This window comes from Adiantum capillus-veneris, chromosome 17 (genome assembly GCF_014529385.1).
Source record: "Adiantum capillus-veneris isolate H3 chromosome 17, ASM1452938v2, whole genome shotgun sequence".
NCBI lineage: Eukaryota > Viridiplantae > Streptophyta > Polypodiopsida > Polypodiales > Pteridaceae > Adiantum > Adiantum capillus-veneris.
Window position 1 is genome coordinate 118,769,357 of NC_140947.1, and position 144,179 is coordinate 118,913,535.

Genomic DNA, 144,179 nt, shown 5'->3' on the forward strand with positions numbered 1-144,179 from the left:
GGGGGTGGGAGTGAAAAAAAGGGAAAATAAGAGGATTTTTTTGTGTTTCAAAATCATGGCTTTCCAAAAGAGTATGCCCTTAAACTTGTGAGTGAATAGCTACAAAGATACATTCAAGAACTAACACTGCTTTGATGGTACATTTGGTTATCAACAGAAGTGGTTCCTTAGTACATTGCCAGTCACTATGCTACACACTCTTTGACTATTTTTACTCAATTAGATCATGTGAGACCTAAATTTTATATGTAAGATAGGGGTATGATAGTTTCTTAATTGTTTATTGTATAAGCGTAGAAAGGGGGGTAATATGTCCTAATATGAATCGTATATAGGGGTTTTATCAAAGTTATCCACATGTAGATGGCGTCCTGTTTTGTATATAGAGTGAATCCCCGGGGAGAGAGACTAGAAACCCTTAAATTATAGGTGAATCTCATAATTTATAGGTGTGATTAAACTAAACATCTAATTGTTTCAAGCACTACGTCCCCGCTCATGCACATGGTTGTGTTTTTTGAAAGAGAAAGAGGAAGAAGAAGAAGACAGAGAAGAACAGAAGCTCTTGGAGAGTAAGGAGGTGTCATTTCTAGATGCACATGTCCAAGGGATTAATAATGAGCTAGATTGAGGCCAAGGCATCTCATATCCAAGGGATTAATAATGAGCTAGAGGTATCTCATGGCCAAAACATTGCAAGTCATGCTCTTGTAGAGATTTGTGCAATCTCTCTCTCTCTCTCTCTCTCTCTCTCTCTCTCTCTCTCTCTCTCTCTCTCTCTCTCTCTCTCTCTCACGAACACACCCACACCCACACACATGCTCAAAGATATCTCCACTTATCTTTCGAAGAACCTCTAGGATGATCTGTTGTTCTCATTGATGATGATGCATCAGAGTACGTTACTAGGAAACTTTTAACTAATGAAGAGGCTTTGAAGAGGCTTGAACCTACTTGCCAAAACTTGGATGGTGCTGATGATTGTGAGTCACTGCAAACTGTATTTTGAATTTTTTTAACTTTCTTTTAAGCATCCATATTATCTCAACCTCTCTATGTCTAGGCTAGGGGTGAGACTACGGCTCATCGATTACAATATCCACTTGGAAAAAGGAGTTAATATATTCCCAATTTATCAAAAGAACAAGTGTTTTAGAAAAAGAGAGTGACTATGTTTGTCGCAAACTTCAATTTCAAGGCTAACTTCTGGAACTAGTTATTAGATTATATTGGGTTTCGATGGTATTTTTTATGGTAGTTTATTTTTTTGTGTAAAGGGTTAAATGAATCTATTATTAAAGAATTGTAGAAAAGACATGATGCTCCTTTTGACTCTATCTTTAAAGAGAGACAATGTTGTTGAATGAGCTATAATTCCAAAGCCATAGAAGATGCAGGTGAAGAGAGGGTAGTGAGAAGAGGAAGGAGAAGAAGGTGGTGGGATGAGGAGGGAGGTGGGAACATGAGGGAAAAGAAAGACGTGAGAAGATTCAAAAGTCATCTCAGATAGAAAATTTACTTTAGCGTTTTAAAATCAATATTTTAAATAAAGGTTCTGTAAAAAAATCCCTCTTATATTGGCTTAGAGCACTTTCTCTCTCTCTCTCTCTCTCTCTCTCTCTCTCAACATTGAAAGGGAAAAAATGACCTCAAACTTCCCCTAATGGTTCCCTATTTAAAATGACGTCCCTTAGACCGTGTTGTTCAATGAAACATTTGGTGCTATTTTCGAAGAGGTGTGAAGTGAGGGCTCTCCCAAATGGAGTAGGGCCCTACCCTACTCAGGGTATTTCAATTCCATTATATGGAATCTTCACAAAATGCTCAAAAGCTCCACCCACTCTCCATTTCAAAGGCCACAATTAAACCACTTTTTACATCACTTTTCATTACTCATATTTGAACTCATCACATTGAATATCCAAGGGTTTAGCTACACCACTGGGTTATAAGCCTATGATGTTATGTAGGGTGGCCTTATTCATAAAAAAACAAAAAAAAGATCCCCCCTCCCTTTTCCTTTTTCCAATTATCATGCCAACCTTCTTGGTCTACTCTTATTTGATTGGATGGAATCTCATCAGATCTGCCTCCTCCTCTCATCCTCCTCCTCTCATTAGCCAAGGATGCAAAGAAGAAGTTCAGGGATTTCGACCTCACGACCTTGCAGATCCAAACTTGTCATCGTAGCTAACCAGCGTGGCACAACATTGTGACTATCTTTGAGGCATTGCATTAGAAAAAGAAATTAATTTCGTGTGCCTTCTCTACCGCGTGTCTGTCATTTTCCCTTCCTTCATGTTGAGATGTCGAGCTCTACATCTTGAGCTGGCATCCACTACGGGTCTTGGCCGCTTACGACATTTACTCACTGGCGTGTTAGGTGACCGACACAGAGGATCTCTGCCAATGATTCTACAGCTGGACTACACTTATAGTGCCAGCCTAGTACGCTTCTAGCGAGTTCACACTTAGTGAGCGCATGTACATATGTGCTACTTTTCAGTTTTAGCACTTAGTCATTTTGTACTCTCTTTTCTGTACGAAGAAGAAGAAGCTTTCCATCTTCGTGTGCTTTGTGCTTGTCTTGTGTAGCTCTCTTGCATCCTCATTATTTACATGGTATCAGAGCTTGGTGCAGGCAAGAGAGGCTAAGAGAGCAAGAGCATCACAATCCCTTCGTTCGCAATCCACGACCAGATGCCAAATTTTAGGGGTTTTTCCTACAAGTTTCTGAACAGGTCTCCAAAGTGCAGTACACAGAGATCTACTGTACAAGTACAGTGGTTGTATGTACACTTGATTGTGGACACTCGTTGAGTGTAGAAAGCGTTACAAGTACCACGATAGCAGGTTCAGCAAATTTGCAGGTTTTTGCAGATTGCAGCTATTTTGTGTTAGTGCTTCAAGATGTCTGACGGGTTCAGTCAGATTGTTACTGAAAAGCTTGAGAAAAATAACTACCCTGCATGGAAGTTCAAAATAACTAATTTCCTAAAAGGAAAAGGTTATTGGGACTATGTAGAAGGATACAATGAAAAGGAACCAGAGATTCCCGAGGCAAATGCTACAATAGAACAAAGAAAAGCTTTGAGGGACTGGCAACAAGGCCAGAGCAAAGTGATGTATTGGCTTTCTATGAGCATCACAAATGGCATGATGGGCTATCTACAGGATGCTGAAACCCCCACCATTGCATGGAAAAACTTAGGCAGAGTGTTCGAGGTGAACACCAAGGCCAGGAAGCTTCAACTAAAGTCGGAGCTAAATCAGATTAAGAGGAACAACCTCTCCATCAATGATTATGCCTTGAAGATCAAGAGTATCGTTGAGGCTCTTGGATCTATTAAAGTCTTAGTGGAAGACGATGACATTGTCCGTGCATGCTTGGATGGCCTAGGAGATGAGTATGTACATTTCAGGTCTTCCATGAATACAAGAGACGACATCCCCGTGTTCCAAGATTTGATTTCTATGCTTATTCTTGAGGAGAAGAACCTTGACACATCTTCTTATCATGGCATAAATAATTCTGAACAGGCCTTCTATTCTAGCTCCAACACAGGTAGAGGTAGAGGTCGTGGTCGAGGCCCAAGGGGTTGCAAGGGCCAATTTCAAGAAGGTCAATCAAATCAAAACAATACAAGTGGCAGGGGAAACCAGTCTCAAGGCAGGGGGAGTCAAAGAGGTCATGGTGCAGGATCAAGCACGCAGCAACATACTGCAGATAGCAGAGAATGTTGGACTTGTGGTGAAAGAGGTCACATGTCATGTGACTGTCCAAAGGGAAAAGGAAGTGGAAAGAGAGAACATGGCAACTATGCATCTACTAGCAGAGATGCAAATGACAGCAAAAATGAGCGCATGTTTGTTATGCAGCATGTAATGAATACAATGACTGTAGAGAATTCCACCCAAGATGATGTTTGGTATGTGGATTCAGGTGCCTCTAATCACATGACGTCTCGTGGAGAGTGGTTTAGAGATATGCGCAAACCAGATGTGCCAGGCTATGTGCAGACAGGAGATGACACAGCTCACCCCATTGCTCATGTAGGGGACATACCCCTAAATACAAAGAGTGGGAAATCAAAGTACTTAGCAGATGTACTTCATGTCCCAAAAATTACAAAGAATCTTGTTTCTGTTGGACAAATGGTTGAGCAGGGTTTGCAGGTTCGCTTCAATCCGAATGGCTGTTATATAGAAGATTTCTAGAATGGTTGTAAGCTCATCACAGAGGGAAAATGTGTGGGCAGAATATTTACGTTGAATGTAGACATGCCTAAGGTAAAAGCTGCATTATTTGCACAGGGCACAGGTGTTGTGGCTGATAATGACATTTGGCACAAACGCATTGGCCACGTCAATGAGCAGAGATTGCGCAGCATGCAATCAAAATAGATTGTAAAAGGTTTGCCCAAATTCAAGGTGGATGGTATGCATAAAGTGTGTGCAGCATGCCAGTTTGGAAAATAGTCAAAGGGCTCATTTCCACATGAGTGCAATGTATGTAAAAGCCACTTGAGGTGGTGCACACAGATGTTTGGGGTCCAACCGATACTGCAAGTATACATGGTTGCAGGTATTATGTCTCTTTCATTGATGACCATGCAAGGAAAGTATGGGTCTACTTCATGCGTAACAAAAGTGAAGTGTTTGGTCACTTTCAGGACTTCAAAGTCATGATTGAGAAGGAGACAGATATGCAAATCAAGACATTGAGGTCAGATGGAGGGGGAGAGTACTTCTCCAACGATTTTTCAGATTTTCTGTGAATGCATGGTATATGCAGGCAGTTTACATGCAGATATACTCCACATCAGAATGGGGTTGCAGAAAGGAAAAACGGGCACATTGCAGAGGTTGCACGTGCATTGATGAATGAGAAGAACATGCCTCATTATTTCTGGGCTAAAGCTATAAATACAGCTCTGTACATTATGAACAGGACACCTACAGCTGCGGTGCATGATGTAACACCTGAGGAAAAGTTTACAGGTACAAAGCCTGATTTGGCACACTTGAAAGTGTTTGGATGCATAGCTTACGTGCATGTACTAGATGAGTTGCGTAGGAAATTGGATCCTAAAGCAGACAAATGTATTCTTGTGGGATATTCCCTTGAACAAAAGGGGTACAGGTGCTACAATCCTACTACACGAGAATTACGAGTGAGCAGAGATGTAGTCTTTGATGAGATGAGCAGCTGGTACAGTAATGCACATGGCACTATTGGGGCTGATGTAAAAGATGATGTGGTTGTACAAAATGTGAGGCCACAGTCACAGGTTTTGAGTGGACCATAAGAGTCCTCTTCTCGTGGATCTGTTGAGAAGCCATGGAATGGTAGACTACGTACGCAGGTTACTCCACCAGCAGGTACAGGGAATGTATCACGAAAAGGGAAGGAAAAGGTTGATGAACCTCCCTTTATGGCTGATGCATCATCAGGTTTTTCACATGTAGACATGGATTCAGATGGTTCTGAACAAAGTCTTGATGAGGAATTTGGAATTCCGGCTGTCAAGACACCTAGTGTAAGGAAAGTACAAGAAGATGCTAGAGGGCAAAGGAGTGACCCAGGACCACGTAGATCTAACAGAGTCAGAAATCCAGTTCAAAAATTGACTTATGATGGGTATCTAGTGCATCACCAAGCCTACATGGCTAAGGTGATACAGGATGTGGAGCCCACATGTTTTGAGAATGCAGTTGGAAATGTGCATTGGGATGATGCAATGAATCAAGAGATGGCTGCATTGGAAGAAAACGACACATGGGAGTTGGTGCCATTGCCAAGTGGCAAGAAAGCTATTGGCTGTAAATGGGTGTATAAAACCAAGCATAAGGCTGATGGTAACATTGAGCGTCACAAGGCAAGGCTGGTCGCAAAGGGTTATGCACAGACGTATGGCATAGACTATGAGGAGACCTTTGCTCCAGTGGCAAAGATGACGACTGTAAGAGATGTCATAGCAGTGGCTGCATCTAGAGGATGGATTATGCATCAAATGGATGTAAAGAATGCCTTCTTGAATGGTGAGTTGCAAGAGGAAGTGTATATGGATCAGCCACCTGGTTATGTCGATCCAGGTTACCCAGATTATGTATGCAGGCTTCTCAAAGCTTTGTATGGTTTGAAGCAGGGCTCTAGAGCATGGTATGACAGGATTGCCACATATCTTGTAAGTATTGGTTTTAGGAGAGCTCATGCTCATCATTCACTCTATGTACGTGAGAGTGATCTAGGGATTGTGGTCACTACCATATATGTAGATGACCTTATTATTGTGGGTGACAATGATATGGAGATTGACCATGTGAAGGGTCTTCTCAAACAGGAGTTTGAAATGAAAGATTTGGGCGAGTTGCGCTACTTTCTTGGCATTGAGGTGATCAAGACTCCAGAGGGTGTATGGCTGTCATAGAGACAGTATGCTTTGGACATGTTGTCAAAGTATGGTATGGCTGATTGTAAGCCAATTTCTATTCCCTTGGATGTGAATGCAAAGCTGAGTGTAGAGAAGGGTGATGTTGTTGAGGATGTCAAGATGTACAGGAAGATTTTGGGTAGTCTAATCTACTTGACTATCACGAGGCCAGACTTGAGCTACACAGTAGGCTTGGAGAGTCAGTTCATGCAGCTTCCAAGGAAGCCACATTTGGATGGAGTACGACGCACACTTCGGTATGTGCAAGGGACTCTTGACTACACATTGTTCTATGCAGCAGATGTGCCATTAGCATTGTATGGGTATACAGATGCAGATTGGGCAGGTAGCATTGTTGATAGGAGATCTACAAGTGGCTTCATGTTCTCTTTTGGGAGTGCTGATGTTACTTGGAGCAGCAAAAAGCAGCCTATGGTTGCTTTATCGAGCACAGAGGCCGAGTACAGAGGTGCAGCAGTTGCGACGTGCGAGGTAGCTTGGCTACGCACATTACCTGAGGACTTGGGAGTGCAGGTGGACCAGCAGATTGTCATCCATTGTGACAACCTCAGCAGCATGCAGTTGGCTAGGAACCCAGTGTTCCATGCCAGGACCAAACACATAGAGGTCCATTACCACTACGTTCAAGAGCGAGTGTTGGCGGGCGACATCGACTTGGTCTACCTTAGCACAGAGGAGCAGATAGCGGATATCTTTACAAAGGCCCTTGGAGCTGAAAAGCTTCGACGTTTTCGGACTATGCTTGGACTCTGCGACATGCAGAGCTCGAGGGGGAGTGTTAAGATGTCGAGCTCTACATCTTGAGCTAGCATCCACTACGGGTCTTGGCCGCTTACGACATTTACTCACTGGCGTGTTAGGTGACCGACACAGAGGATCTCTGCCAGTGATTCTACAGCTAGACTACACTTATAGTGCCAGTCTAGTATGCTTCTAGCGAGTTCACACTTAGTGACCGCATGTACATATGTGCTAATTTTCAGTTTTAGCACTTAGTCATTTTGTACTCTCTTTTCTGTACGAAGAAGAAGAAGCTGTACATCTTTGTGTGCTTTGTGCTTGTCTTGTGTAGCTCTCTTGCATCCTCATTCTTTACACTTCAGCCCCAGGTTACCCCCCCGCCCCCCCCCCCCCACCCCACCCCACTTAAAAAAGAACATATTCACATCTCATTAATATTAATCTATTCATATTCCATGCTCCTGTCTTTCAAAAGTCATAACGTGTTCACTTGGATGGTGTTCAAGCCCTCTCAGTGCATCCTGAGCCCGCGTTCGTTTGCACAATGCTCCCACCCCCCTTGTCATGCTCACAGAGAGAAGAGAATGGGTTCAAGAATGTGTCCTCCCTTACTTTGATCACCTATCCTCCATGCAATGTCCAATTTTCTTCTCAGACGGAGACATGCTCTCCCTCCCTTTGGCTATGTGACCTCTGCAAGTTTTCCTATCTCACCTTCTCGCCCTATCCCCACGACTCAACCATTGGACGATGCACCTCGCACCTTGAATGCACGGGCTGCACAGACCACAGGGAAAAAATAGGCATCCCAGCTCCGTTGGTAGCTTTCGGCTCCATCCACCTGTGACAAAGAGGCCTGCAGGCTACGCCCCCTCGCTACTCTGGCTTGTCAAGATGCATAAGAGAGATCCATCCCACCTACATTCTCACCTACAAATAGAACCCGACCATTGCACCATGCACCTTGCACGTTGCACCTTGCACCTTGGCTACACAGACCGCAATGAAAAAAAAGGCATCCCAGTTGCACTGACAGATGTCGGCCCCATCTGCCTATGACAAAGAGGCCTGCAGGCCTCACGTCCTCGTCGCTCTGGCTTGTCAAGCTGCATAAGAGAAATCCGTCCCACCTGCTCTCACACATGCACACACACACACACATACACAGAGCCTCTACACACCGATCAAGGCATCGCTTTTCTTTTTCCTTTCTTTGTTCTCTTTAACCCAGACTTGCTTTCTTTTCCCTTTAAATGCACGTCGAAATAAAACTCTTTCCTTTTCCCTTTTGAAGTCTCAAGGGATCTCCCAAGATACTACATAATACTAATGAAACAAGTGAAAGGGTCACGATGGCTCTCAAAAACAATAAGAAAGTGATAAAATGTTTAAACTGGCATCAATGTTTGGGAAAGGATTGCATCAGCTTAATCTTGAGCCGATTGAAAATCGAGATTAGCTAGCTGCAAACCATGGTAAACGAAAAACGGATGAAATATGTGATAAAGTCGTCCAAACATTTTGCAAATCTCAAAATTTTTGCTAGTATTTTTGGGTTTTTTCTTTGTGAGGAGAAAACTCGATTAGCAATCGCTTAATAAAAAAAACTTTTTTGAATGTTAATACTAATTGGAATCAAGCTATAAAATGCAAAAAATGTAAAGCCATGCGAAGTTGTGAAATGTAAGGTGAAATAAAAGGAACTAATTAATATGTGTGTGTGTAGAATTTATTAGAATTATGCAAGGTGAAGCTTCACTTTAACATTTTAAAACAATATAATGCAAAAAAAACATATATGTTGTGTGTGTGTGTGTGTGTGTGTAAAATTTACTAAAATTATGTAAGGTGAAACTTCACTTTAGCATTCTAAAACAATACAATGCAAGAAAAGTAATGACATGATGTGAAATGAAAGGTAAGTCTCCATCATGCACTAAAACCTATGAAGTCCCCTAACCCAACCCAACATTAAGGGTTTCTTTTAGAAAGCCAAAAAACGTTTTGGCCACCTATTTTGACATGCATTTATAGGTGGATATAATTGTGGATGCTCTTGATTATTTTGAAGGGATCCATTTTTTAGTTAATGTACTCCATGCATATGGTCTATTGAATAAGGGCCAAATGTACATTAACAACATGACAGAAAATATATCCACCTAGGTGCAACCATTTTTTACTTAATGTACTCCATGCATATGGTCTATTGAATAAGGGCCAAATGTGACATTGACAACATGACAGAAAATATGTCCTTGCACCTAAAAAAGGACAGTGATTTGCATGGTTGATTTTTTGTGGTCTAGAATTTTTTCTCTTGCAATGCACTAATTGCACTGTTTAGCTTGAAGAGATGCTCTCTTTTTGCTTCGGTAGATATAGCATCACTGCCAAATGTAGCAAGATTCTCACTCATACTAATAAAACTTCAGTGTCTTAATATTTTTATATCTCACTAATTTTATAAAAAGTTCAAGGCACGCTTTTTCCTCCCCCTCTTACTCTCAATGGGCATTATTGATTTATAAGCAACACGGTTGCAAGATGAGGCACACTTACCTAGGAAACAATTGGTACCTAGATTGTTCAAAGTCAATTAAAGAAACTCAATTTTCTCTTTGGAAGATCAAATTTTTTATCCACTTGACAATGCCAATTAAACGTCCATGGCATTGGAATGCGTGTGTCTCACCTATAAAAACACGATATGCATGTTTGGAGATCTTCATTGCAATGGTAGTACAATGAAGACAGCAACATTTCAACTTGCAAAGCCATCCAACCAAATTGCAAAGTACATATAAAGAGCATGACTTTATAGAGAGTCCAGTTGATTCTCTTGTTCACATGTCCGCGGAATCACAATTAAAATGCTCTCAAAAAGAATGTCAAGAGTCCCCAAAAGTGACATTAAATGTTTAAATGTTGCATGATACAATGATATTTGAGTGGGTCTTTATCAAAAATATTAAGACTGTTTACATTTTTGCCTGCATCCAGCAAGTCTAGAGATGTTGCCAAAGAGAGAAATCATAACAATAAGAGACTTTTTATTACTAAACAAAGAAGGCCAAAATTTTGGAAATTATGAAGTTTACCTCCGTCAAAATTATGCACTTAATGGACTCCCTTGTCAAAAGGAGGACAATCCATTTTTGGATGGGTTCTATGGTTGAGAAAAAGATTTTGAGTTCAAGTCCCTTTGAAGCCACCCCAAAAAAACAATTTCAGGTCAATCTAGAATCATTTATGATTTGAGATTGTAGATTGCTCTGGATGTTCGATGGTGCCTTGGAATACGCATAGAAGTACAAAATGTGAATGAAAGGTAAATGTACATTAGACATAATTAAGTCTTTGTATCAAGTGATCACAACTAGCCAGAAAAAACCTAGATTGAGTGTAATGACACCTACAAATTTTGAGATTTACCTCTAAATTTTAAGATTTCAAGGTTAGAAAGCCGACAAAATTAAATTGCATGCGTATATGCATGTCACGGCCACTTTTCTTTGTACTTTATAGCAAGCACACTCCAACAAGCAGCTTTACTTATGTCTCCTTATCATTCTCTTTTTTTCGCCTGTAGAGAGGATAATGTTTAAGCATTGCTAACCCTTTTTGCCTTATCTGAAATTTCAATTATATTTTTCATGTTAATTTTTTTAAAAACAATTGGTAGATAAATAGGCATAAATTGATATGATTATATATAATGTATCAAATTCTTCAATTGTCTATTGGATTGTATGTATACATTCTTTTTTTGCCGTGCGTGCGAACAGGGTAACGTTATAGCATTGCTTTTTTTCTTTGGTTTACCTAAAATTATAATTTTATTTTTCATGCTAATAATTTAGCTATTGGTAAATAAATAGACATATGTCATTGATAAGATTATGAACAATCTATGTAACATCGGAATTCTAAAAAGATTAAAATGAAAAAGAAGCTTTTAGCTATTCACATGAAAATGTAGGTCCAATCTGTAATGGAAATAATAGCCAAACTCTCTTCTCCTCTAGGCTCTAATTTACAGTGTTCATTTTAACTGTTCAGGAAAAGTGTGCCTCAGCTTAGCCTTGAGCTGGTTGCAAAATCAAAGTAGCCGGTTGAGTGGAGGCAAAAAGGAGAAAATTCCGCTTAAAATACATGAAAAATATTGTAATTTTGCAAAAATACTAGCTAGTAATGTAAAATCTCCGGTTCAGAGTTGTCTTGGAGGGATTTTTGTATGTTTGTGAAAATGATTTTTCCCGAACACTCGCTCTAAAGCTTCTTTTGAAAAGCCAAAAATGAGATTGTTGGAATATCTCATTTGAAAAGTTTCATGACTTGACCATCACACATCGCTTAGCTTTTTGGCCCGCTCAAAAAGGCCTTAGAGAACAAGGGATTAAGGAGTGCATTCATAGGAGTTTCATCCCATGATATGATGTATTGACTCATTGAAAGACAATTCTATATTTTAATTTGTAAAAGATTCCTTTCAATTAAGGGGCCTCATAAGGGTCTATTTCATTAAGTTGTTCAATTATTTTTTGTATGCTTATTAAACCTATCTTTTGTACGAAACCATTAAAATATATTTCTGTTTTAGTTTATCAATGAATTTATTTATTTCATTTTATTTTTCTTTTTGGACTACATAAGTAGTCCTTAGTAAAGGGTTGGTTTGCGGGTGCATCTTTGGACCACTGGATAAAGCTTGCAAATTAGTGTCACATGGCAAGGGAATGGTAATATAAAAAATTTATTTTTATGTCTTTTAGGCTCTTGAGAGAGGGTGTTGACATTTGTGTACCTCTCTCTTTAAAGAGGGCATTGGTATTGTGTCAAACATTAATCTTTTATGCCTTTGGAATATATTGTAATTTACAAAATAGTTCATTGTTACATTCTTTTTTTTAAAATGATAGTTTATTGTGATACAACATGTTTTAAAATACTAGTGCCACTTTTCATTTTTCGCTCACTCAAAGAAGCCTCTTATTATGAAATTCTTCTCAATAGCTTTATGTAGGCATAGTGAAATTTTCACCTTGTTTATTATTATTTTAGAATCCCAATGTGACCTTGTTGTTTAAGCGGGGTGTGTGTAATGGACGATACACTTACAGAGCCTCTCCATGCAAAGACACCTCCTTGGAGGCCTTGGGTATTTACAACAACCCCTCTGTTTTGTTGCCCCCCATATGAGCATGTACTTAAATAGACCTCACTAACACAAGGCCTCGCCAAGCCTCAAATTGTGTTGACTTTTGAATCAATTAGTGTGTTGGATTCATCTCCTTGAGCCCTTCAAGGCTATGCTACACCTGTAAGTTTTTTATCCCTTGTCTACTTGTAATTTCCTATTTTGAGATGGAACAAAAAAGGGCAAGAATGGATGATGCAAAGGACACAGGAATGAGTGATGAAAACCAACATGTTCCTCTCACCATCGACAACACAACTATGCAAGCAAATACTCAAAATGATAATTATCTTAGATTTAATCAAATTTTCTCTCTTTATTGACCATGCTTTAGTAAGATTTTTATGTAGGTACCTATATAAACATAATCTAGACTACAAAAACCATAGAGTAGAACACTAATTATTAACAAATAACTTTTTTTATGTCTTATTTTTTCAAAAAAATCTATTGCATTATGATCATCTTGCCATTTGCCTAAAATTGGTATAAGTGGCGTAAATGCAATAATTTGAGATAAAATTATGCTACAAAAAAGTTTCGAGAATACACTAAAATGCACCAAAGTGTAGACCTATTTTTGCTTTTGGCAATCCTTTGTAGCCTTTTGAATCTAGGTTGAAAATGGTCAAAATTTGGGAATTTGAAAAGCGATGCTTTAAAAGTGTTTGTTATAGGTAAAGTGAAGTATGTTTATATTTGTTTGGTTGCAATGCTTGAGTATGCATTAAAGAATAATCCTCTTTCCTCATGGTTGACTCATACTTGCTTGTGTAGCTTAGCAAAGCAATAAGATTGAGAGTGGGCCTAGGGCATCTTCCTTCCCACGCACTTGGGACTTTTACTATCGTTTTAAAGTTGTAGTGTGTCCGGATGCTACCTAGTACTATGGGCATAGGTTAGTGTGATTGGAGCCCACCACTTGAGGAGACATCCCCTCAAAGTAGCAAGGGGGTTTGATGAGTGATAGTGTTTATGGAGGTGACAAGGGAGCTTATCCCTCTTGATTGCCTAAGATGAGGGAGTATGGTCCATGAGGCTCAATAATTTCTAGCTAGAAGAGTGTAATTCTAAACATGGGGAGGTTGTTTTTGAACACAAAGTGGATGTATGGTTTGTAGCCAGTTTGGTTGAGGTCAATTAGTCCCATGTATAAATATTTTCAAATGTGCTTTGCTGATTGTAAATTATGTTTTCATTCCAAGTCTCTATTCTATTCAAAAATTCATTTAAATGAACGTGTGAACTAAGAACATATTTGTATATGTCACACAATGTGGTAGGTTAATTAACAAACAAAGCTATTGGTGGTATGCATGGGTCAAAATTGGGTGAATGGATGCTCGAAGGCACCATCCATCTAGGACCCGATGAGTTGGGTAATAGTTCACAAGTTAGATGCTAGATATGTAGAGTTTAAGGCAAGTTCAATTTGCAAAGGGAATTGGCGGCTTTGCCTCTTCTAAGTGGGAAAAAAAGCATTGGTTCTCTTAGTGGACTAGATAATTTTCTTTTAGACAATCAGGGCTGACAAATTTAGGATTCTTATCCATGCTCTCTTGCAAGGTAGAGCTAGGTTTGTTTTCTTTCTGTTATAGTTGTAACTTCCAAACATATGAGGGGCCATTGCACTAGTATTAGATGCACCATAATGTTCCAAGAATGTTTGTCTATATTTTTCTTGCTTAAGTGTTGAAACAAGCTATGCTACCTATAGGAGGAGGAAGATGCATGCAAGTGTTCGACTATATGCTCTCTAGAGCATAGCTTGTTAGTTGCCATAGTTCTACTTTCAAGAGTCCATGTGGTTTATCATGGAGAAGATGACTCTTCTCACTTCACAAGAATTTAAAGAGGATGGAACACGGGCAATTTTTGGCATGGACACTCCGCCTATTTCAACATCCAAGTTGAACAAGTTGGAACTAAGAAATTTGAATTGAGGAGGATTCAATTTGCAATAAAGTAAAAAATAGCCCGCTGATTTTGGTTCATTGATACTCCTTGAGATACTTATGTAACCACCATTAATGGTATCAATATGCTCCAAAACACTTACGTCTCAATGAAGTTGTTCGTGTAGTGCCGTGAGATTGAGTAGCTATTCTTTTTTAGAATCAAAGGGGATTGCCACCTCTTCTAGAAATCTACCATCTTTTAGAATCAATTGAGGATCCTTCCTACTAAAGGACATTGACTACTATTGAATTTTAGGCTTGAGTTTATATATAATCAAGATGTATCTAGCCCAAAAAATCCTTGTATAAATTTTGATTTTAAAAAAATGGTAGAAAACTTGTGTGTCTCAAGTCCCTTGTACTTTATTGTTCTAAGTAAAAACTGTGCACAAATTCTATAAAATATTAAATCATCACTTGAGTTTTTGCTATTCTATATCATGTTTAAAACTGCATGCAGGTCCACTAGCTACTCTTTTTGCAACACCATGATGCTTATCTCATCGATAAGATTACTCTTCCTTGTTGTAAGCACAATCTAGATGGTTAGTATAAAGGATGGATTTGGCCACAAAAATTTTCTTGAGTTGAACACACTCAAGCTTTAAAGATCAATCTTAAACATACAAGTTAAAGGAGAATCTCAAGATGATTAGCCTATACTGGTTTATCTATCAGTACCCCATACAAGGAGGATTATGTAGTTAGAAATGGGAACCCAAAATTTACAAATCATTGGGTATATAATGAGGTTACGAACACCTTATCACGTGACAGAGTATTTTTAGTAAAACTATACTTTTGGTTTACCTCCCTTACCTAAACAGCTTTTGGTTTATCTCCCTTATCTAATTAGCTTTGTATCATAAACACTTTGAAGGACCTCCATCCTTTCTTACTGCTCAAGCCTCTACATACCTTTTCTAAGTAATCTTATGCCATGTATGATGTCTTGTAAATAAGCCAAACTTGTACATGATGTACAAAGAAAATAATGATATGGGTTGAAGTTTGTGAGTTTTATGATCTACTTACTCCTATTCCATGGTTTCAAATCTAAAGTCTTCTATTTAACTCTGATATCCACGAGGATTCTCTCTATGTTGATGTGAAGAAAAGAAACTCTTGCTTAAGAAAATGCAACCTCCATCCTTCAATGGGGCTAGATGATTACTTTTCAATTGTTGGTACTGGAGCTGAAAATCAAGCCATGCTTGCTCGACTCCAAATGATGGAAGAATCTAAGATTTGGTGGAAGAAATGGTGTAAACAGAAAAGAGTCAGAGAAGAAACACAGACTTAGAAAACCATTAAGCAGGTTGTGAAGGATCATTATCTTCCACCTTCACATGAATCCATCAAGGGGTGTATGCATGATAAGGTGTACCCACTTTTAGCAATTGCCCCCACAAAGACAGCAAAAAAACAACCTCTTTTTTGCCACTCCTACGTACATTTGACTTGCTTGCACTTACCTTGAAGAGGCAAGATTTCGTAGCCACACAAAACACATAGTTGCAAACAGAATGGAAAGCTTTGATCTTCATTTTTTCACATATAAATGGAAATTTTATTGTGCTAGGACTAATTTGGTGTCACACCTTGTCACAACATTGTGACCTTAATAAAGAAATACTTATAACGTTTTATGGGTTGTTCTTCTTTACTTACCCTTTTACACATAAAATTTTCACTTGGCAAGCAATTTAACTTGACTTATTGATAATTTTTTAGATCTCTGCATAATTAATATCCATTTTTCTTTGTTAAAATTTCTATTTATAAAAACCTATTTTTTAACACAAGATATCTAATGATGTAGAGCTGTTTTGTAAGATCCAATGATTATTTGATAGATTATGACCCAAGGAATGTGACCATGCAAAACAATTTAAACTTCAATGGTTCATATTTTTAAGATCTACCTTAGAGAATAATAAAGACTATTTAGAGGACCTTGATATAGTTTTTGAAAAAAATATAATAAATAATGTACATTGCCACTTATTGTGAGGTCCCCAACCCCGAGAAGATTGGGGCGACTTGATAGATGGCCTTCCTTTATTATCCTTTTCCATTGACGACACCCTACTCTGTTTCCACAAAGTAGAGATACGAGCAACAGAAGAGAGGAAATCCTCCATCCATCGTTTACGTGGTTATAAGGGTCATACGCCACAAGCCAAGTCGATAAATCTAGGATTCTAATGAAGCTATTTCTTAGCATAAAGATGAAATCCCATTGATATATTTAGAATCCATAAACAACGCCTTTTTCCCCACGTTTAAGAGGCACGGCCGCCATCCATAAACCATAAATATGATATGAGACTTAGTCTAAACAAAATAGTAATCTTGTGTCACGTAGATTTAGGCCATCTCGACTCTTGGCACAATGAGTCTCTAATTTCACTGCTCTTAATAAGAGGGAGTGCAGAGTTTCTGAACTAATCAAAACCACCCATCCTTGACTGGCAACCTGAGCCAGCCCGCACTTTCCACCCCACACTCACACTTTTTTGCTTGTTTACTAATTACTACCACACTGTTTCACATACACAAACAATATTCTTTTCTTAATTCCAGGCACAAGTTCTTTCATCCAGCCCTTCAAACACCACCAAAACATTTCTTTCTCAAACATGGTCTAATGAAGACAGTCCTATAATTCAACAAAAATGAATCTTTCAATTATTCTTAAGAGTTTCTGCTACCTGCAGACTTTCTCTGTCTAACCAACAGAGCCTTTGCAAAGGATGTACTTATTCGCTAACCGCGAAATGCGCATACTTTCCCAGTCGCTAACCGCAAGGGAGCATCTCGCTAACCGCAAGGCATCCTGCTATCCGCAAGGTATCTTGCTGCCAAGAGACAAAAAGAAAGCTGATAACCTCAGCTTAATCTCCGCTAACCGTGGAATCACCTCGCTAACCGCAAGTTCCATCTCGATACAAAATCTTATGTCAACAATTGTTTTCTTTATGTGATTTCTCAAACAAGATTAACTAACATATAATATCAAACAGAGATAGTTTATCAAACAGTAATCATAATTCAAACAATTCCTTCTCTACTCTATGAAATCATATGCTTGTTTCTTGTGATATAATCACGTTTTCTGGACAGTTTAAGGGAATTCTAACGCTTGACTTACCAATCATCATGTATAACGATGCAGAATTATAAATTCATCTTACCAGATTAGCAACACGCTTGACTACCTCTCGTGGTTGAGGTTGGAGGGCTTTGACTTCTTCTGCAACCAATACCTCCACTTGAGCAACATTTGGAGTAGTTGATGCCTTTCTCTGCATCTTTCTTGGAGGTGGAGCGACATGAGCATCCTTCGAGCTTCAAGTCACTCGCTTCGGGGCCATCATATCGCGAAAGAGAAGAGAGAAAGTGAGAAAGAGAACTCAAGAATTTGAGAGGTAACACGATGATGGTAGAGAAGAAGTTGGAGATGGAGATGGAGATGGAGATGGCTTGAGGGTAAGAGCTTGAGAGGGAGAGGTTGAGGGAGAGAAGGTAAATCCGACGCCAAGGCAAGAGAGCTTCCGCTTCTGAGAGTGTGTGTCCTCAAAGTGAAGGGAGAGGGGTCTTTATATAGGCTCTCAAGGCCAGCTAAGAATAGAGGGAGGAAGGAGAGATAAGTTCGCACACGTTCACAACTGGGATTTTTTTTTTTTAATGCGGACACGGATTTTGATCCGCGATTTTGAACCTCTTGGATGAAACTTGGCTTCCAAGAAAAGAGCTATAATCTAAGCTCCTCCTCTCTTTCTTTCCTAAAAGTACATGCATGTACACGCCAAAAGCGGTCTATCATCATTGCCCACCCTCTAGGTAGAGCATTTATGCTCAACCTAGAGACTATTTGCATCTGGAACCACATCCCTTGAAAAATATTTCTTCAATCTATAACCATTTATTTTGTAGTGCAAGCATTCACACAAAAAAAATTCCAACTCATACGTGGCATTAGAAAATACATGCTTCACTTTGTATGGACCCAACCATTTGTCCCTCAACTTCTTTTGAAAAGTAAAATCCAAAGCGAGAGTCATACTTCATCACCAGATCCCCCTCTTTAGTCTCTTTCTCTAGAAGCCTCTTATTCATTTTCTCCATCCTTGTCTTTGCTTGTTGAAGATAAGAATCGCTGGCTTTCTCTCTATTCCTTTGTAACAATTCTAGAGAAAGTATTCTTTAATGTAGATTGTCATTATGTGCACCTTGCATTATACACAACAACTTCAAGGCACCCAACTGCACCTGTATGGGTGTAAGAGCTTCCTTTCCATAATATGGAATAAATTGTGTTGACACTCTATATGCAACTCTATAAGCCCACAAACACTTTTCCAAGTCCAAGTTCCACTCTTTAGGATGCTCTCTAGCATACTTTGAGAGCATCTTCACAATTTGACCATTGCAATTTTCAACCAACCCATTGGATTGTGGGTAGTAAGCAGAAGAATGCCTATGCTGAGTTTTCAATTTCTCCATGAGAGCAACAACAAGTTTTTCCCTAAACCTTGGTCCACAATCAGAAATGATAACCATAGGAGCTCCAAACCTACAACACACTTGTTCATACAAAAAAGAGGCCACTCTTCATACTGCTACATCTTTTAACGCTCTTGCCTCCACCCATTTTGTCAAATATTCCACAGCCGCAAGGATATACCTTTTGCCATTGTTGATCCTTGGCATTGGACCTACAACATCCACTCCCCAATTTGCAAATGCATCAAAAGAAATTATAGCCTTTTGAGGCTCATCCAAAAGCTTTTGATTTGCAAAAACTTGGCATTCATGGCATGACTTGCACCAAAAATAAGCATCTCTCATCAAAGAGGGCCAACAGTAACTTGCTCTCAAAATGCAAAAGACAACCTGATGCTTACCTTGATGGCATGTTTCTTCATGGCAGTGCTTCAAAATCAAGCATGTTTCTTCTTTGTACGGCACTTTCCTCATAATGTTATCTACGCCATAAAACATGAGATCATCACCTACCAATGTGTAATTTCTTGCTTTTGCAACTATTCTCTTACTTCCAACCTTTGACATGCCTTGTGGAATTGCCCTTTACCAAGAAATACTTCTACATCTTGCAATGATTCCCTTCCTGCATACAAGGCTTCCTTGACCTTTAAAGGAGCTACCAAGGCATATCCAACTTGTCCCTAGACAACTCATCAGCTTCTTTATTCTGCTCACAAGGAACATGCTAAAACTGTAGCTTCTCAAACTCATGCAAAAGCTTTTTGATTCCATAGAACCACTTATTCAAATTGTCTTTCTTAACATTCCACAAACCAAGAAACTGATTCATGACTAGCAACACATCCCCTTTTGCAATGACCCTCTTCAATCCAAAATCAGCACACTACTTCAACCCAAGGAAAAGCCTGAGATACTCGGCCTCATTGTTAGTTTCATCTTCATCAAGATCGTAAGCTCTAGAAAAGATTACATCGCGTTTTGGATTTTTAATGACTATCCCACCACTTGATTTTAAAAAACTTTCATGTATGTGCTATAGTAACTAATATCTAATTGTCCTAAATGATTTTCTCATGTTAAACTGATCATTTAATATGGGGAAGTACCAGGGGAGAAAAGGCTAGAATATTAGGAAGGTTGGTAGACTGGTCACAATAGGGATCCAAAGGAGGGAAAATAGGGATCCAAAGGCAGGGCCATCATCAAAAGAGAAATGTGCATGAATGATGCTTTAAAGACCTTAGGGTTTAGCCCATTAAATCTTCCAAGGTTCCAAAATTTAAAGAAATGATCAATGGTCAAACCTTAGGGAAATTTGGATGCTTGTGGGAAGACTCAAAAGTCTTCCCACATCCCTATCAAGGAGGGGGCAAGTCATTTTTGTAGGGGATGAGAGAGAAAAACACACACACTCTGCCAAGCTCCCTTTACACAAAGGGTATAGTGGACGCATGTCAAGTTCCTAGCCTAGTTGCCCCCAAGGAGCATTCAAATCCTATTGGATGGCCATAGAGGTGGACCAATGAGAATTGGGCTAAAGTAAATCTAGTTTAATTCATTTAAAAACACTTTATAAAAGAACCAATAGAAACTAAGCTCTCTAGAAGACTATTGGATAGTCTACCAAGGGATCCAATGAGCATTCATCAGCCCAATGGCTTGCCTGATTCCTATTAGCCAGAAGACTAAGAGGCCCAATAAGAGTTTAATTGAATTATTTAAATACCTAAAGCTCTCACAAAAGGGGAAATCAGGACACATGTCACAAGGCTAGGAATTATGCTTCTAATTTCCTATAGGCTAAGCTTCGCATGAGCGAATGAGGGGCCAACAAGAGGAAATAGCAAGAGGGGTTGACCAAGAGAGAGAGGGGGAGACTAACTTTTGCAAGGCATTATGACACACACACACTCACACAAACTCATGTGTCAAGTAAAGAAGACTATCTCCTTCTCAAGATATAATGGAAAGCTCGTCATCTACTCCAAGCTTGTGAGAAGGGAGGCCTACACCAACAACTCTTGGCTTTGTGATGAAAATCCAACCAAGAGCCAAGCTCCAATGCATGCTCACCTCGTCTACCATGCTAATTACTAAGCTATGCTAAGCTATTAAGAGTTATTATGTGAGGAGACATACTTCTTTCTCGTAAGAATACTTCTTCTTCCTCTCGATCTACTCTCATACCCCTCTAGATCTCACCATCTTAGAAGGTGTGTGAGTTTTTGGATCTGAGACCGTGAGGGAATTGATGTTGTGTTTTCAAGTGTAAGCTTGGTGCTTCAAGCTTCCATATTCATTGCACCAGCAAGTTATTGAAGGAACACAAAGCATTGTATTGTAAAATGTCTCCCTTGATGGGGGAAAACTATAATACAAATCCTTCTGGAGGGGGGACCGGCTCCATGTAAATCCGGTCCTCAACTATTTTCAATAGATGCTTTTCTCTCTCCTTTTGAGTTATTGTTCATGCCTATCTAACTAGATGTTATGTTTTTGTTGCTCTCTCCATACAAGCACTCTTGCTATGCTCATTAGGAATCTATTCTATGTCTACATTATTTTCCTCTATACACAAGTTACTAGACCATTAAATGTTACATTGGTATCAGAGCACAAGGTTTCTCTTTCTTTTATTGCTCAAGAAGAGAGTTCCTCAAGCTAACTATAAATGGTTGGTAATATTAATTGCAATTGAGTAAGTGAATGGGGATTTTTTAGCCTTGCAGTGCGCCTGCTTTGTGTAGATAACGAGGCATCACCGTCAAGAGCTATGGTCTTAATAGTGGAGTCCTATGGGGATTGCCTATGTGGCTTAACCACTATTGAGCTAAAGTACACTTAAAAATTGTACACCTAAAAATTTGTTAGAATGGTTGACAATAGTGAAGAGAGTGAAATTAATGTTGATAACTTTGATTTTGCTAATGAACAGGCTAAAAATGATGCCTCTATGCTAGTTAATTACCTTGTTACTAGGCTTCAACAAGCCATGCGCAATCCATCCCTCCAAGATGAAGTGCAATGGTAGCTATGTACTCATGGATTCTCCAATCTCTAGAGAGTACCTAGGAATCCTCCTTGTGAGACATCCAAAAGAGGCCTCTCTCCAATAAAGGAAGAAGAAGAAGATCCATACAAAGGGCTCAAAAATCTAGTACTTGACAACGCATCTCCTTCCCAAAGGAGAACTCAAGTTTCAATGGTAGAGCCCCTACCAAAAGAACGACAAATAAGTGAGTCTCCTGCCACCTCGACGGAGATGGCTCCATGAAGACGGCGGACAAAACACTCTCCAACACCCTCTAAACAGAGAAGACCATCACATACTTCTCTACACCATAATTCAAAGAGGGACGAGAGAAAACAAGAGAAGAAAAAGGCAAGTAAGAGGGCACCCTCTTCTCCATATTCTTCGTCCTCTTCCTCTTCTGAAGAAAGTGATGGTGCAAACAAGGAGGAACAAGGGAAGAAAAGGGGAGGAAGAGGTCACCCTCTTCTCCATCCTCCTCATACTCTTCCTCTTCTGAAGAAAGTGATGGTGCAGCTTTCAAACCACCAAAAAGAAGAGGCCATAGGAAATCCTATGCCGCATGGAAGAGTCTTCCGAGCTCAAAAAGTTCAAAGAGGGAAGAAAGAACATCTCTTTGTTTACCTACGATGGCATCTTTGGTGCTATGGACAAATTCTTGGCCTTCATCCAAAAATTCGATGCGGCGTTTGGAGATGAGGCCTTCACAAAGTCCTCTAAGCTACATCATGTAGCTATGCATTTTCAAAAGTCCATCAGGCAATGGTGGTCTAGCCTACGAGCAAACGGGGAAGCTCCCTGAACGTGGAAAGCTTTAAGAGCTTCCGTTATGAAGCAGTTTTTGGCTACCGATGCCAAAGACAAAGTACTCACCAAATGGTGAAGCTTTAAGCTCTCTCCCTACTAATCTATTCACACAAATATGTAGAGAAGTTTTGGGACTTAAATCTCAAAGCCATTGTCTTCAAAAACATGGATTTTGGGGAGAGAAAACAACAATTTTGTGCGGGTTTAACTGAAGATATGGTGGAGTATGTCAACTCCCAAAGGCCACGCAGCATATCTGTGGTCATACACCATCCATGGTGGCTTCAGAAATCAATTTTCAACAAGGGACTAAGAGAAATGTTAAGCCCATGGAGAACCGTAATAACAAGCCTAAGGGGAAGGACAATGTCCAAAAGTCTCCTAAAGGCAACACCAACAACAACAAAGCTAAGGAGAAGGGAGTTTATAAAGGCAAAAATAAACTCTCTTCTAAAGAACTAGAGTGTTATCGTAAAGATATTTGTTGTTTCAAGTGTGGGGAGCAAGGGCATGCCTATCATGCTTGTCCCCACAAGAATACACAAAATGAGCCTCCTCGAGCTACCTTGGACAAAATCCAAGAAGAGGATGCTCACCACAAAGGATCTCCTCTATGCCATGCTTGGGGAAATGTAAGAGAACATGATGCTTTCGTTCTCTTTGACCCTTGTTCTACTCACAATTTCATATCCATAGAGTTGGCCACCAAGTTAGGCATCCAAGCCTATGAGATAGGAGATGTCCTACCTGTCGATGGTGCTTTCAAGGGGCAAGAAGCCTCAATCACTCCCTTAATTGGGAAATTGAGGCTCCATGTCCAAAGCTATGTGGAGAAGGATGACTTCTTTATCTCTCCTCTCAAGCACGAGGATGTAATCCTAGGGGAACCATGGTTTGATTGCATGGCTGCCAATGTTAAATTCCTTAAAAGTCAAATCTACTTTAGGTTCAGGGAAAAAGATATCTACATATATGCTAAGGAGTTGGGTAGCACCATACCCATTGTACATAAGCAAGTTTTCAATAAATCAATAAAGAGCTCTGTTTTTGTGTACATGAGTTTTGTTAAAGATTCTCAAAATAAACCTAATGCTTTAGCAAAATAAAATATAAACAATCACAAGGAATTAGAGTTATCCAATTTTCTCAAGGGATTTCAAGAATTTTTTATTGACAACATCCCTTGTTAGCTACCTCCTAAACGAGGCAATGATTACCATGCAATCGAACTTCTTCCAGGATGTTCACTGCCTAATAAACCTCCTTATAGAGTTTTTCAAGCTCAAAAAGAGGAGATTATGCGGCAAGTGCATGAGTTAGTTGAGAAGGGCATGATTAGGCCTAGCTCATCTCCATTTTGTTCACCCATGTTATTAGTGCAAAAGAAAGATGGCACATAACGTATGTGTGTCGACTATAGAGCACTAAATAGTGATAGCTGTTTTTCGGCTCTCTGTGATTGCCATAGTGAGTTATCCCCCCCTATCAAATCACTCAAACACTGTGGTTACCCTCACCCTTTCACTGTATATAGGTGCGTGTGAGTTAGGGGACTTTTCCCATATCTCCTTACTGAAATAAAAAACCCTCAATTAGCTAGTCATTGGGCTAAATGAGCCAAAAAAATAAAATATATAAGTATATTATGGCCCATGCGTATGTAAATATTTCTTTGTATATAGGGCCTAAATAAAAGATTTTTTCATAATTATTTTGGTATTTATTTAAATATTTCTACCTAGGTGTGTGTTATTTATGCTCTGTACATTGCCTCACCATTACCACAATTTTTCTTACCATTTTTCATACTCTTTATTCCATATAGAAATATTTTCATGTAAGCTTCTCTTATATTTGGTGTAACTCCACCCCAACAAAAATCCAAAAAAACTAGTTTTATTTATGTGTGTATTTTTTTACTATTGTGATTTTTCCCTTCCTACATCTATTTTGTTTTTTTTGTTTTTTTTTAAATTAGAACACCAAAAATATTTATCTTTTTATGGTAGCCTCATAATGAGAGAGATCTCTTTTGACCCCTTTATATTTTTTCCACTTATATTATTTATATTTGACATGTACATATTTTTTAGACCCCTCAATATTTGATTTTCTTAGTTGTACTATTCACTTATATCATGATCTCAACAATATCTTCAATTATAGACCTACCAAATAAGGTCAAGGGTAGGTGGCATGCATACATGCACTATGGAGGGCTCACTCTTGGAGGTATTCAAAAGAATCATCCAAAGAAGGACCCCACAAGGGCCTTGTGCAGTGGAAAAAAACGGTCGGTTTTGCTGAATTTTTAAAGATCACTTGCTCTTCGAATTTGAAAAGGTGATACAAACAAAAGTTGTAGCTCGTGGGCTGAACTTTTGACTCAAATTTTTTCATATTTTTTTGGAGCTACGAGCTGTGAGCTATGATTTTATTAGTGGACCCCAATTTTCCCATGTTATGCAACCACACTCTCTCTTCCACTTTATCATTTTCCTCTTTCACACACACTTCTCCACTCATCATCCCCACCTCTCTCACCCCTCCTCTCTGCACCCTACTCACCTTCTCCTCAACCTTGAAGAATAAGAGAAACCATGGTGAACTCATACCTCCCACACACAATTCCATTCCAAAATTGACCACCTAGTCTCATTTTTCCTCCTCCAAATTACCCATATCTATCAAAAAAACCACAAAATTCAGCCTCTTCTCTTAAAAGACAGCATCATGGTGGTTGATTACTCAGCTTCAATTACCTTGTCTCTCAAGGAAGGTCAAGAGTGGAGAAAAAATGTACCGTCAAAGCTAGTGGACAGTCAACAAGCGTCAAAATTGGCCCTACTCAAGACACTTGGAGCATCAACCTTGTAAGAAATCCACCTTTTTTTACCTCTTAAGAGTTTTTCTTCCTTATTTGTATCCTACATGGATACTCCCATTGTAAATATCCAATTCCATTTGTAAATTAATACTAACTCTACTAACACTAACCCACTATGAAAAGTCCTATCACCTCCATTTCTCTCCTCTCTCTTTCCCCACCAACTTCTTGATAATTCCAAGCAAAAGAAATTAGATAAATTGCTGAAAATCTAACCCAACCATGGTTAGAGGAGTAACCCTAGCCTTCAAAGTTGCTATGAAAGGAGGGTGTAGCTAGCACAAAAAGGGGGAGCCATAAGCAAGGGCACTATGCTATAGCTTGAGAAGCCAAGCTCAACCTCTCTAGAAGGAGCTCTTGAGTGGAAGCGCATTGTCTTATGCACGTGCATGTGTTGTAATAGGGGATTAGCAAGGGAACTCTATGCCATTGTAAGAGAGAGAGTGATCATTCAATTGAGAGTAGGAAATCTATCATTTCTCCTACTAGTATAAGCCCAACATTCGCTGAATCAAGGAGGGTGGATTTGGACTAAGCTTGGATACTTTGTCTCCCTTCCAACGTGAAGTAATGGAAAACAATGATGCGTAAGTGTCTTGGTGTTTTTTGTTAAGTTCTTGATAGCTTGTCTCTGGTGCTGTCATCAATCTAGCCATAAATCCCACATACATTAAGAGGGCGACAGGGTGGAGAGGACTCCCCTGGCCTTAAGACAGTGATTGGGGTGGCTTTTCTTGTGATGTGTTGTGGTGAGATTTACGCAAGCTATGTTGAACAAATACTAATCTCACTTTGATTTGTCATGACAGATTTGTAAGAAGGTATTAATGCAACAAGCAACCCCTCCCCCTTTCTCTCTCTTTCTTAAATATATAGTTGTGTTTGCTTGATCATTGCCGATACGTTTCAAAGCAGCCCGAGCACTATCTCTCTCTCTCTCTCTCTCTCTCTCTCTCTCTCTCTCTCTCTCTCTCTCTCTCTCTCTCTCTCTCTCTCTCTCTTTACGCGTCCTAGTTCGCATCCAAAACTAGGTGGTGCCCCAAATTTGTGTAAGGTTAGGTTGCGGGTTTGTGTGTGTGTTTGTTGTTTTTTTTCCAACCCCAACCCAATTGAGCAGCACGGGAGCCTTGAAGGGTGTCTAGAGGTTTCTCTTCTTGTTGCCCGCCCCGGACCGCCTCAAATTGGTGCCCCCACGGAGGACGGCTTCTGTATTTTTGTGTAGAATCAACCTTTAGCATAGTCAAGTAGTTTGCATGAATCACGAAAATTTGTATGATCCCTTCATTCCCATTGCAAGGCAAAAGGTACACATAATTGTTAGTACTAAGTTGCAATTTCAACGTGTCATTCGTAGAATTCTAGGTCCTCTTAGGTTGGCCGAGATAAACGCTTCAGTAAATCCTTTTATTTTGCCTCTCATTAGGTACGCCCTTAGTTTGGACGTCTATATTTTTGTTTTGTTTTAAGCATTAGGTCATGCATAGACCATGGATAATAGCCCAGGAATAGAGATTTTCCCCTTCCATTTCACTCCACACATTAGAATAAACATTGCAATTAGTAGGAAAATCCATTTTCAACAACGTATGGTGTTCATGTTTGGTATCCAAAGAGTAGGAGAAATTCTCGCATCACCAAACCCTGTCATCCTACCTCTTATTGATTATCATAGGTCGTTTGATGTGAATATCTTTATTTTGTTGTAGAATAGATTGCAAGCTAGAAAACATTATTGTGTAAATCTTTTTAAGAAAGAAAAACAAAAACGGGTGTCACTTTGAAATCAATTCAATGGAAAGCCAACGTCAAATGTCTGGGTATCCTCTTTTCTTTGGAGAGCCTGGAGAGGATGCAGAATTATTTTTAGCAAATTTCAAGATGTCTTGCCGTATCAAGAGGATAATAACTGATCAAGAACGTGTAGAAATGTTTGAGGTGGTCCTTAGGAAAGATGCTAGCACTTGGTTTGACTCTTTGCCTGAGGAAGTTAAGGGGAATTACACAGAAGTTTTCAATCGTTTCAAGAAATACTTCTTTGATCCCCAAAACACTCAAAAATTATGGCAAGACATTGTTTCTCATAAGTAAAAGACTTAGATGACTACTACTTGTACAAGCAAGAGTTTCTACGTCTTTGGGCTCTATGGATACGAAATGTTGCTAACCCTGGTGATGGTGCAGAATTTCTAAAGAAGGAGAGGTTCATAGCCGGACTCTTTCCTGACCTTAAGGTAAAAGTTGAGGCGGGTGCACCTGCTACCTTTGATGCAGCTGAAACTAGGGCTGCTGAGAAATATAGGAAACCCAAGTGCTTAAGGGGAGAGGTTCCAATAGAAGGTCTTAGACCCAAAGGTAAGTCACAAGCATCAACATCGAGGGAGCTTCCTGAGGTAACGGCGGAAGTAATTGAGAAGTTAAACGAATCTTTAAGCAGCCTGTCAATTCACCTTGCACAAGCTGTAGGTCCAAAGGGACAAGCAAAGAAGTCTGAAGAGCGAGATCCACGACCTAGGAGAGTCTTGCAATGTTGGAATTGCGGAGAGTCTGGACATGGGATGTATAATTGTCCTTGGCCCCGTGGGGAGCCAGGGAGACCTAACTTGAATTACCCAGTGATGAATGCAGGTGAAGGAACTGGTCAACAACCAAGGCTTCTACAAAGGCCAAATGGACCAAGACCACCTCCACAAGGGGTAGAAGGAGTTCCACCTTTGCCAGATCCAAATGTGCATGTGGTAGAGGTGACAAACTCAAATGAGGTTGACATGGAAGCAAATGGCATTAAGCGTGGCCGAGGAAAAGGTAAAGAGAAAGAGGGTGTCCCATCACAGAGTGACCATGGACAAGGCAAGAAGGCAAAGGAGACCAAGGAAGCTAAGAGGACTCGACGTCGTATCAATCTCCAAGACTTCCCTCTTGGACATGGTATGGCTCCATACAACCTGTTGGAAGACATGCGAGGTAAGGGTCCTGATATCTCATGGCCTCAGTTTCTTGCATTATGCCCACAAGTTAGGAGGGATTTAACAAAGGCAGTTAGCACTAGGAGAAAGGTAAAAGAGAGTTTTCCTGTTGTAAAAATTGCACATGCTGAAATGAATGAGGATATTACACCTATGCTAGATTGTTACATAAAAGGAAGATTGGTTAGGAAAGGTCTATTGGATGGGGGTGCACAAATTTGCATCGTGACAGAAGGGCTCATGCAAAGACTAGGCATGCACATCCATGAGACACCTGAAATCAAAGTCAAGATGGCAAACAATAGCAAGGCTAGGTGTGTAGGCATTTGTAAAAATTTCTTTGTAGAGGCCTTTGGCATTAAGAAAGCAGTGGATTTTTATGTTATGTCGACCAAGGGAAGTGGTTATCCATTTATCCTAGAAAGACCATGGCTAATGAAAATGCGAGCTTTGCAGGATTGGGAGAGTGGGAAATTAATTTGCAAGAATGACAATCATAAGAAGGTTGTCTTTGACATGAAGGAGCAACGCCAAGAGGAGCTCTATGAAGAATCATCTCAAAGTGAGACGGAAGAAGGTTGAACCGATAGCACTTCAGAAGAAGAAAGTAGCGGCAGCATTACTGAAGAGGAGTCTTCCATCGAAGTCATGGGGGTAAGGTTTAAGCCAAACAACCAGGAGACCTCTTCTCAAGGTTTGGAAGAGGTAGGTTCCCAAGAGAACCAAAAGGTGGAAGATGAAGGGATGCTGGAAGGTATGCTATCAACAACACTTAAAAAGGATGAAAGAGAGGAGTTCAAATGTGTGCTAAGGAAGTTTCCTAGGCTTTTTGCTAAAGACTACACCGATGTGCGTGGGGTGGATGTTGTTCAACACAAGATTGAGTTAAAGCCTAAGGCCACACCTAAAGCTCAGAAGCTACAAAGGCTAGGAGTTATAAAGGAACAGGCTCTACTCAAGGAGGTAAGAAAGCTTCTAGCAGCAGGTTTCATTTATCCAGTGAAGAATTCAGAGTGGGTCTCTCCTGTTGTTGTCACTCCTAAGAAAAATGGCAAGTGGAGGGTGTGTGTGGATTACCGTCCCCTCAATGAGGCAACAAAAAGAGATCACTTTCCCCTCCCATTCCAGGATGAGATACTAAATGAGGTAGCTGGTCATGAGAAGTACACCGTGTGCGATGGCTACTCGAGTTACTTTCAAATAGGTATCGCATTGGAGGATCAAATGAAAACAACCTTTATCACTCCTTGGGGTTGTTATGCTTTTAGAGTCATGCCATTTGGTCTGACAAATGCTCCTGCAACATTCCAACGTTTCATGAACATGGTGTTTCAAGCATTCTTTGGAAAGTCAATTAGGGTGTTCATTGATGATTTCTACATTTATAGCTCAAAATCATTGCATCTACAAAGGGTAGAAGAAGGTTTAAAGAAGCTCTACGACATGGGAGGTCAACTCAACCCCGACAAGTGCCACATAGGTGAGGATGAAGTGATCTTGCTCGGTCACAAGGTTTCCTATAAAGGCATTGAGGTGGATCCTTCAAAGGCAAAGGCTCTTATTGAGCTCCCATACCGAAGAGTCTTAAGGAGGTCATCTCTTTCATTCAGAAGGTGAAGTATATGTCACGCTTCATTCACTTAGCCTCGGAGTTGCTTCATTCTTTGCAAAAGTTGACACAACAAGTAGAATTTGCATGGTCTGATGAGCTTGAAGAGTATTTTTGTAACATTAAAGTCATTTTGTCAGAGCTACCAACACTCATGCCTCCTTGTTGGGAGTACACATTCTTTGTTAGCTCTAGTGTTGGAAGGGAAACAATTGGTGCTGTGTTGCTACAACAAGATCTCCACAGTACAAGGATGCGACCCATCTACTTTGCTAGTAGGGTCATGAATGCTTTGGAGAGAGACTACACAGAAGCAGAACTCATGATGCTTTCTCTCATGTTTGCGGTGAGAAAGTTTAGATCCTACCTGCTACCAAAACCTTTTGTAATTCTCACTGCAGAGAATTTGTTCCCTTGGGTGTCATCTCAAATGAATCTTAGTACTAGGATCTCAAAGTGGATTATGGAGTTGCAAGAGTTTCAATACTCTTTCAAGGTAGAAGATAGTGTGCGTGCACAATGGGCAGGGATTCTCACTTATAGGGTGCATGAAAAGGAGATTAAGGTGCCTGAAGTAAAGACCCTACCATTACCACCACCAAAAAGTATTCCTAATGCTTTTACCTTGTTCTTTGATGGAGCTTTTCGACGAGCCACAGGGAAAGCAGGGGGAGGGCTAGTGTTGCTCAACCCAAGTGGAGAGGTGGTCATGAAAGAGAAGGTCAATCTACCAGGTTCAACTAGCAACAATGAAGCAGAATACGACACACTACTTCATGGTTTGAAGATGTGCATTGGCCAAGGGATAAAACGTCTCATGGTAAAGGGAGATGCACTTCTCATTGTTAAACAGATTTTAGGCATTTGGGCATGCAAGAATGAAAGCTTAAGGACAAAAGTTCATGCCATTAGTAAGATGTTTAATCAGTTTGAAGAAGTGCAACTATATCATATTCCGAGGAAACAAAATGAAGATGCCGATTTACTTGCACAACAAGCAGTTACATGTGTTGAGAGAGAAGTGCAGTTCATCATGGTGGCAGCACCTGTCAAGCAACAGAGATACCAGGGATTGGAGTCATTGGCTCCCATTATCGACTACATTTTGGAGGGTGAGTTTCCACAAGACTTCACGAAGGCTCAGAAGAGGAGACTCATGAAGAAGGCAAGTTTCTATCTCTTCCTAGAAGGCTCCCTCTATCAAAGAGGGAAGGATCAAGTGTGCAGAAGAGTACCAACTATCGAGGAAATTCTAGCCATTCTAAAAGGTTTGCATGAAGAGGCATGTGGTGGTCATTTTGCCCAAGAATCAACTGTGAAGAAGATTTTGCTTGCGGGGTATGTTTGGCCAAGCTTGCATGTGGATGTTCAACATTAGTGTAAAAGCTGTCATAATTGTTAGATAAATGGAAATAGAAGGTTGGTGCATGGCCCGAGGCAAATAGTGCTTGCAAATGGACCCTTTGAAAAGTGGGGCATTGATGCTATGGGTCCTCTGCCTAGGACAGAAAATGGTAAACTCTACATTCTAGTGGTTGTAGACTATATGACTAGGTGGGTGGAAGCACAAAGTGTAGCAAAGGTAAATGAGAGGACAGTGAGCAAATTCGTCTACACTCACATTTGTTGTAGATTTGGCACACCTTTGGAGATTGTTTCTGATAATGGTCCAGGGTTTAGAAAGGGATTGCTCACAGAAGTCTGTGAAGAACTTCGCATTCTACATCGTCACAGTACACCCTACTATCCCCAGTCAAATGGTTTGGTGGAGAAGGCTAATGGTGTCATTGCAGGAATCATTAGAAATGTGGTGCAAAACAAGACAAAATTATGGGATGACTTCTTGGATGGTGCCTTGTGGGCATATTGAACCACATATAGGGAAGCCACGGAGTTCACACCATTTCACTTGGTCTATGGTCAAGAGGCTTTGCAGCCTATCGAGCTCAACATTCCAACAATGCGACTTCATGGCAAAGGAGCACAAGATGATCAAGAAGCATGGATGGATCGACTTCTTACCTTAGCTGAGCTTGAGTGGAAAAGAGAAGCAGCATACGAATGCTATAAGAGGAAAGCCACACAGACAAAGGAGAAGCTTGACAAGAAACTGAAGGACAAAGGCATCAATGAAGGAGATCTTGTGCTAAGGTATGACAATCGACTCGATAATCGTTTTCATGCCAAATTTGAAACAAGATGGCAGGGGCCATACATAGTCAAGAAGGCTTTCAATTCAAGTTACTATCAACTTATGGACTTGAATGGGAAAGAGCACTCCAGGAAGGTAAACGGCTATCGCTTGAATCCTTACTTGAGTCGCCTTCTACCAAAGGATCTACCAGAGAAAAAGGCAACTATCCCATGTAAGTATTGTTCCATGAAGCATGAGTGTAACACAAACCAAAATTCCAAGGGGCCAAACAATGAAGATCTTGTCAAGGACTCTGAAGCACTCTCTTTGGAAAAGATTCTTTATGATGGTACATGAATATACCATCATCCTGGGGGAGGGCTAATGATAGCCGTTTTTCGGCTCTCTGTGATTGCCATAGTGAGTTATCCCCCCCTATCAAATCACTCAAACACTGTGGTTACCCTCACCCTTTCACTGTATATAGGTGCGTGTGAGTTAGGGGACTTTTCCCATATCTCCTTACTGAAATAAAAAACCCTCAATTAGCTAGTCATTGGGCTAGTTGAGCCAAAAAAATAAAAAATATAAAAAATATAAGTATATTATGGCCCATGCGTATGTACATATTTCTTTGTATATAGGGCCTAAATAAAAGATTTTTTCATAATTTTTTGGTATTTATTTAAATATTTCTACCTAGGTGTGTGTTATTTATGCTCTGTACATTGCCTCACCATTACCACAATTTTTCTTACCATTTTTCATACTCTTTATTCCATATAGAAATATTTTCATGTAAGCTTCTCTTAAATTTGGTGTAACTCCACCCCAACAAAAATCCAAAAAAACTAGTTTTATTTATGTGTATATTTTTTCACTATTGTGATTTTTCCCTTCCTACATCTATTTTGTTTTTTTTTCTTTTTAATTAGAACACCAAAAATATTTATCTTTTTATGGTAGCCTCATAATGAGAGAGATCTCTTTTGACCCCTTTATATTTTTTCCACTTATATTATTTATATTTGACATGTACATATTTTTTAGACCCCTCAATATTTGATTTTCTTAGTTGTACTATTCACTTATATCATAATCTCAACAATATCTTCAATTATAGACCTACCAAATAAGTTCAAGGGTGGGTGGCATGCATACATGCACTATGGAGGGCTCACTCTTGGAGGTATTCAAAAGAATCATCCAAAGAAGGACCCCACAAGGACCTTGTGCAGTGGAAAAAAACGATCGGTTTTGCTGAATTTTTAAAGTTCACTTGCTCTCCGAATTTGAAAAGGTGATACAAACAAAAGTTGTAGCTCGTGGGCTGAACTTTTGCCTCAAATTTTTTCATATTTTTTTGAGCTACGAGCTGTGAGCTATGATTTTATTAGTGGACCCCAATTTTCCCATGTTATGCAGCCACACTCTCTCTTCCACTTTATCATTTTCCTCTTTCACACACACTTCTCCACTCATCATCCCCACCTCTCTCACCCCTTCTCTCTGCACCCTACTCACCTTCTCCTCAACCTTGAAGAATAAGAGAAACCATGGTGAACTCATACCTCCCACACACAATTCCATTCCAAAATTGACCACCTAGTCTCATTTTTCCTCCTCCAAATTACCCATATCTATCAAAAAAACCACAAAATTCAGCCTCTTCTCTTAAAAGACAGCATCATGGTGGTTGATTACTCAGCTTCAATTACCTTGTCTCTCAAGGAAGGTCAAGAGTGGAGAAAAAATGTACCGTCAAAGCTAGTGGACCGTCAACAAGCGTCAAAATTGGCCCTACTCAAGACACTTGGAGCATCAACCTTGTAAGAAATCCACCTTTTCTTACCTCTTAAGAGTTTTTCTTCCTTATTTGTATCCTACATGGATACTCCCATTGTAAATATCCAATTCCATTTGTAAATTAATACTAACTCTACTAACACTAACCCACTATGAAAAGTCCTATCACCTCCATTTCTCTCCTCTCTCTTTCCCCACCAACTTCTTGATAATTCCAAGCAAAAGAAATTAGATAAATTGCTGAAAATCTAACCCAACCATGGTTAGAGGAGTAACCCTAGCCTTCAAAATTGCTATAAAAGGAGGGTGTAGCTAGCACAAAAAGGGGGAGCCATAAGCAAGAGCACTATGCTATAGCTTGAGAAGCCAAGCTCAACCTCTCTAGAAGGAGCTCTTGAGTGGAAGCTCATTGTCTTATGCACGTGCATGTGTTGTAATAGAGGATTAGCAAGGGAACTCTATGCCATTGTAACAGAGAGAGTGATCATTCAATTGAGATTAGGAAATCTATCATTTCTCCTACTAGTGTAAGCCCAACATTCGTTGAATCAAGGAGGGTGGATTTGGACTAAGCTTGGATACTTTGTCTCCCTTCCAACGGGAAGTAATGGACGACAATGATGCGTAAGTGTCTTGGTGTTTTTTGTTAAGTTCTTGATAGCTTGTCTCTGGTGTTGTCATCAATCTAGCCATAAATCCCACATACTGTAAGAGGGCGACAGGGTGGAGAGGACTCCCCTGGCCTTAAGACAGTGATTGGGGTGGCTTTTCTTGTGATGTGTTGTGGTGAGATTTACGCAAGCTATGTTGAACAAATACTAATCTCACTTTGATTTGTCATGACAGATTTGTAAGAGGGTATTAATGCAACAAGCAACCCCTCCCCCTTTCTCTCTCTTTCTTAAATATATAGTTGTGTTTGCTTGATCATTGTCGATACGTTTCAAAGCAGCCCGAGCACTATCTCTCTCTCTCTCTCTCTCTCTCTCTCTCTCTCTCTCTCTCTCTCTCTCTCTCTCTCTCTCTCTCTCTCTCTCTCTCTCTCTCTCTCTCTCTACGCGTCCTAGTTCGCATCCAAAACTAGGTGGTGCCCCAAATTTGTGTAGGGTTAGGTTGCGGGTTTGTGTGTGTGTTTGTTGTTTTTTTCCCAACCCCAACCTAATTGAGCAGCACGGGAGCCTTGAAGGGTGTCTAGAGGTTGCTCTTCTTGTTGCCCGCCCCGGACCGCTTCAATAGGATCACTAGAAAAAATAGGTTTCCCATTCCACAAGTAGAAGACCTATTTGATAAGCTACAAGGTTGACCTACTTCAGTAGGATTGACCTAAAAAGTGGCTACCATCAAATAAGGATAGTTGATCAAGACATTGTAAAGATTGCATTTCGCACTACATTTGGTCTTTACGAGAACATTGTCATGCCTTTTGGCTTGACCAATGCACCGGCCACATTAAACCACTTGATGGAGAAGCTATTCAGGCCTCATCAAACCTTTACTGCAGTGTTCTTTGATGATATAATCATCTACTCGAACTCATTAGAAGAACACGAGTAACACCTCCAGGAAATATTTCTAGTTTTATGAGAGAATAAACTTTATATTAATCGAAAGAAAAATAAATTCTTCTTACAAGAGTGTTTGGTAGATACAGTGATCTGACATATAACATGCAGATGTATTTCAAACCCTGTAATACTCGCTCATTTTTTAGAACAAAGCTGTGTAATTCAGCTAATGAAGATTTGTAATTGTAATATATTTTGGCATACCCTCTAAGCCTCTCTGAGTCTACACCCTTGTAAGTGGACGAATGGCCGTGGGAAAGTTCCCTTAGCCTTTAAGTCAAAACCCTTAGTTTTAGACGAAAGGATATCATTAGCTAAGGAGAGTTTTGAACATGCACTGTGAGAAGCTTATTGCTACTACGAGTTGTAATCCCCTTTTCTCTTGGATTGGTAATCTGAATTCATTTTCGAATAGCACATTGTGTTCCTTGTCTCTTACTCTACAATTTAAGTATAACCATTCTCAATTCTGTTGTGGTTTGTGATGCATTGTTTGTGAGCTAAACGCATTGATTTGAAGGTTTAAATGGTTGTTTTTTGATGTTTTGACCATGGATAAGTGTTTCTATGCTTAAGGGGGACCTTTTTGTATAGTTTTGTTTCAGTTTTCTGCACATTTTTTGTGATGGATTGTGATTTATGTACCTTCCCAGATGGTTGCAAAACTTGGTAGGATTGTGCCCCTAGGTGTTGTAATACTTCTCCTTAAGTTTCGTTGCATTCCGAATTCATTTGGATGCCAAAAAGGTGTGATGACTTAGAGTGGTGAGATTGGACGCATTCTAATTTTCTGACTAGGAAGTGATTGATTTTCTTTTTTCGTAGTATGAGTAGCTTTCTGAGTTCACTTTGATGATATTGACACTCTCATTAAATCTACGTGCCCCATCCCGAGTCGCTTCCTTGCATATTGACATTATGTTAGTACAAAAAAGCTATGCTACAGACATCCGTCACGGCGACCCGCTAACATTGGCGCCGTTGCCAGGGAAACCGATCCTTAGGTGATGAGTGACTTAGTGTACGGGAAAATTCCTTCCAAAGATTTTGACACCCATTTTGCTTACACATAAACAGTAAGGCAGCTAGACGTAGGTTTAGTGCTTAGTAGAGACTGGAGTTCGAGACTAGCGAGTGCTACTCCTTATGAGCACAGAAAGCTGTGAGTGAAGTACAAGAGAGTATTTCGTTCTTTGATTTTCCCATGCTTGAAAAGGACCGTTCCACCACACACTTCATTGTCATTTTTGTGTTGTTAAATTCATTTATGTTTGTGGATTTATTTTAGTTTATACGAGTAGGTTAGGTAACAATTAAGACCATCATTCAGAGCCAAAAGGATCGAGGAAAAAACTGTCAAAAACCTTATTTTAATATTGAAGACCATAACTCTAAAAAGTTGAAATATTGATGGTCAAAGCTTCAAAACTGAACCAAACCCAGAAAAACCTTCAGAAAAGGGATAGAAACACTTGCTAAAAACGGAATGTGCATAAAATTTCCAATTTGCTTGTCCAACATGGATCGCGATCCATGTACCTTTTTGGCAAAATGGGCTAAAATTGTTTCCCTTGCTTAGAATAGTCTTGCAGGCACCAGAACCTTGAGTTTGGTCAAAAATAAAGTGCTAAAGGGTCATTCAAATCAAGAAATTCGGTTGAGCAGAGCAAAACCTTGGAAATTGAGGAAAATAAGAAAAAACTGAACTTTTACTTGTCCAAATTTAAAAAGGGAAGAGAATTGGGATCACGAATAGGGAACCAACAGAACCAGAAGTCATGACCAGATGCTTCCCAACATGGATCCCAATCCATGTACCAGGTAGACATTTGACCAGTGCACTCCTGACTACTAAGGAAACAACTGTTCCAAAAGGAGCAATAACCAAAAAGTGGAAAAACCTGATTAAAATACTAAAAAAGAAATTGTTTGCAAAAAACCACAAAACAGACACAAAATATTGCTTTTGACTTGAAAAAAGTTGATCAAATCCAAAAAGATTTGGGGAATAGCATCACCAGACCGTTTATCACAAACTCACAAAGTATCAGTCCAAAATCTTGCCAAACATGGATCGCAATCCATGTACCTTTTTGGAATTTTGAACTACTATTGGGCAAGTAGAAAAGTGATAACATTTGGACTATTTTCTCCCAAAGGACCCTTCTCAGAAAAGTTCAAAAAGAGGGCAAAAGGGGCAAAAATCAGAAATGGGGGAAACCACTGGAACAGACCCTAAAACTGACTTTTGGCTGACCTAAAAATTCCAAAACATTCAAAAACTATATAGCCAACACCAGTAAGCCAAGGACTAGCTGTGGGTCAAGTTTCAGTACATTCTGACACTGAGGTACATGGATCGTGATCCATGTTCCTCTGACACATTCTGATACAAAAGTTGCACCATAGCTAGAGGGCATCATAGAGAGTCTAGTGGTCCTTTCGAAATTGAATTTGGATACAAAAAAACCATACCAAAAGTTCAAAACTGGCAGGAAATCTGGCAAAATGACAGAATTGACTTGGCTTCCAATCCAAAGGTCCATTTCTTATAAGTTTGATACCATAAGACTTCCTAATCATGTTGAACCTGAGGGTATCAAGAAAAGTCCATTTGGCTTCCCAACATGGATTGCAATCCATGTTTCTCTGAGTCAGAATAGAAGCAAATTTCACCACACAAAGAGCTAGACCACAAGACCTTGGTGGCTCTTTCAAAATTGAAATTGGACCTAAATTGTTGATGTTGTGTGAGGAATTGTGTGCTATTAAAAAACCCAACTAAATTTTGCCGATTAAAAGCCAGAACTAATAGGAGCGACTGTAATATCATAGCCATCGAGCATTTTTTGATAAGTTGCAAGTACTAGAGGATACTACCCGGCAAGTAAGATCAAACAGGGAATTCAAACTAGCTAATGAGGTAACCCGGTTTGGATTCTGCAATACCAATTCTTCATGAATTTTCAATCAAGAAGATTGTATCATAATAGGAATCCCGGTGTCTTTGACCAAGGGAGCAATCACTCAATGGAAGAAAGCATGAATCAAAGACCACTGCCTCCTCTACAAGAGCAATCACTCAAAGGAAGAAAGCATGAATCAAAGACCACTGCCACCTTTAGAACCCATTTTAGAGGAGAGCTTCTCTAACACTTTGTGAGAAAGATCATACAATCTCATGACTGAGGATTCTAACAGGTCTAACCCTAAGGTAACAACTTCCATGGGAGCAGGTCCTTCTCAACTTGCATCTGATGTAAAATTGTTGTATTTGAAGTTTGAAAATGTGCTTAAGGCCAAAATCTATAAGGATGGAATGGATCGCTACTATGCTAAGTTGTAAAATAAGCCAAGTAAGTTCAAAGACCTTGAAGATGTTGATTATGAGGGGGATAAATATTTCAACAGAGAGGGAATGTTCTACCTAGTGGTTTATATCCCCTTTATTGTGGACAAATGGGGGATGACTGGCACCAAGGACAAGGTAGATCACGAGCTGGTAGATGAGCCAACCAAGGTGGATAGGCAAAATCCGGTGCTCAAACGCACCAATGAGATAGAACATCTTAACACAGACTACACGTATGTGGGGCTATATAAGTTTAATAATGGAGAGAAAACACTCTATTATAGATGTGACGAACCTCGCATCCAGGAATTGACTGACCGTCAAAAAGTATATGTTTTTATGTACACGAAAGGGATAAGTATTCAGGTGGTCATAATAAACAAGTATGGCCAAAAGTACTCTCCTATGGATTGTAAAGAGTTAGAGAGATGTACATATTTTTGGGGACCACTCCACCAATACTATGTAAATCTAGAAGAGATGAAAACCACGACTACTCACACGAGACCTGAGACCGCACATGTGAGTCTAGTGAGATCCAAAGAAGAAGATTCTTTTGTACATAAAGGAGTTCCAAACATAGGGCCATTAGGATCAACAAGGTCTAGGGCTTCCATGAACACATATAGTGGCAGTACTGCTCCTGACATGACTTACACCACTAGAATCCCTCCGACTATCACACGAGATTGACTTGATGAATGTATAGCGAATAGGATACCACTTGTAGTGCCAATAGGAGATTATGAACCTAGAGAAACCACACTAGGAGGACCAGGTGTTGTAAGAGTGGTTGCGGAAGCCAGACTTATGGGACCCTCTCAAGTGGAAAAATGCGTACCCAAAAAGTATAGCGGATCAGGAGATCCGTATGCTCATGTTGTGATCTTTAAATAAGTGTTGAGAGTGGAACAGGTAACTGATTTCCATACTCAATATGAAGGTTTTGGATTGACGTTAGAAGGGACTGCTTTGACCTGGCTCCAACCTTTAAACAGCTTGGAATTCCCAAGTATTGAGAAACTTCTCCGAGAGTCCGCTGAGGAATTTTCAAAGAGAGGAATCAAGCATAACAATCTCTCCCAGATCTATGCATTTAGACAAAAGGAGAAAGAAAAAGTGAATAAAGCATCGCTTCGTTTCAAGCAATACATAAAAAGATGCCCTGCTCGAGAACTACCCCAGGAATGAAAGACTGTTAGTCCTTTTCATAGAAGGATTACGAAATGGCGCGCTCAAAAAGGACTTGCACTTAAAGGCATGTGTAACTTTTGAGAAAGTCACAAAAGAGATGTTGTATCTGGTAGATAATTGCAAGGCATATGGAGAGGTGACTAAAGACACGGATCAGGGAACAAGTAGTACCTCATCAACCACTAGCGAGTCCACAGTGAAATTGGGCGGGCCAAATCCAATTGTACCGGATTTTGATCAAATGATCAAGGAAGTGATCAGAAGGATAAACCAAGGAAACAGGACGAACCCAAACACACGACAACCGCCCACCCAAGAATGTGACACTTGTCGAGGAGATCATCCATTAGGAAATTTTGGAGGTCATTTGGAGGGCCTTATTGAAGAGAGAGAAAAGAAGGTGCAGTCAATGAGCAACAACCTTACGTAACATAGAAATACATGGAAAACAACACAAAATGAAAGAAAACATTTTAAAATATTGAGTTTTGTCCCATTTTCGTAAGGTAACTTCCTAGTCTCACAAAGTAGGTCCCACTGCTAGTAGCCATCAAGTTCCTGGCACTTGACTACTGATTGATAGCTAACTCTCTCCCTTCATTAAAAGATATTCACTACTTTTATGAAAGGCTTTCAAACCTCATTCTCCCTCCATCAAGTTCCTGGCACCTGACTGCTGATTGATAGCTAACTCTCTCCCTTCATTAAAAGATATTCACTACTTTTATGAAAGGCTTTCAAACCTCATTCTCCCTCCATTTTACCTATGGCTTTGTCTTCTACCCGCCCAAGAAGTTCTAAGGGTTGCTCTACACTGCCCCCAACTAGCCTCACCATTAGTGTGCCAAGAAGATCATGTAGTAGCATAAGCACTATCTCAATCTCAAACTCTCTCACTACAGATAATAGGTGGCAAGAGTAGAGGATAAGCAAAGGTTCTTGGATTATTATGCAGTCAAGAAGGAGAAAAAGCTCAAAAGCAACAAATATATTTCGTTATGCATGGAAAGCAAGAGTTCTGGATTTCAAAGTCGAGGTTGGTAAGAAGACTGTGAAAGAAGTCTTTGTTCAACATGTTTTCACTGACTTTGATGTGATTGCTAATGGCAGCGATGTCTCCATGGTGCATAATCCACGGTGCAATTGTAAGTTAATTATTTAGCACTCCTCTATAAATGTTATCTTACATTTCAAATGTGAATCTGTTTTTTTCCTTCTCTTATCACAGGTATATAATTAGGTTATACAGATGTTTGTATTTATTTCTATTCTATTATATTCACAGATGTTTATCCTTCATCATATGAAAAATGGGAGCCACTGGAGTGCAATATAGGTCTCATCTCTATGACCCATGCTCATATTGGAGTCTTGCAATATGCTGGCAGAACTAGCAAAAGACTGGCAGACGAGAGTATTTTCTTCTATGACAATTTCTACCAACTCAATCAAAGGAATCAGAGAGGAGTGTTGGTGAAGGTTCCACTACCAACCAACTGGAACTCCGTGAATTGGCCCGTTCCCGACACAACAATGAGTGAGGCATTGAGGAGCAGGCTCTATAGGGATGTTCAGAGGTCTCTCCAAAACTTTGTACCCACTAAATTGGTGAAACTTGCAATTTTTGGTCTTGTTGGTCTCTTTGTTGAGTTATTTCATACCTGCAAAGTACATGTTGCTAAAACTATGATGCTCTGCAAATCATTTGATTCCCTCTTGTATGATAAGCTTCTTGATCGAGGGTGGTATGTGAAAGAAACAGATGGCATATGTTGCGAGATTGCTCTTGACACTTTCATTGTCAAGTATATTCTTGTGACATAGACATTAATAATATCCTTTTGGTACAAGCATTCTCACATTGTTGAAGGTTGCTATGTGCCTATGGATCAAGAGGCAGCAAGTTTGGCAAACAATGCAAAAATACTATGTAGTATGTACTCTGCATGGGGAAGACATCTCCAACCACAGGAATTTAGATTTGTCTGATTAGGCACTTTGACAACTTTAAAGGTTGACTTGTAGAGTTCATGATTTCCAAAAAGCCCTCCATAGACATGAAGTAATATTTTTACGTATCTATGAACAGTGAAAGTTATTTGTTATAAACAATATTCAAGTTCATCAACCATACCCCAAATAAACACTAAAGGTTTTATCAACATTTACACTCTTATCTCTAAATGTCTGCTTGTATGGAGTCAATAGTCCATTACCACTTGTTTGTCCAGTTCAATGCATAAATGGCTTTATTGATTATTTGATTCATATGGCAACACCAGAGTTGTGACCTGAAGCATTGGACAGTGGACAAACCATCTCTCCAATGTGCCATGAGGGGTGTTTTTTATTTGGAGTGACACAGACAACTGTGGATCTAAAATATATATTTCAGTATGGGTTTCTTGAGGGAGCTGGCTCTTTGTTAAGCTACAATCAAAAACAAGGATTTAATTAGAGACCAAGTACCCAAAAAAAAGGATCTTAAAGGTAGAGAAAAGCACTTACTTTAGGCATAAATAAACAATAGAGTTTGTAATTTGTGCATTAGGATCTTTCAAAATCCCAATATCAGCAGAATCGAGTGCTAATTGCCTAGTATCATCAACAAGGGGAATGGTTGCTAACAGTTTTTCTCTCATGGAATGTAAAATATCATTGTTTCTTTCATTTAATTTTGTGGTAACTTGCCCATAATTTCTCCTCTGGGCCTCTTCATCAGTAGCAGCAGACTGTATCCTCTTTAACTTCTCCACTTCAAAGTGACGTCTTTCTTCTTGCTCATCTCTAGCTCTGGTGTTCACATCATGAGTAACCTCATGAATCTTAATCCCATGATCCCGGTGGCCTGGTGGTATTAGCAATATATCTTTCATTTGGGATTGAGGAAAGCTTTTCCATGCATGGGAACCCCCCCATATTTTTTTCTCTTTTACCAAAAATATTTCCTATTATATAAGTTACTTTTGATTTTTTCTTCCCTTTTTCACTAACGTTTTAGCCTTTATTAAATAAATAATACTTATGCTAATCAATCACGATGTAGCATAATAAGTAATCTTTCTTTGTTGATCTCTCTTTTTACCTTATATTAAAAATATATATATTCTAGTATTTTCTAATATATTTTTTTCATGTATATATATTAGTCCACTCTACCAAATATTTTATTCACTAGTTTTCATTTTCAAATTTTAATAATACCTCCATCTAGATGATTGCCAATCTTTTCAACACTCTAGGTCATGTTTTCATACACATGAAGGAGCTTACACTTGAAGGCAAGAGAGAAGTCCACTCAAAGGGGACCACCAAAAGACTTTTGCAGCCACAAATAATATATTATTTGGCTGAATTTTTTAAGTAAAGAAGAACCCCGAATCTGAAGCAGCGTTCAACATGAAAGATGTAGCTCGTGATCTCAACTTTTAGCTCAATTTTTTTCAGAATTTTTGGAGTTATGAACACGGAGATATGATTTTTGTAGTGGACCCCAGTTTTCTTGTGTAATGGTGACACAGGCCATCCCCACTTTTCTTCCTTCTAGAATGGCTATGGTTCTACAAGTCTTCAAGCATGATTACAAGAGACAAGGCTCTTTTAATGAGGTCTTGGCTAGTTTAGAGTAATTCTATCACCGTTTTTGGAGGATCCATCCTCATCAACAAATATCCACCTTCGACAACCTCTCTTATAATTTTCTTACCTCTCTCTTCTTTCCCTAATAAGCTTATGTCTATCCAAAGCTAGACTATTGTAAATATTTCCTATCCTCTACATCCTACCCACATTCTCTCTTCTCTCTCTATTGAATCTGGTATTTTAAATAATGAGGAGACAAGATGGGAGCCACAGTCACATGCACCCCATTTTCCTAGTCACCAAAGTGGGACACTCACCTCAAATAGAAATATTGCTAAATCCTTCCCTCCTTCCCTATATAAGGAGGCCATGAGAGCTCACTTGGGGGGAGAACACACACACACACACACACCTATCCGTACACACTCTTGTGCTACATGCTTGTAGCATGAACCCTAATCACATAATCACAATACCATCATCATCACCATCACCATGCACAAAAGATGAGCACCACACCTCCACACCACTTGTAATTAAGGGTTGAAGGCACAATTTCAAGAAGAAGAAGGGTGGACACACTCATGATATTCCTCGCCATCAACTCCCATCTCTCCATTATGCCTCCTACGATCTTGTTCCCTTCTCATTTTCCTGCCATACGCTACCTATTGTATTCATCTTTTGCAAGCAATCAACACACTCCATCTTGGTGCCATACTTTGTGTCGCTTTGGATACATCTCATTGTGAGTATGGTATATGCTTGTTCCTTGCCATTTTTTTTTCTGCTTATGTTAAGGTGTGCGGATTCGCCACCACACACACACACTCTCTCTCCCTCTCATAGTCCTATCATCTTGCTACTTCCATCTTAAGGTGTGCGGATTCGCCACCTTTTGTATGAGAAGTGAGCATACTTGCATGTATCCCTGACCTCGTTATCTTCCTTACTACATGCACGCGTAGCGAGACCATTCTCACTCACTCACCACTCCTCTCACCTTATTCTCCGACCACCCCATTCCACATTTGGGCGTGGATCTTGAAATTGTTTTCCATGCGTGCTTCATTGTGTATATGTATGCGTCCTAGCCGCATATCTTGCTAGGTGGTGCCCCTATTGTGTATTCCCCATGATGAGGCCATTGTGCATAGTCTTGGTGTAGAGGCCACCGGGTCTATTTTTTTCACTTCCGCCTCTCAGGATCAATAAACTCATTAGAGATAAGGAGCGTATCGTATCTCCAACGCACTCTCTTGAGAGTCTCACTGTCCTTGTCCATTATTGTCACCCGGTGAGCATGAGTAGCAACAAAGGTGATATCATTAAAATAATCCATTAAAAAATCTTCTCCTGCTTCTTGAAGACACAGCAGGGCAACAGCCTTTTATCTCATTGTACCAGCACATGCTTCCGCACAAATTTGCCTTATTACTCTTTGGAAAGGAAGTTTAGGGACACAAAGCTCAATACATTTCTGAGCTTTTTTTATCTCCTTAAGTAAACCCATGTTTCTTTGAATATTCTTCATTCTTGGTCCCTTCAACATCTTCATTGGTTTACCTGAAGTTTTCTTCTTACTAGCAAACCTTCCACATGCTTTCTTTGCAAGCCCTGGTCCTTTCCCTGCCTTCCTTGTTGTTGCCTTGGTTCTTGCCATTCCACTGGAAGAGAAAAATGCAAAGGATCTCTCTCTCTCTCTCTCTCTCTCTCTCTCTCTCTCTCTCTCTCTCTCTCTCTCTCTCTCTCTCTCTCTCTGTGTGTGTGTGTGTGTGTGTGTGTGTGTGTGTGTGTGTGTGTGTGTGGACCACGGCGCGCGGGCTCAGGTTTGACATGGGCTAATAGCCTATTGCACGCCGTGATCCACAAGTGGATGGAGAAAAATTTGAAATCTTATTAATGATGAAATTGTGTGTAAAGTAGTAATCTTGAGATGTAGAATACTATCTCTATCTCTCTCTCCCCTATGTCTCTCTCTCTCTCTCTCTCTCTCTCTCTCTCTCTCTCTCTCTCTCTCTCTTTGTATGGATCACAACGAGCGGGCACAAAACCAAGCAAAGAAAACAACCCATCGTGCATCGTGATCCATTTTGTGACATCTCTCTCTCTCTCTCTCTCTCTCTCTCTCTCTCTCTCTCTCTCTCCATGTATCTTCCTCTTTCAAACCAAGCAAGCCTTCAAAAACACTATTTCTCACACTCTCTCTCTCTCTCGATCTCTCTCTGTCTTTCTCTTTCAAACCCAACAGACAATCAAAAACTCTAGCTCTCTCTCCCTCTCTCTCTCTCTCTCTCTCTCTCTCTCTCTCTCTCTCTCTTTATCTCTTTTTCTCTCTTCATATTTAAAAATCACTTAGGTAATACCTCTCTTGGTGGAATTCAAATGGAAGAAAATGCTTATAGGAGCCTTGCACCTTGGTTGTAGAGGATGTCTCAGTTCTAGATCTCTCTCTCTCTCTCTCTCTCTCTCTCTCTCTCTCTCTCTCTCTCTCTCTCTCTCTATTTCTATTTCATTCTATATATATATATATATATATATATATATATATATATATATATATATCCCTCTATTATCATGAATTCAAGTGTGCATTTGTTACTATAAATGTACACGTATTTTTGGGTTGTCAAAAAGTACTTATTGTGGTCATTCCGTCCATTTAATGCATGCCCTTGTAACATGTGTACAATATATGTGGCTCGCTTTGTTAAAAATGCCAACGGTAATATCTATTATTGCATGAAAAGGGGAGAGGAGAGAGAGAGAGAGAGAGAGAGAGAGAGAGAGAATAACTCGAGAGGGAGAGATAGAGGCTAGAGAGAGATAGAGAAAGAGAGGGAGGGGTAGAGAGAGAGTGAGAGAGAGAGAGAGAGAATAACTTGTGTGGTCAAGCTAATTACAGACCTCAAGAGAGAGATAGAGGCTTGAGAGACAGAGAGAGAGTGAGGGAGTGAGAAAGAGACACCTAAGAAGGACTCTGCCTCCTTCAAGGTGCAAGAATCAGAAGTTTGAAGACCCAAAACTACATTCCTAGTCCTGAACCTCTACTCCAACAGCAATGTCTAATCCTAGCAAAGGTAAAGTCAATTTCTTCAGTTTCATTATGTCATTAGTTTAGTTGTGTCTAGGGATTGTGCTTCAAAATTTAAAAGACCATTTCACAATTCAAAAACCAACATTGGATCACAGAGCGCCAGTAACGTTATGGCAATTCGTTTACATACTCCGCACACCGTGATCCTCTTCTGATATTTACAAAGGATTTTTTTGTAGAATAATATTGTAGGTATTTTAATGCATGAAAGCCTGTTAAGTGGATCACGGTGCACCAGTAGAGTTGTTGACGTTAGTCTACATACTCCGCGCGCCGTGATCCTCTTTTGATATTGTACAAACATTGTTCTGAAAAAATAATTCTTTGATGTTTTGATAGCTATCCTTTTTTATGAAAGCCCATTAAGTGGATCACGTTGCGCCTGTAGCTGTGTGGATTTTTGTTTATGTACTCTGCACGCCGTGATCCACTTGTAAGGCTTTTACTCTTCACAAATATAACCCAATTTTGTATTTTATCCATACTAATCATCTTGTTTTATAGTCCATATGATTAGTTGGTAATAATTGTGAGATACCTAGCTATAGTTTTTTCAAAACTTATATGATCATTTGGTGCTCTCCTTTTTATATATGTTTGATGAAACTTATATTTGTGAGTATGACATAAATGGCAGGATTAAGATCACATAGGAGGAAGAGGTAGAAAATAGATCCCGAGCGCATTGTTGGCCAAGCAAACCTTCCGAGAAGACTATTGGAGCTGTTAAAAACATCAATGAAGAGGAATGTAGACTTCACAGAACCCATTGATATATTTGTTGCAGAGCCTGCCATGAGTTTGGAGGAGCCTGCTCTAGGTTTGGAGGACCCTGATACTGATCCATCTATAGAAATGGAGTCCCCTTCTACTCCGAAATTTACCTTACCCAACTCACTTGAGAGAGAAGTGGATTTTTCATCATCTACTTTGCAGAGTGCCCAATGTGTTGCAACAATCCAAAAGAAAAAAGAGACAATTATTTATGAAGACCCTACATTGATTTATGAAAGGCTTCTAGATTTTGCAGTTTCGTCTGGGGCTGGTGATAAGTTTGATTTGGTCTCTTGCATTTTTAATGCTCCATTTAATCTTGATGTGTTTAGAACTAAATAGAGTGAACACTTGAAGTTGGAATGAGAGAAGTTTGAGCTTTACACTCAAGAGGGCAGGGTTAATGGTGGTAGTTCATTTAAAAGACTGTGATCCTAAAAGACAGTCTTACAAGAAGTATAATCAGCTGCCTCTTATGTACAGGCCCCATTGGTGCAGCTTACATGAATGGGAGTGCAAGCTGATTCAAGAATCCTTTGGATCTCTAATATATTTAAATGGATTATTTACAAGTCTTATGAAAGATCCTAAGGAGGTCATGGAGGAACAAGATTTACTAGTAGATGAAAAAGAGGAAAAGAATGAGGAATATATTGAAGTGACAGAGATAGATGAGTCCATCGATCTTGAAGAAGAGGAAAAAGAGGTGAAACGAAGCAATCTTCTCTCAGTGAAAACCTCAGATATCAAGATACCTTATATGTGTCAGGTTTCAATGAGCGGCAAGCCACCTTAATGCTATCAGGAGTGCCAGAGTTTAAATTTGGAGAAAGGTCATACATTTTCCTTCATGATATACAAAGTATTTTTTGTTTGCGGGAGGACTTTGCACTGGTCACTATCTCCAAGTATCAGGAGGAGAGGAAGGGATTTGTTTCAAATGACAGTAGTGATGACAAGGCAATGGAGATCTCCAGTAACCCACTGGACTGCCTTAAACTCTGCTTTCAAAAGGCAAAAAAGTATAAAGAAAGCCTTCCTAATGAAGCCACATTTCAAACTATTTGAAATAATCTTAAGCCATCAACTAGTAAACAAGATATGGAGAATTGGTTTAATCTACCAGCACAGGAGTCAAGCGGATCAGTCAACCTATGGAAGGATGAGCTTTTTTTGCAAGATGAGAGTTTCATTGTATAAAATCCTGCCCCCCCCCCATCTCTGTCTCTCTCTTTCACACACACACACACACACACACACACACACACATACACAAACACTTCTTTTGTTTACAGTCATGGATTGCTGAAAAGGATGACTTTCTTCATCGTTGAAGAAGACAGTTCCGTAGTAGGGATGCAGCTCTATCTTCCTAGTTAATGTGAGGCACCCATCCTAATCTTCCACAAAGGAATGACACAGCAGGAGAATATTGTAACATATGCTTTCAAGACATTATCTCTCTTCTTAGGTGCAATGCTGCCACAAAATGCTGACAAAGTTATCCTCGTAGACAAGGTTTTTGGGAGAGAATGTTTTGGTTACCCACCAGGATATACTGGGGGCCGTGCAGCATATTACTACACATACACAGCAATGGCATTATCTTTAGGAAAGAAAACCCTATTGAACTTTTAGAATATGGAAAACATTTAATGATCAGATACAAGGGCGAGGTTCCAAATGATATTTGAAAATCATCAAAATGTTGAAATAGTTGTGGTATATATTGAATTTAATTCTACAGGCATTTGTGATACGTTAGATCATCTAAACTCTAACTCTCTTGTTCCACCAATGATTGGCATATTTCATTGTCTCTCTCCACCTGATTTGACTTTCAAGAGCACTTGAGTTGTTGAATGTGTCTGCTCTCTTTCTTTTCTGAAGTTGCAAATGTCTGATTGCCTGTACGGTTGCTGAAGAGGCCAATACTTTCTTTTGTTGCATGCGATGAATGATTCTACAATAAAACCACTGAAATAACTCCTTTAGACTGTTTGCCTTATTTTGAGAGCCTCCATGTTGTGTGTGTCTGAAGTAGGCATTTCTAGCCATGTAATGAGACTTCTCCAAGCCCTGGGTGTTCCATATACTCGGATTCCCATACTTTTGGATGAAGTATGGTAAATGATTAAAAATAATGTGTTGCAAAAGAAGAAATTTATTTAGAAATTAAAACACAAACTTAGTACTAAGACTATCTGAGGTGCTTTCAATTTACCATGTAATGAGTGATTTGAGTGTCAGTCCATGCTGTCTTGAAGGATTTTTTCAGTAGTTGAAGGTTTTGTATAAACTTGCTGAGATTATCCTACGACCAATCATCATTCTCACACATTTGAAATAATATGGCAATGGAACACCACACATCACCCTTTGCATTGCGAGTTGTTGGCTCTTGGTTTTTCACTGTTAAATGAAGTTTTTTCCAGTGCATATACTCAACTTTGCTAATGTAGATAGAGTGATATACTCTCCCTCACTTTGTTAGCTTCACATCTTTCATACCTTGAGGTTTAGATAGAAAACAGTGTGCCTTGAACCCACCTATGGATGGTTTGCAGAGTACATCTTTCTCATTGGTAGACCTTTTTCTGTCCCGCTGTATTTTCACATTGCCCCCATGTAGACCAATATCTAACAAAACTAGTTCCAAAGCCTCTAGAACGACTTGTCGTTCAGATGATTTTTTTATTTTCCAAGCAAACCCAATGTCCAAATATACTAACTTCTCTACAATTCGGTAGAGACCATGCATTGTACAAATATGGACATTAACAAGTGGTATATCCAAAACTGGTCAAAAATTAGAGTCTTGATTGTGATGAGTAGGAGCCTTTCGCCACCACTTTGGGTCCATCACTTTTGCAGGCTCCATGCAATACAAGCATGGAGACTTTGCCATGGCACCCATTCCACAATTATACATACACTTCAGTGTTTTGAGGTGACCTGCAAGATGGTGGAGAAGCTTGTGGAGGCCCCATCGATTGTCGTTCTCTAGGAGGATACACCCTAGGTTTGTAGTTCTGGTTTGCCATGAACATAAGCATATTTTTATCGACCAAGTAATGGTTTTTTGTTGGTTGTGCTATGTATGAGGGCTCGGGTGTCTCTTCAAGAATTATCCATGGAATTTGTCCTACAGAGTATATGCATTCCCATCAAATCCCCTCTCATAAGTATTTTCTAAATCTTCTTGATATGAAACTACCTGGACCATACTCTGATCAGAAGGTGTTTCTATGGGTTGAGAAATTTGTACCATGGCCCTATTGTCCTGGGGTAAAGGAGATTGATGCCCCAACACAAGTTGAGGTTTTTCTTGCCCTTGGATTGTGTTATTTGGCCCTACTTGGTATCTTGAAGGGGGTGGAAATTGTTACCCTCCATGGTCCATATTGTCTCTCTCTAACATAGTTTCCATTATAGAAACATTCATGGGTTTCATGGTTTGTCCATTTTTGTTCAGTAGCACACCACTTTCGTACTCGTGGTGCGTTTACTCCTGGACTTTGTTGAAGTTTGCACCACAGGGTTGCATTAGGAAATTTTGGAGGTCATTTGGAGGGCCTTCTAAGAGAAATGTAATTTTGACTTTCTCTCTCTAGAAAATAGGTGTGGTAAAAGCAAATGTAAACTTGGAATAACCATTCAAAAAGTGCACTTACAAGTAGATCCTTGCCACAATGTCAATGGCTGTGATGATTGAAGAATAAATCGTTTTCAGTTGCATTTAATGAATGTCCTAGAATTGGAGGGAGTTTCCTGTACATGGAATGTATGACTAAAGGAAATAGGACGTATCCTTCCAAACTTGCTCTCTCCTTACTCTCTCACTGTTTGTGCACTGACCTTAAAGAAATCCTCCCTTTCTTGCCTTGTTGCACACATGGATTCTTCTTCCACCCCCACAAATGTCCTCCTTAAAAGACCCTTCTATCATCTACACATTGACCTGGATCCCTGTTAGGTTTATGCTGGCCATGTCCGGCCGCCCATCTAACTGCTACTAACCCAAGTGTATAGTTATACACACTTGAGCCACTTATTATATATGTGCATAATAATAATTGGGGGCTAATAATCTTTTGGCTCTCCCCCTTCCAAATAGCGTACTCATTCTCTCTCTCTCTCTCTCTCTCTCTCTCTCTCTCTCTCTCTCTCTCTCTCTCTCTCTCTCTCTCTCTCTCTCTCTCTCTCTCTCTCTCTCTCTCTCTCTCTCTCTCTCTCTCTCTGCTCGCTCTCTGGCTCCTGCATCGCACTGCTTGCATCTTCTCTTTCAACTGGTATCAGAGCACATGGATAGTGCAACGGAGCTTGTGATAGAGAGCTGAGCTATGGAGATTTTCATTAGAGCTTGGAGCTCTTGTGGCTATGAAGGGCTACTGTGAAGATAGCCAGAATCAGTAGTTTGTAGCAGGACATCAAGGAGTTGAGGCAGCGTCAAAAATAGGTGAACCTATACTCTATTTTACCAAAATCAATCACTCTGAACAAAAGCAGGTACATAGTACTTGGGTCTGCGTCAAAAAGGCCAATTTCTCTTATTGCGGTTGCGAAATTTGCGTTTTAAAATTTGCTTCAGATCTTCAAGGGTTGTTTCCCTCTCATGTTTACTGCAAGTGTAGCTTCATTGTGTGAGAACTATGTGGGCTGAATTTTCAGCCAAGGAGATGTATGTATATTGTGGACATCTCGAACATAGTCGAGACGCATAGTAGGTAGGAGTTTGCAGGTGATTTTCTAGAGGTATTTTCAACTGCGTATACTTGAGAGATTATAAGAGTTCGAGATCGACACACAAGGCATGAGTTTAGGTTACGGCTTCGACATCGGATTCCGCTCTACTGTTTTGGCATCGACACATACGACTACACTTTGTCATAGACATCCACACACAGGATTTTGTAGTGCGTTTTGACATTGACATCGACACACAGAGTATAGATTGTAGCATTTATGCTAGTTATGGTCCCAGTGGGAGTGTTTTTATGCGCATATGCATATGTTGACACTTGTTACAATTTCTGAGCTCTTTTGAGAGCAATTTGACTCCCAGCAGGGATATTTTTCTAGCATGCATATGCTTTTGGCGCCTGTTTGTGCGCAGTGATATATCTGTATGTCTTTGTGGATACTGCCAGTGTACGTCTTTTCTGGAGCCATCTTTTGGCTAGTATGGCAGTCCCGACCATTTCTGAGACTTGGTCCGGCAGATAGCCATTTCTAAGACTTGGCTATACGTTTTACTGCATTACCTACGTTGTGAGGGTCGATAGCATAAGGCTTCCTTTGAGCTGGGGTATTCTCAAATGTGGCGATACCTTCAGTGATATAGGTAGTTGGAGTTACCCTTCGTGACCTCGCCATAGGACATGTATAGATTGGTATAGGTGCTTTTGACGCCGAGTTGGCGGTCTATGGTCAGATTGATAGTTGATGCACCTTAGTGGGTTCTATACAGTCTGCTTTTGTGTGACACCGTACTCTTTGTTTCTTTGTGAGTTATATTTTGGTCTCTTATTGTCTCGTATTATGGTTGACATATTCCCAAATACAAAGGAGACTCTGCCAAATTTTTTTAAGAATCTTTTGGTCATTTTGTCACAATGTCTATCAGCAAAGACTGTCTTTATGACATAAAGAAGTTTGATGACACTATTTTTCATCTTTAGAAGAATCAGATGCAAGATGTGCTTGTTTTAAAGAAACAGAAATTGCCTATTATTTATGCGACACGGATTGAAGAGATAAATTTGACTCAGTTTTAGTGGGAGGAGCTTGATGAGCTATGCAAATCTACTATTTGATTGCACCTTGCTGAGTCAGTGTACTTTTCAGTGGTAGAATGTGAATCTACCTATGCTTTATGGCAAAATTTATGCAACACTTATGAAAAGGATACGGAAAGTAATAAGGTTTTCATGATGCAAAAATTGTTTAACCTTCACATGAAGGAGTCAGCCAGTGTTTCCAATCATATTAATGACTTTAATTATCTATTTGCCCAGATTCGTGCACAATGGATCAATATTGATGATGAGATGAAAGCAATCTTCTTGCTTTGTTCGTTGCCACCCTCATGGGATATCTTTTGCACAGTTGTCAGTAACTCTGCTCCTAATAGTACGCTAGTGTACATTGATGTCACTAGTTCTCTTTGTCAGAGGAAATGCGCCTCAAGGCTATGGGTACCTCACATCATGGCAAAGCTCATTATGTGCAAAAGGATGAAAAACAATGTAAAGGTCGTTCTTGGAATTGTGAATCCAAGAAAGAGGGCAATAGAGATGCTTCAAAGGGTAGATCAAAGTCTCCTAGTCGTTGCAATGTTCAATGCCATTATTGTGATAAGTTTGGTCACGTAAAGAAGGATTGTTATGCTTGGAAGCATGAAAAAGGTAAAGGCAAAGACAAAGACAAAGACAATGATGATAAAGAGGAGAAACCAAAGAGTTCGGTTAAAATTGAAGAATTGAACATAGTGCAAGATCATTGTGATGCACAAGAAATCAATATGTTGACTGAAAATAATGATGTATTTTATGATGCACAAGAAACTCTATCTTTGCAGAGTTCTATACCAGCAGAGCTACTTGTTAGTGGTGAAGTGTCCCATACATGGATTCTTGATTCGGGCACTTCGTTGCATGTCACACCTCATAGGCATTGGTTTACTACATATGAGGAAACCATTGGCACTGTTACGCTAGGTGATAGCTACTCTTGTGACATTGTGGGCATAGGTGATATTGCTATGGTTATGGAAAATGGGGTGAGGTTTATGATACATAATGTGTGTCATGTTCTAGCTTTGACACGAAATTTGATTTCGGTTGGACGTCTTGATGACTTGGGTTACAAAGTCACTTTTCATCAGCAGTCTTGGCGTATTGCGAAAGGTCATCTGTTGCTTTATGGCATAGTCGGTTAGGTCATATGTCAAAGAAGGGAATGGAAACTCTTTCCTGTTTGGGCTATTTACCATTTTTATTATTTTCTAATTTTCCCTTTTGTGAACACTGTCAATATGGTAAACAAACACGGGCATATCGTACACAGTCTTTTGACAAAGAAAGAAAGCCCTTAGAGCTTGTGCATAGTGATTTATTTGGGCCTATGCCTTCTCAATCCCATGGAGGTGCGTCTTATTATGTTACTTTCATTGACGATGCAACACACGAAATGTTTGGATTTATGCCATGATGTCTACATATGAGACTTTTTCTTGTTTCAAAAAGTTCTTATCTAGTGTGGAAACTCAGTCTGAACATAAGTTGAAAGCTTTACGCTCAAACAATGGTGGAGAATATGTCTCCAAAGAGTCTGTAGACTTTTGTTCAAGTAGGGGAAATAAGTGCAAGTTTACAGCTCCTTATACCCCTGCACAAAATGGTGTTTCCAAATGAATGAATAGGACCATCCAAGAGAGTATTATGTATATGCTATCACACGCTAATTTACCACAAGCGTCTTGGGTTGAAGCATTATACACTGCTATGTATTTGATCAATAGATCACCACATGCTTCATTACAGTTTTGTGTACCTTTGGAGTTATGGTTAGGACATAAGTTGTCTTATGAAAAACTCCGTTGGAGAGGGGGAAAGGGGGACACACCCAGCACACAACACAATGCCTCACTATAGCCCAGGGTATACACAGCGCCCCAATCCACTAGAGTTCACCTTCAAAAGTCAACACTACTCGCAAACAAACCACCGCTTTCACACAACCATATGCACATACGCCTTGCAATGCACCGGACAGACTCAATCACTCTTCTTTGCTCAATTCACAGCCTTCCACACTCATACAATCTCTCTCTATCTCTCTTTGCACGACAAACCTCGAGGGACACACACGCCTACACATGCCCGAAAACACACGCACATAAGCAGAGAAGAGAAGGGGGAAGGGGGAATGACGCCCAGAAGCAGTAGGGAATAGTCTTCTAGCATAGGCAATATCATGTACAACCAACACACCGCCGGCATGAACCTCAGCAACCAAAAACAATGGCTCAAAGGCCTTGGAAAAACACCTCAAGCAAAAAAGCTCACATTTGCCAAAGACCCTAGTCCAAAAGACCCTAACAAATGAACAAAAACCTCCTTTTATAGGGGTGTGCCTAGGAGTCCCAAAAAAGAAAAATGGGGTGTGCTTCCATGTCGTGCACTCCATTTGGAGTTATTTTTAGCATTTGATTGCATTGCCAACACTTGGCATATGTTATTTTTGGAAACCTTTGCATGCTACATATTAGGCTTTGGTCCCTTTCCCTTTGGCCGGTCAGACTTCCTCCTCTTGGGCCTTGGCATGCTCTTCTTCCCTTCTCGGCACCTCTTGCCAATGGGACCCCTCCCCTACCAAGGCAATAGCGATGTCGCTATTGGGGGAGGTACAACCCTTATCCTCAAAAGATGTGGCCCTTGGCGGGCGCGGGCACACCCGCTTAACTGCCTGCCATGTCATCAACGCACTCAACTACCACGGGTGCCACCGCCGCCTAGCCTTGCCGGCCGCCGCCGCCAAAACCACCGAGAGACGCCACTGCAGCGCCGCGATAGCGCAACGCTCTCAGCCACGGGGAGGGGAGCCCCCCTCACTCCTCTTGGATACTATAGATTGGCCACGCTTCAATACATATACCATGGCTTCTGCACTCCGCCTTGCGCATGTGGGTTATACCCTAGCCACATGTCGGCTCCACAAGCCATGAGCCTCAAGGGCTTCAAAAAAACAAACCCCATTTTGTTCTTCACCCAAAACCTTTGCAGCCTGCCTTTGCCTGGCTCTCCCATACTGCTCCAATCTCATATTGTTGAGCTGCAAAGCCCGTATGGAATCTTGCATTATCGGCTTGCTTCTTCATAACTCGCATCGGTTTTTTTACTTCTCTAGGCCCAAGATCCAACGCCGCAAAAACACGATCAATTCATCTGCCATCAACTCCGGGCAAAGACACCCAATTTTCCGACTGCCATAACTTCTTGCTCTAGACTCCGTTTGGCATGCAGTCACTTTCTGCTAGATCCGTATGATGCACACTCTACTCTAGAACTTCGTCAAGGCTCAAAAATTGAGGCTCAAAAGATGCCAGATAGCACATTCTCCAATACGGCCAAGTGGGCTCAGACCCGACCCCCAGAAAAACTTCAACTGACCATATCTTGCAAACCAGGGCTCCAATCCACAATCCAAAAAGATAGGTAGCCTCCATGAATGGATATCTACACATCTACACCTCAAGTTACACTTGGATCAAGTGTCCCCAGCTGCCCTGTCCGACGAGAATCTGCAAACCATCAAAACTTCAACCTTCAATAACTCGAGATTCGTAGCTTGGTTTGATGAGCCGTCTAGACCTGTTCCTTCAGCACCCAGAAACATCAAGAGTGGCTAGTATCTATTGCCATCCAAAAGGTTCGAACATCTCCTCTGGAAAAGTCTCTGATACATATGCCTCTTCTTGTGTAGTCCTATCAAGAATGCAATATTCCTTTTTTAAACTACCACCTTCGAAAGCTTCTCTTGTCCTATGGTGAGCTTTGTTCTACAGCTAAGCCGGTATTCACCCTTCTTGATGAGTTGTAGATTTTAGTTCTTCTCTTGGGGTTCGTTCTACATCTCTATAACTATGATCTGTGACACTAATTTTCATAGTGACATCCTTGTTCCTTAGATAGATATAGTCGTATCCCCAATTTTGTATCATTTTGAGCTGACGCATGAATGGTCTGTCCAATATGATATCAAAATTGCTGCTCTCATTAAAATTCATAATTGCAAATGTGTGTTCATATACAATTTTGCAAGAGGTTATCACAATCTACTCCAGGATGCCAATTGGTCTCTCCAGATACCCATCTGGTAATTGAAGTTTCATTCTAGTCTTTTAGAGAGCTGGTTTCCCCCATTTTTCTCACATTGCTTTGGTGGCTATGGCTATTCTGGCCCCACTATCCAATTTGCTACCCACTTAACCTCTTTGTGCTCCACCGATAGGGTAGTATTTCCTTCTTCACCTTCACAATAATCTCCTACCTTGTTCACTAGTACTAGCTCATGTTTAGCTTGTTTCGAGGGTTGTGTCTTTAGTGTTTTTGGAGAAGCATTGGGTGGCGAAATCACCCCGACCTCCTCTCAAAGATGCGATCTTATTTATAATAACTCTGATAGAGTTAGCATACAGAGTTATCTGCAGTAACTCTGACATCATACAACGGATAGGAGATGACATCAGGTCATGAGGAGTTTTGGTATCCATCATCTTAGGATTGTTCTTCCAGTGAGATGGCACTTTCTTCACCTCTGATCGGGTTTCATGGTTATCAATAAATGAAGGTAAAGTCTTCAATGACTATGATTTATTCTCTTTCGATATTGTCGTACCTGCATCACCAAATAGTGATCGAATATCATTTGGGTAGAGCTCATGTTCTAGGTGGATCTTCGTGATAGGGGCTGACAGAAGTGTAGCACTTCCATATTTTCTATTCCTGATCAGTTCCCATAGCTCTTGAGGCCATTGTTATTCCACTTCTAGAATTGGCAGTGGTGCTTGCAAATACATTCCGTCTGTCGTATTGGCCTCCGCCCTCGTATCCAATGGTGTCTTTTTTATAGAATTTGGCTGGTCTTCCTTTCCAATTCCCCGTTTCTTTAATTCTTGAATTTTTTTCACAGATTAATACCTCAGTTTTTGAGCAATCGAAACTGGTGGTTATATAAGTGCTTGAGTGGCTTGGATGAGCTCTTTGCACATCTTTACCCTCTCCCTTTTATAGCCCGGATGAGGGTACGTTAGCCACCTATCCTCTTGGGTTTGGTTAGACTTTAGCTTCGCATCATAATCTTTTAAAATCACGTCCAAGGGTTCAAAAACCTTGCCCACCAAGACAGATTCTCCCGATGGTATAGCCGATGGTTTTTCTACCTCATTCTTTTCCTTAAGGTCTCTTCCCTTTTCAATTGTTCCTTTGTTTGCAGTAATTTGGTTTCCAAAGCCGTTGTTTCTTTTTCTCTTTTGGCTTTGATCTTGTCTTGTTTTGCCTTCCAGGATTTCCTAGGGGATCGGACATAAAAATTTTCTATCCTTGTTTGACTGGCTAGGATATTCCTTGGAGCCTCATGTGCTTGGGCTCTCGTTACCGCATTTATCAGAATGGTTAATTCTATTTCTGATCCACTCGAGCTTGGCACAATCCCAATCTTGCTCATGGTTGCTTTCTCTTTGTTGTGAGGGTTTTTTGGATAGTGTGGAATGAGATGGTCAGTTGTACATCCTTCACAGAACCCAAAAAGTTTAACCCGTTCTCCTTTGTTTGGAAAACTCCTTGCCCAATGCTCACCACCACATTCATAGCATGGTCCTATAGGTGACCCTCACCAATTCTATGATGAGGAAGGGTATGATATCATTCCATTCCAGATGTTGGGTATCAGGCTAGATCCAAAATTAGAATTGGAAGTCCCTGACAAGGAGGGGATTGCCGATTGCTAACGCATAGTGGATGAAATTTTAGTAAGAGACCTTGACCAAACGGATGAAGAAGCTTTCCAAGACTCAACGGATAAGTTGTTAGAGGACAACACAGACGACGAGCTTTCTAGTAGCTCAAGTTAGAACATCAAACAGAAGGATCGACGCGTGATCTACTATGATTTTCCGAACCAAAATCCTTAAAGATAGTGTAGCTATTGGGATAAACGCATAAACAAACAAAACAAGACAAGAGAAGACTCAGTACCCCTGTTAACCGACAAAACGTAGTACTTAAGGTTAGTAGAAGCAATTGATTGCCTCAAAGACGGGATATCAAAGAGGTACATGACACCTGACTCAACCAAAACAAAAACAAAAAAGAAGAACACACAAAAACCAAAAAAGGACAGCAATTCCGAGAAATCGATGAAGTTGTCCAAAATGGAGTGCAAAAACAAATACAATGAACTGAAATGAGCTTTGAAGGAAGTTTAGACAACAAAAATGGAAAATGACGAGGAATCAAACGATGATAAATAGATAGGAAAATTGTGGCCCCCAAAACCCAAACGAGTTCCCAAAGAACCAGGAATTTCATATGATGGGCGTGAAAAGGCCAAATACATTACCTTAGTAGAACCAGGCAAGGATCCTAAACCGGCATACATCGCCACGGACCTCACTGATGAAGAAGAGCGACTTCTAGTCGATATGCTCAGACAATACAAAGATGTCTTTACATGGTCATACAAAGATCTAAAAGGAATAGATCCTGAGATCTGCCAGCACACGACACCCCTTAAAAGTGATGCCAAACCACGCAAACAATGTCCCTACACATACAATGAGACTTTTGCCAAAAAAAATTAAGGAAGAGATAGATAAATTGAAGGATGCAAAGTTTATCTATGAGATTGAACACACGGATTGGGTGTCCCCTATTGTAGTAGTACCCAAAAAGAATGGAAAATTGCATATCTGTGTAAACCTCAAATAGGTAAATGCTGCCACCATCAGAGACAACTATCCACTGCCTATAACGGATTATGTTATTGAGAGGGTAGCAGGGAAAGAGGCCTATAGTTTTTTGGATGGGTTCTCAGGCATCAACCAGCTTTGACAATTAAAGCAGAAGATCATCATGAGACAACGTTTGCAACAGAGTAAGGCATATTTGCATACAAGGTAATGCCCTTCAACCTGACCAATGCCCCTGCTACTTTCCAAAGATTAATGAGTCATGCATTCAAGGAATATCTGTTAACCCTCACGGCTCACGGACACCCTATCACCTACGACGGACGTTGTACTATTTACTTGGTAGAGCCAGGTACTGGGCTTGTCGGTCCAATAGGAATGGTTAATAGTGATCGCCGATGAGAGGCGCACTCTAAAACTGGAAGTATAACGTTTGGGTAAGATTGGCTAAGTGTGGGCGCCCAAATGTGAACGGACGAACCCATATAAAAGTCAATCTAAACCTAAAAAACCTCATTCTCTCATTTGTGCAATAGAAGAGTGCTCTTGCTCCATCTCCATCTCCATCTTCTTCTTCTTCACCTCCTTGTGTGTGTGTGTATGTGAGAGAGAGAGAGAGAGAGAGAGAGAGAGTGCGATCGAGCATTGCGACGACGGCACGGCGGCGGTGAAGCGGTTGAGCGCGGCGAAGCGGCGTCTCCTTCTTCTTCGCGGTGAGGAATCCTCCACGAAGCAAGCGTAGAGCGGTGAGTGACACACCATCGCTTTCTTTGAGGTTACTAGTTTAGGCTTGTTGTGTGCTTGGAGCCATTTGTGGCTTGCACACGGTGTATCGGCAAGTCCTTTGCTTCGACAGTGCGGCAAGGAGCGCACATTTTTGGTGCCGCTGCCGGGGAAATGCCTTACACTAAGCTCGGTTAAGCACTTTACGCTTTCTTGTGGTGCAATTTCTATCATAGGAAAGGTAGGGAAGGAGTGTGTGTAGTTGTGTGGAGAAGGATTTGTGAAGAAGGAAGGTGTGTGGTTGTGTGGAGAAGGTTTTTGTTACACTGTACTGGCTTTTTTGTTTTCTGTTAAAGAAGGAGTTACATTTTTTTGCAATGTATTGTTAGAATTAAGGTATTAACTATGGAATGTTAGTTCTGTAAGGTTCAATGTTAGTTCTGTAAGGTTAGTTTTGTAGATCTGTTAGCTACTGTAGTACTGTGTAAACAGTGTTAGAGTGTGTGTGGCAGTATCTCTATTAGCTGTAAGTAGATAAGTTAGGTGTAGGTTAAGTGTGTGTGTGCGCGCGCGCGCAGTGCGGCCGTGGCGACTTATATAAAATAAAAAACTTAAAATAAAAATAAAAAATTTAAAAAATAAAAATTTAAAAAATTTATTTTCGGGCTGGGGATCATCCCCCAAGCTCAAGCCCAAACCCAGATCTCAATCCTCAGTTTTAAAAAATAGTTTATACACCTTTTTATATTTAAAAACTATTTTTAGGATTTCGAGGACTATAAAGGCTATTTTTAGGATTTCGAGGGCTTCATGTAACCGAATAGGGAGCTGTAAAGCACGGCACATTCCTTTAGCCAAAACGCCCATCTTGAGCTATTACACGCCATCTTTTGTGGCTTGGTTACAAAAAATAACCAAGAATAACAAAAAACTTGGGTTATAAACGCCAAAAAAAAAAAAAAAAACTAAGTGAGCGGCCTTCACAGGCACTCACCAACGCGTTTAGAGTGTGGAGGTCACATGCACCTACGCTCTGGACGAGTGTTAGAGCACGAGCATATTGATAGTGCCTCCATTTACGCGGGCACCCATTATCCTTCCACGCTAGGGTCTACGCCCTCAGCGGGGACCCAAGGTAGTGCAACCCAAGACCCAAATATAGCGGCTAGCGACTCCTCCTCTGACTACGATATTATGGAAGAGTATCTTACACAAAGCCCCGGGGGAACAGATGAAACCGTGCCTAGCTGGGCCCAACAACCTGGAACTAGTGTTTTTAGTCGTTTGAGGGAAACTTTTAGTAGAGCTACGCGCTCTGAACCTACGGCTAGTGAAGTAAACGAAGGGGGTGGGGAAGTAGAATCACCATTCATATCTCCTGTAGACCCCACACTCCCTCAGAGTGTCCACGTGGACATTCTACCTACCTCATTTAATGAAGGCCCTACCGAGCTACCACCTTCCAAAGTCGCCTCTAAGGTAGCGGTGACTAAAAGTCAAAACACGGGAAGCAACATTGCATCCACCTCACGGCAACCCTCTAGTACACCATGTTTGGACGGGATATTTCTCAATGAAAATTGGGAATATGACCTACACACGGAGACTTTGACCGACCTATACATGGGCTACACATACCATGTGGGTTGGTTAGAAGTTGTACAATCCACATCTAGTGCCACTAGTCTAGAGGAACAACAACACATGATCTGCACTGTCATCCATAGGATTATCCAGTCCGAGAGGCAAAATCGAGGAATAAACATACCTTCGACGGGTCCTATGCGATTTTTAGACACGGGCAAAGGGAAACAACCCACTCTATCACAAATGGAGACTCCCCCAGTGAGTCTCATCGATCCCCCATATGTTGTTTCGCCAGGGGTCTCAATGCAATCTGAGCCCACAAGTGATAGCTTTACTTTTCCAAGTCTAGCTCATCTTTCCCTTGATGACACCACGGCTACCATGCCTACCCCAATGATGGGCATGCCAAGAAACACACCATGGACCTCGTTTGTTAGTAAAGCACCGCTACATGGTAGCTCAATGCCTGCAATAGTACCTACAAGTGCGAACCAATCGTATGCACCTATGGGTCATCACGCTCATGTAGTCCCTACCCCTCCCATTGTTTCAACTACCTATGCTCCACAACCACAACACCCAAGTTCTTATTTCCATGGAACTATACCGGCTAGCATTAGCATGTCACATCCGACGTCTGCTATGCCTAGGGCCACCCATAGGAACTATGGACCACCACATGGCACAACATCGTACCCAACGTGGAACCCAAGGGCTTCCTATGCGCCAAGCCCAATGCCAATACCTACTCCACATGTGGTCTCTGGAGCGCCTTCACCCACGGTGCCTACTCACTTAGGTGACTTGGCGACATTTGCTCAAGCTATTGGTCGATCTATTGCTGAGAATATGCGTAACACGCCTGATAGAGAGCCTAGAAGTAAGGCAGTACAAATAGCCAAGCTCACACAAAAATTTAGTGGAGATGGGGATGTGAGAAAGCATATCGAAGTGTTTGAACAAATATGCGATTCTCTAGGAGAACACAATGACCTACATAAGAGCAATGCTTTAAGCCTAACCTTAAGTGGAAAGGCTGGGGATTGGTATAGAACCCTAAGGGTGGAAGAAAAAATGATTTACCCTACTCTTAGGAGACTATTCTTAAAAGAATACATACGAGAGGGAGTGCTTTGGGGTGTAGCCTCTCATCTCCAGAAAGCCCAACGAGAAGAAGGAGAGTCGGTGAGAGACTTTATAAGTCGCTTGAAGCACTTGAATTCTCGTTGTAATCCAAATGAGCGTTTCAACAATAACCAATTGCTTGATAGATTCATTAGGGGATTACGACATGAGGATATCTACAATGGCCTAGTCATTAGAGGTATCACCACTTGGGAAGCAGTCACCACCAATGCGATCCAATTGGAGGATAATCTAATGATTCAAGGATAAAGAGTGTCTGTTGAGACTAAATCTATTAGCTCGCAAGCATCAGGGCATCAACCAATGACCCTAAAGCCTATTACTAAGGAGCCAAAGATATCTGAGATGACTTTAGCAGATCTCACCAAGTCTATTCAAGAGAGTCTTAGAGACAATCGTGCTCCGCAAAACAATCATATGTATCCAAAAGAAGGGAGCAACAATGGTGCTCAGTATGCTATGGACCGCATAGTACCAGTGAATGCCCTACTTTTAGAGTAAAATTCAATGGGAACTGCAATGCCTGTGGGAGGTATGGTCATCAAGCTAAGGATTGCATAGTATTTAAGCGCGCGATGGCCAATAGACCAACCTTAGCATGGACAGACACACCTCGAGTGCCTGCATTGATGCCGGCCCCACCTCTTGAACAAACAGCACAACACATGGTCCCTAGGGCCCAAAATGTTGTTCAAAAAACACCCTTACCACCTCGAGTGCTAGGACCGCAACCACCACATCCGAGAATCACTTCTGTGAATCAAGTGGGTTGTGAGTCATCTATTTCTTATTTGGAAGGCTGTGAGGAAGATATAGATCCTAATATCGCCTATGGGATGGATGTTCTTGAAGAAAGTCCACAATACTACATGGAGGACTATTGGGGACAAGTCAAACCTGTATATCAAGTAGCTGCTCTTGCGGCAAGATACCAAAATATCAACTACACTGCTAAGAAACCACCTCTTCAATGCTATGAGTGTGGAGGTCCACATTGTGTAGCCGAGTGTCCTATTAGGCTACAAAAGAACACCATACTAATGCAAACCAAACAAGCAAGCACGTCTACAATGCCGATACTCATGTGTAATCGATGTGGCATAGATCATTTGATTGCCCAATGTCCAAATAATCCAAATTCACCGAAGATCACGCATTAAACTTGATTGAAGTTACCGAGGAGCCATCACCAAGTACACCCGTGGTACCAGTAAACGCACTCACGCGATCGATGCTCCAAAAACAAAATTATATTCTTGAGGAAAGAGACACGGCATCAATTGCCCAATCTCAGAAAAAGAAGAAAACACGAAGAAAGAGATCGAAAAAAGCAGCAAAGTCAGACCCCAGTTCAAAGACCAACATAGGGACTGGTGACGACCCCGTATATATGAACGACGCTGAAGAAGATTCTGATTCAGGTGAAACCTGGAGACCAAAACGACCACTAACATAGAAACCAACAAGGAAGATCTTCATGAGCCACAATGGCCAGGATCCAAAAAGAAGATAGGAACTTACCCAAACCCTACAGAGGAGATTGAGCGAGTCAAGCATTTAAGGAGTTTTGTAGAAGATACCCAAAGGGATCTAGAACTAGCACCTAGGAAGATCCAGATTATAGACACCGTGTTCCCTACACAACAACAACCTCACCAAGTCCATAGACCCTTGGACATACCTAGTGTCATCCAAGAAGAAAGTGACTTAAAGTCATGGGAAAGTGGGCGTACTCACTTCTTGATGGAAAGAATGTTTACAGAGGGACTACCTGATCCTATCGAAGAAATGGAGATCCCATTTTCCCCACATCAAGGGACTCAAGGCCAAAAGGTGCCGTTGAACATTGCCAAATTGATGGATTTCATGTCTTCAGAAGTTAGAACCACCATCATGTCCAAACTATATAAAGACCCTGAGCTAGTCTCAGTCCTTCGAGCCTTCCTCAATGGAGAACTGAAGTTTGGGCTACCACAATTTGCACAGACGGATGGAGCTGGGGAGATGCCAATAGAGGAGGAACACTTAGATCCACAACCCAACCTAGATGAGAACCTTGTTATAGAAATACCTGTTAACAAGTTGGGGCAATACTTTGAGGGTGATGAATCCAATGGGACTATACCAATCACTACTAAGGGATTAACTGTGAAGGGAATCCTTAATGGTGGTGCTGGGGTTAGCATTGTGACTAAAAATTGCTGGGAAACTATGGGAAGACCTCACCTTGCGACCACAACCATAGTAGTGAAGATGGCCAATGGGTCTATTGTTAAACCTATTGGGATGCTAGAAGATCTCCAGATCAAGGTCTTTGGACATAAAATAAGGATTACCTTTATTGTTATGGATTTCTCCAAACACACTATGGCATCGGAGATGATCTTAGGACGTTCTTTCATGAGGGAAGCAAAAATGGTGCATGACTGGTCTAAAAACCATGTCTACCTGCAGTTCCAAGATTCTGTCATTCGAGTGGATCTTGTGATGGGTCGAGCACATCCTCTAGGAAACAGGTTTATAATTGATCATAGATCTGACACCACAGTTCACTTGGCCCCATTGCAGTATTGTTACACGTGTAAAGCGGACACTGATGTTGGGGAAGATTCTCCTTATATGGATGTACTACCTGGGATGACTGAGTCGGACAATGTGGATTGGGTCCACCTAGCAGCAACCATAGACACTTGGGGAAATAGGGGGACAACCTGGGTAACACCTGAGGGGGTGAAATGCCCGTACTCTTAAATATGCTACAAGCAATGCATATAGATTCTGACAAGACTCATCCTAATATAACGAAGAAAACATACAAGTGGGTCCCTAAAGCTTCTTTAGCGACCATGGCTGATGCTAAAAAACAAAAGCCTCGTAAGAAACGTCCCACTCGCTCCAGGAAAAGTAAGAAAATGTGGCGGTGGATTTTTAAACGACTATTGGAAGCCCAAGGCTACTATCAAGGAAATGATCAAATCTGGGTGCCAAAACGTAGATTGTGTTCTTACCTGTCACCTAACCCATGTGAGCCCAATCCTATAGCTCCAAAACGAATCAACGATCGCGGAAAGAAAAAAATCACAGAATGCTACACACCCACTCCAGAGCTAGTTTGGGTACCAAAGAAAGAACGATTTGTTCCACCTAGCTCAGGAAGGGGAGAGTCCCATGAAGCTTCTAGCTCCTCATGTAATGAATCCATAGAGGTAAAAGCTTCTCCACAGCCTGCACCTACAATAGTGGACCTCCATGAAACTACAAACAAATCCACACCTCCCAGTATTCAAGAATTACCTGATGAACCACTTCAAGTTCGATCCTGGGAGAGTACCTTACCACCCTTGCAACTTGACGAGGCGCCTAAGGTAAGAGAAAACTACTGGCAAAAATCCTCACCTATTATCAACTGGAACAATTGGTTTCAAAGGGTGACGAGCTCATTTCAAACGGTATGATCTACCCAAGGAAGGGGGGAGTGTTTGCTGATAGTCATCATTCACTCACTCCCCTCTCAATCTTTTTCCCTGACCTCTCAATCACCAATCTTAGGGAATGTACATATAAAGCCTTATAATCACAAAAAATAAAAAATAAATAAAGAGCAAGTGCAATTAGCAAACGAGTATGCACAATAAAAGTCAAAACATTAACCCAGACCTACACGTTCACATCCGGTACATTGAAACAGAAACCTATGCCATAAAACATCTTTGATCCTCATCACTCGAGTGATGGAGGGTAGGTAAGATTAGTACGATAGGAGTGTTTCTGTTTTAGAGTTGAGTGATTAGCAAAGTTCTTTTTTCCCACTGATGTGCCTCCTAGAGGTATTGTTTGTGTTTCATAATGTGTACAGGAACAAGTGTTGTTGTGGTTAGGATTTGGACCTTCATGGAATCTTTTTCTCATTCACACTTCAAATCAAGTGCGACCATCGACACAAACAGGTGTTTCTTGTCCATTAGCATTGCCCCTTATCTTTTTGCATCCATGTTTGTCTGCTTTGATTGTGATTGGTAGCATAATATTCAGCGCATTTGTTTAGCACCAAAAGTTAAATTCAATGTAATTTTTTGTCATAATCACTTGTCTAGTTTTAAAAATCAAGCAAGTTCGACTAAGCTAGTTTGACCAAGTTAGGTGTTAGAGATCTTCTCTTAATACCATGGGGAATGCCTTCCTAATAATCAATGGTTACTTAGGTTCTTAATCCGATTTAGGCAGCATTGTGTGAAATGTACTAGGGCTTTCTAGTGGGCTTGACCCTATTGACCTTTAGCTTAAGTATTATAGAGGGAGTTTACTAATGTGATGAGCCTGGGGAGGGTAACAGTGTTATATGACCCCCCAGAGTTACAAAATTAAAATGCTGAAAATGAACAAACAAAAAATCAAAGTGCCACAATGTAAAATCTTAAGCTGGAAGAGAAATCTCAGCTTGATTGGGTACTTCACTCACATGTATCACCTATGGTACTAGAGGTTCCCAGTGTGGGCGCTTTTCCTTGAAAAGAAAAAAACCCAAGGCATACAAAATAAGCACACACATCAAAATTGAATCACTGTGAAAAGACTTTGGGGGGTCAAAGAAAAGGTAAGCAGACAGGCGATGATTTCATGAGAAATTCCTTTTATCGTAGCTTAACTACAAGGTCTTCTAGGTAGAGCCTCTAGTCAGCCCTCGAACATGAAATACTTGGCTCTCGCGATTAAACAACTTAATTGACCAGAGAAAATTAAGAAGCTTACCCATGGTATTAATAGTCGATCTCTAGTTCCTTTTGACCGTTAAATTAGCGACCCCAGCCTTGTTTAATTTTTTACCTTTACATCTGTTTATGCATTTGATTACATTGCAATTTAATCTTTATTGCTGACAAATTGTTTAAAATTCTGTTACCAATCAATTTGTCTGCCTAAAATTGCATATGCTTTTTAATTGCTTATGAGAATGCAATTACTGTGCCAATGTTGTTTGATTTTGTAGTGAATGAAGAAGGCTAAGGACATTCATCTCAAATGCTCTTCCACCTCGACGAACGAGCTTCAACTCAATAGCTTCCGAGGACGGAATCTACATCAGGAAGGGGGGCATGTTAACCCTCACGGCTCACGGACACCCTATCACCTACAACGGACCTTGTACTATTTACTTGGTAGAGCCAGGTACCGGGCTTGTCGGTCCAATAGGAATGGTTAAGAGTGATCACCGATGAGAGGCGCACTCTAAAACTGGAAGTATAACGTTTGGGTAAGATTGGCTAAGTGTGGCCAAATGTGAACGGACGAACCCATATAAAAGTCAATCTAAACCTAAAACACCTCATTCTCTCATTTGTGCAATAGAAGAGTGCTCTTGCTCCATCTCCATCTCCATCTTCTTCTTCTTCACCTCCTTGTGTGTGTGTATATGAGAGAGAGAGAGAGAGTGTGTGTGTGCGATCGAGCATTGCGACGACGGCACGGCGGCGGTGAAGCGGTTGAGCGCGGCGAAGCGGCGTCTCCTTCTTCTTCGCGGCGAGGAATCCTCCACAAAGCAAGCGTAGAGCGGTGAGTGACACACCATCGCTTTCTTTGAGCTTACTAGTTTAGGCTTGTTGTGTGCTTGGATCCATTTGTGGCTCGCACACGGTGTATCGGCAAGTCCTTTGCTTCGACAGTGCGGCAAGGAGCGCACAATATCTCATACAATTTCTAGATATATATATGGATGATCTTTGTGTTTATTCTCATCGAAGAAGTGACAACATAATGCATCTAGGGAAAGTCTTCGAAAAGTGCAAAACATGTCGTATTTGCTTAAACCCTGAAAAATGCGTCTCCAAGGTAAGACATGGTAAAATTTTGGGCTACATTGTGTCCAAAAACGTAATTTTCATTGATCGAGAAAAGGTACAAATAATTGGAGCACTATCAAGACCAATGAAAATGAAGGAAGTGTAGGCATTTATTGGGCATTGTGGGTACTACAAGCGTTTCATATATATGTATGTTGTAATAGCTAAGTTGTTGTATGTCCTCATTGCTAAGTTTGAATGGACAGAAGAATGCAATCAGGCTTTCCATAAATTGAAGCAGCAACTAATTTTTTCTCCAATTTTGCAAGCCCCTCACTGGAGCAAAATCTTTCATGTTCATGTTGATGCATTAGCCTATGCCATAGGATGCATATTAGCCCAACCAGGAGAGAACAAAATGGATATTCTCATTTTCTACTCTAGTCGACAGCTAAACAGCGTAGAGAAAAATTATACCACTATAGAAAGAGAAGGTGTGGGAATGATATATGCTATCAAAAAATTTAGACTCTACCTTCTTGCATACAAATTTGTTTTCTTTGTGGATCACCAAGCACTACTATATCTAGTAAACAAACCTTGCAACTCTGGAAGAATTTTTTGCTGGTTTATACTATTGCTTGAGATTGACTTCACGGTAGTCGTAAAAGAAGGGACTACACACAAACGAGCAGATCATCTTTCACGACTGTTCCATGGGGAATCACCTGAGGGTATCGATGATGATCTTCCAGATTTGTATCTATTAAACATTGAAATGGTTCCCAGGTGGAGCGAAGAGGTCATTCCTCTACTCACAATCGGGTCATTATAGGTAGAAAGACAACCATCAATTATACATCAAACAAAAAATCTCCAGCTTTTAGCAGGAAGATTGTACAAACACGGTAAGGATGGGATTTTGAGACTATGTGTACAGCCCAAAGAATCTGACTACTACCTCAAACAGGCTCATTACAAAATACGGGGTTTCATAATGGAGAAACGCAAACATGCCAATGGCTAAAGAGACTGGGAGTCGACTGGCAAAACATAGAACACAGCATCCATACATATGTAAAATCATGTGATATCTGTACAAAACAACCTCCAGTGGAACATGCCACCCTGTTTCGAGTAGTACAAGCATCCAAATGGACTACTCACATAACTGAGTACTTAAGAAATAAGACCTTCCTTGAGGGATGGGGCAAGGCAAGAGCAAAAACTGTAGGAGAAGAGGCCAAACACTATCTGCTCATTGCCAACCAACTAGGCGGAGAAAAGACGAGCAACTACGAGTGTGTGCTACGAAAAGCGAATATTACATTATCCTAGAACAAGCACATTCAAGACAGCCGGGGGGACATTTCTCTGCTGATAAAACGGCAAAGCTTAGGCATATGGTGGCCAACCCTGTTTAGGGATGCAAAAACCTATGTCAAATGATGTGATGAATGTCAACTCACAAAACCACCCCTATGACGAGATGAAATGCCATTAAGACCAATGATGAGGGTACGCGCTTTTTCCAAATGGGGCATTGACTTTATTGGTCTCATCATACCTCCGGGATACAGGTTGCACGCACAGTACATCATAGTAGCAACAAACTAAATGACAAAATGGGTGAAAGCAAAGGCAACCCAAAAAAATGATGCACAAACTACAGCTCAGTTCATTTTCAAACACATCCTTACAAGATATGGTCTACCCATAGAAATATTGAGTGATAGGGGAACACACTTTCTAAACAATGTCATTGAAAGCCTCCTTGACAAATTTATGGTGGTCCACCGCAAATCAGCACCCTATCACCCACAAGCTAACGGACAAGCAGAGAGTACCAACAAAATCTTATGCACTGCACTCATCAAAATAGTCAGTGACTCAAGAAATAATTGGGATCAAAAGCTACACACAACATTATGAGTTTATAGAAGAGTAGCTTCTAAAACTTCCATCGGATGACTCCCTTTAACCTGGTGTTCGGGATTAATGCGATTCTACCCATGGAATTCTTAATCAAAAGCCTACGAGTGGCAACACAATTAGGATGGACGAGCCACGAGCTATCGGAAAGACTAGACACCCTGGAACAATTAGATGAAACTAGAATCAGAGTGATAGTAGCTGGGATATATGCTCCAAAAAAACAAATGAAGGCTTTCCATGATCAACATGTGATTAGCAAAGAGTTCTAAAAAGGGGATTATGTTTTAATGTATACGCTCAAACAACACTCCAGAAAACTCAAAAAGCAAGGAATGTGGCCTTTTGTAATAGATGATATATCACAAAGAGGCACCATCAAGCTCGCAACATTAGCAGGTAAGGAGATGCCTAATTGGATGAGTGCCTGCAGATTAAAGAATTATCTTCTTCGGCTGACACCTAAAGAACTCAAAACAATACATGCAGCAGATCAGCGTAGAAGTCAAGCACATGACATTCGAGAACATGCACAGCAGGAAGCCAAAATTAGAATATTAAAGCGCCTGGAGCAAGCAAAGTTTCAGAGAAAAGAACAACAGAACGATTGTCTCGATACCATTCCAATAACATCCCTAAAAATGGTAGCTACATGGTTAGGTGGAATGGATCTACGCATTAATTATAGCTTGTTGATGGTACAACCGAGCAAGCATTAGTGGACACTGGGGCATGGGCTCATGTTGTTAACTACTCCACTTTTAGAAAACTCACAAGGGAACCTCGAATACCAAACACGGTGGGGTTCAAAGTGGCAAATAAAGTCAGCATAATGGACAGTCTAGGACACATAAATTTACCAATCACTATTGATGGAACAATTTATCTACATCAATTTCATGTGGTTGAGGATCAAGATCTTAATGAAGCAAGTATTATGGGAGTATCGTGGATGCCCACTTATCAAGCCATGCCAAACTGGCAGGAGAATACCTTGTACCTCATACAAGAGGACCAATCTTTTGCCACACCCTTTGTACCAACAGACCATGTATGTGAACCACCACTTGCTCCAATTCAGCGATATTCTCCAACTGTGGTAAGGAAAGTGTGGATTAAAAAATCATCATGCAAACCAATTCGAAGAAATTGTGGATACCCAAACAATAAAGGAATACAAGTCAATCTACATTGCCTCAACAAAAATCCCAACCTTGCCAAACCACGCACAGCTTTTGTTAAACAACCTAGGCCAATTCAACATCAACCTCGACAACCAAAAGACATCAAGTGGGTATGGAAACCAAAACAAACTCGCTCACAAGATGCCTCTTCAAGGGAATCCACACCCAAGCAATTTCAGTGGCGACCAAAAAAAATCTCTCAATCAAAACAACAAGCAGCATCACAACTTTTTAAGGTCACCATCAAACACAGGGTGCGTCTTCTACAATTACTATTGTTTGGACCATGCAGCTTCAATGCGACCTTGCCACTAGGAGCCACTGAACATATTGTTCAGCACCCCTTTATTACACAGCATTTGTTCCGCCATGCATATCCCCCATTCGCATCATAGGGCCACACTACATGGCTATGCATAGACACCTTCTTTGTTCCCATGACTCTAACACGTGTTTGTCGAGGATGACTCACTCTAGGAAGGGGGGAAAATGTAGCAGGATTATCATTTTGTATATATTATTAACATATTAATTCTTTTCTTTTCTTTTTCTTTAAAACAAGCCCACATAATCACAAGCAATACCGACACCATCTAATATCGGGTTAAGAATATGTATGTCTGAGAGGTTACACTAATTTTTTGGCTAATTTTTGGCCAACTAATAATAATTGTAAATAATTTTATTTTACTAAAAAGCAAAAAAAAACAGATAATCAACAAAATTTGATAAGTCAAGCCAGGAAAGTTGGGATTGACTTTTGCAAGCAAACACCAAAACTTCAAAGCAAGGACTACGAACATGGCAAATATGAAAAGATTCGGGACACGATGGATTTTGAGCCAACTTCTAAAGGATCAAAACTGCAGATTGAACGTCATTTGTCGATTGACTATCAGAATGGAGAATGGTTTGAACTGCAGGTAATATGAACAAAAAGATATGATCAATGGTGGTAGTATGAATGGGGCATTCCGGGAAGACTAGGAACATATAGTCGAATGGGGGGCAACATAAGCTCATTTGCATTCAGAGAGAGCTCTAGAGAGAGAGAGAGAGAGAGAGATAGAGAGAGAGAGAGAGAGAGAGAGAGAGACAAAAGCATAGGGTTTTTAGCTTTGGTTTTGCCCGCTATGACCACCTCGATAGCTCTTACTACACCGGATTCGACAGGTATGATCATTAACCCTACAAGAACATGTATGTATGCCCCATACTGCATCAACATTGCCAAAACAACAGATTAGAGAAGTACAAAGTCACAAATTATGTAAACTAACAGGTCCAATGGGGGACTTCAAAACTCATCAAAAACCAAAAACCTTTCATCTGTGGATCCTAGTAGCTGGCAGAATCAGGCAGAGCAAAAACAGCTGCAAAAGGTGGTGGAACATGGATCACGATCCATGTTCCTCAAACCCTAAAACCAAAAAAAAATTGTATAGAAGCATCCACAGGTAGCCAGGAACAACCTTACCTAGCTAGAATTGCAAAATGCTTCCCAACATGGATCGCAATCCATGTACCTTTTTGCAAAAATCAGGGCAGGTTTGGTTCATTAGCTGGGGAATGCAACAATATGACTGGTGCTGCAAAAATAATCACAAAGATTGCTCTTAAACTCATCAAACGCTCCTGGCTACCTTCAGTCTGCAAATGGTCTTTTAGCCATTTTCAAAGAAAAAAGGATAGGATTTCAGCAAAACTCATGGAGTAGGGCTAAAAGCAGGGTTCTTAAGGAGTTTTCAATTGCTACTTAAGCCAGTTGGGAATCTTCACACTCTCCTCAAGGCCTATCAACAAGGAAATGTAACTTAAGGATGTTTTTAGGATCAAAACCAAGCAAAAGATTATCTCCAAAGTGGTGAAATATTTCGGGATCAATTTGTCTCCTCAAATGGATTCAGAATTTTATGGAATTTGACAGGGAGCTAGGCAAATCTGTCATCGGGAATCGAGGCAATAACAGATAGGCAAAGCATGTGCCCAAAAGTGGTTCCAAAAAATAGATATGGTCAAGACGAAAAAACCATGGCCATAAACTAGAAAATGGGGCAAACTAAGAAAAAACATGTCCAAATTGAAAATATTTCACCAGTGTACTAGGAAGACCTTATGGGAACATATGTGCAAAGAAACTGTATCAAAATCCCTCCCAACATGGATCATGATCCATATACCTTTTTACCCAAACAAAGAAAAATCCATACCATCTGGCCTAGTATGTTCAAAAAATCCAAGCCATGAAGTTTCAAGCCATTTGAATTCCAAAATCCACTTCAAAATGCCAAAATTCTCTAAGTCTGCAAAATAATTTCAGAAATTAGCCTAAGTGTCAAACCAATGATCCAAATCCCTAAATTCTTGGACCAAGGCACCATCTAGATGAACCCTACCAGATGGTATCATTAGAATTCCAAAATGTTGTCCAACATGGATCGCAATCCATCTTCCTCAAACCCTAAATCCAGAGAAATTTTCACAGTAGCATCTCCATATGCCAGGAACAACCTCCCTAGTTGGATTTTCAAAATTCCTTGCAACATGGATCACGATCCATGTACCTTTTTACCAGAATTCATTTATTATATTACATTGTTGTGCCTATAGTAATCCTAGATGCACTGGTGAAATTTGGTCAAATTTGGGATAGTTTTGACAAAGTTATGCTCATTTTTCATTTGATAGTCAACTTTTTGCAACTTTTTGACAGTTTTGATCAATTGCTACAACCTATTTTCAATGATAAAATTGACCACAGGATGCCTTGAAGGAAAGCACAAAGGAAGTGGGAAACTGCACCTTATGAGATAACACATATCTCCTCAAATGAGAAGGCTCATATCATCGAACAGGTACTCAAAGCAATACCGGCTAACACATTCTTCAGAAGATTTCAAGCCGCGGACAAAAAAATAGTGAAGACCACTATCTTCCCAAGGGAAATGTGGACACTACACCAAAAGCAGGGGCCAGATGTTTGCAATTGTACATCTCTCTATGATTACCGCCCTTGGGAATGGATTTCAGACGAGCTCATGAACTCATAAGCTCAATTCAGTACAATGGAGAATCCACCCTGACTGACAAACATGGGGCAACAGTCAAGGTTAAGATCACAGTAGAGATAATCAATGAAACTCTTCATATGCTGCAAGGGATGCACAATCTATTGCAAAAGATAAAAGCAATAGACAACGAAAAATCTTGCTTGAAGCAAATAGGCCACAAGTTGACATATCAGGATTTGATCTACTCAGAAACCGAATTGTCGTTGTGCCTCACATCGCAACACTTCAAAGTGCAGAAGCCACCAAGATATACAGTAACGTTGTTGCACATGGCAGTAGTAATGGCAATGGGCTTGGCAAAGATAAGAGTGGTTGGCTACGAGTTTGGAAATTACCTCCTCAATAACATCGTCAAAGAAAACCTAAAGGGGAGTCAAAAAATCAAGGTCTACATGAATGCGGGACCAATGCTGATGCGAATTGCCTATCAATCATTAGGAATGATTGAGGATCTACCACCCACAAAAGTGCACATAGATCTAATTCACAAATCTAAAAGAGCAGTAAGACCTATGGTTGGACCATCCACAAAGCCGAACCTAGAAGCTACACAAACAAGGCAATGCAACCATAAAGGACTCTGACAGCGAAAAGACAGAGTCGGATGCTCGGAGTAGCCAGGAAGTTGGGTCCCAAAAATATATACCCCTTTGGAGTACCAATCTTTAGAGGAGGAGCATGATAGCGAGTTCTCCCTGGGATACACAAGATTGAGGAAGAAAACTTCCCATGTGGCAAAAGCCATTCCAATAACTCAAGCCAGGAGAACAATGGAAGAAGTGCAGGCGTTGAGGGAAAGGATCTGCCAACAGAAGCATGAAGAAAAAAGAAGCCAAGGAACAGAAGTTGATGGTGAGAAAGAAGAAGAAGAAGAAGAAAACATTCCATTGCTACGCAAGCAGACAACAGCTCTAGAACGGATCAAGCAGCAAAAAAGACAAGAACCCAAAGGGAATCAAGAGATTGCTAGTGCCATGCAGCAACGAATCCAAAACGAGCTCAAACAAAAGATTGAGCAAAGAGAGAAAGAAGATGCAAAGAGACAATGCGTTGATGATCTTGAATTATTTGATCAATCCACTCAAAGCAAAAACAAGGAAGATAACTCACAAGGGAAGGAAGAGTAAGACACGCTTGACCAGTAGGGTCAGGAATTTGATTCTCCCAAGGACACTGAGGTACCTTTAGAGACTGCAACAAAGAGAAAGAAAAAGTTGTAGACCTCCCAGATCAAGGAGCGGACAAGATGCAGTCGAAACAAAAGACAGATCAGGAAATGGAGGCAACACAACCAAAGCCTACCACAATTTCAGCAATTATAAAAGAACTGAAATTGAAGGAAAAACAACTGATGAGGTTGGGACATCAGATCAAGGTCAAAAAAGCTAGCAGAAACCAAGATCGCAAGCTGTAATAGAGGAGGGAGCCAAAATGATCAAGTCATTTGACATTGCTACTCATTTAAAGAAAATGAAGCTCTAGCTTCAATGCCAAAGGGCTCTCTACAACCTGTGCGAGCTAGAATTGGAAGATACAAAAAGAGACGTGTCTAAGGAAGCTAAAAATACCTTGCAGCTAAAACAAAGAATAGAGGAATTGGGGAAGCCACATCTACAAGTCCAATATGAGTTGCAAAGAGAATAGGAAAATGCAGCCTACTATTACAAGAAGGTGCATGTAAAAGGCAAAGACGGCTCCAGCAGGCAAGCGGGAACTATCTCCTGGAAGCCAGACAGTGGATTGGTCACACAGCAATAATTACCACGACAGTTACTATAGTAACTCTAGAGGCTATAAATAGACCCATTACTTTGTAATCGGGCTGCTTGTCTTTTTTGACTTCTTACTCCTTAGTTCTCTTGGTTTAGCTTCCTAAGCAGTTCCTGAGCTACAATCTTTCGCCTGTAAATCCACTTTGTAATCATAACTATTGTAGTTAATTGAGCTTCAGTCTGATATAACTTGTACTGGTTACTCATGAACTATGAATTTGAATCTGAACTGTGAACACTTTTCCAGTCATCCTCTCTACTTCTTAGTCCAGTATACTATTTCAGTTTATCTAACTATTTCAATCTAGTTTTCACCTTCTATCCTAGTTTCTCTGAATGATCTGACGACTTACCAGTAGTTGTAAGTTCTAACACTAGAATCAGCTATCTAAAAGAGATTAGCTCCAATTCCATTTTGGCGATCACGATGGTTCGAGTTGTTTGCTCGTTGACTTGAAAACTCTTCTCCCAGTTAGAATTTTCAACTGAAGTGCAGGCACCAAAATCCAGTTGTGGTTGTAAACCATCCTACCATGTTGACCCTATCCCTGAGTAGTCAGAAAGAGATTCTAATCCTAAGAATGAATCGGTGGTTGATATTGAGGCTCAAGAGGAGCACAGTCATGCTGATGAAGCCAAGGATTCTCAGCACTCCAGTCAGTCCAGAAGAAGAAGGGCTGAGAGGGAAGAACGCAAGGCCAGGAGTTCTCGGACCACACAGAGGGATGAAGGAGCCAAAGGCAGTAAAGGTAGTCGCCACAGTTCCAGTAGAAAATCCAGGGAGGAGACAAAAATTGAGACTGATGAAGCAATTGATTGGGATGCCGATACGGACCATTACAAGAAATCTTCAAGAAAGAGTTAGGTTCCTAAGGTCAAAAGAGGCAGAAACGATGTTGATCGACATGATTATCCCTCTTCATTAAAAATTTCCTTTCTAGTGTTCAAAGGTGGGAATAAAGATGATCCGGATGTTCATATCCAAGCCTTTGAATAGTATGCTGAGTTGAAGAGTATCAATGAAGATGATTGGGGAAAATACTCTCCTCATATTGAAGGATGCAGCAAGGAAATGGTACTACCATTACCCAGCTTGCCAACTCAGATCATACAACAAACTACTCAAATTGTTTTGACTGGAATATTCAGACAACAGAGGAGATCATGATATCCTCTATGAACTGGATAAGATAAAGCAAGGAAAATTATCAGCCAGAAGTTATGTTGAGAAAATCAAGGAGCTCACCAGGCAGTTGCAGGAACCACCATCAGAGAAGAGGCTGTGAGCATGGTTTTTAAATGGTTTCTGTAGTAAAAATCTTAGGGAACAGGAGGTGCCAGCACCCACAAAGAAGTTCAATGACTTGGTGCAGTGCACCCTGAAGCTTGAATAGCAGGCAAAGAAGGAGAATAATCACAAGAAAAGGAGGTCCATTGGTAGTAGCTCAAAAACTGAATGCTCAGACCATCAAGGATCCTATTTCCCTTACCCTTTATGACATGCTGCTTGACAAAATTGCACGTTATGATATGTATAGCTTCATGGATGGTTATAGTGGTTATAACCAATTACAGATTGCTCCTAAGGACTGGAGTAAAACGACCTTCATTATTGAGTGGGGAGCATTCATGTATCTGGAAATGCCATTTGGTCTTTGCAACGCTCCAACGACTTTCCACCGCTATATGATGGAAATATTTAATGAATTTCTTCACCGATTCCTTGCCATATTTATGGATGACTTCATTGTATATTCAACAGAGGAGAAGCATTTACTTTTTTTGGAAATGGTTTTCCACTGTTGTCAGGAAAAGAGGATCTGTTTGAACCCATTTAAATCTGTTTTCTTGGTCTAGAAAGGACAGCTACTGGGATATGTAGTGTCTAAGAATGGTATAGAAATGTCCAATGACAAGATTTAGTGTGTCCAACAGGCCAAGGTGCCTTGCAATGCATCAGAGTTAAGTTCTTTCTTGGGATATATCAATTTTTATAGAAGATTTGTCCACAAGTTTTCTCCCAAGCATTACCTTTGTAAGAACTCACAAAAAAGACCAGTAAGTTCAATTGGACTGTTGAATAGGAAAGTTTTCAAAGTTTAAAGAATGCTATTATCAGCAAGCCAATACTTTGGCAACCGAATTGGGATGTCATTTTTTATGTACATGTCGATGCTTCGGGACTGGCAATGGGAGCAATATTGGCTCAGCCAGAAGGCAGAACTGATTATCCATTATATTTTTCCAGTCACAGATTCAGTCAGGCTGAACAAGGTTATACCACTACTAAAAGAGAAGCCTTAGGAATGGTTTTTAGTGCTACCAAATTTTGACACTATTTGCTGGGAAAACTATTTCATTTTTATGTGGATCATTAGGCATTACTATTTTTTATTAACAAAGTTATTAATCAAGGCCGACTGATAAGATGGATGATGTTCCTGATGGAATTTGAATTTTATATTTTCCATAAGCTTGGTAAAACCCATTATGGTGTTGATTTCTTATCAAGAAGTACGGATGGCTACTCTGAGGTATCTTTGAGGGACGAGCCAGTGGATATAGAACTATTTCTGATAACACCTGAAGAAACAACTAATCCAGAGTTGTATGATGTATATCAGTTTCTATCTAAAGGAATTCCCAGACAACTGGACTCAGAATGAAAAGAAGGCTCTGATTATCAAGAGTTTGAGGTTCACCATCATTGGCAGATCACTTTACAGACTGGGAATAGATGGAGTTCTTAGAAGATGTGTACTTATGGAAGGTAGAATGCAAATAATTTTAAAGGCACATAATGGGGATTCAAGAGGACATTTCTCTACTGATATCACTTACAAGAAAATTTTGCAGGTAAGTTTTTGGTGGCTGACTTTAATAGCTAATGTCAAAAGCTTTTGTAAAACATGTGATATATGCTAGAGGATGGGTCGACCCACAGTAGCAGATGTGACTCCTCTAACTCCAGTTCAGCTGCTAGTTGTATTTATGAAATGGGGTTTGGATTTTCTGGGTCCCTTCAAGAAAATTGCTCCCAAAAAGAATAGGTATATATCAATGTCTACTTGCTATGTCACCAAATGGGTGGAAGCTAAAGCTCATCCCAACAACACTGCAAAGTCAACAGCTGTGTTCTTATTTGAAAATTTTATTTGTCGATATGGATGTCCTGTGGAAATTGTGTCTAACCAGGGAACACACTTTATAAATGACACTATGGACATTCTCATGGAAATTCTTTTAGTCAAGCATTGGAAATCAACACCATATTATCCTAGATGCAATGGGCAAGCCAAAAGTAGCAACAAGATTGTCAAGACTATTCTCACTAAGATTGTGCAAAAAGAGCCACATCAGTGGGATTTGAAACTTCAAACTACTCTTTGGGCATATCGGACAGCCTATAAGGTCACTACTGGACTAACACCATTTAGAATGATATCTGGCACTGAGGTTGTTGTACCTATGGATTTTGTGATTCCTAGTCTCAAAATGGCAGTGGAATATGGATTGGATTTTAATCACAATCTGAAACAGATGTTGGAGGAGTTAACACCATTGGATGAGTTGAGACATCGTGCTATGCTGGAACTGGAAATTATTCAGCAAAGATGGAAACACTGGCATGATAGAAGAATCAAAGTCAGGGAGTTCCAGAAAGGAGATTTGGTTCTACTATATCAATCAAAATTGGGTCCTAAGAAACCAAACTTAAAGATAGCTTGGGCTGGTCCATATGAAGTTGATTGCTTGTTTTCCAATGGCACCGTAAGATTGAAATATTTCTCTAGATTACTGTTGCCAGGCATTTATAATGGGGCCAAAATCAAGATATACTATTTCAATGACAAAGAGACTTCCAAGGATGAGGATGATGGTATTCTGGGAGCTGAAAATCGAGAAAATTCAAAATCAGTTATTTTAACCTTGTTTCATGTATAGTCAATACCAGAGCCAGTCAAAGAGGAAGCTCAAGGGTCAGAAAACTTCTAGTAAAAGTTGTATATAGCAGAATCTGTAAAGTGTTAGAACTAGTATCAGTTTTTATGGGGAAAAGGGCTAGTTGGACCATTAGTAGTAATCACATGGAGAGTATTAGCCAATGCATGTATGCCACGTCATTTGCAGTGCATAGGACTCTAGGAACGGTAAGTAGTGGAGCTTTTATGGCACGAATGAGTATAACAGTAAGGCAAGTAAACATTTTTCCTCATAAATCTCATGCACGATGATTGCCTGCTGTCACACATTCACCATCGCCAAGCTTTGAAGACTCATCACTGCAACCACAGACTTCTTCTTCAGAAGCAACCATTGATTGCTATTTGTCTTTACCCGACACACCTGGATACGGATTTGAATATTGGGGTAAGTCTTCTTCTTCTTCTGACACAGAGGCATCATCTTCACCTTGTATGGGCCGAAGAAAAATGTCGGATAAGATGCAGGACACTATAGAAGAGACCCAAGCACTTATCACCTCTATCAAAGCTTCCTTACCACTCATTCTCCATAGCAAGATACAGTGGTATGTGTTTACTGAGCAAGTAGAAGTGTTGCTACGACTGTGGGATTTGCATGTGGTGGTGCAAGCTACAAGAACAGAGTTCAACACAGCTATCATTCGGCAGGTTCTTGATTCCTTCAATGCTGATGAAGGTAGTGCTATGGTGTATAAAATGAAAGTGTCAGCAACTCTAGATAACATTGCTTATGCTTTCAAGATGCCAAATGAGCCAAAGCCGGTTGTGGCAGCTGCAGAGTAAATAAGTGCAGCCTTGAAGGAAGATGTTGCAGCCAAGAAAATACGTAAGGCCAGTGCACAAGGGGTTCCAGTAGTAGGTTTGGACGTTCCCATTGCTTACCAATTTGTGGCTGAAGCTGTAAGTCTGAAGAATAACCCCACATTTGTTTCTAAAAAATTGTTTGCTATGTTACTAGCAAAAATATTGGATGACAAGGCCTCAATCAACCTATGTCAGATTTTGTCTCATAATGTGCTTTAGCAGACCGCCAAGCTAAAGTCCTAGACAGTTTTTAAAGCCTGGTATGTCTGCAGTTTCTCTATTGGGAAACTTTCCTAGATGCTCATCATCAAGTACGGATGGCGTGGAGTCAAAAACCCATCCCAACAACTAATAATGTTGATTTATCCTCTGATGAAGAAACCCCAGGCACTCAGTTGACTCTTACTGGTCAGAGAGAAAGGTCACGTAGGAGGAAGTTGGCAGTTCTAAGAGACCCAAAACTACATTGGCCAAGAGTAGTGCTCTACTAAAGCAGCTAGAAAGTCACGTCAAAACTGTGTCTACTAAAAAATCTCCAACAGACCAGTCGGCCAGACAAACCAGCCTCCAGCAAGGACTACTGTTGGGATTAGCCAACAAATTGAGCAAAGCTTAGCAACCACCAATACTGGAAAACACCACCCTGAAAAGACCAGTGCTCAGTAGCTAGCAGCCCACACTGATAAGGGAAAAGGTCAGATGCTTGCTAGCCCACTTGGTAATTCTACTATCCCTTTCAGTGACATGGCTTTAGACTTAACCAAGAAGGATAGATTACAACAATTGTAGACTCATCCTCTCAAAGGACGATTAATCCTGCATAAACCTGATTATGCTACACTATAGTTTATGAGCTAGTAGCCTCTAGCCCAGCAACGATCAATGATGGTTGCTGAATGCTAATCCAGTCATCATGGAATACGATTGTCCATGCCTTGGGACAAATGATGGATATCTCAGCGTCCACTGATGAAGTGACCAAGTTACAATTTAAAATGAGGAATAGTAAGCAGCAAGTTGAGAAGTTAAAAGAAGATATGGGGGCATAGTCTTTGAGGCATAGCGTTCTTGAAAATCATTCAGCCAAGACAATTCAGATGCTGAAAAGTAAGTTGGCAAAAATGGAGGTTGAGATGAGGTAGTTGAGAGAAGAGAAGGCAGGCGCTGAGAGAGTTGCTGACAAATTTGAAACTATGTTAAGAATGAAGAGAGTTGAATTCAACTCATTACTAACCAACCACATTGCATTGAAAGCCTCTTTAACAAAAAGATATATATATAATAATTTGGCTAATATTTTGAATCGAGACGGCAACGCAGTCTTCAATATGGATAATCTGAGGGCGCTTATGGAAACCATGCAAAGTGATTTGCAGGATAAACTTTTTGAGTATAACAGTGCTTTGGAAAATCAAGCCATTATGGACTATATAGATAAGCAGAATGATCTCGAGGAGGATTCTAAGGAAGAAGCAGATAAGGATGAAGAAAGGGAGGAGGAACCAGCAGATAAACATGATGATGATGATGATTCTCCTCCATCTCCGTCTTCAGGATCTGGTGCTAGTGGATCAGCTGCCACAGGGGGCAGTTAGCCCAACGTGGACCAGCCACACTAGTATAAGGATCAGCAGTCGGGAGATCAAGGAACTCAAAACCCGCAAACAAGCAACATTGAAGACACCCCAGCACACCATCACAGCACTATAGAGATGAGAAAGGGAAAGCTAAGGTTGTGGCTAAAACTCTGGAAGGTTATGAGAAACATTCATTACAGCTCATCACACTGAACAAAAGGTTAAGACATCAGCAAGCTCCAATAACCAGGAGGTATTTGGAGGATGATGCTCTTCTTTTTTATTTGGAACGGTTTCAAAGGTTATACATTGGCGCCAGAGAAATGGTCCAGCATTGGAAATCAGCTGCCTTCCATGATCAGGAAGTGTTTCAACTACCGGAGTATCCTATCCAAATTTACTTTCTAGAGAGAGTACCTGAATGGGTACTAACCTTTGATGATAGGCAGTTCAATGTACAATGGCAGTGAAAGTCTACTGCAGATTGTCATTCCCTAGCCATTGAATTAGAGCTCCTGCTTGGGAATAGGCCCACATACAAGTGTATGAGAGAGGTCAAAAATCAACTGAAAGAAGTCCTACTGCAAATTCCAAATTGCTAGAGGAGTTATGGACCAGAGGGTACAAGCTATGATTGAAGATCAAGCTTCCAGTAGTAAGGGACCACAAATTTAAATGACAATAGGGGCACAAGCGATGGCTCTCCGAAGTTTGTTCCAGCTGGTTAGAGTCACCAGGAAGATGATGCAGCAGGAGAACCAGACTATTCTAAAAATTTTAGAATTTGTACCTAATTCCGCAGTTCTCCTATATGCCTTGCCTACTAGGGAAACTGAGTTGCCTAGGTTTTTCCCAGCCTTTTTTTCTCAACATCCAAAACTAGTGGATCAGCTTACATACTATTACATCACAGATGATCTTCAGGATTGGTATGAGCGATCCACTATCGAATGGAAAACTTGGCAGTCATTGATCAATGATACTCTCCAGTTAAATGATGTTCTGGAACTAAAAGATGAAATGCAGAGGATCAAGCTCTATATGGGGCAATGGAAAATTCAGCTCAAAGGGCTCACTAAGATCACAAATCAGTTGTTGCAACTTATTGTGGAGTCTTCTAAGATTCCTTAAAAGGATATTACAACTAAACCAAGTTTAGGACCACAGTACAGAGAAATGGCTCAGATACTCTTTGAAGCTAGGATTAAAACAAATCAACGTCTTCCAAAAGGATGTATCCACACAGCTTTGCATTGTCATAAATTAGCCAGAGCTCTTCTGATGACGAAGAGTAAACGCACGCTCTATGATACCGACACCAAAACCTATCATCCTCTCATGCCTTATGAAATTGAGATGACCATAGAAAGGTGGGATCATCTTGAGCAGGAGGCCATTTACAGACTTATCTAGAAGGATAATGTTGGCACTAGGACTTTTGAGACACCAACACGGATGAAGGGAAAGAGGAAGTGGATTTAGTGGAAGGATACCGGGTAGTTCCATCTCCGAATCAGACGGTGGATTTTTCTAGTAAGTCTCAGAATCAGATGGTGGATTTTTTAAGCCAATCTCAACATCAAACGGTGGATTTTCCCAGTGAGACGTTGGAATTTCTTTGGCTAGACACCCTTGGAATTACAATTATAGGGGTATCAAGCACTCAACAAGCATGAAATATGGTATAAAGCTAGCAACACCAAAATATCTAGCAGCTACAAGGGAGTACTATCATGAGGAACATCAGCGACGCAACAAACAGGAAAAGGGTTTCCTCAACACCATTTCAGGATCAGACGATGGATTTTGGAGTTATACCAAAATTCAAGAAAGAAGGGAAGGATGTAGAAGCAGAAGACGGCTCCAACAAGCGGGAACTATCTCCTAGAAGCCAAAGAGTGGATTGGTCACACATCAACAAATTACCACGGCAGTTACTACAGTAACTCTAGAGGCTATAAATAGACTCATTACTTTGTAATCGGGCTGCTTGTCTTTTTTGACTTCTTACTCCTTAGTTCTCTTGGTTTAGCTTCATAAGCAATTCTTGAGCTACAATCTTTTGCCTGTAAATCCACTTTGTAATCATAATTAATGTAGTCAATTGAGCTTCAGTCTAATATACCTTGTACTGGTTACTCATGAACTATGAATCTGAATCTGAACTGTGAACACTTTTCCAGTCATCCTGTCTATTTCTTAGTCTAGTATACTATTTCAGTTTAGCTCACTATTTTAGTCTAGTTTTCACCTTCTATCCCAGTTTCTCATAATGATCTGATGACTTGTAGTTGTAAGTTCCAACACTGGAATCAACTATCTAAAAGAGATTAGCTCCAATTCTAGTGCAACAGTTTAATGAGGCAAACTCTTCACTGCAAGTCGAGCAGCAATGCCTCAAGGAGGAACTAAACAAAGAAAGGGAATAGAACAAAAAGCCGCAAGAGTCATACGTGGTGGTCAGCAAAACCCTGACCCAGCTTTTAGCCATACAAGGGACTCCCACCTCCTCAATTGTGACTGCTAGATCAACCTCCCTGAATCGGGAAGTAAAATATCTAAAAGAGGCCCTTGCTCAAGAAAAGTATGATAGACAAATCATGACAGCATGACATAGAGCCCTGCAAAAATCCAAAGACGAGGAAATCGAATAATTGAGGAAGTAGTTGGTAGAGGCATGAGGAGACTTGGAGACTCTGAGGGCAAATCAAGCAAAGCCTCACCAAACAGCCCCAGTAGACTTTGATCAAGAAGGAGGGTTTGAGCACTCTATATTCAACACTCACCAAGTAGATGTGCCAACTACAAGCACTGGAAAAGCGACACAAGAATCTATAGATCCAGCCACGACATCCATTTTGGATTTGGCCAAGGACAAAATTCAGCGCTGGATCTCAAAAGTCAAAGACCCCTCGCACAAAGCATATCTGCAGTATGAATTGAAAGTGCTAGAATCGGCTACCCTCCTTATGATCACTCCAAATGAGGTGTAAAAAACCTCGGGCATGAGATGATCGCCCTGCCACTGATGCGGCAGGAGGCTAGATTATGGCAGCAAAGAATGCTACCTACCCTTGAACCAAACAGCCAAGCGGATTATCAGGATGTTCCTGTCATTGCAATTCAAATTCAAACCATCATTGACAATCAACCCCTCTGGCAAAAGAAGTGGTTTGAGCAAAGACCAACAGATGAAACCTACTACAAGAACGCTCCACAGCACCTCAAGATTGACCGAACTTACTCTCCCATCAACAGACGGCGATCCTGGGACAGCTTTTACTCTTGGAAAAGCAAAAGGCCGATGGTGTTGAACCACCCAGTTATAACAAATCCAATCAATAACAACCCATCGTCAGAGGAGTATATGGTTCAGACACTCAACGGGGTCACTAACATGATGAAGGCCCGGATCTCGCATGCCAGATGCTCATGAAAATTGCCAAGATGCTAATCACCTACATAATGGCTTTCAATGATATAGTCGGCTTTCAATGATTTCAATGCTAATCACCTTCAACCAAACCCTATAATACTTGCTCATTTTTTAGAATGAAGTTGTGTAATTCAGCTAATGAAGATTGTAATTGTAACATATTTTGGCATACCCTCTCAACCTCTCTGAGTCTACACCCTTGTAAGTGGCCGAATGGCCGTGGGAAAGTTCCCTTAGCCTTTAAGTCAAAACCCTTAGTTTTAACGAATGGATATCATTAGCTAACGAGAGTTTTGAACGTGCACTATGAGAAGCTTCTTACTGCTACGAGTTGTAATTGTAGACGACTGGCGCGTCACCATGTGGGAATGTGTTCTTAGAAGATGGACACTGAATCACTTAGTAATTACTAGAGTAATTACTATGGTAAACCCGAAGCATATAAATAGGGCCCATTACTTTGATATCGGGTTGGCAATTGTAATCACTTGTATTAGCGCTTTGGGCTATAATTGCACTTGAGCATCAATGGCAGTATTGTTGGCTATACTTTTTCTCTGTAATCATATTCGTTGTAATCTCAATCATGGTATACATTCAGTGATACTTATTTCTCAATAGTCTTTTGAATCTAAATCTGAATCTGAACTTTATTCCAGTCTATAAGTCTGATTCTCAATTCAGTATCCACATTTCAGTCTAGTCTCTGATTTCTGTCTAGTCTGCTGTCTGAAATCTTTCCACACGAGTAGCAGAAATCCTTCAACACTGGAATCAGTTGTCTTAAGAGATCAGCTCCAATTCCATTTTGGCGATCACGGTGGCTCGAGCTGAAGCTCGTTGACTGAAAGACTCTTCTCCCAGTTGAAGTTTTCAGCAATGGCACCAAAATCCAATCGTGGCCGAAAATCTACCAATCGTGTGGACCCCATTCCTGAGGAGTCAAGAAGAGAGTCTGACCCCAAGCAAGAGAAAATGACTGACACTGAGACTCAGGAGGAGCACAGTCAGGCTGATGAGGTGCAGGATTCACAGCACTCTAGTCATTCTCGATGCAGACGGGCAGAACGGGAAGCACGAAAGGAAAAGAGTTCCAAGAGTTCTCAGTCTCGCCAGAAAGATGAGCATAACAAAAGCAGAAAGGAAAATCACCGTACTTCCAGCAGACAGAACCGACAAGATACTGATACTGAGATAGAGACAGAGATTGACTGGGATGCTGACACTGACAACTGCAAGAAGGCTCCCAAGCGTTAGGCTCAAGCCAAGAAGAGAACTGGCGGGATTAGCAGTAATCAAAATGATTACACCGCCTCCCTGAAGATTTCCTTTCCCACGTTCAAAGGAGGGAAAAAGGATGATCCTGATGTTCACATACAAACTTTCGAGCAATATGCTGAACTAAAAAACATTGATGAAGATGATTGGGGTGAATACTTTCCACAAACCTTGAAGGAAGCAGCAAGAAAATGGTATTACCATTACCCTGCGTGCCATCTGAGATCATATAATAAATTAATTAAGGCCTTCAAGTTGGAATATTCCGACAATAGAGGAGATGAGGATATTCTCTGTGAATTGGATCAGATCAAACAGAGGAATTTGTCAGTCCGCAGCTATGTTGAAAAGATCAAAGAACTGACCAGACAGTTGCAAGAACCACCATCTAAGAAGGGATTAAGGGCATGGTTTCTGAATGGGTTCAAAAGCAAGAAGCTAAGAGAACAAGAAGTACCAGCCCCTACAAAGAAATTCAATGACCTGGTCCAGCAAGCATTAAAACTGGAACAGCAGGCTAAGAAAGAAAAGAGCCACAAGAAGCGAAGGACCAGTAGCAGTAGTTCGGCTACTGAAGCATCCGATTCCAGTGAAACATCCAGCAGCTCCAAGAGCAGCTCCGATGATCGGACAAAGAAAAAATCAAAGAAAGGATCATGGACCAAGAGAATTGAAGAAATGGCTAGGAAAATTGCAGAGATTAGCCACACAAGACAACCGGTCCGGAAGATGGAGACTTGGTGTTCAAGATGTAAATCCAAGGACCACATCTCCACCGAATGCCCACAATGTACCTACTGCAAGGCCTTCGGTCACCTATGGAATAATTGTGGCATCCGAATTCACCATTTTAAGAAAGGAAAGGATCTATCAGTGGTTGCCTACACTAAACCAGTGAAGGCAGAGCCAATCAAAGTAGCCCAAGAAGAAGGACCAGGTACCAATGGTACTAGTCAAGGACGAGGCAGATACCAACCAAGAATGGGCAGAGGAAGAGCAAGAGGCAACTTCCAAACCAGAAGCATGAATTGCTACACCTGTGGGAAGTATGGTCATTTTGCAGCCCAATGTCCAGATGCACCAGTAACGACTGCTACTGAGGCTAAGGCACCAAAGCCAGTCCCAGTCAGAGTAGTTACCAGGAGCAAGGGAGTGATCATTGAAGAAATGCCAGACATTTCAGAAGTACCAGCTAATCCTAACAGCAGCAAGTGGGCCCAGCAAAGGGAAGTTTGGAAGGCCAAAGGTAAAGAAAAGGTGGTAGATGAGTGGCAAGAGCAGCGGGAACTAGCAGCCAAAATCACAGAGGATTTAGCTAAGAAGCTACCAGAGCAGCCAGAAAGTTCTGAGGCTAGGGTCATTCAGAAGATACCAGCCCAATCGACTGATAAAGGTCAGTCAGTACCGGCCATGACAGAGACCATGCTAGCTGTAGTACACGGACTAGCTGATGAAATGGGAGTGGAAGAGTGTGAAGACACTAGTTCTTCAAGCTCTGACAATTAGTCTGACCAGGAGCGAGAGGAAATTCAGGTGAAAATCTGTGAGAGAATCCAGAAGTTGACTGTAGAGCTGGAGGATATAAGAAAGACCTTACCTAAGGTGGCCAACTTTATCAGACAACGCAGGAAGACTGAGGCAGAGGCCAGAACAGTGGACCTGAAGGCTGTCCGGGATAATGAAGTTCCACTTATTCAGGTAGATTACAAGGTCAGGAAGCAATGGGAACCTCTCTCAAGCGTCATACTAGATGGAGGAGCAGGAGTCAATATAATGGGAGCCCATCTTCAGCAAAGAATGGGTATCACCAACATGAAACCAGCACCATTCAAAGTAAGAATGGTAGATCATCAAGTCGTACAAGCGACGGGCATGATTGAAAACATGCAGATAAGAGTGGGGAGGGAAAAATTCAAAACTAGTTTCCTAGTTTTGGATGTCCAGGGAGCATATGGAATGCTATTAGGCCGCCCATGGTTAAGAACAGCACATGTTGTTCATGACTACGCCAACCAGACCTTAACCATAGAAGGAGCCAGTGGCAGAATCAAAATCCAGAACAACAACACCAGGAGCTGGAAAAAGGAATTGAGGCCGAAGGAGTTGTGTTAGAAATACCGAGCTAAGAAAATTGAGCGAATGCTAGAAGCAATAAACATCTTTCCTTTGGAAGATAGGGCCAAGAAGATAGGGCCAAGACCACTTTCATCACTGAGTGGGGAGCATTCATGTATCTGGTGATGCCTTTTGGCCTGTGCAATGCACCAGCTACTTTTCAGTGGTGTATGATGGAGATGCTTAATGAATTTCTTCATCGGTTCCTCGCCATTTTCATGGATGACTTCACTGTCTATTCAGCTGAGGAACAGCACCTTCTATTCCTAGAGATGGTTTTTAAACGCTGTTAGGAGAAAAGGATTTGCTTGAATCCATTTAAATTAGTATTTCTGGTTTGGAAGGGACAGCTACTGGGACATGTGGTTTCCCGCAATGGAATAGAAATGGCCAATGACAAAATACAATGTGTCCAGCAAGCTAAAGCTCCTAGAACTGCTTCTGAGTTGAGTTCATTCTTGGGGTATGTGAATTTTTATAGAAGATTTGTACACAAATTTGCTTCTCAAGCAGTACCACTATATGAGCTTACAAAGAAGACCAGTAAGTTCAATTGGACTGCTGAATGTGAGGAGAGTTTCCAGAATTTGAAAAAAGCCATTACCAGTAAACCAGTCCTCAGGCAGCCGAACTGGGATATTATTTTTCATGTACACGTCGATGCTTCAGGATTGGCAATGGGGGCAATATTAGCTCAGCCAGATGGCAGAACAGACTATCCGGTCTATTTTGCTAGTCGAAGATTCAGTCAGGCTGAACAAGGCTATACAACTACTGAAAGAGAAGCCCTCAGAATGGTTTTTAGCGCTACAAAGTTCAGGCATTACCTATTGGGGAAGTTATTCCATTTTTATGTGGATCATCAAGCTCTTCTGTTTTTTATTAACAAAGTCATTATTCAAGGCAGGCTGATAAGATGGATGATGTTCCTTATGGAATTTGAGTTCAGAATTTTCCATAAGCCTGGCCGAAACTACTGTGGAGCTGACTTTCTTTCCAAAATTACAGAAGGATTTTCAGAATCACCTCTGAGAGATGAACCAGTGGATGCTGATTTATTTCAGCCAGAAGCAGAAGAATCAGTGGATCCTGAATGGTATCATATTTATCAATTCCTTTCCCAAGGTGCCTTTCCAGAGGATTGGAAACAGAATCAGAAGAAGGCTCTGATCATAAAAAGCATGAAATTTACCATCATTGGGGGAGTACTTCATCGATTGGGTGTGGATGGTATACTTTGGAGATGTGTCCCCATGGAGGGAAGAATGCAAGTTATCTCAGAAGCGCATAATGGAGAGTCTGAAGGACACTTTTTCAATGAAGTGACCTGCAAGAAGATTCTGCAAGCAGGTCTGTGGTGGCAAACAATGATTGCTGATGTCAGAAGCTTTTGTGAAACTTGTGACATATGCCAAAGAATGGGCCGACCAACAGCAGCAGACATGACTCCCTTAATGCCAATACAACCGTTGGGAGTATTCATGAAATGGGGACTGGATTTTATGGGACCTTTTAAGAAGGTGACTCCCAAGAAGAACAAGTACATCGTGATGGCTACTTGTTGTGTTATCAAGTGGGTTGAAGCTAAAGCTCTTCCTGACAACACAGCCAAGTTAACTGCAAGGTTTCTGTTTGAGAATATTGTCTGCCGATATGGATGTCCAGTGGAAATCGTGACCGATCAAGGGACACATTTCATCAATGATACTATGGAAATCCTATTGGATATGCTTTCAGTCAAGCATCGGAAATCTACTCCTTACTATCCCAGATGCAATCGACAGGCTGAAAGTAGCAATAAGACAATTAAGAATATTCTCACTAAGATGGTACAAAAGAAACCAGACTAGTGGGATTTGAAGCTTCAGACTGCTCTCTGGGCTTATAGGACAGCTTATAAGGTAGCTACTGGAATGACACCATTCATAATGGTGTATGGAACTGAAGCTATGGTTCCTATGGAGTTTATAATCCCTAGTCTGAGAATGGCTGTAAAGTATGGATTAGACTTCAACCATAATCTTAAGAAAAGACTGGATGAATTGATGCAGTTAGATGAACTCAGGCAAAGAGCTATATTGGAACAGGAAATTGTTCAACAAAGAAGGAAGCACTGGCATGATCGCCGAATTAAAGTCCGAGAATTCCAGAAAGGAGACTTAGTGCTTCTATATCAATCAAGACTGGGTCCAAAGAAGCCGAATTTGAAGATTTCCTGGGCAGGACCTTTTGAGGTTGATTGGGTCTTCTCCAATGGCACAGTCAGATTAAAAGACTTATTTGGACTAATGTTGCCGAGAGTATATAATGGAGCAAAGATCAAACTTTATTACTCAGAGACCAGAGAAACTGTATTAGAAGAAGTCACTAAGGAACTGGAGGTTGTTGATGAAGAGATACCAGAATCAGATATTTTTGGTCTTTTTCATGTGCAACCAGTTCCAGCTTCAGAACCAGTACCTAAAGAATCAGATCAGGCTGATTTAAGAACCAGTACCAGTATGATCCAGCCAGAGTGGGAATCAGTTTAGAACCAGTATGAACACACTTTCCAAATTTTAAGTGGCCAACGGTCAAATGGTATGCCAGTGATAATTATTACAAGGATGGGTTGCAGTCTTGTCCAATGCATGTTTGCCACGTCAGCAACGGCACACACAAGTCTAGGAGCGGCGAGTGGTGGAGCTTTTATGGCGCAAACACGTATAACAGTTAGGAGAGTTAGCATTTTTCCTCATAAATCTCCTTCGTGAAGCTTTCCTCCTGTCAACCATTCGCCATCGCCAAGCTCCTGTTACCATATACATGTGGTAGTGATGTGTGTGAACACACTAGGACCGCCGGGGCATTTTTTCCCTCTTTAGGAGGTTTTTTCCCCCGTGCATTGTATATACGCCCATCACTCTAGGGCTATCTATCTTTCCATTGCACACTAAGTAACACACTCTCTATTGTGTGCCTTGAGCTCCTTCGTCTTCTCCAAGCTGTGTGTGTTTCTCTGCAACCCTAATTCCAACAATTGGTATCAGAGAAAGTCACGTCCTCCCGGGCTTAGTCGCCAGCTCCTCCAGCACACGCCTGCTCACTTTCTCTGATTTCAGTGAGCTTTGGCGAGCGTTCGCAGGTCGATAATTATTTTGGGCAAGCTCGTAGAGCTTGGTCTGCTCAGAATTTTGATTTGGGCTCATTTCGGCCTCCGTTTCCACTACAGGCAGTACTGCACAGGCTATTTCGTCATTTTGTGCATATTTTCTGCAGTGCCGTTTTCTGCATAACAGGTGCCTTATAGTCTTCTACGGTTTGTGCTATATAGCACAGGTTGTTCCCGTTGCATTTCTCCTATTTTCGGGCAGTTTTCACATCAGGTGCCGCATTTACCATGGCTGACAACAACAACACAGATGTGTTCAAGATGTTTGCTGTTGAGGATAGGTTGGATGGGGACAACTACCCTATGTGGGCTTATATGATGCAACATGTTCTTGTGTCAAAAGGTGTCTGGAACATTGTGCAGGGCATTGATGTACGTCCTGGTTCTGAGGATGTAGGCGATGTTGAGGATGTTGCAGGTCTTGCTGCAAGGATTGCAGCTGTTAGAGTTGTTTTTCCTACGGCAGAACAAGCTCGTTGGGATGTTAAGGATGCCCAGGCTCATGCATTGATTGTGTTGTCTGTGAAGCGCACCATTATTCCTCACATCCATTCAGCAAAATCTGCAAAACACGCTTGGGATATTCTAGCAGGTCTTTATGCAAGCCGCAATGAGGCTAAAATTTCTTTGCTGCGTAAAGAGCTGGAGTCAAAGATTATGCATGAGGAAGATGATATGGACACTTTCCTTGCTAGTGTCAAGGATATCAATGAGCAGCTTATTTCTGCAGGTGAAGTCATTTCAGACAGTTCCCTTGTGCAGACTGTTCTTGATGCCTTACCAGATTCCTACCAGACTTTTGCTAGTACTTGGAGACTGATGACCCAAGGAAATCCTGAAGTTGTCAAGTTTGATGCATTATGCACATTGCTATTGCAAGAGTCACTTTCTAGAAAAAACAGGACTAGGCAGCGTGCAGTTGAACAGGCTTTTATTGCTTCTCAAAGAAAGAGTGGTAACAGTAATGCAGCCACTTCTTATGGTTCTGCTGTGAGTGGCAAAAATTATGTTCCTAATGCTTCTGCTGGCAGCACTTCGTCTGGCAATTCTGGTGATAAGGGCAAAAAGAAGATGTGTTGCCATTATTGTAAAGCTAATGATCACTTGATCAAGTCGTGTCCTAAGTTGAAGGCCAAAGAGGCTAAGAAGAAAGAGGGTGGTTCCACTGCAAATGCTGGTTCCACTACAAATGCAGCCATTGTTGAGTCTTCTGTGAAAGGAGACTATAATGCTGATGTTGATGCAGAATGGGCTTTTAGCGTAGAGTGCACTTACAATCCTGCTGTCCATGATGCATGCTTGTCAGTTGCTGCAGATTCACATGTGTGGTATTTCGACAGTGGTGCTACAAAGCACATTACCTCACATCATGAATTGTTTACCTCTCTCGAGTCAGTCCCTCATGGGAACTCAGTCACTTGTGCCAACAACGCCTCTTATCCAGTTCAGGGAGTTGGAAAGATTGTGCTCACTGCTGCTAATGGCAGTTCCTTCACACTTGTTGATGCACTTTATGTACCTGGGATCAAGAAGAATCTCTTGTCTGTATCCGCACTTGCTAGACTTGGACTTGTAGTCAAATTTGTGGATGACAGATGTATAGTTCATGATCTCAGTTTTGGTGATGAAATTGTTGCATCTGGGCTTTTGTGCCGTGGGCTGTATAAGCTCACTTTGTATGACAAGTGTGGACAAAATTTTGCAAATGCTGTTGCAGATTCAAGGGCTATTTCAGATGCAAAACTTTGGCATGCACGTTTTGGTCATCTGAATTTTGCAAGTTTGTTGCGTTTGCAGAAATCTGATATGGTTGCTTCTTTGCCGCCTCTTGAAGCACCTATCAAACATGTTTGTGAAGGCTGTATTCTGGGTAAAATGCAGCGTTCTAAGTTTCCAAAGGATGGTTCAGTTAGGGCCACATGCAGGTTGCAGCTTGTGCATAGTGATGTTTGTGGGCCCATGCAAACTCCGTCCTTGGGCAATTACCTGTACTTCGTGACTTTCATTGATGATTACTCCAGGCATGCATGGGTATTTCCGCTTAAAGCGAAGTCCGAAGTTTTTATGTGCTTCAAACAATTTTTGGCTATGGCTGAAAATGTCTCAAAATGTACTATGGGCACCCTCCGTTCCGATCGAGGGGGGGAAGTATATGTCTCATGAATTTAATGCATTTTTGGCTAGTCGTGGGATAAAACACCAATGTACAGTGCCTTATACACCTCAGCAAAATGGTGTTGCTGAGAGGAAAAACAGGTCACTAACGCAAATGGCACAATGTATGGTCAAAAGTCAAGCTTTGCCTCATTCTTTTTGGCTTGAGGCCATCATGTGTGCCACTTATGTACTTAACAGGTGTCCTACGAAAGCTTTGCAGTCTATTACTCCATATGAAGCATGGCATGATAGAAAGCCTTCTATTGAGCACATGCGTGTTTTTGGCTGTTTGGCATATGCTTTGGTGCCACAAGTGCAGCGCAAAAAATTGGATGATAAGGCTGTCAAATGTATTTTTGTTGGTTATAGTGCTGAAAGCAAAGGTTACAGGTTGTATCATCCGCAAACAAAACGTATTTTGGTTTCACGGGATGCAGTGTTTGTGGAAGATTCTGTTCAGCCCTTGTTGTCATGTACTAGAGACAGTAATGTAAGCTCACAGGACATTTATGACACTTTGTTGCCTCTTTTCAGTGGTGGAAATACGAATGTAAGTTCCAATGAGGCAAATGTACAGCCTATGGGGGTTTTTGAAAATGTTTTAGAACAGCCTATTACTGATGCAGATGTACATGATGTACTTGATGAGGAAAGGGCTGAAAATGAGCAGGCTAGAGGTTTGCCAAAATGGCTGGTGCACACTTTGCGTGACAGTAAATTGGATGCACCTTTGTCTAGTCATACTCATTCAGGCTCTCGCCATGCATCTTATGCATCAGATTGTTATTCTTTTGCTGTGTCTAGTTTACATGATGTTGAGGAGCCTCTGTCTTTTGATGAAGCACAGAATTCAGAAAATTGGATGGCTGCCATGCAATCAGAATATGATGCACTTATAGAGAATGACACATGGACTTTATGTGATTTGCCTCCTGGCAAAAAGGCCATTGGTACGAAGTGGGTTTACAAGTTGAAACGCAAGCCGGATGGTGAGATCGATCTCCATAAGGCTCAACTTGTTGCAAAGGGTTATGCACAGCAAAAAGGCATAGATTATGAAGAGACTTTTGCTCCCACTTGTCGTATGACTACTGTGCGTTTTCTATGTGCATTGGCAGCTCATTTTGGTTGGGATGTACATCATTCAGACATTGTTACTGCTTTCTCGAATGGTGACATATTTGAGGAAGTTTATGTAACGCAGCCTCGCGGTTTTGTCATAAAAGGACAAGAGGACAAAGTGTGCAGATGTAAGAAGGCTTTGTATGCAGGGTTGAAGCAATCTCCTCGTGCTTGGTAGAGAAAGCTGACACTCATTTGGTTAAACAAGGCTTTCGTAATAGTCCAACAGAAAGCACATTGTATGTAAAGCGTGAGCATGATGTATTTCTCATTGTGGTTCTTTATGTTGATGATTTGCTGATCACTGGACCAAATGAGAGACATATTGCTGAATTTAAGGCTGATTTGAATGCTACTTTCAAGATGAAAGATTTGGGGCTGTTGCATCATTACTTGGGTATACAGTTTAAGTAGTGTGATGGTGGTATTGCCTTGTGTCAGAAAAGTTACATAGAGACATTGCTATGTAAGTTTGGACTTGAGGATTGCAAACCTATTGCCACTCCCATGGAAACGGGTTTGAAGTTGAGTCTACATGATGATGGCGATCCTGCTGATGTCACTCTTTACCAAACTGCTGTTGGCTGCCTCATTTATGTATGCAACACGAGGCCAGATATTCAGTTTGCAGTCTCGCAGGTCAGCAGATTTATGCATAGCCCAGGGTCTAAGCATTGGCAGGCTGTCAAGAGGATTTTCCGCTAGCTTAGTGGCACTTTACATCTTGGCTTGTTTTATCCCAAGGGGGGATCGTTGCCGCTAGACTTACATGCTTTTTCGGACTCAAATTGGGCTGGTTGTTTTGACACGTGAGTGTACACAAGTGGTTTTTGTTTCATGCTTGGTAGTTCATGTATATCATGGTTGAGCAAGAAGCAACCTACTGTGGCCACTTCGAGTTGTGAGGCTGAGTACAGGGCAGTCTTCATAGCTACGGTTGAGTGTGTATGGCTCAGACGCCTTATGGCTGATTTGGGTGTTGGACAGGACACTACCAACACTATCTACACTGACAGTCAGAGCGCATTGGCAGTTGCGAGGAACCCAGTTTTTCATGCTCGCACAAAGCACATTGAGGTGCATTACCACTATGTCAGGGAGAGGCTCTCAGCAGGAGAGATCAGCTTGGCTTATGTGCCAACACAGGACAACCTTGCAGATCTTTTCACAAAGGCATTGTTTCGTGAGAAGCTTGAAGCTTTCCGCAAAGCTTTGGGCTTACTCCCCTTTGTGGACTGATCCTGTCCTCAGGGCATGGCACTTCCCTTTACTCATGTGCCAGCTCTCGTTCACCGCATCACTCCAAGGGGGATTTGTTACCATATACATGTGGTAGTGATGTGTGTGAACACACTAGGACTGCTGGGGCATTTTTTCCCTCTTTAGGAGGTTTTTTCCCTCGTGAATTGTATATACGCCCATCACTCTAGGGCTATCTATCTTTCCATTGCACACTAAGTAACACACTCTCTATTGTGTGCCTTGAGCTTCCTTCGTCTTCTCCAAGCTGTGTGTGTTTCTCTGCAACCCTAATTCCAACAGCTCCGGGGTTTCTTCACTACAGCCGCAAACTTCAACCTCCGACAAGAGAGTTGATGGTCAGAAAACCTTACCAGCGACACTAGGCAATGGCTTTAACACAAGTAAGTCCTCTTCGCCTTCGCCTGTTTCATTGTCGTCGACCTCACAGTGTATGGGAAGAAGGAAACGCTCAGAGAAGATGGAGGAAACTCTTGCAGAAACCCAGGCTATAGTTTCTGAGGCAAAGGCAAGACTTCTTGTTCTCTCATACAGTAAAATCCAAAGATATGTCTTTACTGATCACGCAATGACTCTGCTACAACTCTGGGATTTACGAGTTGTGTTGCAAGCCACAAGGATTGCTTTTCAGGCAGATATTATTAAGCAAGTTCTTGATTCCTTTGATGCTAAAACTAGTAGTGCAGTGATAAATAATAGGAGGGTGTCAGTGACACCAGAGGCCATTGCATTTGCATTCCGGATGCCTAATGAGCCCAAACCGTCTGTGGCAACTGCACAGCAAATAAGTACTGCTCTCAAGGAGGACGAAGCAGCTAGAAAGAAGCGCAAGGCAAGTGCTCAAGGAGTTTCAGTAGAAGGACTAGAAGCCTCCGCTGCTTACAGGTTTGTAGCTGAAGCAGTCAGTCTTAAGAATAACCCAACATATGTGTCAGAGAAACTATTTGCTATGCTATTGGCCAAAACATTGAATCCACAAGTCCATATCAACCTGTGTCAAATACTTTCACATAATGTACTACAATAGACTGCCAAGCTAAAATCTCAAACTGTTTTCAAGGCATGGTATGTTTGGCAATTTCTATATTGGGCTACTGCTACAGATGTTAATGAGCAGGTAAAGCAGGCATGGAATGAGCAGCCTATTTCTGAACCAAAGAAGATTGAACTGTCCTCAGACGACAAGGAAACGGACAGTCAAACAACTTCCAAGGACCTGAAAAGGAAAGCTACTGCAGAGGAAGCTAGTAGTTCAAAGAAACCAAGAATTACACTTACCAAAAGCAGTGAATTCTTGAAGCAAATCAAAAGCTAGGTAAAGGCAGCTAGCACTGAGACAACTGTACTTGATCAGTCATTTGTCAAACATACAGTTGCTACTGGATCTGGGAAGATCAGGTAAAGCCAGTCAATAAGGCGAAGGTACCAGACCAGTCAGGAGACAAAGGCAAGAATCAACTGGATAAGGGAAAAGGTCCAGCGGCCTCAACTGTGACTGAAACAGTTCCTGCCATTTCTGGAAACCCTCTGTAACTAGTTAAAAAGGATAAGTTGCAGCAAATGCAAACTCAAAAATTGAGAGGGCATCTCTTACTCACCAAAACTGATTATGCATCTCTACCTTATGTGGCTCCAGTGGCAATATATGAACTTGTCAATTCTGATCCAACCACGGTCAAAGACAGATGTTCAGTATTAATATAGTCTTCTTAGAATACCATTGTCAGCTGTATGGGACAATTGGTGGAGGCTATTGGATCAGAAGAAGAGACCAAAAAGCTTAAGGCTGATTTGACAGAAGCACAGCAGCAGATTGCAACACTCCAGAAAGCCCAGGAAGTGCAGAACATTGAACACAGGGTACTAGAAGCTCAATCAGAAAGGACTCAGGAGTTGTTGAACAAAAAGCTAGCCAAGGCAGAGTCTGAAATTATGCTTATGAAGAGCCAAAGGAATGAGGCACTGAGAGCTGCAGAGCGAGCTGAGGCAGGGCTCAAAATGAAGCGGGCAGAATTCAGGAAGCTGCTAATACACCATATAGCTCTGAAGCGTTCTCTGTTTGACAAACACATTTACAATAGCTTGTCTGAAATTTTAAACCCTGCAGGCAATGCTATTTTTGACCTAGAAAATTTAAAGTCCTTAATGGAAAGTCTGCCAAGTGATTTGCAGGACAAAGTGAGTGAGTTCAATAATGCTCTGATGAACCAAGCGATAATGGATTATATTGAGCAATAGACTTCCCCGGATGAGGAAGAAGAGGATGATGAATATGAACCTGATCAAGAGGAGGAGGATGAAGAGACTGGGCATACAAAGGATGATGATGATGCCCCACCACCGTCTCCACCTCCAGGACAGGGCCAGATGAAGGAGTCCAATCATAGCCAGACCAACCATACCAGACTGAGGGACAGCAAAAAGGACAAGAAACAGAACACCAGTCGGGTCATCAGCTGACTGAAGAACAGCAGCCCAGTAACATTGGGAATCAACATACGGATTAGTTCCATCACAGCAGAGAGGCTAAGGGGAAAATGAAGGTTCAGGATGAAGGACCAGTGAATGATCATCAGCATTCACTGCAGCTCATTACCTTGAATAAACAGCTGAGACATCAACAAGCCTCCATCACCAGATAGTATCTGGAGGATGATGATCTATGGACTGATTTAGAAAGGTTCCAAAGATTATATGTGGGAGCCAGGGAAATGGTGGAACATTGGAAATCTGCTGCTTTCCATGATAAAGAAGCCTGCAGACTACCTGCGCATCCCAGTACAGTTCAGCTATTGGAATGAATTCCAGAATGGATACTCAATGCAGATGAGAAAGTGGTAAACCCACACTGGCAAAGACAATCTACTGCAGATTGTCAGTTGTTAGCCCTAGAACTGGAACTTTTGTTGGGTAACAAACCAACTTACCGCTGCATGAAGGACGTTAGGGTCCAACTTAAGGATGTTCTGGTTCAATTGCAAACTGCCAGAGGTGTTTTGGACCAGAGAGTGAAAGCCATCCTGGAGGACCAGATAGCCACTAGCAGAGGACCTCAAACTCGCATGGCAGTCGGAGCACAGGCAACTGCTCTCCGCACTCTATTCCAGCTAGTAAGAATTACTAGGAAGATGATGCAACAAGAGAACCAAGCAGTCCTGAATTTCCCGGAATTTGTGCCTGATTCTCTAGTTCTCTTATATACTGTTCCAGCAAGAGAAACTGAGTTGCCAAGATTTTTTCTAGCGTTGTATCCTCAACATCAAGAACCAGTTGATCGACTCATATATTTCAAAATAATTGATGAGCTTAGGGATTGGTATGAGCGATCAACTGTGGAATGGAAGACTTGGCAGACATTGCTCAATGATGCTCTTCAAATCAATGACAGCTAGGCAATGAAGGAAGAGCTACACAGGATTCAGCTGTGTATGGGCCAGTGGAAGATTCAGGTCAGAGGATTGACTAAGATTACTAATCAGCTACTACAGCTCACGGTCGAATCTTCCAAACTGCCTGAGAAAGACATTGCAGCAAAGCCGGGTTTGGCACCGCAGTACAGGGAGATGCCTGAGATTCTTTTTGAAGCTCGCGTCAAAACCAATCAGCCTCTTCCCGAAGGATGGATCCATACTGCTTCGCATTGTCATAAACTGGCCAGAACCAAATTGAGCAAGGGCAGGCGTACACTCTATGATCCTGACACCAAAACCTATCATTCTCTCACACCTTATGAGGAAGAGATGACCACAGACCGACGGGATCATCTTGAGCAGGAGGCCATTTACCGACTCATTCAGAAGGAGAATGCTGATGCTGGGACTTCTTAGGCACCAACATGGTCAAAGAGCAAGGGCAAAAGGAAGACGGTCCAATGGAAGGATACTGGGTAGTTCTATCTCAGAATTCAGGGGTGACTTTTCTTCTCAGCAGGCAGGGAAAGATGACAGTTGCACCTTGGCCTTTTCAGCTGCCTCTCAAAAAGATAGTGTTCTTTTCTAGAGCTTTGCATCCTTCACCATCTTCTCAATGTCAGACTCTGACAATCCACCAGAAGATGGATTGTCAACATCAGAACCAGGCAATGGATTTTTCAGTTCTACATCAGAACCAGACAATGGATTTTTCATAAATTTTGGTCTTGCCAAAATTCAAGAAAGAAGGGAAGGATGTAGACGGCTGGCGCGTCACCATGTGGGAACGTGTTCTTAGAAGATGGGCAGTGAATCACTTAGTAATTACTAGAGTAATTACTACAGTAAACCCGAAGCATATAAATAGGGCCCATTACTTTGATATCGGGTTGGCAATTGTAATCACTTGTATTAGCGCTTTGGGCTATAATTGCACTTGAGCATCAGTGGCAGTATTGTTGGCTATACTTTTTCTCTGTAATCATATTCGCTGTAATCTCAATCATGGTATACATTTAGTGATACTTATTTCTCAACAGTCTTCTGAATTTGAATCTGAATCTGAACTTTATTCCAGTCTATAAGTCTGATTCTCAATTCAGTATCCACATTTCAGTCTAGTCTCTGATTTCTGTCTAGTCTGTTGTCTGACATCTTTCCACACGAGTAGCTGAAATCCTTCAACACTGGAATTAGCTGTCTTAAGAGATCAGCTCCAATTCCAGTAATCCACTTTTCTCCTGGACTGGTAATAAGAATTCATTTTTGAATAGCACATTGTGTTCCTCGTCTCTTGCTCTACAATTTTCCCATGATGGGGGAAACCTATAATACAAAGCCTTTTAGAGGGGGGACTGGCTCCATGTAAATCCGGTCCTCAACTGCTATCAATAGCTTAATTTCTCTCTCTTTTTGAAGTATTGTTCATGCCTATCTAACTAGGTGTTATGTTTTTGTTTCTCTCTCCATCCAAGTACTCTTGCTATGATCATTAGGAATCTATTCTTAATGAAATGTTCACTATGTCTACGTTATTTTTTGCTATACACATGTTACTAAACCATTAAATGTTACAGTATGCACCATCAAACATCATTGTATATGCATATGTAATATCTACTTCCTCTTCATGATCATTCTTGTCAACCCTTCGGTAAGATGGAAGCTCCCCTCCCTTGTGTACCACTATATCCACCAGGTGGGCTTTAATAGAATGATCCACTTTAAACACAAACTCATACTCTTGAAGCTCCAAATTCCACTTTAAGATGTGCTTGCAAGGCTTCAAATGAGCACATAGAACTTTTGGGGCAACAAATATGTTTTGAACCTGCGACAAGAAAGAACCAAGGTGAATACCCACTGTTCTATTTCTATGTAGGAGAACTGGCTTACTTTCTTTATCTTATTCTCAAAATAGAGAGGCTTGAGGTTCCTTCCCTTCTTTTGTAAGAGCACCGACCCAAAAGCTATTGACTCCACACTAATAGATACATACAAAACCGATTGCAAGTCAGGAGGACTCACTGTTGGTAGAGCACACAATACCTCCTTGATACCATCAAAAGCCTAATGCATGTCCTCATTCCACTCAAGCCCTTGAACTCTTTGACTCAATTTCTACAGAGGATACAGACATTGACATAGCATCTAGGAAAAAACATGACAGATACCTGAGCTTATACACAAATGATTCCAAATCCTTTGTGTTGTTGGGCAAATCCATAAGCAACAAAGCCTTAATTTTTTCTGGGTTGGCTTCTATTCCATTTTGAGAAATCACATGTCCTAGAAAATGGACTCTAGCATGAGCAAACTTACACTTCTTTGGGCTGAGTTGCCCACCCTCTTGTTGAAGCCTTTCAAAACTCAACCTCAGCTTCTCCAAATGTGTGACCCTGGAGCTATAACATCCAATGTCATCCATGAAAACTCAAATGAAATTACCCAAGTAGGGACCAAACACTATATGCATCCACCCTTGTAAGGTAGCATATGCATTAACTAGCCCAAAAGGAATTATTTTGTAGGAAAATAACCTCAAGGAGTAATGAAGGTCGTGTTCAATCGATCTTCAATTGCTATCAATATTTGAAAGTAGTCAAAAAATCCATCCATGATTGAGTAGTGTTCATGACTTGCAACCTAATTGAGGATTTCATCCAGGAAGGGTAGTGGATAATGATTCCTTTTTGTGATAGCATTTAAAGGTTTGAAATCAACACATATCCTAAATCTTCCGTTCTTCTTGGGCACAATAACTACTCGAGAGACCCATTCAAATTCCTCCACTCTAAAGATGAAATCTGCCTCCAAAAGCTTTGTCACCTCTTCACAAAGCGCCCTCTCATGAACGACCCCCAGCCTCCTAAGCTTTTGAACCTTTGGCTTGGCACCTTCTTTTAGATTGATTCTATGCTTGACCCCTTTAGCTCTTGGAAACTCTGTGTATTCAATGGTTAATAGATTTGTAAACTCCGTAAACATGTCTTCATACTCCTTCTTTTTGTTCTCTGTCAAGTCCTCTCCTAGCATGCTCCTTGCGTTCACTTTGCCAGGCTCTACAATTGCTTTTGTATTATTCTTCTCCTCCTTAACCTTCACATCATACATTGTTGCTTCCTTTTCGACACTTATCCCAAATAGATCAGTAAATAATTGCATCAAGCCTTCCTCTACACTTTCTTTTAATGATGTTGACGGGAGCAAAGCGAACCTCGAACCCCGACGGCCTCTAAACCGCTAGGGGCCGAATGGCGCGCCTCAAGCCTGTCACGATAAAGCGAACAGGGGGCACAACCTAGCTTTAAGCGGCTAGGATGCTAACCACGATGATATGAACACCGCTAACCTACACACGAAGAGAGTGACAGAGAGAGAGAGAGAGATTTGAAAATGATGAAAATCCTCGGGGGTGTGAGGGAGAATTATTTCTGCAGTATTTACAAATGGCACGCTGTCGTGCTGTGACATGTACATAGTGGGAACACATGCTACAAGAGTTATCTTGTAACTTTTTAGATACATAATTATATTTCCTATAATGTACATATGCATATGTAAGTATAAAAATAAGCTTTCTATCTCATCTTATTATCTCAAGGGTAATGTATTCTTACTTTACCATCAAAAAATACTATGGGAAAAGTGTCAATAGCTCCACCTCTTTAACTTGGGGCAAAAAGCATTGATTCTTTCTTTCTACCATCTCATTATTATCTCACACCCTATCTAGATCCTATATCTAGAGTAATTTCCAATCTATATATATTCTATGTATTTTTCATATTTTTCTTATATTTCTTTTTAAATAGCTACTAGGAGGGAATCAAATCCTAGTGGAACACTAGGTGGCATGATTTCAAAGATACACTTATTTTAATGCATTATTGCAAGCATGATTACAAAACTTTGTCAAGGAGCAATGTCATGCTTTCATATGGCATGAGGTGTCCTTTGGAATCAAATGAAAGTCTAGGCTAAGGGGACCACATGAAGACTTTTGCTGCCAGAAATGGACCCTATTTTGATGAATTTTTTACACAAGGTTCCAATTCGAATTGGAAAATGATTTTAAAATGAAAATCGTAGCTAATGAGCTGAAGTTTCTGCCTATATTTTTACTTTTTTATTTGGAGCCACGGTTGAGGAGATATGATCAAAATACTGGACCCCAGCCTGCCCACATCATGCAGGGACAGCTCATTTCCAACTTTTCCAATTCCTGTTCACACTGGCTCCTCTCTTCTTGTGTAAGCCCTTGGGGGTTCCCTTCACCTATAAAAGGGTACCTCTTCTTCCTTGGAAGGGACTCAAGCATTCAAGCCATTGATGAGAGGAATTCTCGAGGGAGTGAGCAGTAATGCCTAATTGTACTTAGCCATTAACATAAGCCCAAGCCTACACTTTCTCCTAGAGGGAGACTAGCCATTCTTGCAACAAGCTAACCTTGGAAGATCAACTCTAATCAAAGAAGGTTTTGCACTTGGTGTATCAATCAAAGTGGAATTATCCACTCTTCTTCTCTCTCCCATCAATAATGGTGCCGAAGGGTTTCAAGTAAGATGTGTTCTACATTGATGTTTTCTTGATTTCTTGTTGTTTTCATTTTCATCTCTAATCCAACATATATATATATATATATATGTATCTAATCTCATCTCCTTAACCAAACCTATCTCTCTCATTCTTAGTAATTCATCCTCTCTAGGTTCTCTTTGCTACAGGTACATCTCTCCTCGCAGTATCCTTATTGCCTACGGGCAAGAATAGGGCTTGGGAGGGAAACTTCTCATCTCTTCACTTCTCTCATATCTACATTTCTCACATACTATCCTAGATGAATAACCCACATGATGATCATTTCTATCGCTTTCACTCTGTACGATCTATTAGAATTAACGTATGGATTAGCCGTAAAATACACTTTCAACAACGTATAGTGTTTCTCTTCGGCCCTAAAAGGCTCAATGAAATACTTCTATCACCAGATCCCATCATACTACCTCTCATAGACTATAATTTTTCTTTTGATGTAAGCGTAGTTATCTTGCTATGAACCAAGAGGATTTGTACACACAATTAATCCCAATCACTAGACAACATATCTATATTATGGTAAGCACAAAACTACAATTCCAAAGAACAATTCCTAGCCTATTTGGTCAGTCAAGGTTGAATGCCATTAACTCATCCATTAACCCTTTCATATTACCCATGATACGATATGACCATAGCCTTGATGTTTTCATCTTCGTATTGTTTTGACATTCTCTTTTGCGTTCTTTCTTTGTGTGTGTGAGTACAAGAGAGAAAGAGTGACTCTTCTTTGATTGCACTTCTTTCCAAACCCTAGTCTTTATGGCATCTATGGTTTAACTCCTTCATATAGTTTTTGTTGAGTTCTCTCACAAACTCTCACAGCCATAAGCCCGGTGCTTTCCTGGCAAGACCGCAAATTTCTCGACATATTTTTGGTGAACCCGACGCGAAACTGCTAGGGTGAGAGTTTGTGGGTAACCATGGGTGATCATGATGAGCAACAGGGTATGCATTTTGACCCAGCAACAATGCAAATGTTTCAAGCATTTGCAATGTTCATGCAACAACAACATGCTACTGAAAGAAGGGAGATTTCAGCAACGAAGGCCATACAAGCGGTCGTCAACAGAATGGATCAGTTTAATGGCAAAGATGTAACCAAGTACTTACGCGAGTATGTGAAGGAGATGGAGCTACATCGCGTGTCAGAAGGTGAGATGATTCAAAGCTTTGAGCTAGTTGTTGCTCCAGAAATTAGGGGCATGTTAGGGCAATTAAAGATGGGCATGGGAGAAATTGGGAAGAACTCAAAGTAGCTTTAAAGGAGGAATATTTCATGGAGGACTCTGAGAGAGTGACCAAAAGGACATTCTTAGAATGGGTAGTCAAGCCAAAGCAAGGACTATCAATAACAGAGCTACTTAGGGAATTTGAGCGGCGCTATGCACAACTCACTAGGACAGAAAGGGCCACACTAGATGCAGAGAAGACAGATCTTTTCTTACAAGCTGCAGGTAAAGAGTTTCAAGAAAATTTGGAGCTTCTTCTTGAAGATAAAGATGCTGAGTAAGGACTAAAGACCGACTGGAATGAGGTTGAAGGTGCCGTCTCACTGCTTGCCAAACGACAAAGAAGAAGGGACAAGATGGTAGTAAACACTACAAGTCCTTCCACCTCAACTTCTGACAAAATGGTAAAGCCTACTTTTATCGCTCCTAAGTTTTATGAGTCCATGCTAGATGAGCTTGTGAAGGGAATGCGTGACTTGAAGGTGAAGTTTGCAAAGCTTGAAGAAAAAGGCCAACCATCAGGGCCACTTCCTAGGCAAAGACAACAGCCCAAAGAAGGGTTTGTTAATAGATGTATTTGGTGTGATAGTACAGACCATGTAAGAAGGGATTGTGATGATTTTAGTGATGCTTTGTCAAAAGATGTTGTCTTTTTTAAGGATGGTAAAATCCACTTAAGAGAGACAGGTCTACCCTTGAGAACTAACTTTGGGAAGGGGGGAATGCAAACCTTAGTTGAAGATATGGCAACCAAGCATGCCACCTCTTCAGTTGAGGCAGCTACTTATGGAGTCAAAATTGAACATTTTTGTGATGAAGAAGTGAGTGACCATCATGGTCAAATTTGGCCAAATGTCATGCAATTAGATAAAAAGGGAAAGCTTACAAAAGAGATTCTACATGAAGCAGGTGATTGCATACGTCTAGAAATAGGATGGAATGATCCAGTGGACTCATTGTCAGTGCATGCCTACATTACAAAATGCCAACAAAATGAGGCAATTGTAGAAGAGAAGCGCAGACGTGAGAATGTTGATGAAGGACCATCAAAAAGAGCTTCTAGAAGTGGGGGAAGAAGCAACTCAATGCCTTCTCAAACACCCTCAACACAAGGAGCATCTCCACCTGAAGTACTCATGGAGGAGTCTACAACAGGAAAGAAGAAAGAGCCAATGAAAGGTAAGACAAAAGGCCCAACTTATAAACTACAATCTGATATTGAGGTTGCTACAGACTTAAAGAAAGTCTTGGACGAAAGGATCTTGAATAGCAAGATTGAGTTCACTCTGGGAGAAGTTCTTGGCATTGCAAAGCGTGAATTCCATGAGGAGATCATTGACATCATCAAGAGGAAAAGGCAAACCCTTGCTGAAGTTTCTCGTCCACAGGTTGAAGGGGAAACATCGAAGACACAAGGGGTGCAGCTGCAAAATAAGGAGAATGATGGAGCTGTGGTAGGATGCTACCAATCTAGTGGGAGAGTGAAGCAAGTGCATTTCTCAAATGATGATGAAGAAGTTGAAGATATTCCTAGGAGTTACTATTCACGAAGTCATTGGGCAAGGGCTACTACAGAAACTTTGGTCAAGGTAGGTGATCTTGAAGAGCCATTTGTTGCCTTGATTGACCATGGTTCAGAAATAAACATAATGTCAAAGAGTCTCTACAACAAGTGCAAATGGCCGATGGACACAGATCATGGCTGGATGGTAAAAGTGGCAAACAATTCATCCGGTGAATTGTATGCAGCATGTCCAGGTGTGAAGGTGACAATAGGTGATGTAAAGATTGACCAAAACTTCTTTGTTCAGGATACATCTTCATATCATCTCATCCTTGGACAACCCTACATTGTGGGAGTTCGAATGGAAACAAAGGTAATGGACGATGGTTCAGCATATGCTAGGATACGTAGCAAAGATGGTAAACGTGCTGTCCAATTTCTCACAGTCTGTGTAAACCATGAAAGAAATCGTGACAACCTCAGAGAACATCCTCTACCAAAGGTAAGCAAAGAGTTTCATGATCATAGAGAAATGATGGGTTTTTGCCAAGTACCATTGTAAAGCGGGATTGCAGTGGTACAGAAAGAAAAAGGGTCTCGCCTGATCCAAAAATAGGTGAAACTTTCTCCATGAGCTCCTTGGTAACAAGGAATGGATCAGTATGTTTTACAAAACTTGAAGATTTGAAGAGATATGAGAGGCAATATGTGCATAATGTACAAATAGGCATGAAAAAGAGTGGGTTGCTAAAGCCTACTGAAAATTTTTTGGGTTTGTGTGAACAAGTTTCTTTTGTAGATACTATGGGTGAGCTTGATGCTATAATGAGGTCTAGTTTGCATCTTGAAAATGAAGTTGTGGAAGTTTGCTCTATGGAAATGTATCAAGTAGTAGAAGCCTTTAAAGAAAGCCAAACAGTTGGCCGAGAAGTCCATGTTGAAACTAAATACAAGAGTGTAGCAAAGAAGGTGAAACCAGTAGCTTCACCCTTACCACCCAACAACAGGGAAAAGATTGAATAGGCTTCTTTACAACCAAGTTTGCGGAATCCTAAAAAGATCGGGCATACCTTCACAAAGGAGTCTTTTCAAGAGTTGCAGATTGGTTGCGAGGAGTTTCTAACACAGGAGGAGACAAAGTGCTTCAAAGAAATGCTTTCAAAGCATTGTAAGGCTTTTGTATTTGAGCCACATGAGATAGGATGTGTTGATCCTTATATTGTAGCTCCTATGGTAATTTTCAAAATACCTCATGTGCCTTGGAATCTACGGCCTATTCCGGTTTCAAAGGCTCATTTGCATAAGTTAGTAGAGCTACTGAATGAGAAAATCAAAATGGGAATCTTGGAGCCTTCTTGTGCTCCATACTCAAACAGGTGGTTCACAGTTCCAAAGAAGAATGGTTCTCTACGCTTCATCCAAGATATGCAACCAGTGAACAAGGTGACAATTAGAAATGTAGGTACAGGTCCAATTGTGGATGAATTTGCAGAGGCGTTTTCAGGGAGGGCAATCTACTCAATGGGGCATCTCTACTCAGGGTATGATCAATTTCAGCTTGCAATCAAAAGCAGAGACTTGACAACCATGAGGACACCTTTGGGTTTGGTAAGGATGTGTACCTTGCCACAGGGAGCAACCAACTCGGTTGCACATATGATGAATGGGATGAATAAGGTCTTACGTGACTTTATTCCTCAAATCACAATGCCTTTTTGCATACTCACCTAGTGAGAAGTCCACGATGTCTATCTTCCGCCGCGGTTTAGCTGCTTGCTTGCTAGACTCAGCCTTCCCTTTCATCTTCTCTTCTCTTTGAGATGCTTCCTCATGCCTCGCACGCTTCACTCCCATAGCATCCACTTCTTCTACCTTCGCTTTTCCTTTGTGCTTCTCTCGAACTGATTCTTCTACCTTTGCCTTCCCTTTAGCCTCCAAGCTAATAACACTCACCGCTTGGTTCATAGCAGGTGGTGGGGGTAGTGGCGGAATGAGAGGTCGGGGTGGTGGTTGTTGTTGTACAGGTGGTCGAAGGATTTGGACCGGTGGGATCGGTCCTGGTTGCCTAGGTGGTGGTCTTGCTCTTGGCGGAGAGATCTGATTCTGTCTCCCCCCTCTATTGAAATTCTGTCTCCTTGGGTGTGGACAGTAGTAAATTCCATGGCCATCTTCCCCGCAGTTGTAACAGTGGTACTCTTGGTTCTGCCTTCGTTGTCCTCTTCCTTGTTCTGGATTCCTGCCAGGTGCATGCCCTTGCTACACCAGATGCACAGATAAACTCTCTAGTTGGGTGGTGATGCGACTCAGCAGGTCTTGCTGCTCTTCTGATGCCTCCTGCGATTGGACTCTATGATTGGTTGTTGCAGTCACTGGGGTTGGTCAGGCCGAGCTTGTTTCCTCTGACTCGTTTACTCTTCCTTGCATGCAGAGCTTCTTGTCTTTAAGGCGGGCTACTTCGGCTGCCAACTCATATGTTGCAGGAAATCTTCCCTTCACCTTCTCTCTAAGCGGCAACCATAGACCAGCAATGAAATGGTCCTTCTTTAGGAAATTAGGTGCTTCTTCGCCTTCCTCCAGTGAGGCAACCCATCTCTCCCATAAGTCCACAAATTTGGACTCGTAGGTGGCATACTCCAGCAGACCTCCCTGCTTTAATTTTGTCAGTAGCTGCCATAGCTTCTCCGAACCTCTTTACAAAAGCAGCCCTTAACACATCCCATGCATTCTTGGTGGCCTGGGGCAATGCATTATACCAGGACTTGACCTCTACTTTCATCAGTAGAGGAAAAAATATAAGTCGTGAAGCGTCGTCATCTTTGTTGGAGACGACACAAGCAATGTCGAAATCATCCAAAAAGTTGGTGGTGAGATCCTCACCCTTCTTTCCACTGAACGTGGGGAAAGAAACACTTGCCATGGTAGTGACTCAGGAAATTACAAACCTTTTTTTCTCTTTTTTTTTTTACATTAACAATTGTAGCGGCTCATAGCGGCTTTTTACAGGGGTGGGTGGATAGGTTAAAACAAGATAAAGATAGAAACATTAAAGGAATGATGGTAATCTAGTATAGGGAGAATGATAGGGTTTGGGGAATTGAGGATTTCTCCTAGTACCGCCGCACCGAATAGGTGTACGATCTTCTATTGGTAGGAGACTTTTCTATCTACATAGATATTCACATGCATATGCTGTAGGAATCTGAACGGGAATGTCGTCGGCCCGTTTTCCATTATGCACAGAGGGTGGAATACTTACTTATACTCTTACCGTGCGAGTGTTGATGAGTCGGCACATCCACAAGAGGTTGTCGCCTTTCATGGGCTCTACCTTTCCTTCGTTGCTTAGCACGTACAGGGTGATGGCGACGTGTCTGACCACTCCCAACCTCTTGGCTAATATCAATTGCAGGTAATTTCCGTAGTCAACGTGTTGCATGAATTCTACTCCATTCAGTTGCAACTCGTCCCCAGTCCACCGAGTTTCACCCGTGGTAGAGAGCTTTTTCAGGATAAGTTGTACAGGGAGAGGAGGAAGATCCTCCACTTGCTTTACAAAACAACGAGAGCAGTAGCTGAACCACTCTTCCTTAGGACATGGGAATCTTCTTACCACTTCTTCTTCCGGATTGTTGAAGTGGATTGGTAGCACTCGCACACGTCGTGCAAATCGGTAGGCAACCTTCCGCCGCTTAGCTTTGGATGACTTCCTCTTTGGCAAGCTGGGTACAACCCGGCGTTTTGAGCTTGAAGCACTTGCTTGGCCAGATGCTTCTCCCTTCGGGGTCATGTGTTTCCAGACTGGCTTAACTCCTCCTTACCTTTGGCTCGAGCAGCCCCTTTAGGCCACTTTGGAGTTATAACTTTGACTACCATTTCTTTAGGAAAAAGAGGCCTCACCGTTTTCTTCCCTTCCTTGATGTGGATGACTTCTTCGTGATGAATGTCGATGTAGATGATTTCAGCCCTTTCGCTGCCTTCGTTGCTGGCACTCACTGATAGTGTGCCTTGGTTGACAACAGTGATGGCACTTCACCGACCTCCCACCTAATGCTCTCAATTTATGGTTAGAACGAGCAACACGAGATGGAGAATTTACCTCCTGAATACTGATGACACTGCAACCTAGCAGTAGTACTTCAATGAAGGCGGCGAGTGCCTCCTTCGTCTCCTCTTCTTCTGTCCTCCAGTTAGAAAATTCCTTCAGCCATTCGTCCATGATTGATAGTCGGCGTCACTTTCAGCATTGTAAAGTGAACGGTCTTAGAAAGCCTTCCTCCGTGGGGGCACCAAATGACAGGAGCAAAGCAAACCCCGAATCCCGACGGCCTCTGAAACGCCAAGAGCCAAATGGTGCGCCTTAAGCTTGTCACGATAAATCAAATAGGGGACACCACCTAGCTTTAAGTGGCTACGACGCTAACCACGATTATATGAACACCGCGAACCTACACACACACACACACACACAGAGAGAGAGAGAGTGACAGAGAGAGAGAGAGAGATTTGAAAATGATGAAAATCTTCGGGGGTGTGAGGGAGAATTATTTCTGCAGTATTTACAAATGGCACGCCGTGGTGGTAGAGAAGTAGGGAGAGGAGGTGGTGCAAACTACTTGGTGTGTTCTCTAAGACGGCTCAATGATTGTGAAGCTTGCTACCAAGAGCGTGTATACGTGTGTGCTTCGACCGTTGGAGTCGAGAGATGGACGTGGCTCCCTTTGCATGGTGCAATTCCCAAGGCAAACCCAACACACAAGCCTCCTCCCCGTGATGGCGATAGTGTCAACTCTTCCCACTACACTCTACCAAGTGCTGACTTCTCATGGATTGCCCCCCCCCCCTGATAGTGACCTCTCAGTGCCAATTTATAGGTGTTGGCTGCTTGGATTATGGTAATCCCGGTGTGATTAGGGTAAGCTTAATCGAGGAGACAAAGCAAGTGGTGGGCCCGGTGTGGTTGACCCTTGCTTTGTTTTGGGAGGTTATTAAAAGATGAGAATCTCTAGGTGGGCCTTTGTGACCATCACCTAGAGAGAGGATATTTACAAAAAATGGGAATTTTACAATGGCTGGGGTGAAAACTGAAGAAATGATGAAAATAACCTATAAATTACTGAAATTGGTGTTGTGGTTACGTGTTGCCGGTGAATGGTGTGTTGCCGGTGTGTCGGTCTCGATCGTACTTCTTTTCGGGGTCGGCCGGGGCATGCCTTCGGCGCCTTTCCTCTTTTTGTTGTTGGCAGCACGTGCTTTAGGTCCTTCTTCTTTTTCGTGGTCGTCGTAGTCATGGGGTCCTTTGTTTTCTTTGTATTTGTAGTGCGTATACACGTGTGTGTGTGTGTGTGTACGTATGTGCATGTGGGCGGATGTGTATATATATATATATATATATATATATGTATATGGGTGTGTGTGTGTGTGTGTGAGTGCGTGTGTGTGTATTTGTATGTGTGCGCAAGGGTGCGGTGGGAACGGGGGGCTTATGTACATAATGTATATATTATATATATGTTTTCTTTTTTGTATTTGGCGGCCAGCAGCAGCTACGCGTGCTTGGGGGTGGGGGGGATGGTGTGTGTGTGTGTGTGTGTGTGTGTGTGTGTGTGTGTGTGTGTGTGTGTGTGTGTGTGTGTGTGTGTGTGTGTGTAGAGAGAGAGGGAGAAGACATGTTGCGCATGTATAGGCCAAGAGGGAGAGAGAGAGAGATGGTGGGTGGGTTGCTACCGAAACAGAGCACGAGAGAGGGAGAGGGGATTGGGGGTGTGTGTGTGTGAGTGTGAGGATGAGGGTATGAGTGTGTGGTGTGGAGGGAGAGTGGGCTCCGGCTCCGTGCGCTGCGCCTTCGGGCCGAGAAGAACAAGAGAGAGGGATTGCGGGCATGAGGTGGCACTAGAGGGAGAGTGGGATCCATAGGGCGAGTGCCCACCGTGTGGGGGGGTGGGGGGGGGAGAAAGAGGGTGGGGATAACAGGCCAAGGGGAGGGTGAGTGAGGCCGAGGGGAAGGTGAGATGAGGCGATCAGGTGGGGACGGGGGGGGGGGAATATTAGCGGGCCAAGGGGGGGGGGGGGGGGGGGGGGGGGAGGGGAGAGAGGGGGGGGGATAGAGTGTGAGAGAGGGAGAGGGTGAGGATAAGAATGCGGGAGAGCGGGAGTTCACATGCGGCTCGACATAGAGGGAGCACGAGAGGAAAAACGAGAGAGGGGTCGGGGTGAGTGCTCGAGGCTTGCGCCTGGCCGAGGGTGGCCAGTGGGGGGGGGGGGGAGGAGAGAGGATTTTAGAGAGAGGTATGTAGGGAAAATGAGAGAGAGGGGGGGGGGGGGAGAGAGAGGATTTTAGAGAGAGGTATGTAGGGAAAATGAGAGAGGGGGGGGGGGGGGGGGGGGGGGGGGGGTTATTTCATCCGATGCCCGCTTGGGGGGGAATAAACTACGGGGGAAAGAGTGAAGGGGTATCTGAAATCGAGGGCGGGCGGCCAGGCTGGGGTATAGACAAGCGTGGGGTCTGAGGTGATAAGGCCGGTCAATCAATGGGGGGGGTGCCATGCCCGTAGAGGTGTCGTGGGGTTTACCAGGCGGTGCTGAGCCTTCCAACAGTGTCGCCAAGGCTCCAACAGAGGAAAAATGAGTTTTTTTTTTCTTTTTTTTCTTTGATTTTCAAAAATCGGCCATCAATGTAGACAAAGCATCACTATCGTATGAGGTAGTTTCTGTCAAATCCGTATCTTGCATCTCCAATAGGGGCTGTGTACGGCTCTCGTGTGTCTTCATGTTGTAGACAATGGTCCTTCCTTTCTATTGGTCGGGGATGATGATCAAGCTCATGCCCCAATCCTGCTTAGCACCAAGGGTTATAAGCAATGGCCTCCCTAAAATGATCAGATAAGCATTCTCACCTGCTTGCATCACATAACAACCAACCAAGCACTTAATCCCCAAGACTTTTATCTTCACATCTTTAGCTATAGACATCTTGTGCACACTCACACACCTAGAAACCTTAACACAACACTAGTTATTCCCCTAATTTTCTCACATCACTCACCACCACTCAAAACCTCAATGAAAAATACTACCCACAAGCTCAGTTCAAACTCCAAACACCTCGCTCTACAAGCCCTTGCCCGCCCACAGCAGACACTACTACAAGGTGAGTTGAGTTGATCAACACTTGAAATTACACTTTATGGTGAAAAAAATATACAAGAAAACCCATCAATAACTCAAAAAACCTAGCCACAAAAGGCATCTCTAAAACCATTGCCAAGGCTTCACCAAACTCCACTCTGTTGGACTCTTTGGAGTAGCCTCAACCCTAATGGCACCAATATACGGTCACGTAGTCTTGCAAAAATCCGCACCTTCTTCCCTCAATTCCTCGTGCACACACACATCCATGGAGGCCTTAGAACTTCCATAGACTCTCCCAAGTGTAAAATGAAGAGAAAAATCTCTCATTCACTCTTCCACACACTCAAAAACAGGACACGAACGCGACAGGGCTACACTAGATCACATGTAGGAACCCTGCTTCCTCCCACACACCAAGAGGTGAAAGTGCTGATATTGCACTTAAGAATATATCCCTCAGCCTCAACACTCATGGCACCATGAGTGATGTGTCAATTTTTCCCCTTTTCACACCACTTTTTTACTTTTCTCGGTCCAATTTTGATCCGTGGTGGGCATTTTTCGCGGGAAAAATACCAAACGACCTCCAAAATTCACCAAATTTTGTAGGCTTGGTCCTTGATACCCAAATATCATTACCACATTCTTAAATACCATTTTTGACCACTTCTAGGGCGGTGCATGAATCACTGTAGATCAGGCACTGCTGCAAATAGACAGTTACCACATGTGCCAAACTTCCCGGGCGGAATGAGAGTGCCCACACTTGTTGCTTGCACTATTTATATTATAAAAATATTAAACACACCCAGAGCCAAAATAAGCTACCTAGAACCATATCCAACGCCCCAATACCCTATCTAGACATGTACGTGTGCTAGGCTATCGACACGCAAACCTCACAATTCACAATGTGTACACGCTGCATCTTTTTTTTAAACTTGAAACCAATTTGCAAATCTCCCAAATGCATGTATCTCTTTATACAAATGTTCGTGCATATACACGCGACTTTGTACATGCCAAAAGCGGTCTATCAACGGGACGGAGTGGGCCGATGGAGGTGGATAGACGAATAGGTACTTGAAGCACAGAGCAGACAACGCCACCTTTGACTGCACCGTGATAGGTCCGGTCAAGGCCAATAGCACCAATATAGTCAAAAGATGATGCACCGCTATGATAATGGGGTGGCGGGCAATGGGTGAGCCGACGTAATGGGTGTGTCAGCGAGGATTTATGGGTGTGTGAAGGACGGAGCTAACGATGTCACCACCGTCGACTCCACTGTGATAGGGCCGATAGCGCCAGCAAGGCAAACGGGCCTGCACTGATATGATAATGGGGTGGCATGAGTGGACAGGTGAACCGACACACTGGGTGTGTTGGCGAGGGTCAAGCGGTGGGTGGCATCGGTATCATTGACGGGGCAACCTATGTTATAGCTAGAAGTATGGCCGCGAGACTTTGTAGGGGTGGAAAAATGGAGCTCAAACCCACCTGTGCAAAGTCACATGGCCATCCAATATGGTTTGAGTGGTCCCAAATCATACTATACACTAAAATAGGTCTTACGAGCCATACGACCCATTTTATTGCATGGTATGGGCCTTGATCACCCATAGTAGTTTGGATGGTTATGCAAATTTGCATGGGTGGGGAATCAGTGCTCACCCGTGAAAATTTTTGTGGCCATCCAATATCGTTTGGGAGGTCTCGATACATAATATACGTTAAAATTAGTCATATGAGCCATACGAATCATTTTAACACATAGTATGGGCCTTGATCGCCAAAACCATCTTGTGAAACTTTATAGGGATGGGGGAATGGTTCTCATCCCCACCTATGAAAATTTTCACATCCATCCAATATGATTTGGTTGTTCCCGACTCATACTATGTCCTAAAATGGGTTGTATGAGCTATATATCCCATTTTACCTCATAGTTTGGGCCAAAGTTTCAGAGCCATCCAATATGGTTTGGGCAGTCCCGACCCATACTATGCACTAAAATGGGCCCTTTGTCTCATATTGTCCATTTTAGTGCATAAAATGGGCCTTAACCGCCCATACCATATCAAATGGTTGTGAAACTTTTCATGGGTGGATAAATGGTGCTCACCCCCACCCATACAAAGTCTTTTATTCATCTGATATGATTTTTGTGGTCCCAAACCATATTATGCACTAAAACGGGTCGTATGAGCCACGTGGTCCATTTTAGCGAATACTATGGAGCTTGACAGCCCAAACCAAATGACTATTCAACTTTGTACAGGTGAAAAAATGGTGCTCACCCCTACTTGTGAAAAGTCTCATCGCCATCAAATATGGTTTGGGCGATCCTGATCCATACTATGCATTATAAACCCTCAACCCTGAACCATAATCCTTAAACCATAAACCGAAAACCTTATACCTTGAACTTTGACCCTAAACCCTTAGTCATCTAACAAGGTTTGGGCGGTCCCCACCCATATTATGTGCTAAATGGGCCGTATGGCTACCCTAAATCATGAGTTCTAAACCCTAACCCTTAAATCCTAAATCTGGATGGCTATGAAACTTTACACAAGGGAGAAATGGTACTCACCACCCCACCCATGCAAAGTTTCACAGCCATCCGATATGGTTTGGGCGATTTTGACCCATACTATGCGCTAAAATGGATTGTATGGCTTTACGACCCATTTTAGCGCTTAGTATGGGCCTTGACCACTCATATCATATCCGATGAATGTGCAACTTTGCATGGGTGGGAAAATGGTTCTCACCCCCATTCATGCAATGTTTCACAGCCATTCGATATGGTTTGGGTAGTCCCGACCCGTACTATGCTCTAAAATGGGTCCTCGAGGGGGGGGGGGGGGGGGGGGGGGGTCACTATGTATTAAATTTTTTATATTGTGTGCATTCAAGCACTATTTATAAAAATCCTTATCTGTGAATTTTTCACAAATAAAAAAGATCATTTTTCGAGTCAATCTGTAAATTTATTTCCGATTCCATTTTACGACCACCTTCTATATATGAAAATGTGAGAAAAAATTAATAATCTATTATGATGCACTCACGTGATAGTCTCATGATTATAAAGCGTCCCCCCCCCCCCGAGAATGAATCGTATGGCTTATAGGTCCCATTTTAGTCCATACTATGGGCCTTAGCCATCCATACCAATTTGGATGAGTGTGTAACTTTTCACGGGTGGAAGAATGGTGCTCATCCCCACCCATGAAAATTCTCATGGCTATCCTATATGGTTTGGATAGTCTTCATCCATACTATGTGCAAAAATGGGCCATATGGCTCATACAGCCCATTTTAGCGCATAGTATGAGACTTGACTACCCATGCTAGTTTGGATGTATGTGCAACTTTGCATGAGGGAGATAATGGTCCTCACCCCCACCCGTGCAATGTCTCACATCCATCTTGGGTGTTCAAGGCCCATAATATGCGCTAAAATCCATTGGAAGAGCGTACGATCCATTTTAGCGCATAGTATGGGTCACGACCACCCAAACCATATTGGATGGCTGTAAGACTTTGCATCGGTGAGGTTGAGAATAAATCTCTTACCCCTAAAAAGTTGAAAATCCATTTGATATGGTATGGGTAGTCAAGGCCCCTACTATGTGTTAAAATGGGACATATGGCTCATACAACACATTTTAGTGCTTTATATCAGTAGGTTGGTAACCTAACAAGACATAAAAGTGTCCTTTCAGGGTTTTGAAAAAAACCTCCAAAACCATAGTAGATCCACTCATTTTGTAAAATCCTTTCATGAGGTAATAGTTCAAGGCCTACTACACATGGAAAAAATAAGAAACTTGTAAAATTTCTCATCTTTTGGTCACACCAAGCCTCCAAAGTTGATGGACCAGTATATTTCCATCAAAACAATCATTTCTTACATTTTGTTGCATAAGAATAAGATTAGGGATTTTTGTAGGACTTGAAATAAATTCCCTAGTTAACTTCAATGGGTTAGTGATCAAAACATATGATTGCTTCTCACTCACTATTTTTTGTTTTGCCAGAAGAAATAGGTACAAAAAAGTTGAATTTTTACCATTTTCCAAACCTATCATCAAACTTTCTATAGCCACGCTCAATACAAATAATATATGCATGTTTTATTAGTTCCCTATTGTCCTTCAGGTTCATAAGGAGCCATGGAGCATGTCAAAAGAATAATACATCTCTTGCCAAGGGGAATCTTGGGGACAAAGATGAAGTACTAAATACAGTAAACATGAAAAAACTGGGTTCAACATTATGAGTTGTAGAATCCCATAGAAACTATTCAATATCTAGCCAAATTTGATCCTTATGACTAGATATGGTTACTACCTACAAAATGCATGTAGTTGTCACAAGAAACTAACAATATTGAAAAAGCTATACTTGATATACTAGAATGTTTCGTTTTCTTCTATAATTGAAAAAATCAACCGTCGTTGTGTACTATGCAAAACAGGGTATTAGGTGCCCCAAAACTCAAGGAATATTAGCTTTATGTTACAATATGTGACATAGAAAATCAAAACTGCATTTGGATATCGTGAAAGCCACCAAAAAAATCATAGAAGAGCTAAAATTGGCTAAAAAACAGGATTTGATAATTTTTGTAATTTGGTCATAACCTACAACTTTAACATTTATTTCTCCCTAGAAGCATCAAGACATGTTGAGGACTACTAAAGATAGCTCTCTAGCATTATAGACCTCACAAACATGAATTCTAGAGTGGTATAGTTGCAAAAAGTTGAAAAAAGCCAAAAACAGGACCCGTTTTTTCACACAGTTTAGGTTGTGAAATGTTGTGCAAGGACAAGGTTAAAGATGGAATTGATATTCCACAAAAATGTCAGGTTTTTTTCAGCTCATGGGACAACTTTCTAGACAGATAGCACCTCAAAATCCATTTTGAAACTCTTGACATAACTCAAGGAAATTGGTCATTTGACAGGACATAAAAGTGTCCCAGGACATAAAAGTGTCCCATTACCAACCTAGTGATATGGGTACTTTAATAAATATGCCAAGCGTGCGTAGCACTTGAATTTTTACACAAGGTAAAGAGGTTAAGGATGGGGCTATGTTAGAGGTTGAGAGGGAAACCAAACGCGTTTCGCTCCGTGAGGAGCTCATCAGTGGTAGGAGGTGGTAGTAGGTTTTGAAAGGGAGTTCAAAAGAGGGAGGGGGAGTTTATATAGGAGGTGGTTTGGGGAATGACAAGGGAGAGGGGGGGGGGGGGGGGGGGGGGGGGGGGGGGTGTTTGTTTGGGAAATTGTGTCTACAGGTTTTTGTATTTAAGAATAATTGTAGAGAGGTTAAGGGGAAGGGGGTGAGCGTAGAGGCTAGTATTAAGGGAGAGGTCTCTCCCTTAAAAAAGGTAGCCTGGTTTTAAACCGATGTAGGGTACAAACTTTTAGGAGGTAAAACTTTTGTATTGTTATTCTTAAAGGCAGCCTGGTTTGAGTGTATTGCAATTGGAGCTAGTGAGAGAATGTCTAGTGAGCTAAAGCAAGTGAGATAGGGGGAGACCGCTAATTTAAAGGCAGTGTGGTTTTTAACGGGTTCAAGTGTATTGCAACTAGAGCGAAGGACAGAGAGGGGGAAACTGCGAGCGTGGGGGCGGATGGGGGTTTGCGAGCGAGAGAGAGAGAGAGAGAGAGAGAGGGAGAGAGGTGGGACAATATTATCTTAGCAAATGTTTGGGTAGAAGAAACTTGTAGTGGAGTGCAGTTAGGTGTTAAAGATTTCAACATCAAGAGAGGGTTAGGGGTTTTCTTACATCAACAAGTTATGTCAAAAAGCTTTTAAGGGAAAAGGATAGTAGGTGGTATGGGATTTTACTTTACATCGTGAGATCAATGCAAAGAAGGGAGTACAAAGAACCGAGGTTTGTCGAGGTTTCTTGCCGGGGGAGGCTCAAAGAAAACTGTAAGGAAAAGAAGGAGATGGCCAAGTAGGGGTGGCCCAAGTATGAGAAGTATTGAGCGCATTCCTGCAAAACACAACAATTGGTGTTAGGGTAGGATAAAATATAAAGGGAAAGAGATGTCCTTCATTGCGGTACTAAGGCTTTAGTTAGGATAGAGCTTAAATTAGGGCCGTTAGTCCAACACAGGGTGGGCTTGTCGAGATGTGCAAGGGTAGGGGAAAGACTACATGCTAGCTGGAGAGGTTTTCCAATGGTTAGGGTAGGATTAAGTTTCCGAGTTTCTTGTGAAAAAGGAAGTTTAAAGATAATAGGGAGAACTTTTTTGGTTTTTGGAATTTTGCTTAAAAGATAAGGTCTCTCCTGATAAGAGATTGAGCAAAAGACTTTTATTAAAAATCCTCTAGGATAACCCCTACAAATGAGCCTTTGAAAGAAGAGGTTTCTTAGGGTTGAGAATCCCTTTGAGGTGCTCTCTCTAATGATATACCGTTTGAGTTCTGCTTTAATAAAAGCCAACTTCTGGTGGAGAGGATGCCAAGAGATCCAAGGTATGTATTGGCAAGAGTTTAATGGCTTTTGGTGGCAGTTAGAATCTAGAATGCCACATTGGCTGAATCGATGTCCTTTATGAAAATGGACATCCAGAATAGTGGCTTCGAAGGTGGAGATGACATGGGTGATCACTATATGCCTTTGTAGAGGGGCGGCATAGGAATCTAGTGTTTTGGATAGTGCGTTAAGCGTGCCTGTCCAGATTCCAAATGCATCATCTATGAATCTTTTATAATAAGCCAGGCTAATGTTGTTGATGAGGGGGGAGTGGTTTTCTAAGTGACAGAGAAATAGGCAGGCATAAACCACTGCAAGGTTTGACCCCATAGCCGTACCCTGTATTTGTTTCCACACTTTATCTTTAAAACAAAGATAATGATGTGAGAGGATTAGGGTGGCAAGTGAGATGATGAACTCAATTTTTGGATTATCAAAATGGTTTGCGAACTCCTAAGGGCTAGAAGACCTTGGGATATGGGGATGCTAGGGTAGAGAGAGGTTACGTCAAATGTGAAAAGGAGAGTGTGTGGAGGGAAGGATTTTTCTTGGAGATCTATGATGAGGGATAGCGAGTCTCTGAGGTGCTGTTTTTGTGTAAGGAGGATAGGGTAAAGTTGGTAGTGTAGCCATTTGGAGGCATTTTCTAATATGTATCCTTTATAAGAGCAAATAGGCTGGGCGACAAGAGAAGGTTTATGAATTTTAGGAAGGAACTGGATAGGGCAAGGTTTGAAAGGTTTGGAAATTGGTGCAAGAATAAAGGTTGATTATTCTAGAGTAAGGAGAGTGTATTTGATGGTGATGGAGTAGAGTAAGAAGGCGACGTAGTTGTGTGGTGGTATGGTGACGGGCTGATAAGTGGATTGGTCATTGAGTTGCCTAAGGGCCTCTTGGTCATACCACTCTCTAGAGAGGATGGTGAGGCCTAGGTTTTTATCGGCTGGTTTAATGATAATGGTGGAGTCCTTAGAAAGGGTTTTAAGTGCTTGTTTGACAAAGTTTGGAAATTTAGAGCGTGAAGCGTTATAGCTTGAAAGTGTACAGATTATATTTAGGTGGTTTTGAAGTGTGATGTTTTCTAATTGAGGGTTCACGGAGGGGGGCATCCAAGCGGGGTTAGGGGATTTGAAAAGGGAAGGTGGGTTGGAAGGTGAATTATGAAAGAACACCTTGAGCTGAAGGCTCCTAGCCAAGGCTTCGTGGGCTTGGAGGATGAGCTTGGGTGGGGGGTTGGAGGGTGGGGGGATGTATTTGAGCCCTAAGTTTAAGCATTTACTTTCGTTGAAAGAGAGGGGATGAGTGGTTAGGTTATGTACAAAATTAGAGGTAGGGTTAGTATCAAGTGAGTGTGAGGGAAGCTTACCATAGAGCAAGAGTTGGTAAGCATGCGGATTAGTGAGGGGAAGCCAAAATTTCCGCCTAATTCTTCTTGTTTTCTTCATATACTCATGGATACGGGCGGGGGGAATTTGTGCGGAAGATGGTAAGGAAGAGAGGGAGAAACCAATCCAAAGGTTTGGGAGGAGGGGGGGCTTGCTAAAAAGTAAGTGAATCCAAGACAATGGATGCGAGGGCCCTAATCCCTCCTCCCTCTTCCTTTTTCCGACTCCTTGACATTACGGTTGTCATCACAGTTATCCTCCAGGTTGTTATTACAGTTGCCTTCAAGGTTGTTATTACATTTGGCTTCAAGGTTGCCACTGCGGTTGCCATCGTTGTAGCCATCTTGGTTGCGAAAACCAAAACGGTTGTTATCACGATTGTGTTTTAGGTTTAGGTTGGTGGGTTTGTTGTATTTTAAAGGTTTGGTAAACTTGTTGTAGGGAAAAGGTTTGGCGATGGAAGGAGGAGGGATTTTAGGTGAGAATAGGTTGTGAATGTGATTGAGAGGATATTTAGGAGCTATAGTAGGCTCTTTGGGCGTGGGATGCTTAAAAGGTCTTTTAAATGGTGGGGAGCATGGTGGAGAGGGGAGTTGTGGGTTTTTGGAAGATTGGTTAGGAAGTTTGGTAGGGGATAAAAAGGGGCGTGTAGGATGCATGGGATGGGGGAGATCCTTGGATGGTTTGTGGGTATGGTGTGAGGATCTAGGAGGGCGAAAAGGGGCTTTAGAGGGAGGATGGTGACTTGAACTTTTGGAGTAGCGAGGATTGGTGGAGGTTGCAATAGTAGGGGGTTTGGCAAACGGGAGAGATTTGAAATGTTTATGGACTTCAAGTTCCACAAGTTCTTTGATAGTTTGCTCCTTAGGGAGGTGTAGGATTCCCTCCTTCATGGTAGCAATAGAGCGTTTCCTAGTTTTATAAGCTTCTTCTTCCTTTGAGGAGGCCAAGTGAGAATTAACGATAAATGATTGCATTAGGGAGAGAAATTGTTAAAGCGAGGATTCCTTCCAAACCCTTAGGTATTGGTGCCAATCGCAAGTGGCTAATCGGGGCAAGGTGATACAAGAGAGTTTTTTCACAAGATCGGTGAGGCGGCTTTCTACATCGAGGTGATATCCTTCAACCTTAGTTTGTAGGTTTTGCACTAGAATTTTTTGTGCTTGGGTTAGGGCTAGAGTACAATCCAATTGATATTGGATTGTAAGGGCGGTAAACTTGGCATTAAGGAGAGCTTGGGCTTGGGTATCTTCCAAATGCAAGCGTGATGGTTTCATGTTGAGGCTATTGGGATTGGCATTGTTTTTATGAAGTTCTTCCAAGTGAGTGGTGTACAAGGAGGCTTTGGTTAGCTTTAGATGCAACTTCTTGAATTCAACTAGTGAGAGGTTGATGATGTCTTCGAACTCTTTGGGTTTTGCAGGGGAAAGGGGCGTGATATTGGTGAAGCAGAGGTGAGAGCCATGGGTGAAGAGGAGGGGGTGATCCTTGTAGTTGGGGGTGGTGGGTGAGAGGAAGGACCCAACCCGTTAGGTGAGGAGGATTGGTGTTGGATGGTGGAGAGGGTGATGCGAAGGTTGGGTTTGGTTTTCTTAGGAGGATTATGGTTGGGTGAGGTGGGTTCATTGTCAAGATTGGGCTCGAGGCGGTTAGGTGAGTCTTCAACTCTAAGAGTGGCTTGGTGAGGGTTGGGGGAGAAATCGAAGGATTCCTCCGAGAGGTAGTCGAGTTCGTCAGTGTTGTTCTTGTAGGGGTAGTCGAGTTCGTTGGTGTTGTTTTTGTAGGGGTCAAGTGTGAGGTGATCCATTGAGAGATTATTCTCCACGAAGAGGTTGTTGACGCGTGGTTCCTCGATCGGGGTAGCGGAATCGATGAGGATTGCGGTGCCGTAAGGTGTTGGTGTTGGTGAATTCATGTTTAATTGCGGTAGGATATGGGTTATTTGTGACGCCGAGGGTTGGTATGAAGCTACCAGCTTACATACCAAGTTTAGCAAGGTGACTCGCCTCTTACACCGTTTCACTATGGGAAGCGGGCCTTCAAAGTGGCATTATGGGAAACGGGCCTTCCATAGAAAAAAAGAAATGGGCTGGGGTTGACGGGTTGTCGGGTTGCCTGGTTTCTGAGAACGCGGAGGTTGCGAGAGCTGGGGAGCTGGGGAGAGGCCGCCAATGGATGTGTCTGTGTGAAGTTAGCAGCTTGCGACGCGGGTATCTCACCGTCAGCAGACTGAGCGAGAACAGCGAGCAGCTGCGTTTGGCTGCAGTGTGTGACTGCGTGAAGTTTGTAGCTTGCGATGCGGGTATCTCATCGTCCGCAGACTGAGCGAAGCTGTTGCCGGGGAGAGGCCGCCAATGGACATTAGTGTTATTGGCTTTGCGCAAACCATGAGCAGCTGTGTTTAGCTGCGGTGTGTGAACTGCGTGTAGCTACTAGGTGAGGACAGTGTGCATACTGAGCGAAGCCGCAGCCGGGTGGTGAGCAATTGCCTGGTTCAGGATTGCATGGCTTTGTAAGGCAGCGAGCGGCGTTAGGTGTTAGATGTTGTAGGGGTAGTGAGGGTGGTTAAGGTGTGAGCGTAGAGGGGCTTGGGTGGCGGAGAAAAGCTTCACAAGCAAGGAGGGCGCAGCGTGTGATAGGTGCAACAGGTGTGGGCATGGCGAAACAGGTGTGGGCATGGCAAAAATTCCTATAGAGCCAAGTAAGATGCAGCGTGAAACAGGTGCGATAGGCAAGGTGTAGGTTGAGACGGAGTTTTGAAAAGTAAGGTTAATGGAGGTATGTGTAATGGCAGAGGCGACTGAGCTGAAAAAGTCCAAACCTCGTGTGAGCTAGGAATAAACGAAAGCTTCCGAGGTTGCCTGAGTTTGCCTGTGGGATTAAGTCGAACTTGCATATCGTAGGGTTTCCAGGGCAATTAAAACTGAGTGATGCAATATGTTAAATCAGTACGGGGGGAGTCGGGTGGCGGTTCCACGGTTGACAGAAAAGCCAGAGTCTATCAAGCCAGAGTTTAGCTGTTTTCTTCTTAAATGTTTGAGACACATAAGTGTACCACTCCAAAGTTTAGAAAACGTAAGAGTTCATGGGATCTATGGTTATCAAGTTTGCTCACATTCATCCCGCTAAAAACTTTAGGAAATGAAGGCTTCAAGGGAATATGGTTTATAAGTTGCTTTACAAGTTGGTCCACAATCCGGTTCGCGTGGTTAAGTTTCGGGAACACAGAGGGATTACTTCCCAAAACAGGGTTAATATCGAGTTGAGGATGGTTGAAAAGCGGAGGAAGGGAAAGACAAAAGACGGCGGGCGGGCGTTATCGGAGGGATGAAGTGCTCGGGTTGGAAAGCGGGGGAAGGAAAAGACAAAAGTCAAAGGTCGGTCGGCCGGCGGGCGGCCCGGGGGGGGGGGGGGGGGGGGATCGGAGGGATGAGTGAAGTGCGCATCGCTTATGTTTTCAAAAATAAATACTTTAATAAATATGCCAAGCGTGCGTAGCACTTGAATTTTTACACAAGGTAAAGAGGTTAAGGATGGGGCTATGTTAGAGGTTCAGAGGGAAACCAAACGCGTTTCGCTCCTTGAGGAGCTCATCAGTGGTAGGAGGTGGTAGTAGGTTTTGAAAGGGAGTTCAAAAGAGGGAGGGGGAGTTTATATAGGAGGTGGTTTGGGGAATGACAAGGAGAGGGGAGGGGGGTGTTTGTTTGGGAAATTGTGTCTACAGGTTTTTGTATTTAAGAATAATTGTAGAGAGGTTAAGGGGAAGGGGGGAGGGTAGAGGCTAGTATTAAGGGAGAGGTCTCTCCCCCAAAAAAGGTAGCCTGGTTTTAAACCGATGTAGGGTACAAACTTTTAGGAGGGAAAACTTTTGTACCGTTATTCTTAAAGGCAGCCTGGTTTGAGTGTATTGCAATTGGAGCTAGTGAGAGAATGTCTAGTGAGCTAAAGCAAGTGAGATAGGGGGAGACCGCTAAGTTAAAGGCAGTGTGGTTTTTAACGGGTTCAAGTGTATTGCAACTAGAGCGAAGGAGAGAGAGGGGGAAACTATGAGCGTGGGGACGGATGGGGGTTTGCGAGAGAGAGAGAGAGAGAGAGAGAGAGAGAGAGAGAGAGAGAGAGAGCGAGGGAGAGAGGGAGAGAGGTGGGACAATATTATCTTAGCAAATGTTTGGGTAGAAGAAACTTGTAGTGGAGTGCAGTTAGGTGTTAAAGATTTCAACATCAAGAGAGGGTTAGGGGTTTTCTTACATCAACAAGTTATGTCAAAAAGCTTTTAATGGAAAAGGATAGTAGGTGCTATGGGATTTTACTTTACATCGTGAGATCAATGCAAAGAAAGGAGTACAAAGAACCGAGGTTTGTCGAGGTTTCTTGCCGGGGGAGGCTCAAAGAAAACCATAAGGAAAAGAAGGAGATGGCCAAGTAGGGGTGGCCCAAGTATGAGAAGTATTGAGCGCATTCCTGCAAAACACAACAATTGGTGTTAGGGTAGGATAAAATATAAAAGGAAAGAGATGTCCTTCATTGCGGTACTAAGGCTTTAGTTAGGATAGAGCTTAAATTAGGGCCGTTAGTCCAACACAAGGTGGGCTTGTCGAGATGTGCAAGGGTAGGCGAAAGACTGCATGCTAGCTGGAGAGGTTTTCCAATGGTTAGGGTAGGATTAAGTTTCCGAGTTTCTGGTGAAAAAGGAAGTTTAAAGATAATGGGGAGAACTTTATTGGTTTTTGGAATTTTGCTTAAAAGAGAAGGTCTCTCCTGATAAGAGATTGAGCAAAAGACTTTTATTAAAAATCCTCTAGGATAACCCCTACAAATGAGCCTTTGAAAGAAGAGGTTTCTTAGGGTTGAGAATCCCTTTGAGGTGCTCTCTCTAATGATATACCGTCTGAGTTCTGCTTTAATAAAAGCCAACTTCTGCAGTCCCGACCCATACTATGCACTAAAATGGGCCCTATGTCTCATATTGTCCATTTTAGTGCATAAAATGGGCCTTAAACGCCCATACCAAATCAAATGGTTGTGAAACTTTTCATGGGTGGATAAATGGTGCTCACCCCCACCCATACAAAGGGTTGAGAATCCCTTTGAGGTGCTCTCTCTAATGATATACCGTTTGAGTTCTGCTTTAATAAAAGCCAACTTCTGCAGTCCCAACCCATACTATGCACTAAAATGGGCCCTATGTCTCATATTGTCCATTTTAGTGCATAAAATGGGCCTTAAACGCCCATACCATATCAAATGGTTGTGAAACTTTTCATGGGTGGATAAATGGTGCTCACCCCCACCCATACAAAGTCTTTTATTCATCTGATATGATTTTTGTGGTCCCAAACCATATTATGCACTAAAATGGGTCGTATGAGCCACGTGGTCCATTTTAGTGAATACTATGGTGCTTGACAGCCCAAACCAAATGACTATTCAACTTTGTACAGGTGAAAAAATGGTGCTCACCCCCACTTGTGAAAAGTCTCATCGCCATCAAATATGGTTTGGGCGATCCTGATCCATACTATGCATTATAAACCCTCAACCCTGAACCATAATCCTTAAACCATAAACCGAAAACCTTATACCTTGAACTTTGACCCTAAACCCTTAGTCATCTAACAAGGTTTGGGCGGTCCCCACCCATATTATGTGCTAAATGGGCCGTATGGCTACCCTAAATCATGAGTTCTAAACCCTAACCCTTAAATCCTAAAGTTGGATGGCTATGAAACTTTACACAAGGGAGAAATGGTACTCACCACCCCACCCATGCAAAGTTTCACAGCCATCCGATATGGTTTGGGCGATTTTGACCCATACTATGCGCTAAAATGGATTGTATGGCTTATACGACCCATTTTAGCGCTTAGTATGGGCCTTGACCACTCATATCATATCCGATGAATGTGCAACTTTGCATGGGTGGGAAAATGGTTCTCACCCCCATTCATGCAATGTTGCACAGCCATTCGATATGGTTTGGGTAGTCCCGACCCATACTATGCTCTAAAATGGGTCCTCGAAGGGGGGGGGGGGGGGGGGGGGGGGGGGGAGGGGGGGGGTCACTATGTATTAAATTTTTTATATTGTGTGCATTCAAGCACTATTTATAAAAATCCTTATCTGTGAATTTTTCACAAATAAAAAAGATCATTTTTCGAGTCAATCTGTAAATTTATTTTCCGATTCCATTTTACGACCACCTTCTATATATGAAAATGTGAGAAAAAATAAATTTTAATAATCCATCATGATGCACTCACGTGATAGTCTCATGATTATAAAGCCTCCCCCCCCCCCCCCCCCCCCCCCCCCCCCCCCCCCCCCCCCCCCCCCCCCCCCCCCCCCCCCCCCCCCCCCCCCCCCCCCCCCCCCCCCCCCCCCCCCCCCCCGAGAATGAATCCTATGGCTTATAGATCCCATTTTAGTCCATAGTATGGTCCTTAGCCATCCATACCAATTTGGATGAGTGTGTAACTTTTCACGGGTGGAATAATGGTGCTCACCCCCACCCATGAAAATTCTCATGGCCATCCTATATGGTTTGGATAGTCTTCATCCATACTATGTGCAAAAATGGGCCATATGGCTCATACAGCCCATTTTGCGCATAGTATGAGACTTGACCACCCATGGTAGTTTGGATGTATGTGCAACTTTGCATGAGGGAGATAATGGTCCTCACCCCCACCCGTGCAATGTCTCATATCCATCTTGGGTGTTCAAGACCCATAATATGCGCTAAAATCCGTTGGAAGATCGTACGATCCATTTTAGCGCATAGTATGGGTCACGACCACCCAAACCATATTGGATGGCTGTAAGACTTTGCATCGGTGAGGTTGAGACCAAATCTCTTACCCCTAAAAAGTTGGAAATCCATCTGATATGGTATGGGTAGTCAAGGCCCCTACTATGTGTTAAAATGGGACATATGGCTTATACAACACATTTTAGTGCTTTATATGGGTCAAGATCACCCAAACCATATCCAATGGCTACGTAACTTTTCACGGGTAGGAATGAGTACTATTCCACCACCCATGCAATGTCTTGTGGCCATCCAATATGGTTTGAGCAGTCAAGGCCCATACTATGCGCTCAAATGGATTGTATGAGCCTTACGATCCATTTTATCACATAGTATGGTTTGGGACCACCCAAACCATATTGGATGGCCACAAGAACTTTCACACGGTGGGAGTGAGAACCATTTTTCCACCCTAAAAAGTTTCACAGCCATCCGATATGGTATGGGCGATCTAAACTCATAATATGTGTTAAAATGGGTCGTATGAGCCATACGGCCCATTTTAGCACATAGTATAGTTCAAGACCATCCAAACATATTGGATGGTCACAAGAATTTATAAATATGTAAGTGAGTACCATTCCTTCATCCTCATAATTTTTTGTAGCCATCTTATATGGTATGAATAGTCAAGGCCCATACTATGTACTGAAATGGGACATATGGCTCATCTAGTCCATTCTAGCGCATAGTATGGGTCCAGACCGCCCAAACCATATCAAATGTTTATGAGACTGTTCATAAGTATTGGGAAGAACCATTCACTTACTCTTGCAAAGCTGAATAACCATCCAATATGGTTTGGCCAGTCAAGGCCCATACTATGCGCTAAAATGGACCATATGAGCCAACCAATCCATTTTAGTCATAGTATGGGTCGATATCATCCAAACCATATCAGATGGCCATGATAATCTGCATGGGTGGAGGTAAGTACTATTAGTCTATCCATGCATAGTTTCATAGCCATCCGAATTGGTACAGGCAGTCAAGGCACATACTATGCGCTAAAATGGTCGGTATGAGTCATAAGGTCCATTTTAGCGCATACTATGGGCCTTGACAACCCATACCAGTTTAATTGGCTTTGCAATGTTGTAATTGTGATTAAATAGTACTCATCCCCACCTTGTAAAGTCTCATGGTCATCCAATATTTCTTGGGCGGTTCTAACCCATACTATATGCTAAAATGGATTTTATGGCTCATACGGTCCATTTTAGCCCATAATATGGGCCTTGACCACCCATACCACTTTGGATGGTTGTGCAAATTTTCAAGGGAGGTGAAATAGTGCTCACTTTCACCCGTGAAAAGTCTCGTGGCCATCCGATATGGTTTGGGCGGTCCTGACTCATGCTATATGCTAAAATGGGTCGTATGGCTCATATGGCCTATTTTAGCACATAGCATGGTTCTTAACCATCCATACCAGTTTGGATAGTTGTGCATCTTTATAAAAGAGAAAAAATTATGCTCATCCCCACCCGTGCAAAGTATCATAGCCATTTGATATGGTTTAAGCGATCCCAACCCATACTATGCGCTAAAATGGGTCATATGAGAGCCATATGGCCCATTTTAGGGCATAATATGGGCCTTGATCGCCCATACCATATTGGATGTCTATGAAACTTTTCATGGGTGGGGGAATGGTTCTCAAACCCACCCATGCAAATTTTCACAATCATATGGGGAAGTCGCGACCCATACTATGCGCTAAAATGGGCAGAAAGATTTAACTATCCCAAGCCTCAGTCCCAAGACCTCAAACACCTTCGAAGGTGGAGAGAGCTAGCAGGGAATGAGGGTAGGGAAGAGAAAGAACCCCCTAGCTTTCTTGGGTCGATCCCCCCTTGTAGCTCGTGCTTGAAGCTCATTGGACCCCCTCCAGGCCTAGCCAGTCACAAGTAGGAGGCATTACAAGCAACAAGGGTAGCCTTGGGACAAGTGTCCCCCTTTCCCCTTTGAGAGAGAGGTCTTGATAAATACAAAATCAATTAATTAAATCTCCTAAATTATCATTCTTGGGTGGACAACCAATAGGCTTCAGGCACACCATGAGGGCAACATGAGGAGGAACTTGACAAGTGTCCCTTTTGCTTGCTTTGTACCATCCATGCCTTGTGTGAGTGTGTGGGTGTTTTCTCTCATCCCCCCTCATGTAGGGCTCGCCCCCTCCTTGTAGGGATTGAATATTTGACTTTTTGACACCTCAAGCCCCTCATGCATAGGCCCAGTTCCCACCACAAGCTTTACCCTTGAGCACTTTAAGCTTGGGTTGGGTTCTCACCTCAAGTGCAAACCTAGCATGTCAAGCACCTCAATCATCTCAATCATCAAGCACCTCAAGCATCTCAATCATCTTATCCATCAAGCATGACAAGCAGGACAAGCACCTCGAGCTAGGTCGGGTTCCTGCCCCTCAAGCTCAGCCCTAGCTTACCTAAGGTCAAAGGACTTTTACACACATTGTTGGAGGTCTTCAATGAAGCTAACCCTAAGGTATTATACTCCATTGGTTAGCCTTTCTCTTTGATAGACCATCTCTCATTTAGCCCCCTTTACCATTGGCCCTGTGTTGAGATAGATCTATAAGCACATGTCTATATCTTAATCCCCCCTCCAATAGGCATTTGTATTATGATTTCTCCCGTTAAGAGAGACTTGTTACAATACAATCTTTGTGTTCCTTGTGACCTAGGTGATACAATGAAGATGGAAAGCATCATGCATCACAAACATAACATAAACTTGAAGAAAGCTTTAACTATACCAAGCCTCAGTCCCAAGACCTCAAACACCTTCAAAGGTGGAGAGAGCTAGCAGGGAATGAGGGTAGGGAAGAGGAAGAAGAAACATTTCATAGGAGAAAGAATTAGTTCCTCACTTATCATAACTCTTCTTGCTAGCATACATAATAGCATAGTAATGAAGAAGAAGGAGATGGCAAGCTTAAGCATTGAAGCATGGCTCTTGGTTGGATTTGCACTCCATAGCCAAGAGTGTTGGTGTAGGCTCTCAACCTCTACTTGCTTGGAGAAGGAGAGGGAGCTCTTCCACTTTGCATAGCACACAATGAGAGTGTTTGTGAGTGTGTGTGGGTGAGTATACCCCCTAAGAAACCCCCTAGATTTCTTGGGTCAACCCCCCCTTGTATCTCATGCTTGAAGCTCATTGGACCCCTCCAAGCCTAGCCAATCACAAGTAGGAGGCATTACAAGCAACAAGGGTAGCCTTGGGACAAGTGTCCCCCTTTCCCCTTTGAGACAGAGGGCTTGATAAATACAAATCAATTAATTAAATTTCCTAAATTATCATTCTTGGGTGGCCAACCAATAGGCTTCAGGCACACCATGAGGGCAACATGAGGAGGAACTTGACAAGTGTCCCTTTTGCTTTCTTTGTACCATGCATGCCTTGTGTGAGGGTGTGGGGTGTTCTCTCTCATCCCCCCTCATGTATGGCTTGCCCCCTCCTTGTAGGGATTGAATATTTGAATTTTTGACACCTCAAGCCCCTCATGCATAGGCATAGTTCCCACCACAAGCTTGGCCCTTAAGCACTTTAAGCTTGGGCTGGGTTCTCACCTCAAGTGCAACCCTAGCATCTCAAGCATGTCAAGCACCTTAGTCATCAAGCATGACAAGCAGGACAAGCACCTCGAGCTGGGTCGGGTTCTCGCGCCTCAAGCTCAACCCTAGCTTACCTAAGGTCAAAGTACTTTTACACACATTAGAAGCTAACCCTAAGGTCTTATGCTCCATTAGTTAGCCTTTGTCTTTGATAGACCATCTCTCATTTGGGCCCCTTTACCATTGGCCCTATGTTGAGATAGATCTATAAGCAAATGTTTATATCTTAACCCCTGTTCTCGTTTATTCTCCCACATTAAGTGATCAGTTTAAAATGAGAAAATCATTTGGGTTGGTTAGATATTAGATAATTAGATTTTATGACATTCACAGCCATCCGATATGGTTTGGGAGCTCAAGGCCTATATTAGGTGCTAAAATAGGTTGTATGAGCCATACGATCCATTCTAGCGTATAGTATGCTTCGGGAGTACCCAAACCATATTGGATGGCCACAAGACATTACACGGGTGGATTTGAGAACTATTATCCCATCTCTGCAAAGTTTCACAGCCATCCAATATGGTATGGGGGATCAAAGCCCACTATGTGTGCTAAATGGGATGTATGAGTCGTACGGCTTATTTTAGCCCATAGTTTGGTTTGGGACCGCCCAAACGATATAGGATGGCCACGAGACCTTTCACGATGGAAGAACCATTAATTCACCCCTGTAGTGTTTCACAACCATTCGATATAGTATGGGCAGTCAAGGCCCATACTATGTGCTAAAATGGGACATATGGCTCATATAACCATTTTAACGCATAGTATGGGTCCGGACTGCCCAAACCATATTATATGGTTATGAGACTTTGCATGAGTGATGGTGAGAATAATTCACCCACTCTTGAAAAGTTTTTTAATAGCCATCCGATATGGTTTGGGTGGTCAAGGACCATACTATGTGCTAAAATGGGACATATGGCTCATATTTACAACCCATCATATGGCCATGATTATTTTTATAAGTGAGGTGAGTACTATCCTCCCACCCCGTAGAAAGTTGTACAGCCATCCGGATTGGTATGGGCAGTCAAGGCCCATACTATGCACTAAAATGGTTTGTACATGCCATACGACCTATTTTAGCGCATATTATGGACCTTGATTTCCCATACCAGTTCAGATGATTGTTCATCATTTCAAGGGTGGGAAATAGTGATCACCCCATCCATGTAAAGTTTCACAGCTATCTGATATGGTCTGGGCAGTCCTGACCCATAATACACTAAAATGGGTCATATATCTTCGGCCCCTTTTAGCGTATAATATGGGTGTTGACTGTCCATACTATATCATATGGATGTGAAATTTTTTACAGATGGATAAATCATTCTCACTCTAGTCTTACAAACTCCATAGCCATCTGATATGATTTGGGCGGTCTCGACCCATACTATGCGCTAAAATGGGCCGTATGAGCCATATGGCCCATTTTAGTACATAGTATGGGCCTTGGCCGCCCATGCCAATTTGGATGGCTATGAAACTTTGCATGGGTGGGAGAATGATACTCATCCCCACCCATGCAAAGTTTCAAATCCATCTAGTATGTTTTGGGTGGTTCTGGACTATACTATACGCTAAAATGGGCCGTTTGGTTTATACAACCCATTTTTGTGCATAGTATCGGCTTTGATCGCCCATACCATATTGGATGGCTATGAAAATTTTCATGGGTGGAAAAATGGTGCTCAACCTGACCCCTGCAAATTTTAATAGACATCCAAATTGGTATGGGTGGTCAAGGCCCATACTATGTGCTAAAATGGGACGTATGCCCATTTGAGCACATAGTATGGTTTGAGACCGCCCAAACAATATTGGATGGCCACAAGACTTTGCATGGGTGGAGGTGAGCACCATTCCTCCACCCTTGCAAAGTTTCACAATCATCCAATATGGTATGGGTGGTCAAGGCCCATAATGTGTGCTAAAATGTGTCATATGAGCCATACGGCCCATTTTAGCATATAGTATGATTCAAGACCGCCCAAACCATATTGGGTGGCTATGAGATGGGGGTGAGTCCACTTCCCCAACCTTGAAAATTTGCATAGCCATCCAATATGATATGGGCAATCAAGACCCATTCTATGCGCTAAAATGGGACATATGGCTCATATAACCCATTTTAGCACATATGGATTGGGACCGTCCTATGCATATCGGATGTCCGTGAGAACTTGCACGAGTGGATGTGAGCACCATTTGGGTGGTCAAGGGCCATACTTTGTGATAAAATGGGTCATATGGCTCATACAACCCATTTTAGCTCTTCTATCATGGATTAGGATATGATCATCTGGTATTGTTTGCTCTTTGGCCATGTACACGGGTCTTTATATGGTTATCTATATTCTCTTCTATATGATTAGATTTATGGACATATATGCGGACCTTTGAATGTTCATCTACATTGGTATCCTTTATATATGTGGACCTTTAGCTTTATGGCCATATATGTAGACCTTTACATGCTCATCTACATTGGTACTTTTATAATGGATTAGAACATGCTTGTCTATATAGGCTCTATAAGGTTGTGTATATGGTCCTCTACAAGTGCATCTACAATTTTTCTCTATGGTCATCTTTACAATTGTCTGCATTGACATATCCATGGTTAACTTTTTAAAGATTGGTTGTCTACGTGGATCATCAATATGATCGACCAATGTCATCAATAGGGTCATCTTCATTGCTATCTTTTAATAATGGATTAGGATATGATCGTATTTATAGTGGCTCTATGGAATCTAAATTTTCCTCTATATGGTCATCTACATTGTCATCTATATGGATTAGCATATGATTGTCTATAATATGGTTGTCTCTATGACTATCTACATGGGAATTTATATAGTCATCTACATTGGCATCCATATGGTCATTTAAATATATTGCTATCCTTTTGTTGTAGACCACATGTACATGGTAATCTATATGGTCAGTTCTATGCTAGTCTATATGGTCATTTCCATGATCTTCTATATAGGCATACATATGGTCATCGATATGATCATCTATGTTTGCAGGTCGCTGCAATGGACGTCCATAGCATAGCCTTCAGGCATCAACATAAATATCAATACCAGGGAAGCAACTCGGATGAGGCATGGAAACACTAGGGTGTCAATCCTAATGAAGTGAACTTGAAGAGATGCAACTACTAACTCTACAAGCAAATCAAACGCATTAAAGCCAAGTAATCTGCATATGTCCTTCTACACAGCTCTACAGTCATCACGCCTGTTTACCATGCAAATCATATTGGATTCGCATGAAACTTGAAGGGAAGCTACAGGGGACTATCAGGAGCATATCCTATCATTGTCACAGCATTCTGGATGGGTATACGTATTGCGATCATTCGTCCCAAAGTACGCAAAAACAGTAAACGGATGATCCTAAAGGGTAGTTTTTGGGTCCCTAAAGCCTCTCCTAGGGTCAAAACAACATAAAATACGCATATAAACACTCAAAATAGTGATTTAAGGCCACAACGGTTGCATTTGATACCTACATCGAATCTTGAATGAAAGAGCAGAGTAAGAAGAACACAATGCAATAAACAAAACTGAATTTGGATTACCGTAGCCACAATAGTGATGATTACAAGTTGGATCCAAGAGGTCGCTCTCTGTGCATACATCAATAGTCACTTATCTTCCAAAATAATCCCCTTTCCCACTAACCTTAGTGTATTATATACCTAGGGCTTTCTAAAGTGGCCGACGACCAACTTCTCATGGACCTATACATACGTCATTGGAAAAATTACATCTTTGACTTAGACTTGACATAGACAATTTTCATTAGGCTTTTATAGGGTTTGATGTATTAAACATTGGATAAATAATGTGACCACATCAAAACTTTGGTCGGCTGACCCAACGGGCGCCATGGCTAGGTGGGCACTTGTATGTTGTTATCACCTCCAAACACTCCCCCCTTCCTAGCTCGTGTCGTCCCTTGACACAACCATTTGTAGTCTGGTCTTCTTGTTGATGAGACTCCCCCCTTCCTTGATTGAGTTATATATGGCATGTTTTGCTTGTTCAAATGGGGTGCCCATTTGCCTTTGATTGATGAACATGTGTTCTTTGTGATTTGGATGTTGTGGATGAGGCATTTGTGTATGTTTTTGCACATCCTGCTTTACTTTTTTATTTGTACAGTTGGTCGATGATACCTGCTTCTTTGGATACTTTGCCTCCTAGTGCAGTTGACTTTTTATTGGAGCTCATACCTCAAAATGTTTGAGACTTTGACGTGTGTGCACTGGCATCTCCAATTTGATTTTCTTTGCCACTTTGTCAATAGAGCTTTGTTGGTATCTTTGAAGATAAGAGTTGCTCTTGTCGAAGCGTAGTTGAGAACAATGTGGCCCCACTTTATCTCTTTGAAGATCGTGTAACAAATTCTTTATTGGTTTCATTTGATGGAAGGAATATATACAATAGAATTATGATGGGTGTTTCTAAATTAGGGTCTAGAACCTGAATGACCAAAGGGAAAAACCCAGTGGGAAAAAATGACTTTGGTATACGGTCTTATTAGGGTTGAACACTTGGAAGTTGAGTACCTGTTCATGCAAGGTGAGTGCTTGGGAGAAATAAAGTAAGAGTGTGTAATGCAAGTGCCAATTATGGGACACTCTATATGCACACAAGATTTCTTTCAAGAAAATCATGCAATGTGAAAAATGAGTTGTTGGGTGCTTCAAGGAACAAATGTAGCACATGTGATATCCAAGGACATCTCAATAGCTTCCACATTTCCAAGAAGGGTTTTTGATGTTGAAGCTTCTCCACTCATTACTCACTATGCATAGAGCGTGAGTGTCTTTTGGACTCTCTTCTTCATTTTACCAAACTTAAAATACATAGACTTGGACTCTTATGCTCACCTATACCAGCATGAGCGACACAACATAAATATGCTCAACTCCTCCACCTTGAGCAGTACCTAGAATAGCTAAGACTCTTAGACCACAGAGAATACTACTTGAAGCTTTGGAACTAATGCCTTGCTCATTTAGTGGCTCAGCTGCCTGACTCTTGACTTTTATGCCATATATTTTTAATGGCGACTTGGACTTACCTATTCATGGCCTGAAAGCCAATGCCATAATTTCTTGAGATTAAGGCCTCTATCATTGCTTTGGTCTTTGGATTCCACCATCTTTTCAAGTAAGTTGGCATACTTTGACTCCTCTAGCTTCTTTTGTTGCATGGGATGTTCCATAAGAAGGCCGCATTGTTGTACCTTTACTTTTTCTTCTTTGTGAGGAGCTTGAGTTTTCAACAGTGGTTTTGGGACCCACTTTGTTCTTGCTTCATGAGTTGCTCCCTTGACTTGATGGACAGTAGGCTTTTGTATCCATACTTGGCTATTACCATTGTAAAAGCCTTGCTTTTGTAGTAGAAGACGAGGGATCCATTTTGAGGTTGTTTCTCCCTTGGTTGTGCTTAGTCTCTGTTGGCTCGTTGTTGTTGTTGATTGTCTTTGTGTGGGGTCCTTTGCTACTTGGTTGGTCTTAGTGGCTCTAGGTTGAGCAACTACTTTGGGTAACCATATTTGAGTGTTACCTTCATAGAATCCTTGTGCTTCAAGTAGCTTGACGGGAATCATTCTATTCTTTGTCTTCATTTGGCCTTGTTGGGTAGCTTGATAAATCTCTGACTTTGGTACCCATATTTGTTGTATTGTTTGCTTCTTTGAAGCTCTTTTTTTGTGCTTCTTCTTTTCCTAGTTGAGTTGGTTGTCTTTGCGTTGAATGCTCGGCTTGTTCTTTGTGGGGTTTTTTGTAAGGGTGAGAAGTTCATGCTGTTACTTGGGCTTTTTGGCCCAACATCATTTGAGGCACACCTGTCGCCCTTTTGTTGTTGAGATTGTTCTTGAGAGTGTATCCAAATTGGATCTTTGACTTTAATGTGTTCCTTGGATACCAACACCTGCTTGACATTTCTTTGCTTCTTTTGGAGACTTTGCTGTGATGGAGATTTAGGTTTCAAAACCTTTTGTTTAGGGATCCATTGCATTGTTGAAGCTTTTGTTCTTGACGTAGAGGCTTTGCTTGAGCTTTGATGTGGGCTTGTCGAAGGTAAAACTAACTTGCGAGGATGATCTTCTTCAATGTTTATTTTGGCCTTATCTTTTTCTGTTGCAGATGGTTGTCTTTTTTGTTGATGTCTCTTGGACCGTCTTTGTTGTTGTTGTTGATTCTTTTTGTTGTTGCCCGAAGAAGACATTCTTCCAACTCTTTGTTAGGACTAGACTTTCTTTGATGTGATGTGAGTCAACTATGTTGAAGTTGTCTTTGAACTCCCCATGACTCAACTTGAGTATTGCCTCCGCTATGCCAAAACTTGGGATTGGTGTTTTGGCACTGGTGTATACTCGTTCCTCCACTTCTTTAATTGTAGGCTTTCCCATCATTATCCAAGTGCCATATGACATTATATTCTTAGTAGCATAAGTATCAATTGCGGCCGAACATGTAACCTTGAGCCTTGTTTGTCCGCATAAATTGAATTTGATCAATGTGGGATATTTCTCATCTTTGGCTTCTTCCTCATTCTTCCTTTGATCTTGAGTTTGTAGAACATCTGTTGATCTGGAGCTTTGCACATCTGATTCTTCCTGTACTTTCAACTCTGCATCATTTGAAGTTAGTTTCTTTGGAGTAGATGTTGTTGACTCTTCAAGTATGTCAATGATGACATCTCCACATGGTTGTATTGCTCTCCTAGTTTGTGTTTGTGCAGCATCCTCCATGACATAGCTATTTGTCCCTCTATTTTCATTCTCACAAATCTCATTAGCATTTCTCAGCGCTTTCAACATAAAACATGAAACTAGGTCGTAGCCTTCTTCATTACAAAACTTGGTTGGAGTTAGCTCATTTACACACACATCCAAGGTTGCCAATTTTGAGTCCATCCAAATGGCTCAAATAATTTCTCTGGAAAGGGTTCCGATATGTAAGCTTCATCGTCCATTGATCTTTCTAGGATGCAATCCTCCTTCACTGAGCTTCCACACTTTGAGCACCACACATCCAAAGTTCTTGTTTAGTTTGTAGCCACGCAGGTATTTCTTTCCCATTGACTATAGTAGGGTCAATTTCTTCTAAAGGAGTTCTATTCACATCTCTATAGCTATGGTCTTTTATGCTTATTTTTGTGGTGATCTTTTTGTGTCTCAAGTAGATATAGTCATAGCCCCAATCTTGAACCATCTTAAGTTGACGCATGAAAGGTCTTCTTAAAATGATATCAAAATTTTTCCCTTTTCCAAAATCTACTATTGCAAATGTATCTTCATATTCAATTCCACAAGAAGTCACAATAATTTGCTCTAGGATACCCAGAGGTTTTTCTGTGTATCCATCTGCAAGTTGCAATTTCATTCTAGTTTTCCTAAGCGTTGGTCTACCCCATTTTTCCAAATTTCTTTTGTGGATATGGCTACTCCAACCCCACTATCAAGTATAGCCAATGTTTTAACTCCTTTGTATTCCACAGGTAAGGTGGTGTTTCCTTCTTCTTCTTTGAAATATTCCCCCACCTTGTTTATTGGCACAGGTTTAGCGTTTGCGCTTTCTTGTTGAGTTTTATTTGATTGTTCATTTGAGGGTAGATCTTGAAGAGGTATCTTTAATCCCATCTTCCCCAAATTGTTTCCTACTTTATCCCATACATGTGGTCTAATCTTAAGCAGTTCAGATAGATTAATGGTGCATTGTATTGGAGCTGACATCAACTCTTGCATACTCTTTGTATCCATCATCTTGGATATGGCTTTCCTCTGAGATGGCACCACTCTAGTCTCTGAGTCTGCCTCATGTTCTCCTATGTATGAGGGTAAGGTCTTCAAGGACTCTGGTTTGCTTTCAATTGAAACTTCCATCCCTGCATCTCCATTTAGAGATTGAATGTCTCCCTGATAGACTTCATGCTCTGTATTGACCTCAGTTATGGGTGCAGATTGGAAAGTCGCACTGCCATCTTTTGCACTTCTAATTGCTTCCCACAATTCATTTGGCCATGGCTCATCTATGTCTGGGATAGGTGCCATAAATTGTGATCTTGACCTTGCATCATTAGTGGTGTTGGCCACTACTTGATCATCTAGTTGAATTTCTAGGTTGTTGGTTTCTTGTGTTGCAGTCTTTGCTTGCACATCCTTTTGTGATTCTAGCTCAATGTTTCTTTGATTTAATGTTTCAACAACCTTTTCCTTAGGCATTTCAAATCCAACACTTTTTGGTTTTGTTTCTGGAGGTGGAATTGGTGCTTCAGGCTCCATCATTGCCTGTACATTTTTTACCAATTCCTTACACATTTTCAACCTCTCAGTCTCTACCTCAACATGAGGATATTTCATACCTCGTTGCTCTAGGGTTTGGTTGGGTTTCAATCTAAACTCATATGCTTCGAGTGCAGCATCTAATGGCTCTAGGACTTTGTCTACCAACACAGATCCTCCGGAAGACGCCTTCCTTGGTTTCTTATCGCTCACCACCGTTTTGTTTTCCCGGTCTTGTTTTAACTGCTCCTTTGTCTCTTGTAATTCTGTTTGTAGTGCAGTTTGATTTGTAATTGTTTTTGCTTTAATTCTGTCTCTTTTGGCTTTCCAAGAGTTGTTTTGACACACTAGTTGTTTCCCCTTGTTTGGGTTGTTGATCTTTCTCCTCATTAGCTTGGTCCTCAGCATTTTCTTTTGCTTGGGCTCTAGTCGCTGGGCTCTAGTCGCTACCTTCACAGGAATTTTGGGTTCTGCCTCTGATCCACTTGGAGAAGGTAACACTCCCACAACATTCCTTCCCCTGTTTGTTTGAGTGTTTTGGACAATTTAGAACAACGTGTGTAATGGCACACTCCAAACAATATCCAATTATCTCTACACAAGAACAATTCTTGGCCCAGTGATTACCTCCACACTTGTAGCATGGTCCATCTTGTTGAGTCACTGGTGGCACAATTGATGGTTGTTCTTGCTTAGCCAGAATGGTCTCTGGTCTACGCTCTTGATTGGCTATGAACATCAGAGTGTCCTCATTCAATGAATAGAGTTTTCTCATAGGTTCTTGCCCTAGCCTAGGTTGTGATACCTCAGCTCTTTGTAAAGCCCTTGATACAACCCTATTTTGAAATAATGGATGATTTGGTAATGGCATTTGTTTTTCTATTTGATGTCCAAATAGTATCCCCCTCGTGTAGGTTTGATTATAGTAGCACTCACTCATCTCATGATTGGTCCATTTTTGCTCAATGGCACACCATTTTATTCGTTGTGCTACTTGCGCTACTAGCTCATCTAGGTTGGTCATTAATTGAAACATAACCACTTGTCTTGTGTTGGTTTCACTAGATGCTAAAGGAGCATTATCCATAGTGATCTTTGTATCACCAATTTCCTCGCCATAGGCTTTACAATTGTCAACTAGGTATAATGCTTCTCTCGTGACTTGTTCAAAGGAAGTACATCCTTTTAAGTGCAAATATTTCTTGAGAGTTTCATTTTTCAAACCCTCTATGAAGAGAATTGATAATCTTTCATCATGTGGTAACTCGCGTTCCAGACATCTCTCTATATATTGTTTGAAGCGTAGTGATGCTTCCTTCACTCTCTCATCTTCTTTTTGCTTGAATGCATAGATTTGGGACACTGTGTTATGCTTGATTCCCCTTTTAGAGAACTCCACAACAAATTCTTGCAACAGTTGTTCAATATTTGCGA